The sequence below is a fragment of the Lepisma saccharinum genome, chromosome 5, assembly GCF_977018435.1.
Source record: "Lepisma saccharinum chromosome 5, izLepSacc3.1, whole genome shotgun sequence".
NCBI lineage: Eukaryota > Metazoa > Arthropoda > Insecta > Zygentoma > Lepismatidae > Lepisma > Lepisma saccharinum.
In genome coordinates this window covers 5619572-5724646 of record NC_139233.1, presented here as the reverse complement: position 1 = coordinate 5724646, position 105075 = coordinate 5619572, and the positions used below count along the sequence as shown (strand labels likewise).

At 37.7% G+C, this 105075-nt stretch overlaps 1 protein-coding gene across 7 annotated transcripts; it reads right to left on the bottom strand.

The window, feature by feature from the left end:
- Positions 1 to 34825: 34825 nt before the first annotated feature.
- On the bottom strand, positions 34826 to 99190 carry MEP-1 (zinc finger protein MEP-1). 7 transcript variants are annotated; one of them, XM_083122047.1, is made up of 9 exons: positions 98870 to 99189; positions 78491 to 78602; positions 59158 to 62238; positions 57223 to 57329; positions 48502 to 48576; positions 45336 to 45512; positions 40828 to 41025; positions 39606 to 39833; positions 34826 to 37322 (listed from the first exon to the last, which is right to left on the bottom strand). In XM_083122047.1, the coding sequence occupies exons 1-9, from the start codon at positions 98891 to 98893 to the stop codon at positions 36165 to 36167; spliced, it is 5160 nt and encodes a 1719-aa protein (XP_082978173.1). In that variant the 5' UTR covers positions 98894 to 99189; the 3' UTR covers positions 34826 to 36164. The 7 variants fall into 7 exon arrangements, with proteins under 7 accessions (XP_082978173.1, XP_082978174.1, XP_082978175.1 ...); XM_083122048.1 differs by having other exon boundaries at positions 57223 to 57317; XM_083122049.1 differs by lacking the exon at positions 98870 to 99189 and adding an exon at positions 81273 to 81394.
- Between the last annotated feature and the right edge of the window lie 5885 nt (positions 99191 to 105075).

The following is a 105075-nucleotide window of genomic DNA, read 5'->3' as shown; positions in this document are numbered from 1 at the left end:
TCCTGTAAGACTGGACAAAAAAAAAAAACAGACTCTCAGACGTTTGGCAACACCGCTTTCGCCCCCCCCCCCTTTCACACTAGCACAAGTGGAGACGAAAAGTCTGGGGTTCCTCAAGTCCAAACTCTAGCCGGAGTGACTTTAGTAGCTGTTTATGTTTTCTTCCATTCTTGCGCGAAGGCGGATTCCTCCCCTCTAATTCTTTCCAGTCCCTCCCCCGCCCAACGAAATCAACTTGGAGCTGTGTTGGTATGGTAGCTCCTGTGAACGACTCTTTCAATGAGCAAGCTCCAATGAACTGCCTTTCTAAAAGGAACTGCCTCGTCCGAGAGCATGCTCCGTGGCCTCGTCGTTCCTTTGAACGACTCCTGGTGAACGACTCCTTTCGGTGAGCGAGCTCCGGTGAACTGCCTCCCGAAAAGGAACTGCCATGACCCATCACTAATTGAATGTGATGAAGCTAATGTTACTACCAAAGAGCGTATATAAGCTCTTTGGTTATTACAATATGACCCTCGTTTAACGTTTGCCTCAAAAGTACAGGTAACTATTGCTGGTGCCACATTATCATTGTGACCAATAAAATAAATGAAATAATATGTTAAACTTATTTTCCTTGTTTTTCTGTAGTGTGCTTTCAATAACGAAGAGCTACCCGCCACAGTACTGCCAACACATGAAATTCCATACTTTCCCGAACCATCACGATAGCACTAGTAGTCAGACTTTTCCTTGTGTCCTTACTTCGTTCGTTACTTGCCCTAAGCTTCACATTGGGAAGTAATGCATTTTGCTGTTCAAATGCTATTTCACCGATATAAAAAGTTTCCCGCGATTGTAAAACAAATCAATGAATCAATCAGTTACGGCGATCGAAAAGCAAAATGTGTTTCTCAGGTCAGTTCCCAGAGGGCAGCCAAAAGGTCATGGACCATAAAGTTTTGTAAACAATGTAAACCTATAAAAATCCACGATTATGTAGTTCTAATAACCTTGGTTGGTGTTTTCCTTTATTTCGAATAATAGTCGTCGTCGCCGGCCTCCGTCTGTGAGTGATTAGCATAGATGATACGACCATAGATGCTACGACGCATGGGCGGGCGTTCTTTTCTTTGTAAGTGTTCCTTCATCAATTTCATCATATATTTCCTCATCTTTGCGATTTGCCAAAACTGGCACAAATGCGAAATGAAATAAACCAAATCAATCAATATAGCATGAATAAAAATCTTAAAATTCTACATTTGCAAGTCTACCTGCAAGACTCCCTTAGTGTCGCTGTCTATGGTATATTTATTTATTTATTTATTTATTTATTTATTTATTTAATACCCAAACCGCATTTCCAGTGACGTGATCGATGGTGGTTTGTGGGGACACCCCACACCCCACACTTTCGGCACAGAATTATTTCTACTTCTTCCTTTCCCCTTTTGGCTCATACTGTCGGGGTTGCCTCTATCCACTCCTTCCATCCTCTTCATTTATCTTATTCCTTTTCCTTTATCTTGTTATTTCTTCTATTCCTTTTTCCAATGTCTTCCGTGGTCTACCTCTTATCTCCTTCCCTCTGTTCTAGCTTCCATTAATTGTTTTGCTTTTCTATCTTCGTCCATTCTTGCCACATGTCCAAACCATTTTAATTGTCTTTATGTCAATTTCTCTTCTTTTGGCTTCCTCTGATTCATAGGCGGAGTTTGAGCTCTTGCTTTGGGAGGGGCAGACTCTGGGAGAATCATATGATGTACCTGAGGGTTATTGAATATCACCTAGTTTATAAGGGGCCCGGAGGCCTTCCCCCGGAAATTAAAAAAAAACAACTTAAAAACACTGAGTTTAAGGCCATTTAGATTGGAAAATGTTAAATTTCTTCGCTTAAGTAAACAAATATTACTAATTAGTACATTGATTGTCAGTTTTAAAAGAAGCAAAAGAGTACGATTACTGCATTTTTCATTTCATTAATTTTTTATTGATACAATACTCGTATTACTTTAAAAAATGTTACGTTACAATAGTAAGCTTCAGAAATTTTAGAAAAATTAAATTGAAAAGTTCTTTTGATGCCTCAACAATAACTGTTCATTCAACACAAACTCATTCTACGTTTTTCTTTCTTCAAACTGTACACATCAATCAAATCGTCTAAGTTAATTTGTTTAACAACATCCGATTCAGAGTATAAGATCATTAAATTGTTCAATCTCTCTTGACCCATTGTGCAACGGAACCAGTTGTGGATTCGCCTCATAGCAGAAAATGTCCTCTCACAAGTGGCACTATTTGATGGAAGGTAAGAGCAATTTTCAGAAGAATGCTAAAATTTGTGTGTAAAATTTGTTTCTGTATGTTTGCTCAAAACTGTGTCCACTATCTTTAGAACAACATTCTTCAAAGGTGCACTTATCAAACTCGAAACTGAACTTTCCATTACATTTCTTAAAATGGTCATTTCTGCCATCAACATTGTGTGTCAATACTACCAGGAATTTAGTAAATCTCAATGAAACGTGCAACTCCTTCTTCATCCAGACGAATAAATCTTTCACTGGCTTCAGCAACTTACAAAGTTTCACCTTCTTTTCAGTTCGCCAATCAAAATATCCAGCAATGGATAAAAAAATCACACTTGTATTTTTCTTCCAGTTTTCTTCACTTGAAAATGTAGAAAGTGTTTTAGCAGACGTCTCCTCTCTGGCTAACTGAAGAACAAACCAGATAACCATCAAATTTGTTTGATATCAGTGTAGGCCATTCTGGATTTGTGCCTTGTTTCATCTCACCTCCACCTTCAAAAATGCTTAATAGACCTAATTCTTTGTCAACACTATTTATTCCATTCCATTTTCTGTCCCAAGTGGTGTCGCTTCTCTGGGACTCAAGCTCCTTAATCACTCCGTTGGCTACACTGGAACTTTGAGCTATTGAGGTATCAGCTTTCTGAAGAGACTGGGATAAAACATTTATGAGGGCGAGATATTCAGAAAATACTGAAAAACATACAATGAAATCCAACGATTTTATAGCTGAAAGCAGGCCTTTGGCTTCAGGCTTTTTAGAACGTCAAGATTTGCGGTATGGCTTCATAACAAAAATGTAGTAACTGAACTTAATCATGTGTTATTTTTTTAGTCTTTTTTAAGTTGAAGGATTCAGCCCCCCCCTGACCCATCCAGAACTCCGCCTATGCTCTGATTCTTTCATTTTGTACTATATCTCTTCTTGTTTTGCCAACTATTCAATGGCTCTTTGTTTTACTTATTTTCCTCTTACTGGCCAGCTTTCACTTCCGGCATAAGCGTGCGCAGCCCCTGTGAATGGGGGGCAAAGGAATTGATGCAAATTCAGTTGGGAAAGAATAACCTAACTTTATTTCACTGTTTTAGTTTTATTGCATTGATGGGTGTGTGTATATATACACCCCCATCCGTACCCGACCGTTCAGCAGTAGTAGTATAAAATACGGTATTATTAACACAAAATTTTTCTTGTATTAAAATTAGGCTAAGACGCCTATAAAAGTTTATTATTCAAGTGTCCCCCTCTATGAAATTTAAGATTTTTTGCAATATTACTGGGATGAAGAGGGAAGAGAAAAGATGACCCCCCCCAAATTGATGTGGCAAAACCTAAATTTGCTAAAAATGCTGTTTATAAATTTGTTAAAAATATGGCATTTCTCGATATTGTTTCGGCCACACTTAAATCTAAGGCAAAATGTCTATAAAATCTTATTGCTACTGTGTAAAACCTACGATTTTTGAGCTTCTGAGAAAAGATGACCTCTTTTTTTAGATTAATTTGGATACAGCTGTATCTGTCAGATTGTTTTTCATAAGATTGTTAAAAATATGTCTCTCTCGACAATATTTTAGCTTTACTTAAAACTAATCCAATAAGCTCATAAGAGTTTTTTGATTACACTGTAGTATACTATAATATAATCTTAAATACTTGTTTATTTAAAATATTTTTGTACTATTATGTTAATATGTTGTCTTGTAATATAACTAACTCTCTAGCCTTCTTAAACCCGAAGGTTCATGGCTGCAGCAACACAGGCCTTCCATCTTTCCCTATCTTGAGCAAGATGTATGTACTCTTTTCCATCCCTACCGATTTCCCTTAGGTCCATCTCAACGTTGTCCCTCCATCTTCGTCTTGGCCTTCCTACAGGTCTCTTACCATCAGGTTTCCCAACAAGAATCCTGTAAACTCCTCTTTCCTCTCCCATTCGTGCCACATGGCCTGCCCACCTAAGTCTTCTTGATTTAATTATTCTAATAATATCTGGACATGAATACAAATTATGTAGTTCTAAATTATTCTGAATTAATATAATATTATATAATAATATTATAATATATATAATATAATATAATATTAAGAAAATGTAATATGCAAAACTCTTCTAGAATTGCTCTGCTTGGCTTCGCGTGGCTAAGTCTCGCTGCATAGCTTCGCGTGGCTATTCTTAATTTGTTGAGTCTCGCAACTTGGTTTCTCGTTTGATAGATAGATACAGCAATATACAAGATCGAAACATAACACACGCTACTGGGTCACTGCCACCGACGTGCCTGTACTAACACGCAATTGAGGAAGGTCATTGAATCTGCATCCCAATGTTACTGTCGTTCAATACTTATTCTACTTTTGTGCACGTAAGCCATTGGCATTACAACCAGTCATTTATTAAGTATAAAATTTTGATTTGAACCCCAAGAAATTGTATATAATAAACCTAGGATAAAAAAATACATACACACTAAATATATACACTAAGTATACGAAACATATTGCTAAAGCCAATTGATATTTTTATATTAAATATAAAGTTTTAATTTAAACCCCAAGAAATCTTATATAATAAACTATTAATAATAAAAAATATTAACATATTAAGTATACAAAGCATATTATTAAACACAATTAATATTTTATATCAAGTATAAAGTTTTAATTTAAACCCCAAAAAATCTTATATAATAAATTATTAATAAAAATGCCAAATCAAAAATATTGTAATCAATGCAATAATATATCTAGCTCTAATTGGGCTAGGCACAAAAGACATTGTAATAAACATAAAAATACTTATTATATACAACCATCTACATCTTCATCTGGTCTAAAAAGGAAACTTAAAACATCTAATAATACTAGATCAGCAAAGAAGCCACGCTATGCACCTATTCGTAGCAGTTTTAATGGTCAACTAAGTGATTACCGTTTTATATCAGCTCCAAAATGTGATATTGAGAATTTTTTAAACAATATAAATCCTGATATGCAAGCTATTCTAAATGTACAAAATAACTCTTATAAACTGTCTTTCAAATTATTTGTACAATATAAGAAGCCAAATGGAACGAAATTTACACACCCACACATAACTGAAACTGTAGTTATATATTCAAATACAAATTTAGACGAAATAATAAACAGTTTGATAGAGCAATTGATTATTAAACATTCTGAATTTGCGGCAAAAGAATCCGGATGGAGTTTATGTGGAAGTCCACACAAGTTATATATTAATATTTCTAAATTTAACCCACTACAAGGTTCGACATATGTGCCATTACCGCTAATATTAAAAACAAAAAAGCCGTGGTTAACATAGAAAATAATGATGACAAATGTTTTCTGTGGTGTATTTTAGCTGCTTTGTATCCAGTTTCAGATAATCCAAAAAGAATAAGTAATTATAAAAAATATGAACACGATTTTGATGACGCAATGGAGGGCTTAGAATATCCAATGTATGTTCAAAATATTGATAAATTTGAAAAAAAGGCCAGAGATATCAATGGTAAACCATTATCTATTAATGTATTTATTTGTTCCACTGGTGCTGGGAATTGCTTGATAGAACCTCTGAGAATTAGTGCACTTGATGACGATTTTGCTGTTCCGATTGATTTGCTTTTAATTGAAGGAGATGGTACATACCATTACACTTTAATACGCAATCTTGAAGCTTTAGTAAGAAAACAAATAAATAAATCTAATACAATATTTAAGTTGTGCCGAAGATGTTTAACTGTATTTGATGGTCAAAAAATAGTAAATGGTGTTCGTAAAGAGAATGCAGAAATTGCTAAAAACAAATTAATTGAACATTTAAAATATTGTGGCAACCATAACCCTGTTCATATGATTATGCCTATGCCAAGTGAAAATGCCAGATTCAAAAAATTTGAAGCTTTGTTGGAACACCCAGCATATATAGTTTGTGATTTTGAGTCAAACCTGAAACCTCTTGCATTCTGTAGCCCAGATCATGAGGAATCTTCAAGTACATCATATCAGTTACATGAACCTTCTAGTTTTTGTTATATAATTATACGGGATGGTGTAGCTAGTGAACCACACTTATACATGGGACCAAATGCCATCAAAGAATTTGCACATAGAATTGAAAATGAGTGCCATAATATAGCATCTAATATTTTATTAAAATAAAGGCCTATGATGTCTTTAACAGAAGAACAAATTGAAAATTTTAAAAATGCAAAAAAATGTCTGGTATGTGATTTTAAATTTTCAGATACAAATATCAAGGTAAAACACCATTCCCATACAAATGGTAAATTTTTAATGGCACTGTGTAATAACTGTAATATTAAGATCCAGAGACCAAAATTTGTCCCGATATTTTGCCATGGTGCATCTAATTATGATTTTCATCATCTGATCAGGTACGAGGGGTTTGACAAGCAGAATTTAAATATTTTAGCAGAAAATGATGAGAAATATATAGCTATTAGCAAGATAATTAAAGTTAATGGTGTTCCTATTCACTTAAGATTTCTTGATTCATATAGAATTCTGTCGGCTAGCTTGGCTACTCTGGCCAGTCAATTATCTGATGATCAATTTAAAATTACTTGTAACATGTTTCCAAATCAGGACTTGAAATTAATTAGGCGAAAAGGTGTATACCCATATGATTATTTTACTGATTTTTCTAAATTTGATGAGTGTTCTCTGCCACCACAAAAAGCATTCTATAGTAAACTCAGGGCATCTGAAATCACTGATGAAGATTATCACCATGCTCAGTTGATGTGGACCAACTTAAAATGCCAGACATTTGGTGATTATCATAAGGCATATTTAAAACTAGATGTAACTCTTTTAGCCGATATACTTCAGGCATTTAGAAAATCTTCAATAGAAAATTATAAGCTAGATCCAATTTATTTCTATAGTGCTTCAGGTCTAGCATGGTCGGCAATGTTTTTTAAAACTAAAATGGAATTGAATTTAATCCAAGATCAAGATATGTATCTATTTATGGAACAGTGTATAAGAGGAGGGATGGTGCAATGTTCTCAGAGATATGCCAGAGCTAATAATAAATATATTTCTAATTATGATCCAGAATTGCCATCAAATTATATATTTTATGTGGATGCCAATAATTTGTATGGTTACGCTATGATGGGTAAATTGCCATATGCAGGGCTTGAGTGGGTTGAAAATTTTAGTATTGGAGATCTTCAGGATTTTGATGACAGTCACTATGGTCTATTCTTAGAGGTTGATCTGATAATTCCTGAAGATTTACACAATAAGTTTTCTGATCTGCCCCCAATTTCTGAGGTTGAGTGTTCACCTAATTCTATACAAAAGAAATTGATGATGACTTTGGAATCAAAACAGGATTATGTAATATATTACAAAAACTTGCAGTTTTTGATGCGTCATGGTGTTAAAGTAACTAAGGTTGGCAAAGTGTTGAGGTTTAGGCACTCAAGATGGTTAAAACCATATATTGATACGAACACCGAGCTTCGAACAGCTGCAGTAAGCCAATTTGATAAAACTTTGTTTAAATTAATGGTTAATTCAGTGTATGGGAAAACTATAGAAAATGTTAGAAAGCATAGTGATGTTAAATTAGTTACCGACCCCAGCCGGAGCAAAAAATTAGTGGCAAAGCCGAATTTTAATTATAGAAGAATTTATGATGAGAATATGGCACTCTTCAACATGAAAAAAACAAAAATTAAGTTTGATAAACCTATTTATATGGGGGCAGTGATATTAGAATTGGCGAAATTACATATGTTAAAACTATATTATGATGTGTTGAAACCTTTTTATGGTAATAGTATAAAATTAATGTATATGGATACAGATAGTTTTATTCTTAATATTCAAACAGAAGATGTTTATAAAGATATGTCACATCCTGAATTATTTAAATATTTTGATACTAGTGAATTGCCAGGCCATCTGAATATTCAACCCCACAACAAAAAGGTGCCTGGCAAGTTAAAAGATGAGACACTTGGCGATGTTATTGTAGGATTTGCTGGGTTAAGAGCTAAAATGTATAGTTTTAAAACATGTAGTGGTGGTGTTGCTAAAAAAGCTAAGGGTATTGGTAGAGATACTGTAGATAAAGCGCTTGAATTTGAAGATTATAAAAATTGTCTCATGTCACAGAGATTAATTAAAACATCAGAAAATAGAATTCAGAGTGTGGATCACTTGTTAACTAACAATATTGTAAGAAAAGTAGCTCTAGACCCACATGACGATAAGAGATGTATTTTATCATGTGGCATACATACTCTACCGTGGGGTCATTGTAACTTGATAAGTGGTAATCAATGCCCAATTACAGAGCATAATATGAAATAAATAAAACATGCCAATGAATTTATTTGGATTTAAAAAAAAGCTACTATGGACCTGCCGACACCAGCACCCTCTTCTGATATAATATCTAAACTAACTGGTTTGCTAATTATTCATCTCAATAGCATACTTACAGATGTTGATGATAAAACAGGTAAAACATTATACATATTTAACAATAATTTAAACCACTACCAATTACCTATAGGTGGTCAATTACAATTTATTACAACTCCCGAGGGTGATGTCAAAATTTCAGTAGGGAGAAATATTTATAGAATTAAGCACTCAAACATGGTTTCTGGTACTGTATATACCGTCTCTGCAGGTGACTGCTTATATATTGAGGTCCCGGGATATTACGACAAACTTATACCTTTTTTTATAGAATTAAGAATTAGATATTCAATAATAAATAACCCCTAAAACAAAATAAAAATAAAAGTGCCTAATGATATATTTGGCCATACAAGACATGAAGATCACAGTGATGAGATTCTGATGCTTGATGTCAGAGTGAAAAAAATTAAGAAGTGATTTACAAGTTTTACAAACCACACTCAATGCTAGTCTTCAACTAGAAATTACAAATTTACAATCACAATGCATGGACCCTCTTCTTAAAATTGATTCAGAACTTAAATTATTGCTTCAAAAATATACTGATTTGGCAACATTGGATAATTTTCAAAATTTAGAGGAGGCTGTAGCGGCTCTTCAAGCCAAATTTAAGACCCAGGCCAACAACTCTGAACAATTGAAACAACAACTAGAAGAGCAGATTAGTAGTGTCCAGGCACAGCTCCAAACAATTGTCAAAAGCATAAAGTCACAAGAAGATTTTGATCTAGTAATTTCCACTCTAAAAGAACAAATTCAATCACTACAAATACCTAATCTGGACCCCTTAAACAATGCCATAGCCGAGGTTAAAGAAAAAATTGAGACACTTGAAAATTTTATGAACAACTTACCATCTTCTGATGCTCTAAGTGCTATAACTCGCAGTGTAGCTAACATCAAGCTGCAACTTGAGACATATGAAGATTTTGGAAAAATTCAGAGTACCATAACCCACCTTGAAGGTACCATAGCAGCAGTACAAAGTGATCTGACAAATGTACAAGAAACTCTAGAATCTCGTTTGCCTGGTATTGTAGACACTCTTGTCAGTGTCCAGCAACAGATCACAAAACTTGAAAACCTCAACACCGAATCTGAGCTATCTCATTTTCACCACTTGATCGATGATATCCAAACAAAACTTGAAATTTTACAACAATCAACACCTACTCAGGCAGACATAACCCTGCTTCAAGATGCTATGCGTAGTGTGGCTAACGCTAGTGAATTAAATGATGTGAAATTGGCACTTGAATCTTTGCAGAATACTGTATCCAATCTGCCTACATCTCAGGAACTTAAAAATATTAAGAGAGCTGTGAATCGCATATTGAAATCAGAAGATATCAAGAATATCCAGACAGAGATCAAACAACTTACTCAGACAGTGGCCACTCTGTCAACTAATCAACATATTAATGAACTTTATGCTTTATTTGAGGATATCAGAAGACAAGTCCATGATCTTACTGCCCAAAATTCAAAATTGGCAGTTGTTGAAAATTTACAGCAAATTGTAGCAAACATCAAGCAACAGCTAGGGACCATGGAATCCAAACAAGCAAATACTCTGTCTGTTTTTGCCACCCAGCTTCAAGAAATTGTGCAACAATACAAAAAACTTGCTGTAGACATAAGAATAAAACCAGGCCACGATGAAATTGTTAGGACTATCAACGAGCATCTTGAATCTGTAATAAATAGATTGCTTACAGCAGAAAAAGAAATAACTGGCCTAATCGAGAATCCTAAGAATACAGTAATTCTTGAATTGTACAGTATCCCTAACAATGAATATAATTCACCATTTACACCAGGTGGGAAACTGTATAAGCTGTCCCCTGCACAATTTTATTACCAGTTTTTTGTTGGAGGTACACTTAGACCAATCAAAATCAAATATTGGCTACAACCACAGGCACATCACTACCCTACCTTATCAATAACAAATGCTGACAACAAACCAAAAGTCACCAATATAGAGTTAGAAGATTTTACAGATCCCAATACATTAGAAACATCTTATGCTGAAGATGATGGATCTTTGGAATTTAAAATACAAATAGGAGACAAATTATATTTAGAAAATCCTGTAGTATCAGCTGCTGAACACCCTATAGTTGCAATATTCTTATTTACATACCATGTCTAGACAAACTATTGTTAATGAACTACACAAACCAGCTAGACGTAACTATAAGCGACTGCCAGTGGTTACAAAAGGCATAGATGATTTATGGCAGTGTGACTTGGTCGAGATGGCACCTCGCCTAAAGGCGGGACAGTTGAAAAATTTAGACAAGGTCAACAAAGGATACAAGTATATACTTACTGTCATAGATACATTTTCAAAATTTGCCTGGGCATTGCCGCTCAAATCTAAGACTGGAAAATGTGTTACAGAAGCTTTCAGGACAATTATTAATCAGAGTGGAAGATCACCTCGCTATCTACAAACAGATAATGGCAAAGAATTCTATAATTTGGTGTTCCAACAATTTATTAAAAGCCGGTCAATAAAACATTACTCGAGTTACAGTGATCTCAAGGCCTCTATTGTAGAAAGATTCAACAGAACTTTAAAAAATCATATGTATAAACAATTTACCCTTCAAGGTAATTATAAATGGCTTACTATCTTACCAAAACTTTTAGATAGATATAATAATTCAGTTCACACTACAATCAACATGAAACCCTCTGAGGTAACTTCATCTGATGAGCAAAAATTGATCAGCACTGTTTACTATCCTAGATACCAACCAACAACAAAAAAAAGCCAAATACAAAATTGGTGATCAAGTAAGAATTAGCAAATATAAGCACTTATTTAAAAGAGGTTTTACAAGAAATTGGAGTACTGAAATATTTACAGTGGTTCAAGTTAAACCTGGGGCTCGTAATACATATATAATAAAAGATCACCGAGGTGAAATTCTCAAAGGCAGGTTTTATGAAGAAGAACTTAACAAAACTAAACAGCCAGACACATATCTTATAGAAAATGTTATTCGCAAAAAAGGCAACAAAATACTGGTCAAATGGCTAGGTCTCCCAGAACACAGTTGGATCGAGGCAGACAAAGTGATACTATGAACACCTGGGATGTTATAAAAAGACTACCAGATCCTGAACAGCAGAATAAGAGAAATGGCAAACTGCTGCCTGATAATATTAGATGTCTTATTGTTGGGTCATCGGCCTGTGGTAAAACTACACTAATGATTGATCATTTTTTATTGGCACCCAACTGGTTAGACTGGAAAAACAGGCACTTGTATGTCTTCTCTAAGAGTTTAGAACAATTAAAATATCAGCAACTGATGAATCTATATGATGGACTGGATATAGCCACTTTTGAATCAGATGTTAAACCACTTCATGACTGTCTCGATAACTCTGTTGTTGTATTTGATGATATTATATTAGAAAACCAAAACAAGGTTAGAAATTTTTTTACACAGGGGCGACATAAAAACATAGATTGCTTCTACCTGGCACAAACTTTTTCTAAAATACCAAAACAGTTGATAAGAGACAACAGCAATTTTATATGTGTGTTTCATCAAGATCATACCAACCTCAAACACATACATGATGAATATGTAGGTGGTGACTTGAGTTACAATAATTTTTCTAAGTTTTGCAGTAGGTGTTGGAACCAGGACAGTTATGGGTTTGTCACAATTGATATGACAAGAAAACCTAATAGTGGTAAACATAGAAATAAAATTAACGATTTTCTAGATATTGAAACATATATAAATAACCATGAAGAGACCAATTATTGATGATCTTAAATTAAGAGACTATCTTGTAAAAAGATTTAAGGGATGGAAAGTAGAGAACCGAGGTATCTATGAACAACACAAGCGCACAGAACAGCCTATTATTGAGGCTATTAGTGAACTAGGTAAAAATATTAAAACTGTTACAGAGCAAAATCAAAATTTAATCACAGAACTTGTACCTGTAGCTGCTAGGAACATATTAGATTATCCAATCACCCCACTTTCTAGTATTCATACACCTAGTCCCATGGACGTCCGCAGGATTTTTTCCAGGGAGGGGCAAGAATGGTATTTTTTTCCAGGGGGGGGCAACCAAGGTAAATTTCCCCCAATAATAGTGTTGTTCCCTCAAAAAAATGGCTTAAATTTGAATTTATCATATTCATGCAATAATTAAGACATATAATTGAGGCTAAAATGAAATTATATGTGACAAATATATAATTTTTGGTTGACTTTCATTTTCCAGGGGGGGCCACGGCCCCCCTTGCCCCCCCTTCCGGACGCCCATGCCTAGTCCTGTTGCTCCTCGAAGAATTGAAGCTACTCAGGATCCTATTGAATTGGGTCTTCTTGCTCAAAAATATTTAAGCACACCTAAAGACAACAAAGATGAAGTTTTTGGCTTATATGCTGACACAGAGCGTGATGGTAGCATCATACATAGAATTGGCAATTTTAGAGTAACATTTATGGGAGATGATCTGATTGTATATTCAGAATCTCGTCTTGGAGAAAGAGGTGGTTTTGTTAAGTATTCTGGAACACCTGGATTGTGGGAACTGATGACTAGGAAGAGACCTGGCAGCTATACAGATCAAGACTATGAACACTACAAAGAAATATTAATAAAATCAGATGCTCTATACCAGAACAATGATCCCACACAAAAAAGAGTCAAGTCTAGCAGTGGAGCAAAATACAACAACTTAATCAAGCCTATATGGTCACAGATCAAGGCAGGTAGTGGGATCAAACAGTACAACACATTGCCTAAAGAATTTGTCTGGGTTGACGATGTCAGGAAACTTGTAGATAGGTTGCTCGTCATAGCTGGAGAAGAAAATGCCGGTAACCACAATTTTTACAATGAAAAGGTTGGAATTATGGACATGATAAGCACTAAATTGTCTAATTTTATAGTTAATGACACTAAGGGCATTGGATATCTTATAAAAATTATTAATACACTACCACCTAAATTTTGGAATATCTCCGAGGGTCGAGGGCTAGTTAATGACATCATAAACAAGCTGCCATTTGAGCTACATATACCAGGCTATCAGTATTGTGGTCCCGGTACCAAACTAGACCATAGATTAAACAGAGGTGACCCTGGTGTTAATCCTCTAGATGCTGCTTGCAGAGACCATGACATAGCATACAACACACATACCGACCTTGACAAGCGACATGTGGCAGACAAAAAATTAGAAGAGGCTGCTTTTGGTAGATTTGTAAGCAAAGATGCTTCTTTAAGTGAAAAAAATAGCAGCATTGGAAACCACCATAGCTATGAACACCAAACAAAAACTGGGGTGGGGGCTGTGATAGATTAAGTAAATTAGATACAATTTAATTGAACTAGTTAATCCCAGAATATGTATATAATAAACCAAAAAAAATGAAGGCCAAAGGTGTTATGTATCAGATACCTTATGCAGGTCTTAAATCTCTTAAAACTATTGATAGTCTTCTAACCAAAAAACAGCGCAAGAAGAAAAGTTCTTGTCTTGCCAAGGGACATGGTATGAAATTATTACTTAGTACCCCACAATTAAAAAAATTACAGCAATCTAGAAAAAACTCACATATAGGTGGATTCATATTTAGTATCCCAGCTATTTTAGCAGCTCTCGGCGCAGTTGGCAGCTTGGCTGGGGGATCGGCTGCCATAGCAAAAACAGTAATAGATGCCAAGAAGAATAAGGCTGAATTAGATGAACAAAAGCGCCATAATCTGGCCATAGAAAAACAAGGCAAAGGTCTTAAGAGAGTTATAAATAAGTTTAAGAAAAAACAAGAGCCGCTTACCAACCAAGATATTGAAGCTTTAATAAAACCACTAGGCATCAAAAATTTTAGAGGAGTGTACATGTCTGATTCTTTACCAGAACAACCACTCAAAAAAGAGTGTGGCATAGTTAATTTGGATAAGTACAAAAATCAGGGTACTCACTGGTTTGTTATCTTAAATATTTAAACAATGAGGCATTTGTGTTTGATTCATTTGGAGGTGTTCCACCTGAGAATTTAGTAAAATATCTAAAATCAACTAATCTTTATTATAATAATACCCGTGTTCAAAATTTCAAAGATATTAATTGTGGACATCTATGTTTATCTGTTCTTAGATATCTATCTCAAATAAATAAACCATCAATTGAAAATTTTCAAAAAGCTTTGTGGTATCTAAAACATCATGGGAGTATTCCATCTCACCAGCCAAAATTCAATATTGAAACTTAAACTACATGATGATATAGTATATCCCAAAACAATAGCTCTTAGAGCATTTTATGGCATGTATTTGATCCCTAATATTACACACCACAACAACACAATCACAGTTGGTGACCAAAAAATTGTCATTACTCCAGGCCAGTATAATTTGTCTACTTTAAATGCTCAGTTACCTAGAGGTATATTGTTAACTCAAAATTCTGTTACTCACAGAGTAGAAATTGTGTCTGCTACAGAAACAGTAGATCTGAGTACTATAGGAGAGCTATTAGGATTCGAGAACAACACAAAACTTGAACCAGCCATTAAACACACTGCTATTAATATACCTAAATTCTTAGCCATAGAAACTTTGAATATTCACTGTAATGTGGCCGAGGGTATGATCACCAAATCAAATGGCATAGGCACTCACAAACAAACTGGCATTATTGCAACATTCAAACCTAACTCTGAATTTATGGAACCGATCATCTACACTCCATCACCAACATTATATTTTCCTGTGTGCCATAATAGAATAGATTATATTGAGTTGATGGTCACTAATGAAAAAGAAGAATTAGTTGATTTTGCTGGAGCCACAACAACTGCTATCATAGAAATTAATATTTAAATAAAAATACATACAAATATAAAAAAATAAAATAAATAAATAAATAAATAAAATGGAAAATATTGAGAGTTATGAGCTACAATCATTCCCCCCAAACCGGAGGACCTTTGCAAATTTAAATCAAGCCAACACAGAGATTGAGGTTGACCTTGATGTAGGAGATGGATTTATACACCCTCACAGAGCAGACCTATACATTAAATTTGATGTTGTAAAACTCGATGGTACTGATTATCCGGCTAACTCAAATATAAGATTGGTAGACAATTTTGTGCCACATCTGTTCTCTGAAATTGAGATCAGAAAACATGGTGTTGTTATAAACAGAGTAGACTATCCTGGTATTACCTATACAGCTTTGGCCACACTAAAGTTATCTAAAACTGAGGCCTCATACTACAAAATAGGTGGATTTGAGGCTGGTGATAAGATATTATCTAAGAACCACACAGTACTGTTTCCTATGCGCTTGTTGCCAGGATTCTTCTCAGATTACAAAGAAATTATGTGGAAGGGTGGTTTAAGAATTACATTTAGAAGAGCTGCTAATAATAATAATGCTTTGATGAGGTACAGTTCATTAAATTCTACTGGGGCAGCTCTGCCTAATACCCTACCTGATGAAGGCAAATGCCTTATTCAGACTATGGAGCTAAGAATTCCAGTAGTTGAATATGAAGCCAGTTATGCTCTTAAATACAAAGCAGATATACTAAAAAATCCACAAGTACCTTTACAATTTTATACATATCAATGTGTGCAAAAACCCGCCACTGGTAGCTATTATGAATTTGATGCTACAAACCCATTCTCCAGTATACAATATGACATGCCAGATTTTGTGGTAGTACTGTTTCAGACCGGAAGACACAATAACCAAGAAAAAAATTCAAGTAAATTTGATAACTGCAACATCAAGAACATATATCTTAAAAATGGCAGAAATGAGGTGTTTCCTAGAGAAAGTTATAATTTAAATATGTCCAAGGATGATTTTCTTAAATTATATGAGGCATTTACAGCATTCAAAAGAGTCACAATTGGGAATACTGACATGTATTACTCACCAGATGAATTCAAAGCACAGAGACCCATGTTTGTCATCAACACCTCAAAAAGAAAACAAGTTGTGGTTAATGACAGGACAAATATTAAAATTATCTGTGAATTCCATGAAACACTTCCTGATGACACCATATGTAGTGTTATTCTTATAGGTGAAAAATCATATGTTTATGATGTAAGAAATGAAAGAGTCACAGAGCAATTCTAGAAGAGTTTTGCATATTACATTGTCTTAGTATTAGATAAACAAGTTGAGCCTAGTTCTAATTCAGAATATTACAAGACAACATATTAACATAATAGTACAAAAATATTTTAAATAAACAAGTATTTAAGATTATATTATAGTATACTACAGTGTAATCAAAAAACTCTTATGAGCTTATTGGATTAGTTTTAAGTAAAGCTAAAATAGTGTCGAGAGAGACATATTTTTAACAATCTTATGAAAAACAATCTGACAGATACAGCTGTATCCAAATTAATCTATAAAAAGAGGTCATCTTTTCTCAGAAGCTCAAAAATCGTAGGTTTTACACAGTAGCAATAAGATTTTATAGACATTTTGCCTTAGATTTAAGTGTGGCCGAAACAATATCGAGAAATGCCATATTTTTAACAAATTTATAAACAGCATTTTTAGCAAATTTAGGTTTTGCCACATCAATTTGGGGGGGGGTCATCTTTTCTCTTCCCTTTTCATCCCAGTAATATTGCAAAAATCTTAAATTTCATAGAGGGGGACACTTGAATAATAAACTTTTATAGGCATCTTAGCCTAATTTTAATACAAGTAAATTTTTGTGTTAATAATACCGTATTTTATACTACTAGCAGTAGTACTTGTTGTCACATGTCTCCCTGGTAATTTACAATGCAGTACAGAAAAGAAATTGCGAGTAAAGCGAGCAAGAAAATTTTCAGATCCAAAGTTTTGGCAAAATGAAAACTGTAGGCTGTTGATTTAATATGGCGCAAAAAATTTCATGGAGCGCCATGGCATTCTCTTTTACAACTTTTTTCATTTAGACCGTTCGGCGACCAAGGCCAACTCCGGTCGACCCCTAGCTACGTCTCTCAACTTGACAACACTGCAAGAAAAGAAGAAATTGCGAGCGAAGCAAGCAAGAAAATTTTACGAATTGTATTTTCATTTGTATAAAATTTGAAATCGAGGGGGCAATTGCAGCTCTGTTCCCTCCTTCAGGTGCTCTTAGCCGTAATATGCCTCCGTAGAAAAAATCTACAGACGTCAATGATTAGGGGGGCGTTTGCCCCCCCCCCCTCCCGTGCGCACGCCTATGACTTCCGTATAGTAAAATTGGTTCCACTACTGACTTATACACTTGTAGTTTAGTTTTGGAATGTATTTCCCTCTTTCCGAAAATGGTCTGACTTAGTTGGTAGTATGCATTGTTAGATTAGATTTCCTTACTCTATTCATCACTATCTCTTCTATTCTTCCTGTCTGGTTTATGTTCCCAGATATCTTTCTGTCTACTCCAGTTCTATTCCATCGCATATTATGTGTATTATTTCTATTACCTCTTCCCGTTCTTCCTATTTGCATCGCTTTACTCTTATTTGCGTTTACCGTTATTCTTTTAGGCGTTAGCACTTCTGCCCATTTTGTAACCACTTCATATAGCTTGTTCTCTGTATCTGAAATTAGTATTATGTTATCTGCATATACTAATGCTTGGCAATGTATCGGTCTCGTATTCCAATTACCCACTTTTGTTCTTGCAGTTTGACACGCACCTACACTGGTCCTCTAGGGCCTGTAAATGGTCACAGCTAGGTTACCCAAATCGGGCTTATCATAATCATAATCTTTATTTATCCGTTGATTCATTTTTCCATGGGTATGGATATCGTCCGATATATATGTAAATATAGATAAGATATAGTATAAGAGATATTACAGTATAAAAACATCAAAGAATGTGATACACAGATTTACGTAAATTGAACATTCGTAAAAACAATGATAAGCAGGTATGCCCATAATGAAAATATATTATAGTGTATGCATAATTAGATACATTATTCCTTAAATTGATGTGTTAGTATCTATAAACACAAAGGCCTATGAGATTAGTATTTTTTTTTTTTTTTACATAATTGACAGTTGTGCCAATCTATTTTACACGCAGGCTAATAGCACATGTAACTTAACTTCTTTCCAATATACGTCTTATTTATTTTCCTTGATCTTGGGTTTGTCTCCCAGAACGAAAAGCAGACTCTTCTTCTTCCATATCATTTTCTATCTCTTTTCTTAGCCCTGCTTCCAATATTCTTGTGTACACTTTAAGCGCCACGCCACGGTGGATAGACATATTGGACGATAGTTTTCAAAGGGTCCGTTCCGAAAGTCGCACGAGTTTAACGCGTTAAACGAGTTATGGTAACTGGCTGTCCCATAAGTGCTTCCGTGCGTTTCGTGAGGTTCGTTATGCTGCCTCAAAAGTCGCTTTCCGTGCGTTTCGTGCAAGAACGAGATTCACCAAACGCACGGCCAGGAGGCTGGTTTGTTCGATGAGAATCGTCTGCTGCTTGCAGACAACGTGCGTGCATGATGATTTCAAACTGCACTAGTTCGGAAAATGTATTATAATTTTAACAGAAAGCGATATGAAGCAACATGCACAAGATGTATACCTTAACTGTTAATATGATTAAAATGAGTAACAGTGTCCGCAGTAGAGTTTATTTCTGCCAAAAGGACATGCTTTCCGTCCGCTGGACGCCATGAGGAAACTTTCTCTTAACAAAACGCTGCGCTTTCGTCTAGAGCGTCTCATAAGTCTGTAAGATAACTGGTTTCACCAGGTTCACGGGCTAAGTTATCTTCGTTGAATTCGTTCGTTTCGTTAAGACTTTCGGAACGCACCCACAGTTGGTTGATTTGGTGTTTTAAGTCTACTTTATGCACAGTGTAAGGCTAATCGGGACTGGACCTACAGTTTAAAGTGGCATTCTGAACCTTCGGGGAAACATCTGCGCGCACCTTTCCCTTCTACCGTTCAGTTCGGGCCATAAGGAAGCATGCTCCACTCTGCCCCTCCCCTCCATGCGGGAGTACGGTGCACAGGAGTCGCGGGTCTGCGAAGGTTTTTTTGCTTGTCGTTCCACTATAGCTGTCTCCTCCTCATCCTGCTTTTGTATTCTTCTTCTACTTCTTCCTGTTTTTTGTCAAATATATTTTCCAATCCTCCCTTCTGCTATTCCTATTTTTCCATTTCAAAATTTACTTTCAAAGTATTCTTTCCATGTTTTCAGCACATTTTCCACTCGCGTTTCCAGAATATTTACTTTGTTTCTTACATTTCTTCCACCCTTTCCTCTTATTCCTTTCATTATGCACCAAAATCCTTTCTTATTCTCTTTGTATTGTTCTTCCACTTCTCCGAATTCTTCCTCCTTGCTTCTCTCATTATTCTTTTAGCTGCGTTTCTTTTTTATAGATAATCTAATTGGTCTTCATCTCTTCTTGTGTTGATATATTTCTTCCATGCTTATTTCTTCTCCTGTACTGCCCTTTTAACATCCTCATTCCACCATCTGGTTTTTTCCTTCCTGTATTTTCTCTTTTCTTCCCACATACCTCTTCTGCGGACTTATGTATTATGTCTGATTTCTTGCAGCATTTCCTCTATATCTTCAAATGTTTCTTGGTTTAGTTGTTCACCTACTTTATTTTGATATTCTTGTTTTTTTCTCTTTTCTCTTCAAGTCTTGTTTATTTTGTTAGAGGTATTTTTATTTTCTTTCTTCATCCCTGTGTAAAATCTAGTTTCTACTACCAGCAGTCTGAGGTTTGTTCCAAGTTCTGCTCCTCTTATTACTTTTATGTCTCGGATATGTTGTCTTATTTGTTGTGGGTAGATTATACAATCTATGATGCTATTGGCATTTCTTCCCTCGCCTTCAAACGTTATTTGATGTATTGTTTTGTTTGTAGGAGGACTTTCCTCAGAGGCGAGGCGTCCGGTCATCGGGAGATGCGGCGATCACCAAGCAAAATAATAAAAATATTGAATTTTATATATTTTAGAGAAGCAGTTAAAATAATGTCAGAATACTCACATATTTGTGCGAAATAAGCCAAGCGACAGCATGAAACAGCTCGAAATACGCAAGAGATTCGCTAATCTTAGCGCATCGAAATGAGGCACCAGTACTACCCCTCGCGCCGAACCCTCCAGCCAAGTTTCCTATTGAAGGCAATGGTGTTCATCGGCCCAGCTCATCGCAGAATGGTGCGAATCTCTCTGGTCTCTGCCGATGCCGAGAACAGCCGAAAAGGCAGACAGGTCCAACGACCTGTATTTTCATCCACTCTTGAAGGTCTGGGTCATAACAGGCCCTTTTTTCAGCCCCCATCCCCATGTTTACAGCCACGGCAGGGTTTGTCTGGAGTCATCAAGATTCTTCCGAGTATCCAGTGGCGTTCTCAAGGAGGGGTGGTGAGGATCATAATTCTGCTTAGGCTCAATATTCTTTGAAAAAAAAGAAGAAAGAAAGGGCAGGAAAAGGTGACAAAATGAGGACTCCAGGAATGACTACTAAAAAGTACACGTAACCCCCCCCCCCCGCCCTCTCTTCGAAAATCTTGAGCACACCACTTGTATGTCTGCTATTTGCACTGTACACATTGAACGATATGAATGTGGTTTTCTTTATCAAAACAACAATTGGCGGCGAACCATAAAGGTTCTTCTTGCCTTTAAACGCGACAATTGAGGTGTTTGCATTTCAGTTTCCATAATATTTAATAATTCTCGTCGTATGGGACAGAATTTGTGTCTTTTGTAGTCGTAAGGTCTGTGGTATGAGCTTTTACATTGAATTGGCAGTGACCTTGACGTTTATCCCAGAGAAATATTGTGCCCCCTCCCTCTCCGTTGAAAGATCGACCCTGACGTTTGGCAAATCTTGCGATGACTACGTAAAAGTGTCACACTTCGCCACTGAGTTTCCTACCAGCCTTTCGTTCTCTATGCAAACATATGATTCTGTCCATTTTCATTTGTAATTCTTTCTCCTCCATACTTTAATAGTGTTCGGACACCAACCACCCAAGTGGTCATTTCCAACTCATAATTGTAACTTTTCTTCTTCCTCTTTCTGCTTTTTCTACTTTTCTTCCTTGTCTCTCACATAAGCATCTTCGGTTGGTGCATATAGTTGAATCAAGGTAAACTTTTCTTCTAAGTCTATGTCTAAAGTTATTATTCTTGAATTTACTGGATCCCAGCTAATTCTCGTCACTATAATTCCTACTCCCTCTTTTGTTCTGTTTCCAACTGGTACTCTTGAATATCTCAATACATTTCTTTAGGGGTGTGTGGGACAGATTTTTTTTGATCGGGACGACAAATTTTTTTAATCCCGACTTTCGGGACCTGAAAAATTCACCATTTCCCGACAAAGCCGGGAAATTTTCGGGACGGAAAATGTTCAAAATTTCCTGAAGCTCTAACAATCTCGAATTCTACACGTCATTTTCAACTTGTGTTTTTGCATTTCTGGAATAAAAACAAACCATTCCCGATAAGTTCCAGACACTTGCAATGCAGAAAACGTCGAGAATTAACAACTTTTTAAAATGACCATTCGGTATTTCCAGACTGCTCGGGATCCCGAAAAGTCGGGAAGTCATTTCCCGAAGTCGGGATCGGGACGGGAAATTTCTTTCCCGATTCCGGTCCCGACTTTTCGGGATCCCGCACAACCCTACATTTTTTTCCTCATTTCCTTTCTTCTTTACTTCACTTATTCCAAGTATTTTCATTTTATGTCTTTCCATTTCCTTGATTATTTCTAATTCTTTAGCATTTATTGCTTTTATATTCCAGCTGCCTATTCTTGTTTCCTTATTCTTGCGTTACCGTCTTTGTGAAATCTGTCCAGGGTTTCCGAGGCATTCATTTCTTCTCTGAATCATCATCTACCCCTATGCGGGTGATTTGCCCACCGATAGGGGGCCTTTTTTGTTGTTTAAACCTTTCGGCCTCGGCCTCCATCTGAGGATCCCTCCTCGCCACTAGACCGTGGTTTTCCCAATTTTACTGCTTGGGCACGTAGTGCTTGCTCCTTCCGCCATCAGCACCGTACCGAATGACTCTTTCTCCGCTGCACCTGCCGTTCATGTCTTCGCCATTACCATGGGCTTCCGGAAGCATGGGCAAGGGGGGCCGTGGCTCCCCCTGGAAAATGAAAGTAAACCAAAAATTATATATTTCACACATATAATTTCATTTCAGCCACAATCATATGTGTTAATTATTGCATTAATATGATAAATTCAAATTTAAGCTATGTTTTTTTGAGGGAACAACACTATTATTGGGGAACATGTGCCTTGTTTGCCCCCTTGGAAAAATATACCATCCTTGCCCCTCCCTGGAAAAAATCCTGCGGACGTCCATGGCCATTACCCTGGGTAGGGGCCCTTACGAGGCGCTACCATCTGGAGCTAGATGATCTTCTTCCACCTCTGGAGCCGTTAACCAGCTTGGGGTCCCGTGGGCGCCACTCCACGTTGTACTTACTAATTCACAGTATGTTCAACCTTCAATTTTATGATTTGCATAACAACAGCAACAATAATAAAGGTAACATCTTACTCTGACCCCGCCCCCTCCCCAGAGAAAAAATCTGTGGGCGTCCTTGCATGAATATTTAATGTTTTCCATATTTTCAACATCGCACCCCTAGACGATTAAGGTTTCCGAAAATGGCATTCGTATAAAAGTAAGAATTAGTAATAATAATAGTCTCGCAGTGGTCTACTCGGTAGGGCATCTGATTGCCACACGGGAGACCTGGGTTCAATTTCCCAAGTGGGTGATCTAAGGTTGGAACTTTTCAGGCATTGTCCCCTCAAAGCAGCTGTGTTTCTCACCCACCCTCAAATAAAAGGGTATTTGGAGGCAAAAGCGACCAGAGCATGTTGCTGATCACATCACCTCCAAGGTGGCCGAGATCAAGAATCTGTAGGGCCCTACACCCACATTCCCCAAATGTGCCTCAATGGCATGGTGAACTTTACATCACCTTTTACCTAGGAACTTGCTTTATTTGGCGAGCAACGTTCAGCCTGGCTTTGTTCTGCCACCCATCCTATAAAATAATACCATACTTGTATACATAAGGGTGGATCGAATTTCCGTTGAGGGTAGGGTTACCAGATCGCGGTAAGGGAAATGTAGGACATGCTGTCCCAAAATGTAGGACATTAAGTCAAAATGTAGGACATAACATATTCTAAATAAGTAATACATAATTCTATAGAACACGTTAGAAAGTAGTTGAAAAATGACACTTTTCAGTTTTTAAAAAATGAATTCTCAATGAATTTTTAAATGCAAGGTTTCAAAACTTTTAATCATACTAATCAATGCACCTCATACTACATGATTTAAGTGGTACTTCTCAGAGGAGACAATTTTTATCAAAATTTCAGGTTTAGTCAAACTATATATTTATGTTAGAGTGGTCAGTCAAACCTTTAAAATTATAGGGACCAATACCAAACAGTTTACAGACTTTATGAAAAATTAATTTCTCTCGTGAGTCTGTTGTGCTGATGGTAATGAAAGTACTCTCTCAACATTTGAATTATGACCTGTAATGGCAAACAAGTATTCAGCAATTACCGAAATTCAAAATGGTTCCAGATGTTTCATCTTGGATAGTTTTTAGTTCAATAACAGGGTATCTACCAAAATAATACATCCAGAAATCTTAACTTTTTCTGGACTATTCTAGACCCCTACTTAGGTAAAATTTGAAATTAGTAATTAAGAAAATAAATATTTATTTAATGAAAATCCGTACAAAAGGGCCAGTTAAGATGAAAACTGAAGCTGAATTTAAGAAGAGAATTACATCTGCTATCTCGTATAAATGCATCCTGAAATGTGTTTGGCAGGCAAGCGAGGATTTGGCATCTGGACTCACAGCCATGTATAATCTTATGTGGGGCCTGTGTCAGTTTTCCCTATATGTTTGTGACTATCCATCTTATCTTACCACCATTCATCCACATCTTCACGATTAGCCAAAGGTACAGAAAAAAGTGAAGTAAAATAAACTAAATAAACCAATCAATAGCAAAAATTCTTGACAAGAATAATGCATTGCCTTTTTATTGACTTCTTGATCTACTTGTTGATTTTTACTTTTTCTTGACTTCCACGACTTTCTTGACTGGTACACACCCTGAATAACTTTGTTCTCTATACCCCTGCTTTACAATCAAATTATATTGAATAAGAATGGGCAACACCTTGTTCCATCAGTATAAACCCAAAGGCAAGAAATTCTGTTCATGCATTGAACAGTGACGTTATCAGAAAGTGGTCCCAAAACTTTGTTCATTAATTGCTTCAGTTTTCCAGTATGTTTAATAGCAGGACAAACTTTTTCTTTTTGTGCAATGACTGAATCAAAATAAATTTAACTATTGAGTTTGTAAGCGCAGTCCATAGACTTGTAACTTGCATGATTTTTTTCTGTTACGTATTTTCCTATATTCTAAAAATTCCTCTCAGACGCCGGACATAAGGCTAAAATGTAGGACATGTCCAGGAAAAACCGGACGTCTGCTAACCCTAGTTGAGGGTATGTCCAAAGATAGTGGGGAAAAAAGCGTGAGAAACCCATTTTGTTGAAAAATGTTTCCTTTGTGGTTTTTAGGAAATTGAACTTCGCAATTAGCTAATGGGCAGAGAAGTAAAATATAAGTACTAAATCAGTCATTGTGATAGCAAGTACAATTTCTTGACTTTTCAATATACTTGTTGATTTCTTTACTTTTTCTTGACTGGTAGACAACCTGTTACACAGTGGCGAAGCGTAGAGTTCCTAGCAGGGTAGGCACAGAAGTGCGATAATTTCCATGTTGCTTAAATCTGTAAAAAGAAAGGGATGGGGGGGGGGGAGAGTGTCATGGAGAGTGGTTCAATGTCTCTCCAGATCGCTTCTTTACTTGCCAGTGGCGTGACGTTTTCAAAACTGTTGTTACCAGCCATCAGTACGATAACTATGTCTTAGACATTCTCCTCCCACCCACCAGATGTCATCGATCTAGATTTTTGTTCACTTCTGTTTTTTTATTTGTTTGTATTTTTTCAACCCCTGATTTATGCACACACCTCCAGAAAGAACTACCAATCATGAGACATCGAGAAAATCCAACGAATAGTGATTGAGCCCTGTTGTCAATTCTTCATCACTTTTTTTCTAAATTTATTTATTTATTTTGCAATTGAGGTGAAAAGGGCTAGAAAAATCCCCTTAATTTTCGGGTCAGTCTGACGTTTGTGCCGTGAGCAGACGACAGAATTCCGCACTTTCAGTGACTGTCAGTTTGGTATGTTCTATTGCTGCCAACTTAGTTTTTTTTAGCAAGACTTCCTCGCACCGAGGAAAACACCATTGTTATCTGTTGTCTAACTAAAGGAATGGTTGTAGTTAATTCCAGTCTTGGCTTTCTAGATAAATGAATTTCTGACACCTGTATGTGCAAGTAAACATAATTTAAATTTTGAATATTTTCGTCTCATTTGTTCTGCTCTATGCTAATTGTGATGATGAGAATGTATGGAGAATGAATTAAAGATTATCAGGAAACATTGACATGACCACAATTAGGTCACCTGACTTCGTAACGTGTTAGGATGACGACTACGGGGCTTTCAAGAAAAAACATAAGTAAAGGTGACCTCTCTCTCATTCAGTGTGTATACTTCGCATCCTAGTTTGTTCTACCCCTTGTGTTAGTAGACACCTTTACGTGATAAATGATAATAGAACATAGGATCCTTGTTTGGGACCCGGCAACGCGACAGGTTACTATGTAACATATAAACAGGTTATAATAAATGTAGTTGCTTGAGAGAATAGAATCTCAATTTTTAGGCGCAATGTAGCTCTTTTCTGCCAATCCAATGTGACAACACTGGCCTGTTCCGCCAGACCTGAAAAAGACATGGCCCACGCAATAACCCCATAACACAACACTTGTCCTAAACCCCCCAAAAAAAGTCTTCCCTTGCATTGTACTCTAATTCCCCGCCCTCTTCTCTTGTTATCCCTTCAGGGTAAACAAAACTGCCTACCTCTTTGCTTGTGTCGGCTGCATAAAAAAAAATCTGCTTGTAATATCTATTCGACGACAGTGTTAACGCATTAAATAACGTTTCAACAACTTTTAATATATTTTTTAAATATTTTGCTGTCACTTGCCACTGCTACTTGCAAAGGAAAATATAGTTGAAAACATTTTTGAAATGATTGTTATAAGAAGGAAACGCGAAAGACCAAAGTGGGTCCTACCTTACCGATGATTACATCTTCACTCAATTAAGAACTCGATTGTTCTTGCATTTCAGTCCGGCACTTCTTGCATAAATCTGATCGCTGCACAAGACACGAATCACAAACAAAGCTCTACCGCCACGAACCTCGCGCTCCGAGCCACGCTCCCTTGTAGCGTCCTGAGCAGGAGGCAAGTTTTCACAAAGAGGGAACGAGCGAGGGAATCCCCGTTCACGATAAAAATAAATTATTCTATTCCCAGTGAAAGTAAAACTACTTTGTAAATATAAGGCGTGACTATCATTTTAATTTACGTAATTTGGTTTGAAGATTTACTTTACAAATGTAAGTTCTTTAGACTTTCTGTTTACGCTAAGGTGTTGGGTGAATCGACAAGATCAGCTCTCTGACCAGAAAACGAAGTCAGAACTACAGTACTCAGTTATTTTCAATTTCAATTACACTTGTCGATGAAGGGAAGGAAAACCTAAGTTTAGTACAAAATATGGAGAATGTACAATGAAATAGAAGTCTCTCTGCATGAACACAGGCTAATGTTTATAAAAAATGCTAGTACACCACAAATTTCCAACCCTGGCGGAAATGCAGTGTTGCTGATATTCTGTTCGTCCTAGTGGGTAACACCGCGAGGCCGGCATCAGGAGCGCGTTATAAGCATACGTACATTACTCGTAATATTAAGACTTCCTGCATATACGACCGTAGGACGGAATGTGAAGAGAAGAGGCCCCAGCAAATGTGCCTCACTCCCTGGAAAGTTCATATACTGGATAGGGTTAGAATTTTTTTGTAATTATCATAAATGAAAATTCCAAACTTTTCCATTGCATTACATATGTTTTGACGAAATAAGTAAATAACCTTTAAAAGAGTAATGGCGTGGGTAGGCCCGGCCTCCTGGCCTCATAGGACGCTTCGCAACTGCTGTTACAATGTGTTCAAGTATCTGGTTTTCCATCTACACATATATGTTTAATTGTCATGTCTGTTTGCCCAATGATCTAGCATCTACAAACAAATATCAGAGCCCAAGTTAGTGTAAAATTTAAAATAAACTACAGATATAAAACAAAACACAAACTTATATGATAGGTATTTGATATAGCATGTCCGACCCTTATCCACTTGGCAGGAAAAGTCTTGCAGGCAGGGTCCATTGTTTCACTTAAGCAGTCACATTCACTTCTGGATTGTTGCAATGCCATTGAAAGTGAATGGGATTGATCCAATCCAGAAGTGTCCATGACTGTACCTATAACTGCAGTAGGAGGAATTTAGTCTTCATTACTATTAGCTCCCGTAACACTGGTATCACTTGAGAATTGTGTTTCTGACACACTACTAGAATCTGATATTTTCATCACTAAGAACTTCCTCGACTCCTGAAGCCAGTTAATTTACATGCAAGTTAACACAAGTGGACAGATGTGACAAGAGTTGATTGTTTAATAAAAACACCACACAATAACTTCATAAATACACTCACATTTGTTCAACAGAACACAGACAATAATACTCTGCACACCAGTGGTGGCGATTGGGTTCCAAAACTGGGGGCAAGGACAGTATATTTCCCTTTGTAGATAAGGTTTAGCAAAGTGCGGGAGAGGCAACCACCCCCCTAATCACTACCACTGCTGCACATGCAAGCACAATCTAGTAGGACTTCCATGGTTCAATCAAATACATAACTCGCATACAACCAATTGCCTGTCAAAGCTGTAACCGCAAACCAGCACCATTGTTGTCAGTTCTTAATCAGTACTGTCAGACTCGTCCATTCAGTCATGACATGACAGAGGGAGGAAAAAATATTTCCCTGGAAATTCTCAATTAAGAGCTTGCGAAATAGAGGGGAGACAACCCCTTTCCCCCTCTGGGCAGTGAATACATTTTTGAAAAATTAAAGGAACATGAGAAGCACTCACATTTAACCAAACAATTTAAATGTTGCATAGTATGCAATGTGACCAATTGTCCACCTGACATTTGTTGCTCAACGTAATATGTAGTACTCTGCTCATAGTTCTTTAACATGATGGCTTGAAAACACAGATGCACAACCAACTTCAAAGTAATCTCCTTGGGCAATGATACACTTTTGCCAGCACTGGTAAGCTGCTGAAGCCATTTTCCAACTTCCCATAATGGCTCCTGCAATTCTGCTTTCACCTCATTTTCTGGGGCTAAACAATTGTCCCTTTAGAATGGTTTTCATGTGGGGGGAAAAGGTACATTTGCAGTGAATAGGCAGGATGTTCCATGTTTGGCCACGAAAGAAAACCATGTGTATGACTCTCCCTTTGCTTAGATCCCGTTTCTCTTTCTTTCTTCGTTCTCATGTTTTATTATTATTCTCAAGGAATTGTCAATTCAGAATTCATTCCAGAGGGCAGAACAGTAAACAAGGAACTGTGTGTGGAGTAGTGATGGGTCGTTCGTGAACGAGTCGTTCAAAAGTAACGACTCTCTCTTGTGAGCGGTGAACGACTCGTTCACCAGAATTGAACGACACGTTCAAAGAGTCGTATGTGTGCCACGACTCCTCCGCCCGCCAAGCAACTATTATTCCATTATTCCCTCTCCTTTCCACGAATTTTGCGAGGAAGGCGCATGCGCAAGTGTATACTCGCCTGGCGGGCGGAATTTTTGAAAGAAAGCAAGTCGATTCTGCGGGCAGCAAATGGGGACTGGAGAGGAGAGGGAGGGGGGGGGTCCTCTCTGTTCCTTTTCCCGTAAAGCTGGCTGAAACGTGCCGTGTACGATGAGAGGGGAAGGAGCATGCTCGCGAGTCGACTCTTTCCTTCGTTCAAAGAGTCGTGGCACACCTTAGCGACTCTTTGAACGAAGGAAAGAGTCGACTCGCGAGCTCGCGACTCGCGAGTTATGTTTGCAGAGAGAGAGCGCGCAACCTCAGACCATGACGGGCAGCGAAGAACAGCCAACAAATTTGTCCTGTAGTTTCAAGTTCGGCCAAACCATTAGCGCTAAAATTACAAGAAATTAAATGTTAGTAAAAAATATTAGGGGAGTCTTGTAAAAATTTTGAGAAGGTGTTAGGCACAGACCTCTTGATTACAATATTCCGATTAGCCTTTATGTGCAGATAGGATAGTCGGGACTGGACCTACAGTTTAAAGGAGGATCCGAACCTCCACTTTGTATTGAACACGGTACCCCTTGATTACCGGCGACGTTATCACTACGCCATCGGGGAGACCCGATTAGCCTATTGGAGCATAAAAGTGGACTTTAAACATTGTCTGACAAAATCGTTTTCATATGACGTGAAATATTTCATTAACATTAACGTGTAAATATTTTACTAATGAAAACAGCATTAAAGAATAAATATAGAAGTTTAATCATAAATCTCATCGTACATGATACTGCAAAAAAGCTTTTATTGAATGACTGCAGAATTAGGAACAACTACGTAAGATGGACATGGGTCATGTTCACGAGTGATATAAACAGCTGTTGGCCATCTGCGGTGAGCCTACGTGTTAAGGTGTTTTACTAGTAGAAAGCAACATTAAAAAAAAATACATACGTATAATTTGGCCCGCTTTATAGAAATTCGATCATACATTATGATATTGGCAGAAACTTATATTGAATGACTGTAGAACAACAAAAAGCTATGGATATGGGATAGACATGGATAATGTTCAAGAGCGATATACGAGTATATTTCTTAAACACAGCTGTTAGCCATCCGCGGAGAGCGAGCGGGTGGATCCTACTTTAAACTGTAGATCCAGTCTGCTGGCGAGACAGCCGCCGCCGTGCCTTGTGTAAGAGAGCTCGCGACTCGCGAGCGAACGATGAGTGAGCAGAAGAGTCGCTAAGGCGAGCGAGTCGTTAAGGTGCTCCACGACTCTTCGTGCCGTCTCGAGAGTCGTGAACGATGAGTGAGCAGAAGAGTCGCTAAGGCGAGCGAGTCGTTAAGGTGCTTAATGACTCTTCGTGCCATCTCGAGAGTCATGAACGAATGATGGGGAAAGAGTCGTGGGACTGTGCTGTGACTCTTCGTGCTGTTTCAAGAGTCGTGAACGAGCGATGATGTGTCGCAGCGCAGATCTGGAGTGCATTTTGTTGACTCGCTTTCTCACATTTGTTGCGATATTAAAACCAGTGATCGAATGAAAAAAGGAAGAATATGTAAATGCACGTTATTACTAATAAAAGGTTGATATAATTATATAGCATTTCTGTGTATGCTATCGTACTGCATAATTTGCATTATCCGCAGCATGAAATGTAAACTAAAACAAGATACAAATATAGAAAATCTCACTCATGAGGCAGAGTAATGAAAACAAGTATGTGCAATAAATTTTGTTTGTGTGTGTGTGTGTTTACTGTTTACACATATATGTATATCCATATACATACAGAATCGTATTTGCATTTTTCTTATTTTATGCCGCTTTTCTTCAAATTTTAAGTAATCGCGACGATGAGGATGATGCGTGATGATACAGATGAAGGGACACTCGTAAAGAATATCCTTGACCAGACCGGGACTAGAACCCGGGAACTTCTGTGGCAAGATCAAATGTCGATTACTTCAGAATCTTGGCCATCTAGTCGGCTACACGCACACACATATACACAAAAATGCAATACAATTTATTAATCTTGAAGGACGTACGTTGTGTTCGTTTACTTAAATACAATCATCTGCTTCAACACCTCCTACCCCCTTCCCCCTCTTCAGGCATGTGTTTCGAGAAAAAGAAGCTTGGCGACTCTTTTGAACGACTCATTTGAACGACTCTTCTCAGTGAGCGAGCGCTCATGAGTCGACTCGCACAAATGAACGGCTTCAACCCATCACTAGTGTGGAGTTTTACGCCATTTGCAGAAGCAGCCTGAGATGTAGCAAAGTTGACAATAGTATCTTCTCCATGATAATGGGACTGCCCACGGGCCCATACTGTGTTGCCAACTTATGGCCACACATGGAACATCACCTATCTCTGGACATGTCTCCCGGTGACTTCTGCCTCCCACTAAATGAAAACCAATCTAAAGGGATGTCGTTTCACATCAGAAAATGAGCAGTATTGCAGAAGGCATTATGGGAGGTTGGGGAAAAAAACAAAAAAAAAAACCAACTGGACCCCATCTTGTTGCACTAAGAATTGAACCAGTGGTATCAAATTTGTCACAAATGCGGTAAATGGTTTCTCTCTTTGGGGCTCGAGTATCAAATGTTTCAACCCATTCATTCTTCCAACAGTTTCAGCATTTTCAGACTTCCAATACTCTTTTAATTGCGGATACGAATAGTAATCAAGATATTAGTTATGCAATTATGGCTTGACATCAAGATTAAATCACCAGACACCAAAAAATTTAACACCCATTTTCTTGCATCAGTATTTAAGTTATTCTCTGAAAGATTCGATGGTGTGTCCATGTGATACGAGGGAAGGTGGGGGGCATTCTACCTTACAGGATATGTCATACCTCCTCTAATTAAATAACACAAACACCATAGTTATAAACCATTGTTATAGTATAACCCTAACAGAAAGTATATTCCACCTATTGTCCACCTACTTTTGGTTCACTCTGTATAATAGATTTTCATCCTTTCTACTAACTCGGAATCTTGTTCAGAACTTACTCTAAAACCCAAGGGAAACCAATTCAACATTTGTAATTGGGGGAAGTTTTGAAACACACTCATCAAATGTATGTTTATGCTGACATTTCCAACAATTTATATTTTAGTAGGGATATGCTAATATTAAGTAACGATTTACAAAACCAGAATGTATGAATTATGCTTCTAATTCATAAAAATATTGACAAAATGTCATGATTTTGCACTCTAAGTTACAGGTTCTTCACAATATAACAGAAGAACTCTATCAACAGATACAGGGTAGCTATGATTTTTTGATTATGAAATTCCCTGACATTTCCAGTCGAAAAATTATTTTTTTCCAGACATGCTTATCATGAATTTTGCTTTTGAACCTTGTGTTTTTCAATTAAATATATAATCCGTTAATTATTATGAATATTCACTTTCACAACTTTTTTTTAGCAAATTTCATTCTACACACACAATAATACGTGAAAATTCGAAGAGTAAAATGTAAAATTACAATTTGCATAAATATATTGGGTGCTAAAATCACGTCCATCTAGCCTTCAGGCTAAGGTAACAGAGGTACATTATTTCACCATAACACAAAAAGTTCATAAATCATACACAATTTTTCATTTTCTGGTGGATTTAGTGTTACTTGCTTACATTTATAAGTCCACAGCATCTGGAAAAAATTTTCATGCATATAGGAAATCTATAGGAAATGCCAACAAGACTAAGGTCTATAAAATAATAGACAAGATAACCTCATTTCCACCAACCTTTAAGATAATTATGATCATATTGTCAATGTACTTTAGTTATCAATCAGATATCTGGACTGCAAGTTTTACTTTGATATTCTTTCTAATATCTAGTATTATAAAAGTAAAAATTTATTACAGAAATTCGAAGGAACCATAATTTTGCACAAGACTGAGCATCATAAGAATGAACGAAACAAGTTTCTAAAGTGAATCTTTTTTAGGAGTGGAATAAAAAAACCAAATCCAGAAGTGGAAGTGAACTAACTGCTTATTCATTTTGCAACTTTTTCTCTTGCAGACTCCAAAATGCACGTAAATTCCAGACTATCTGCAAAATTCCCCTCCCCAACTTTTCCAGACACGTAGAAACCCTGAGATACCTATCAAGTACCAATTAATCTGCCAAATTCCCAATATTTAGAAGAGCCGCAGTGGTGTACTCGGTATCGTGTCTGACTGCCACATGGGGTACTCGGGTTTCATTCCCAGGGTGGGCGATTTAAGGTTGGAATTTTTCCGGCCTTGTCGCTGCATAAAGTGGCTCTGGAGCTCACCCAGCCTGGGGGTAGTCAGCTGGAGTATGGTGCTCATCACATCACCTCAGGAGCTCACCCAGCCTGGGGGTAGTCAGCTGGAGTATGGTGCTGATCACATCACCTCCAAAATGGCAGATATCAAGAATGTGTGGAGCCCTACTCCCCCTCCCCTAAATGTGCCTTCATGGCATGGTGTTATATGCACTTATACTAATCTTACCCCAATTTATACTATGGGAATGAGAGACGCGGTAATAGATAATTAAGGTACTCGCGTTTTCCGCAAAGCTGTTTTACATTAATTTTGGTAGCCACTGCCATCATCCTTGTTGGAATTTGTTGTGTTGTTGTTTGGCACGTTTCTGTTGTTCTTTCCTAAATCAGTAACTGCAGCAATTAACACCAGTGAACAGCAGACGACATATACGTAGACAGACAGGCGACAGCAGCACAGCTAGCGGCAAAAAACAAAAGAAACACACCAAGCAACAACACAACGAATTCCAACGAGGACGATGGCAGTGGATACCAAAATGAATACACAATAATCTAAAACAGCTTCACGGAAAACTGAGTACCTTAATGACTTACTCCAACGTTAGGTGGCTGACGCCAAACTTAATTCTGTACTGTTATCAAGCATGCACAGGGAGTATAAATACCAGCTACTCATTCTCTCAAAATTAAAATAGTAAATTATTAAGACTTTAGTGATCTAAATCAAATTTACTTAAATTGCTATACATACAAATAAATATCTACATCCTACTATCATGCAAAAATTATAAAGCACCCGCCCACTCATTCCAATACAAAATAAAAGGGTAAAATAAAACAAAAACACGGCATCCCTACAAATTCATTTAATATTAGCCGTGCACTACATGTTCTGCAGCAGAACCATAGATAAGGAAGCTCATCACAATTACAATCAGAAATAATAATAATAAATAATAATCAAGTTGGACTTGAACATTTTATTTAGCGCAGCATTTTTATTTTATATAATTATGTCAATGGACATACAAATATGAGATTAAATATTACCTGTATACTTTACAGATGCTATTTACTCTACCACAGAAGTTGTCTACACCTTGCCTGCATCTGATTTTACCCCTTTCTAATTTCAATATATATATAGCTATAATTTTTTTTTGGATCATTTTTGCTTGTTAGGTAAAGCTTGACTGTACATATACCCTGGGTGAAACTACTTTCTTATAAAGGCTCAAAAGCACAAAAACAATTACATTACATAGTAAAGAAACTGCTTTTTCTTGGTTTTAAATTCGAAAGTCCACATATTCATCTTCCATTCCTTCAACAGGAGGTCACACACAAATACTAGTTGTACAAAAATACACACGATCCCACGCTACAGGTCCAGTCCCAATGTACACGAATGCTTTAGTTTCTTCCTATTAAGAAATTATATCATACTTCAGTCACTTGTTTCACGCACTGTGGTGAAGGTGTCATCTGCTAATATATATCAATGTAATGTATATATACTTATTTCTTTTAATGCATGTACACACAAACCATCTAACCTATGTGTAAATCTTCATAATTGTAAATGCATGGAGGTTACCACAACTCCAGTTGTATTTCAAACTTAAGTTGCAAGTAATCTAAAGTTAATGTATTATTTTATACTTGCTTATGGGGCATGTATAATGTTGAAACAGAATCACGATGAAGTGACTTTCTTTCAAAAGTAAAGCAAAGTTATTTTATTCGACATTTATCCACATGATCTACCATTGTGGCTTTTTCAATGCAGAGGTTTCGACAAGACTTCAATAAGTTTCTCTGCCGGAAATGTTCTACGTGAGAACACTCAGGGAAAAAACATGGCTTCATAGTCAACATTGATTTTTACACTATTTCAATTTTGAGAGTTCATCAGATTCCCCTACGTAGCACCAATATTACGTTTCTTTTACAGGGAAATTTCGTAAAACTTTAACGTCAGACTTAAACAGACTTGATTGTTCAGTAAGTTGTCGTGATAAAACAGAACACCCAAACACCTCCAACATTTCTTACAATAATAATTTACGTCTGTGAACACATAAATCATTATTTGCTGGTTCCTACTACAGATAATCAGGTGTCGACAGTAGCTATACAACATTAAGAACTCAAGTGAAAGCTTTCTTTATGTAAAATTACTCAACCTGTTTATTTGGAATCATCTTCAGACTGTGCATCGTCCGTTTCGTCGTCATCTGACGTCTTTGGTTTTTCACTTTCTTTAGACTTTGCATCAGTTTCATCCTCATCGCTCTTGTCTTCTTCGTCTGTCTTTTTCTCTTCGTCTTCCTGCAATTTTTCTGAGTCTTCATCTTTGTTGGTTCTGTCAGCTTCTTTGCTGGTTTCATCGGCTTCTTCATCCAGTTTCAATTTTTTGGGAGGTAATTCTTCACTGGTATCTTTCTTCGATTCCGACGAATCGCCATCAGAGTCTTCCACCTGGCTTATTTCTAAGCTCCTCCTCCTTTTCAGCTTTTCTTTAACGGCAGTCAATGCATCACCTTCAGATTTGTTACTTACGCTTTCACCTACCTTGTTACCACCATCTTTTTTCTCAGATTCTTCCTTTGGAGGATTTTTCACAGGAGAATCTTCTATTTCAATTATCTGAATCTTTTTTTGCCGTGCTAATTCTCTTGCCCTTGCTTGTTCCTGAAGCCTTCTCTTAAAACATTTCGGGCCGGGCGGTGCAATTTTTGTTATTGTAATTTCATTTTTACCTTGACCAGCTACAACTACTTCATCGTCTGATAGTTCTATAACATCCACACAATCCTTCTTGTATTCAATGTAATCTAGCAATTCCTCTGTCATATGCTTCTCCTTACAGGTAGGACACTGATCAATTTTGCACAACTTAACACCACACTCCCTCAAATGTCTGCATTTATAATGGTTGATGAAGTCTTCAAATTCCGTAGATTCGTAAACTGTATCACAAATTTCACATATATGTTCCTCGCTTGGTTCTGGTTCGGGGACAGACTCTGGTTTGGGACTGGCCTTTGCCGGTTGCGGAATAATGGTTATCTCATCATTTATCTTCAGAGGTTTAAGAAGAGTGTCTGTTGCCTGAGGAGTGGATGAACTACGTGCAGGCTGGCTTGAGGTAGTCTGGTTACTGTTCGACTTCTTATCCATTGATCGCTTTGCAACGACACTGTGTGCTGAATACACGTGGTTTTCAAACTGTTTGTACATTCCGAAGGTGGCAGTACACACCGTGCACTTGTACGAGAGGTGAGCTGGCTTCAGAGTCATGTTGTGGTCCCGAGCAACATGGTTCAATAGTTTCCATTGATAAACCTGAAAAGAAATATGCATTAAAATCTTGATATCAGTAAGTAAGAACATTTAAGAGGAACAGTGTCCTAGTACTATTATTTTATATGCATGTGAAATAAGTTTGAACAAACACAATTACACGTTATCTACTATTTATTGGCACCAGACTTCATGATTTTCATTTAATGTTACCATGCAGATGAGTCGTCATCTATCAAGTCAAAACCATTCTCTATCCCAGGAATTTCTGGCACAAGGGCACACGTAAGGACAGAGATGTGGAGAACGTGAATGGGCAGAGCCGTATGTATTCATTACAAGCCAGCAGTGTCCATGACTGTACATGAAGTGAAGCGAAGCAGTACATGCTGCTGCAAAGACTGGTAATTGCAGTCACTTCCCCTCAACTCCGCAATCCTGTTCCCTCCCGCGTGTTCACTGGTCGAGCTGTCTCACACCATACTTCCAAAGACTTGCTTTCGTTCGCTCACACCAGAGATTCCTGTGAGACTGTAACTTGGTGGAAGGGAGAGCAAGTGTATAAAATATAAATGACATTCATAATGTTCCTTTGGTTGTTTATGAGGGAACATAAAAATAATTATAAAAGGTATTTGAAATTTCAAATTTGCATTTTCCACATTTGGAGCATTCTGATCATCATAGGAGATCGCAGTGTCCAAGTTGTTACCTTAATGTGTAAAAAATATTAGTTGTCGAACAATGAAAATTTTCATGGTTGTAGAGACAGGGCTAGTCTTAAGTTGTGCACTGGGAATAATTTCAAATCATACCATTCTGAAGTTACAACCACCATGAAGTTCAAGTTCATTGAAAAAGAGGGTTCACACACGTTTCTGTAAATTCTCTTAATTTCTGGAAACATACTAGAAACGAAAAGAATGTATGTACAAAGAATCAAAAAGAGGAGATTCTCACAATTACGTTATAACACATTGGTATTACCTGTGTGGTCACATGTATAGTGACCCATGAAGTTCAGGGGTCAATCATTATGAAATGCATAGTAAAAACATATTTTAGAAGAAGCCCCTGTATGTCTCTAACGTAATTATAATACTTATTTTATTAAGAACAGTAGGTATTATTATTAATTGAAAGGTGTGAAAAAAAACTGCAGTAAAATTAGAGATATAAGAGCGTACTTCATAATCTACGATACTCTTAGTTAAGACCTGTGCAATTTGTATTAAAAAATCTGTTCCAGTGTAAAAACAAATTGAAAAAGGCAATATTTTAAGATGAAACATAGTCATTGATTGTGCACATTGTGGAGTTTCTTTGCATAGTATTATTATTATACATTAAAATGGAGACTAACCCAGAGATCAATCCTGGCTCTTTTGACATTCCATGCCAATGCTCTACCACTGAGCCACCACACGAGATGTATGAATAAAACTGATCACCTATTCATTTCTAAACTTCCTGGAACATATTCTCTGTGAGTGACTGCACAATACTCACATTCTGATATTAAAAGAGAGCATTTTGCCAGAAATGGAGGAAGTACTTGTAACATGTAAGTTGAATTCATTCTACTTCTGAGTTCATTTCAAACTTGCACAATCTGCAAAGAATAACTGAAGGCATGCAGCAGACATTGTCATTTTAATTCTTAGAATGAAAGTGATAAAATATAGAGAAGGTTTGAATTTCATATTTCTTGCTGGATACTGCAACAAAACTACACCATTCGTTACATCTATTATTCTGACATCGACACACATTACAGGGCTGGCATTTGGAAATCTTAATATGGGTTCCCACTCATTTCGTCAAAGCAGAATGCCTGATATTTCCAGGTAATTTTAAACTAAATTTCCAGACCATTCTGTGTTGCATTAACATGCTAATAACAAAGTTTTAAGTAAAACAAATGATAGTCCCATGTGTCATCTAAATCATAGAAACCACAACAATGTCACAACACATACCTTTTGATATTGGCTTATTATCAAGTAGTGTGTGCTCAATTACACTTGCTATTCAGAAGATTGAAGTATATTCAACATTGTTCAAAATAAATGACAAGGCAATTTCTGGCAAGTGGGAAAAAAGGACACCAATTTTTTTTTGTAATTTCAAACATTTTGGATGTATTTTCAGAGGTGCTGACTTCTTAAGGATAGTGGAAATCCTGTTAGAAGATGATTTGAAATAAGATTTTGAACAAAAATCGCTGGAGTTAGCTGTATAGCAGATAAAATTTAATACATTCAGTCTGATTAGTCAACTTGCAAATATTTTGTTTAAAGTAATTTTTGCCCACAGTATACTAACCCTTCCACACACAGGACATCGACCACCATCCTTGCCCTTGTTGGCAGCCTCTTGCATGCTGGAAGTTACCAGTCCATGGGCACCCAGAAGGTGCCTCTCAAGTCCTTGATCGGTGAAGAATCGGAACTGGCACTTCTGGCAGTTCAAAGGGGGACGATTGTAGATCATCTTCGGATGTATCTTCACTTTATGAATCCACTGCATGTGATTTCTCAGTTGCTCAAGATCCTAGAAGGAAAACAAATTGTGAAAGATTGTTGACAGGGAGATATTTTTCAGTTATTTTTTAATGTCGCAAATGCAATGAAGAAACTGTAATGAATAGAGCAATGCATTTGCTGATTTTGCAACCTTCTTCTGAAAAGATTGAGAGATTACTCAAATGTGTAAGAACCATGGATGGCCAATTCCTTATAAAATCATATCCCAATATCCAAATGTGTGCATTGTTTGGACAGATTTATTGTTTATCCATTTTACAGGGTATCCACATAATCTTTTATAGGTCATTTTCATATTTCACTGTACGGATTTTCTACATGTTCTTTATCATAACTATGTTCTATCCAGATATCTGCATTATCGGGATATTCAGATTACCCAGATTATCCGTTGCATCCAAAACAGATATTGGATAATTTGAAATCCAGATATCAGTTATTTTGTGCTCATCCCTATAAGAATGTGTATCATGAAATAATTGGTTAAATAAACTGTTCCGGCATTTTTTGCCATTTTGGAGTAATGAATAATTTTTTGGGGCAATTTTTAGGTCGCTTTCAGCATTTTTAATAGTTTTTGGAAGCCTATGGCAATTTTTGATATATTGTCATATTTATTTGTAAATAACAAAAAGCAATGTGGAAATATGGAACTTACCACACCATAAATCCATGATTTAGTCATGCCTCTGAAAACATGTGTCAAAGGAAACCTTGACCTATCCATTCCCATCAACCCTAACAGTGCTATTAATGTTGCTTATCTTACAATTTATTTTCTATCTGTGCCAGTAAAAATACTTCAATTTGCACAATTAGCCACCCAATAAGTGACAATTTGAGGTCAGACTGAAACATGTATTTTAAATCCTAATAATTACAAGGGACAGAAGAAACATAATAAACTGACATTGTTCAAATAAGCACTATAAATATGAAGTTGTCAATCTGTCTAAGTAGTACCGAAATAAATCCACTCGCACATGCTCTTGTGGAATTACCTTGATGTAACCATCGCATATCTCGCAGATGACGAACGTTGATTTGTTCCCTGGTTGGCCAGGCTTGTTCGTAGACTGCTGGGGAGTTTGTGTGCTGTTCGGTGGAGGAGCAACGCCTGACGGCTGGCGAGGCAGTGGCGTGATGGAAATGCTTGGCTGCTGAAGAACCTTTGAAGATGAGGTTTTGTTGCTTGCACTCTGAAAAGAAAGGGAAACATTTCAATAAGAAACATTTGCATTCGGTTCGCCTAATGGCGACAGTTAACTGAACACTGTACAACAGTTATGTGCACCAGGAGTTATAGGGAGTTACAAAAAATATTAAAAAAGTATAATTCTGCATGCATGTAGCCACAAGGCTAAAAGGACCATATTAGTGTCGATGTCACAGCAGACGACGGTGCACGTATTGAGTCTAAATAAAGTGAAAACGTGTTTTTCACCTATTCAAATCCATTGTATTTTCCAGTTCCGAGCACAGCTGAAGCAGGCCCGAAGCTCACCTGGTCTCAAGTCGGTCACGCTGAGACTATGGATGATGGGAAACCAGCAGCTTCAGCGGCAGCGCCCACTGGCTGCGATTCCGGATCGGACGTAGTTAGTAGTATTCGCTTTACTCAATTTCCTACTTCATTTATTCTTTACTTGCTCATCTGTAACGTATGCATTATATATAGATGTATTCTCTGAAATCTCATCTTTACATTGATGTAGGATACACATCACAATATTGCTTCATAACTGGTCACAATTCTTAAAGCTAACCCTTCTGATGGAAAATTCAATGGCTTGGGATAGGAAAAAAAACACGTGGTACATCCATTTAATTAGGCACACACAGATGTACTACGTAGATTTTCAGCGAGAAATGCAGGCTCGACCAGGAAAATCTGCGACATCTCTATGCTGGGAGGAACCAGGCAACGCCGACACCTACAGTGTTTCAAAGGCAACGGATCCCGTTGCAGCACTACTTGCAGAGACGATTTCACACAGGTAAAACAGCGCCAACGAAAAATCAGGCGAAGCCAGGCTGGCTCGGTAGCTCAGGGGTAGAGCAATGGCATGATTTGCCACAGACCCAGGTTTCAGTCCTGGTCGAGCCTGCAATTTACTACATGGTACATTTGTTTGGACTCACGATGTTACACTAATATGGTTCACTGGCATTACAAAAAAGTAGAAGTCATAGCAACTACAATACGTGTTGTGGACGTTCTGAAGGACTATTTTGAGGGTTCATAGGGTACTTAGTGCGAGACACTGCATTTTGTGCCAGTCCTGCATTCTTGATGGAAAAAAAAAAGTTGCAATGCCAACCTTTGCATATATACAGGGGATGGACAAAAATATGGAAACAACTGCGAAGAAAAGCCGGAATGCTGTAGCTAATAAGGTGCAGGACCCCCTTTAGCTTCCAAAACGGCCTGCAGTCTCCGAGGAATGGACAAATACAAGTCCTGGATGGTAGATAATGGGATCTTGCACCGTTCTTCATGCAAGACATAGTCACAATCCTCCTCAGTGTCCTTCTGTCTCTGTCGCTCAGTGTACATTTTCATCCACACAGGTGTATATCTGATGATGTCTTTCCGGACACATTATTATGTCATCATGATCTTGGATAGAGGGAGTCCCTCTCCATACGCCAAATAACATGGCTACTTTGGTAACAGAGGCATCTGTAAGGTAGGCACAAACAATTTGCCCTTTTTGAATTGAAACACTGTCAGCTCGGACATGATTCAGTATCAACTGCACTCCACACTATCTACAGCGCAACTGTCGACTCCTACCAGTCTAACAGGGTCCTATCTCACTGCACAAAACAAAATAATGTCGCACCTCGACCGATTTCAAGTAGAAAAATTGTGACAATATCACCCGTTCCGATGTCGTGGTGTTTCCATATTTTTGTCCATCCCCTGTACCTTTGCAAATGTAATTTTTTTTTTAATTGATTAAAGCTAAACTGCATAGTACAAGAGCCCTTAGGGAGCTGAATGGATGCATCTCCACGAGCAGGAATGTATCTGCTGTTATCTAGCTTTCTAGATTGGAGTCTTGGGTATTCCAGTAGTTCTCCAATTTTCATCTTGATGCTGGGTCAACACTGACATTTCTGGGTTCTTTCCTAAACTTGAACCTAGGGTTGTTTGCACCAAAGGCAAAAATAGTGACCAGTAAGCTAAGTTCTTCTACTAGATTCTATAAAAATAACAGATCGAGACAGGAGGTTTTGCATGTGCTGCTTATAGTAAAATTGGAAGAAAACTTAAATAAAAACTAACACAATCAGAGGAATGACTATGTTAAGGATGGAAGATGATGTCATTATTTGCTTGACAGAAGAGATATTTTTATCAACAGCGTAAACTTGCTTTGATAATTGTTATTTTTTTTCTTATGTCAGGTTTCTGGTGACATACATTAATATTCTCTGCTATATATTCATACCTGTATGTTATTGTATTGGCCAATAATTTGTATTAATGCACTCCTAGTTTACAGTTACAGGCACTTCTGGGTTGTAGTGGTATCACTGAAAGCCAATAAGGTCATTACAACCCAGAAGTGTCAGTGACTGTACATGCAGTGTGCATCAAATATGCAACAAAAACAACTGGCCTTAATGTTCCCGGAAAGAATTTGCGACAACTTGAGCCCACTAAAAGAAAGGAATTTCTTATTCAACACAATCTGATGCTTGCCACTGATATTTACAACTTCTGTCAGACAACACATGAACAGAAGAGTCGACAACAACTGATGACAGATACCATAAAAAAGCAAGAAAGTAAAGCATTAATAGGATATTTTGAACACAAAACAAAGAAAGCACAATGTACAGAGTAACAAGCAATGTACCCATGCAATAACTGCACAATGAGTCAGATATTTTTTTTATCTCTGTATGTTCCACCATTTGATTTCAGGATAGCACCATTCATTTCCAGCCAAAAGTATGCTCAGGAATTTCATAAGGCTTATTAAAGCTCGACCTGCCAAAGAAGGAACTTCAGGAAATCCAGCCTTTAAACCTCCGGTTGTGGAAGTTTCAAGTGGGGGAAAGAGCTGTTGCCACACGCCTGATTTAAGTCTGGTCGTACATAACATCTTTTGCAACAAGCACCCTTCGCTTGCATTTCAGGAAGAAGCGGTGGTAACCATTAGGCTTCACCATGCTTGGCCTTCTTGAGGGTGCCACCAGTTACGAAAATGATTCAATTGGCAATGCAGAATACCACGAAAATTTCCACTCACCATGACAGCTGGACAAAGTTCAGTGCTTCATGCGACCCTCCCTGGTTTTCGACGGAAAAGACAAAAATATAATTTTGACGTTTGTTCTTTCGCCGAACAGGCTTTAGTGCATAGTGTCATTAAGAGATGAGTATGGTTACAAATATGTACTGTAGAAAGCCTGTTGCAAGCGCTTGAGAGCTAGGGCCAACAAACTGTAGCTACCAAAGAATAAGCCTCCGTTGTTATGTGCCTGAACACAAAGATTGCTTGTTAGAACTTGTCAGTTCTCATGGTAATTGCTATAAACAGTGAAGATTTATTTCCAGTGCTTATTGACAGACAAATAAAGAAGTAGTTGTTTCTCAACAGAGGATCGTCTCCGGGTACCGGTTTCCCCAACATCTTGTCAAGAGTTCCTTTGCTTCTCTGGTTGAGAAGCCCATTAAAAATTCTAATCCTTCTCGCACAGCTAAACTATTGTGTGTCCATATTTAACTATGGAAGAAAAGTTAATGGTGTTCTCCTAATCTTTGTCACCACAATTAATTTCATGCCTTCCTACTCACTAGATTCTTTTTTCTGCATTTTCAACTTAACACGTTGCCATATTTGACTGCCAATGAACTTGAGTGTGAGGCGCAGTGATACTTTTTAGACAGACCTTGTAGTTAAAGTAAGAATGAGTCGGAAATGTTGTTGCCACCTGTAACAAGAAGTAACATGCTCTTTTCAAGGTAAATTTGTGAATAAAATGCATTTTCCAGCACAAGACAAGCATCTTGACTATACTCTATCCCGAGAATCTCTGGAGCGAGAAAACTAAAGCCAATTCTCTGCACAAGCAGTGACTCGAGAGGGCTTGGCCAATGAACACGTGTGAAGGAACAGGATTGTGTGGAGGGGGGAAAAGACTGCTGCTACCTTTCCAGCAGCATGTAATGATTTGCTCCACACACTCACTTTCTTCCCTTCTCAACTGTTATGCGTAGCCTTGCTACAGATATTCCCAGGATAGAGTATACTTGTCTAGTCATATAATTCATTCCAAGTATCCTATACACACGCTGGTTCTACCCTACATATTTCGTATACCATGTCTAGTTAATATTTTTTAACTTCTCTCCAAAAAAAAAAGGTGGGGGAGGGGATAATATTTCTGCCTGAACAGGGGAACCATGACATGCCTATACTATTAGCAGGCCACAAAACATATGCACTCTGTATCCCAAGCACACACACAGATATCGTAAAAGTTGCTCTACCTGTATTGTGATGGAATTGGAACCAGAAGCAATGTTCGGTACTAAAGCCACGGGGGTTGGAGTCTGTGCACTTCCAATGGTGCTATTCGATGAGCTTGGTGGAACAAAAGTGTATCGTGGGACAGTTGAAAGGCCACCTGCCATCATAGGAACAACCTGACTCTGATTTCCAACAACCTGGAAAAAATCAAACCAAGGACCACATTTAATTGCTTCAAGTCATACAAATTACATGCACTACATGTAAACACTTGTCTTAGTATCCATTGTTATGTAAATATTCCTGAGAATGTATGTGTTGTGGTGGTGTTTTACGATGTAATCTGTCTGCGAAGGGATGGAATGAAGTATGGAATGTGGTCTTGCCTGGTCAGCAGGGTTGTGACTACAGCCTGGATTTCTAAGCACTAAAAACTACCCAAATAGGCAGGCAATAAGTTATTCTCAAACTTCCTGTCCTTAACTTATTTAAAACAATATTACAGAGGTTCATTCCACTGCACACTTAATTCGACCATGAGAAACAAAACAGCATGAAAATACTCTTTTCCAACCAGAAATATTCTTTGTCACCCACTTTTATCATTTAGGCACTAACGGTCAAAATGGGCAATTTGAGCACCAATAGAAATTTAATATTGTATTGTCCTGAAACATATTTCCATCCTCAAAACATACAAATTAGTCCACAGGAACAAAACAGGCATTTCAGACAAATTCCAGGATCTAGGTATGACTCAGCAAAGCCTTGGTTTCATCTCAAATGCACTACTCTAAAATTCAAGTGACTGGCTGCATAGGTAGGAATCTCAACATTCTTCATAAAGTTTGGTATTACCATTGTTAAGTACAGTGCACTTTTTTCAATTAGAACTCCAAGGAAACATGAAAAGTCTGAATTATCGAAAACATGCATTATTAAAGAATATAAAAAGATGAAATCTACTCTACTACATTATAAACAAAAAAAACAATGAACATGCAGTGGACTTCATCATAAAAATTGCCATATTTTGTGTGTAGTCCCACAGTGCAAGAAAAAACAAATTCCTCTCACTATAGTAATGTTAGTTCCATGTTTGCGCCAACTAAAACAGTTACTCTTTCTTGCTATTATTTCCGCAGCTGCATTTTACACCTTTAAATGTGAACGTTTTATTCGGCATGCACTTGAAAAACATTCCTCTTCCATCCACATTAAATAAGTCTTTCTGTTCATAATCCTTATAAAGCTCAGATAAGCCTTGAAAGCTCTCTTCACTTTTCCTACATCAACTGAGGCACTTTCACCACACTGGGAAGAAACGCCTACCTCCATTTAGACCTGGTAAACCAACCCACACTTGCTTTAAAGTTCTAATCCAACTAATCACAACTGACGGTAGATACGAAGTCTTTGAAAAATCATTGACTAGTGGGTGGAGGATGCGGTTCAAGGATGAACACCTGCACACAAAAGGGGTGGGAAATGCAACGTTGCTGAGGAGATAGTGGAGGCTGCATCCCAGCAAACAGAAACTTTCTCTTCCCTAGGCCTGGGTCTGGCTGGACAACCCCCTTCAAATTATCCAAATAACATGTTCACAAATTCAAATTACATATGAATTTTTAACATTAGTTTTAATAGGAATTTCAAGGGGAATAAACTTCTGTTCATATTTAAAAAGAGTTCACTGCATCATGATATGGTTAAAAAAGTACCTATGTGTGGTATTTTCTTCTCTCAATGTCCAATGATTTGGTAACAACAGGATGATCTTTCTCAGGAAAGTGACAGTTTTACATCATGGTTAAAGGGCGAGGGAAGGTAAAACCAAGTTCAACTAGAAAATCATGACTCATGTCAGTTGTTCACTTACTACTTGTCTGTTTATTCTGATTTTCAGTTCCACGTCATTCAACCTTCCATGTTTTAAACGTCCCGAGGAAGATCATATTGACCATAACTCAGAAGTGGAGATGAAAATATCAACAAAATTAAAGCAACAGACTTAACATTCATTTTTGAAATCTTTATTTCTCCTAGCATCCTGCCATAAAAAAAATCACTAAACAATATAGAATCAAATTCTGAAAAAGTAATTTCTGGCAACATTGCCATGATGTAGCTGTTCTTAATACAGTGGAACCCCGATTTTACATTTTCCTGCATTATACATTCAATCTGCATGGGTCCAATAGAACAAAATGCTGTTAATTTTTCCTGGATTTTAAATTTTCCCGCATTTTAAGTTCTTTCATCTTGGTCCCCTGAAAAATGTAAAATCGAGGATCCACAGTTAATTTTATCAATTCTCATATCTGCCCATATTCAGCAGTGCTCCACTGCATGTGTTTTAACTTATCTTGATGATGGGGACTGCAATATGTCAACAAAGTGTAGTCTGTTGCGTTCTTTTTCTATTTTCATGCTTCATGGTGTGTTACGCTTCTATCCAGATTTTATCAGAAGGAATTTGTGGGTTACTCTTTCAAATGCTGTATGATTTATTACTGAGAGTCTCATATCATACACGCAATATGTAAATGAAATCTAGGAGTTTTTGGTAGCAACAATGAACTTGTTTAGTCCGAAGAGTACGTACAGTTGGCCTTGCCTGCCAGCGTAGTTTCCAGGTACCCCATTAATGAGATGCAGGGTGGGTCCTACAGCTGCATATGCAGTGACATTAACAGAATACTTCCTACCTGAGTCTCCTGCGTAGCAGTCAGGCAGTCTATTGATTGGATTACTGCTTAGATTTTGCCTAACATCTAACTCGTTGAACATTATTTACCACCTAAGTTCTTTTTTAAAAATTAGTCTCCATAAACCTATAGATCTCTTTCTCCACACTGGCAAAATATCAAAAAGGGGCTTTAACAACGACAAAAACATGCACAATTTCCAAACACCTCCACAAATTCATGGAAATAACATTCAACATGCAATGCCTGACTACACAACTAACAAAAACCATTCGCCCTGGTATACTAACACTCGTCGGAAACTACCATCACCCAACACTAAGGAACGGATATCGGACAGAAGCTACAAAGATAAACCAGAGACTACGACAAGGGGCAAATGAATAAGACTGGAAGGATGCAAGGGATTGGATGAAGGAAGTCAAAAGAAGTCCCTCCTTTCCACAAAAAAAAGAAAAGATAATTAGTGAAGGCATACCCGTGGTGATCCATGTAGCTGAACGTCTCTTTTCCCTGGCTGGGAGAAGACTTGAAGTGAAGGTGGCCACTTCCCCTACGAGAGTTACAACAAACTTTACAACCTTCGACAACAACGAATACACATCATAATATGAAATCTCTTCTGGCAATGGACACAATTCTGAATTTTAAAAACCTGAGGGTATTGCATTTAGCATGCCATTTTGATGCCTAAAGCTGCAAATATACATATGAGGTAAGGTTCTGTAATTTTCCTTGTACATCATGAGGTAACGCTTGATAATTTTCCGTGTACATTATAATGATCATGTGTGTTGATCTGAAATAAGCAATAAGATATAACCAGCCAACTTCTCTTCTGAAACTACCACCCACTGTAGTGATGATTAAAAAAAGACACACACAGTACATTAAAAATTATCATCATCATCCTTCGCAGTTTCCTGCCTCTGGCTGGGTCGGCATAGTAAAGTAAAACATTAAACATTCAAAATTTATAAATGGGGGTGAGGGGTTGCTGTACAACACTGACGAACTTTCGCAGTGCGCAGAGGTCTTAAGTATAAACACCTTTACTTAAGAACATTTACTCACCTATGTAAACCTCAAATAAAATGGCAAGTTCATCTTGTGGGTACACAACTACATATCACATACTTAATACTGGCACTTTTTTTACATAAAATATGGAGCAAAAAGACTGTGTAACAAACCCAGGCTGAACGCAAAAGCATAAAATACAATAAAAAAACAACATGCTTATGCTTTGGTCCAACAACGGACTCCAATGTGCTCACCACACATCATGTACTGAAAAGTGGTGGCAATCTTAGCCCTCAAAAAGCTTTTCTGCCATAGGAAAAAAAAAACTTGTGTCTTTTAGGTTCTACATATTTGATTTCAGGAACTTCAACCTTCAGACACAAAACACAGGGTACAACTTCATTTAGTATCTTACTCGACAAGGAAAATAAACATCAATGGCAACCATGGATCCTTATTAACTCCTAAGTAGTTTGGTGATCGCATGACTTTCAATCACTTTATTGTTTTTAATACTATGCTAATCACAAAAACCTAGGAGTGGTCAGTGCCAATACATTTTAACTGACCACTTACTGGAATTGATACATGAATGCATAAAGACTACAATCTAACATCAAAGACTGAGACAGATCTGGTTTGAAATGCCATCATGGAAAATGTATAGTGGTTAAAAGTTGGGCAGAATTAATACAAACCACGACTGTATTGCAAACGTAAATGACAAAAATTGCCATTTCTGAGAGCCTAAAGAATTGAAATGAGAACTCCAGTGAGTGTACTCCACAAGATGTGAAAGTGTTGCTGTTATAGTTCTAGCATACAATACACATTAAAGTAAATAAAGGTGTTTAGTGTGATGTTCAGGTCGTCACAAGTTAACCTGATATTTATTTTCTTTCTCTTATTTTTATTATTGTATCTGAAGGACAAGAGAGAGAGTCTCCTTTACAGAGCTGAATAGAGGGAAATCTATGTGGCCTGGAGTTGGATGAAAGCTAGAATTGTATACATGAACACTGGCACAAGTATCTACTCTAGGAACATGTTACAAAAGAGGACTGCATAAAGTATATGAACAGAAGGAGAAGGGCCGAAGAAAAAATGTTCGAGCAAAAATACCAAAATGTGGATTTCCACAGTGCAAACATTAGGTTAAAGCGAGAGTTTTCATTTTCAATGGGAAATGCATGATGCTAAGCAAATTCGTTAATAGCCTAATTAATCTCCTACATGAGAAAAAAATACATACTCTAGAATACATCGGAGGTCTTTTCCAATTGTAACAAATTAATTAAGGACTGACAGAAGGTATTTAAGGGATAACAGAGAATAATAGAAAAGATAACTTGTGAACATACATTAAAGGCTTGAAATTTACACCATAACGAGGAACACTTCTGAAACATATGGTTGCAGAGGGCCACTTGGAGCCATTGATGTGTTTTTATGGCTGAAGAGAAGTGTTTCATTGGTTGGGTTATGTAAATTCCCAAAACAGCAGGTATCGAACAACCAAAAATCCTCATGTAGATTTTCAGCGAAAATGCAGGTTTGACCAGGACTTGAACCCGGGTCTCTGGCAATCCATGCCATTGCTCTACCACTGAGCTACCGAGCCAGTCTGGCTTCCCCTGATTTTTCGCTGGCGCTGTTTTACCTGTGTGAAATCCTCATGTATTGCACAAGCAACCACTATATGACCAAAATAACAGTGTGTCTGCCCCACCCTTGTATATTAGCCAGAATGCACTCTCATTCTGTTTCAGTTGATGATTGATTGATAAAAGAAACATCTTGTGCTACAGCTATGAAGAAAACAAACAGAATTTATTATTAAAGATTATATTGGCACAAGGTGTAACTAACTCTCTAACTAAATTCAAAATTTCTTCAATTTCAAACAAATTTAATCAGGAGCATTTTTTCAAACACTTCTTAACCCATAAGGATGCATTTTTATCCTGAAGATTCCTATGAGAAATATGCACAAGGTAACTTTTTGAGGGTGTGCATAATTAATCTTGTCTTTCACTACAGGTAAGAATGTGTTCTCTAACGAGTTCTCTAAACAAAAACTGTTCTGTGATATATATAAATTCTGTCAGTGTTTTCTTCATAGCTGTAGCATAAGATATTTCTTTTATCAATCAATCATCAACTGAAAATAGAACGAGAGTGCATTGTGGCTAATATACAAGGGTGGGCCACACACACACACTGTTCTTTTGGTCATATAGTGGTTGCTTGTGCAATACATGAGGATTTCACACAGGTCAAACCTGTAAAGGTTAACTTGTAGGTCCAGTTCTGATTAGACCCATCTGTGCATAGTGGACTTAAAACAAGAATTCAAACAAACAAAACTTAAAGTGGGATCAGAACAACTATATGCCTCCACCGGATATTTAACCCCAAATGCCATGTCTCATATAATGAGGTTAGAATTATGAAAAACAGTAAATATTTTTTATTAAATTTAAATTAAATATTATGGGAAAGAGAAAGAGAGAGATAAGGTGTTTTACGCCAAATCCTCACATCTAAATTTCGTTATTGCAGCATACAGTTATGCTGGATAACTCAGCTCAGTCATGCTAAAGCTGTGGACACATTGCACTTAAATATTTATGTATTTATGGATACAAGCTTTACAGAGATCAATAAAATTAAGCCAAGAATTGAGCATCTTACAGATACTTACAATATAATTTATCTCAACAGATTTTTAATTATAACAAACATTTAAAATAGTGGTGAGGTTACGTGTCACTTTCCACAAACATGTTACATTCTTAGGGCCACCTTTCTACTGGCATATGCACTAATATTATTTCATAGTCTACCCTCTAATCTGATTAGAAATTTATCAAAGCTCACTGGAATGGCCATTTCAATTAGAAAAGAAATGTTGTAAAGGGGTTGAAGTCTCGGCATTCAATACTAATTTGAGTAGATGACCAAACATGAATAATGTAGTAATAAAGTCCAATATATCGAAATGGTTGGGATACTGTTATGAAGTAGCAGACGATTCACTGTTTTAACTGGTATTTTCACTAATAATCCTTTGAGAGAAATTACATTGTAAGATTTGTGAAATTCATCCACACAAAAACAACCATATACTCTATGTGATCAGAAGTATCCGGACACCCACCTCAAAATAAAGTACAAGTTTGGCGAACCCAATGGTCATCGATGGTAGGCAGCATGAAAGCTGTTAAAATGTCAACGTAAGCTTGTGCCGTGACATTGCCATGTAAAGCAACAAGGGGGCCAAGCCCCCTCCAAGAGAAACATGACCACATTGTAACCCCACCACCTCTGAATTTCACTGTCGGCATTATACAGGCTGGTAGATGTCGTTCACCAGGCATTCGCCACATCCACACCCTACCATCGGATCGCCACATTGTGTACTGGGATTCATCACTCCACACAACGGTTTTCCACTGTTCTTTGGTCCAGTTTCGACGCTCCTTGCACCACAAGAGGTGGCGTTTGGCATTTGTCTGTGTGATGTTTGACTTATGGGCAGCTGCTCGGCCATGGAAACCAAGTTGCAGCACCTTGCGCCAAACAGTAATGGTGCTTAGAGTAGATCATGATGCAGTTCGGAATTCCTGTGTGATCGTGGCGATGGATGATTGATGATAATGCTGTACAACCCTCTTCAACACTCGATGGTCTCTGGAGGTCAACATGGGAGGTTGGCCTGCACGCTTTTGTGTTGTACACATCCCTTCACTATAACATTGGACAGAGGGATACTTAGGATGGTGGAAATCTCACACACAGACTTCCTACACAAGTGACACCCAACCAACTGACCACATTGAAAGTCTGTGAGTTCCTCAGACCATCCCATACTACTGTCTACAGACTACTGAGTTTGCTGACTATGTGTTTCACATGGTAGATGGCAGTACTGTGTTGCCCTCTATGATAAACACACGTTTCGCGGTGTGTCCGGATACTTTTGATTACATAGAGTATTTCAAGAACATTTTGCATATGTAAAAATAGATGAAGATTGCTTTAGGTGATCGTTTGTTAACCTATTTTTAATATTCAACTTCCTCATTATTGTCAGATTTGTTCGGCAATTGAATGCATACATTGCAAATTAACACACATTATTAAGATTTATGAAACAGCAATGGTACAAAATAATATAACACAGTCATTTTTAATGGTTTTTTATCTGCCAAGTTTTGTTCTGGTTTCCCAGAAATTTTTCAAGCTACTCCAAAATATACCTTACAACACAACCTCACATGGCTAGTCATAGAATTTCAGACTCAATAGTAACTAAACTCTCACTCTGTGCGAAAGATTCAAGCAGCTCACACCAATAATGTGAGAATTGGAGGATAATCCTGAGCCTGTTATTGCTTGCGATGCTACGATAAAAACCACTAAAAATAACTTAGATTATTTTGAATCTACAAAAAGTGGTTATGCGAACCTTTAAGAAGAACAGAAAAGAGCAAGGGTACACAAATACAATGATAACTTTACAAAGGGTAACATTATTCAACTTTCAAAGCACATGTCGGCCACAAAGGTGACTACTATAAACCTCCTTCGATATTTTACATTATAGAAACATTTCCATGAAATCTGAAATCACTACAAGAAACCTCAAAGCTCCATAATCACATTTGTTCTTTTGCCTTGCGAGAGAGCAGCGTTCAAGACTGTGTTCTTAAACTTTCGAAAAGTACATCAATCAGAGACATGGCGTGCATGTAGCCGCTGTTACCGCAGATAACACCAAAATATAAAGAATTGAAGAACCCATCTTAAAATATTATTATGTACATAAACTGGTAATATTGTCGTAAAGTAAATAATGCAGACTGATATTTTTTTCTGACACCGGCAAAAGCGAAGAGGAGGACTGATCCGGTACCCTCCTCAGGCAACATGAGGAAAGGGCCCTGAGCCCACGCAAGGAAGACTTCGCGTTGCGGCAAAGACTGACCGCGCGGGAGGAGGTGGGTTTTTGGCATGCCTGTTTAGTCCGCGCAGTTGCCGGTGATACTTACCTGATACAGACCAGTGTTGCCATATTCAATTGACAGAAAAGAGCTAAGTCGCCTAATCGGGTCTATCTTACTCTGAAGATGTCTAGTCACACTGGGGAACGATGTAGCAGTGGTAGCGTCGCCACCTTGTAATCAAGGGATCCCAGGTTCGATACCCGGTGGAGGCACAAGTGGTTCGGCTCCAACTTGAAACTGTCCTGATTAGCATTACTGTGCATGAAGTGGACTTAAATCGCCAAATCAAAATTTAAAAAAAATCAAATCACACTGTGGGAAAAGCAAACTACCAAGTGATATTTTGTATTTACTCTAAATATCAACGATTACGAAAGTCCTCTTTGTCCTTCTTCGACATCACGGGCGAGAAGGAGAGGAGAGGGATGGGTATGATCAAGGGGTCCACTGTCCTCCTAAAAATGTCAACCTAAAATTCTATATTTCACACATATAATATTATTTCGGTTACAGGAATTTGTGATAATTGTTGATAATACTGATTGAGATTGACATACGTTGTCGCAGGAATGCAATAATTTCAGATTGAAGCAATGTTTTTGAGGTGGTAGAACTGTTTTTGGGTGAAAACATTACTTACAAGCCTTAGCACACTCTGAAATGTCAGGTGTCACAGGTTCGAATCCTCAGCAAGAAATGGTTATTTCAATGTTCGTTGTTGTTATTTTAATTACATCATTATAAAAATTAATAATTACATACACAAAGAAATAATAATTTTATTTCAATAATTCACCATGCATCCTCATCGTCACGATTATTCTATAAAGCGAAAGCCTTAAAGGTAACAAAGGACGTAAAATATACGAAATAGTAGTGGTGTCAGAAATGAGATTTCAGTGGATTTAGCGAAACATGGGAGTGGGAGTAGTTAGGAAACAGACGAAGACTACATTTACTCTACATACCTCTTATTTGAAAAGAAAAGTTTTGAGATTTGGGCAAATCTGGTTTCAAAAGAACTAAGATGGCAACAGTAGTAGAACTGGATTTCTTGCAGGTTCCGAAGGAAATATTGGGGAAGCGCAGATGCTGAGAGGGGAGGGGGCAAGGAGGGTGCTTCACGTGTTACAAAAGTAAACAATGGTTTGTGGGAGGGACTGTGCAGTGCAAGTTTTGTGAGTGGTGTCTTTCGTCTTTATGTTGTTTTCAAGCATTGTCAATTAATTAATGGAACTTGCTCCCAGTTCCGAGGTGGCAGGTTCATCCTATCTGAACAGTGTGTGTAATTGTGCGACAGAAGATATTTTGAAGCAATCTTTCGGTTCGTTCTTTTGCAGAAAAAAGCAAAATTGTGGCGAAAGGGAGGCCAAAGCCTATTTTTTTGAACGATTTAAAAACCAAGTCGTCTGCTGGATATGACCGACATTTCAATGTTTCGTGGTATAACGACTATCCGTGGTTATGTGGATGTGCGCAGTTGTCGAAAGTCTTTTGTTGGCCATGTAATCTATTTTCGGGTGAAAAAAAAAACGAGTGGAATTCAGATGTGGATAACATGGACCATGACCATGATGCACACAAAAATTCAAATTCAAATGAAAAACTTCACTTTATGACAGCATCATAGAACTTTTTGATTTGATTGATTTTTCTTCGCTTGTGCCACTTTTGGCTAATTTGCGAAGATGGGGATGAGTGATGATATGATGAAATTGATGAATAGACATCACAAACGTCCATGCCCAAGCCAGGATTCGAACCCGGGACCCCAGCATCATATAACTATTTTCAAAGAAGAGTCGTCGGATTGATCTGCTTTATAAGTAGCCTTCGATGTTTCTGTAAGTATCAAATTACGTATTATTGTGTCAACAACCAATGTTTGTGATTTCACTTCAGTCCTTCTGTCAACATTTTTTTCCCCAATTAATAACTTTACCAAAATCTAGTATTGAATTGCAGACATACCAAATTAATATTATATGAACTACTTGGAAGACATTGGGGGGGGGGGGGATGAGGTGGGGAGGAACCCTAGTCTCCCTTAAATGTTATACTGATAACCGGTAACACTTTTAAAAATCCCACGCCACGCCACTGACATCAATACCTCCTCAAGCTATAACTAGGCTGTGGATTTGTCCAAAAATGCATTTTTTTGTTCCCTAGCTATAAAACTAACACTTTGAAATGTGAGATCAGTTGCAGGCCATTTTGAAAGAAATATATGAATTCTATAGTGCCTGTTTTTGACTATCAAAGATAGCTGCCCTTTAAGTGCCTAAAAAGGAAATAGTATATATGAAATCGGTTCAGTAAGTAAATATTCTGATTGGATTCTTTCTCTTGCCTATGTGCATCAATTTTGTGACTGTGCTACTACATGGTGCATCACATGTGTATCTGTTGGTAACAGCTAATCAGAGTGCAGTACAGTGGAGGAAAATGGATCTGGACAGCCAATCCATTCCAACTAAGATTTCCTTCTCTTACAATTGAACATGTCCAATTTTAGTTCCTCTTTTGTAATTTTGTGTCTTCTGAGCTGCCTATTTTGGGGAAGTCTTTAATGCCTATCAATCGTAAGCTTAGTTGTAACTCGTTGAAAAGTAGCTGAAAATTGTGGATGAACTAGGAACCAAACCTGTCATTGGCACCCCTTGCCAATGCTCTAGTGTTAAGTTTTTGGACACCTTTCAGTAAGTGAACACTAATGCCATCTCCCTGCAATTGTGGGAACTACTTCACCTGTATGAGACAGCACACACAGAAAATATTATACTTACAAGCAGATCTAAGTTGTGGAAATTGTGGGGAGGCAGTCAACTCCTCTCCAAGTAAATTTCAAAAGGAAAATACTTGAATATCAGATACTTTTCTATTACAAATATCTAGAACACAGTGAATGTAATACACCCTAAATTTCCCTACACATCTAATTTTCCAGCATTTTGAATATCTGTGCGGTTCTTCAAAATGCACAAAACATATCAGACAAATACCATTGACTGAACATCTTCAAACAACATTTAAAAAGTACAGACTTGATCTTCAAACAACATTTAAAAAGTACAGACTTAATCTTCAAACAACATTTAAAAAGTACAGACTTAATCTTCAAATAATATTTCAAAAGTACAGACTACGATAAAAATCATTCTTACCTGATAAATCTGATTGCCTGTAATCTGATATGAGGTTGGAAGTAAAACTTGCTGATTTGTAGAACCAACAGTTGGGCGGTAGATCATACCTGATACTGGAGCAAAACCTATGAAAAATATTAGGTATCCACAAACACTATTCTTAATACAATTAACAACATTATACTACAATTATAATTACGCAATTTCTAAGTATGATATAATTCATCACTGCTTACCAGATTATGTGAAAATCTATACAGTAGCATGTTCAGGAAATATTGGCTAGCCAGCATTATATTTCATGGTCTGGTATTATTAATAATAGCAGCAGTTGTGTGGTGATGTTTAAAAGTCGTATAGGAGGATGGTAAATGTGTTTAGCATGTGGAAGTAGATCTGAAGTTTAGGGAAGCCAATCTGCATATTTTTGTCATAGAAATTATTATTTGGAGAGAAATTTTGCTCTGAAAAGTGGAAAGTAGCTTGTGCTAGTGACTGTGCTTGTAAGTCACTGCTTTCTGAAGCATTCTCTCTGCATGGAAAACATGCTGAGGAGAAAGGAGATTGTGGAACAGCTAAGGCAGTCGAACCTAACAATTCTAACTTACTCAAAATATATAAATAGTAATCCTGTAGAAGCATAATTATAATACCAAGTGCACCGACGTAGTAACTTACTAACATTATTGTAGTGGATTGTAAAAACATGTCCTGCACAAAGAGAAGAGAGTATTCAAGAAACTACCTTGGTATGGACAGAACTTGGTTCATGCATAAAATGCATGGTGTAATGATATCAGAATACAAACTCGAAACCTGGGTCATGTACTGAACTTGTAGTGGCTAGAAATGTAGTTCTTGCAAGTTTCCAACACATGCTTTTGCAATTTGGAAAAAAATAACAATGTGTGTTGCATCAAGGTAATAAATTGTGAGTCACGGAAGTCCACATACTAAAGGATTTTCCAAAGAAACACTGTCTATTCGTGAGCATGCTACTGCACACGTGAATCTCTTTGTAGCTTGACAAAGTTTTCAATTTTTATAAGTACATAACAGAGCATCTGAACACATTAAGCGTTGAAGGAGCAATTATTTATTTTTACTCACATTACACTTGAGTGTGTGCGTGGGCACTTGAACCAACAGAAAATAAGATTTAAAATACATGTGATCCTACAAAAAACTAAAAGTTCACTTATGAATCTAAGTTGTCTGGTTACATCTACCTATAACTGTTTCCCAATGCATGTGCCACTTACACCTACAACATTTCATTTTAGTAAATAGAAACAAATACAAAAACACACCCTCCATGTTTGTGTATATTTTGTGACCAAAATTTACCCACTGACACATTATGAATATCTTGTATGTTTCTTAATATTCACTTGTTTTATTTTTGGAATGAAGAAATTATCACAAAGAAATAAATTGTGATGCAAAATAATTTGCTGTATTTGTTCATTATCAATGTTTCTTAATGCATTTTTTGCACTAGAAATGTTTTGGTGTGCTAAGTAGAAGAGATTAAAGCAAAAAGGTAGATATGAGAAAATGATGAATTTGATCTTCAAGTGGCTGACCACAGTATCTCGATGGTGTATCTATCTAGCTTTCATTTTATCTAGTATATGCTTCAAAATAAGCAGTGTATCAATAATTTTAATGTACAAAATATCTTGCTTTAAACTTTAATCAGAAAATATGCCCTAAAGGAACCACCTGTGCAGTTCAATGTATAACTTTTATAAGGCAGGTTGACCATCACTATTTTGTCTTTCCCTGATATTCTAATGTTTTAGGAAATCTCGCTGTACTGACGTGATCTATTTCAATGACATTTTATTTCAAATGCTGAACCTTGGATTGACAGACAACTAGCCTAGAAATATTTATGCATCTCACTCTACCCTAGGCAAAAAATGATATGAAGTAAACAAAAATACTAACCCTGGCGAATCTGTGTGGGTGCGATGGAGCGTGGAACTGGTTTCATTTCCGGCATGTATCTCCCTTGCAAACCACCTCGTATCCGTCCACGGATTGCCGTGGGTCCAGTAGCAGATAACTGTGATGCAACCGACGGTGCCGGCACCAACTTGGGCAGCAATGGATGTGGCCCTCCAGGCCTCATCTGGCCCACAAAGGAAGCAGTGTTTATCGTGGTTGGCGGACGACCTCTGTTGGTTCTCGGGATCTTTGCCGGAGGCTCCCAATCTGGTGGCGGTTCCTGGTTTCTCTCTGCCCTGAACTTCTTCTGACACGAGACCACGTGGCGGGAGAGTTTTCCCTTCTGGTTATCCTCGAAGGGACAGCTTGGACACTGGTGGAACGCCGGAGCTCGTTCTAGTCGTCCTCTGACATTGTGCTCAGCCTCCATGTGAAACAAGATATCATGTGGGCTTCTAACTTCGAGACTACAGAAATTGCATTTGTAAATATAATTTCTCATGTGCGGGGTTTCTAGATGGTGCGCCATGACTAATGACGACTCCGTCTTAAAGCTACAATATTCACATTTTTTAGCTTCAAAGTGGAAAGATTCATTTGTTTCCTTGCTGAATTCTAGATTTTTCAACAAAGAGTTAATAGCAAATTGTGTACTTGTTGATCCTCTTCCACCTTCTTTGTCCAATTTACGCTTCTGGCTTCGTAAGAGATCGGTCTGGACATGTTCCTGAACGAGATTTAAGCCTATGTCAATGAAGAATTTACCCAAGGGACTGTCGAAATAGATGTGTTTCTTTCCGGACTTCTCATCAACTTTACCCGACTTGGCAGCATCATCTGTGCCCTTCTCTTTCTCAGTATCTGTGTTTGCCTTCGCATCTCCTGCTTTATTTTCCTTCTCTTCATCCTGCTTATCTTCACTCTCTTTCTCATCTTTTGTAGATTTATCCTTGTCATCTTTTGTAGATTTCTCCTTGTCATCTTTTGTAGACTTCTCCTTGTCTTCTTTCGTATCTTTATCTGTATCCTTTTTAGCTTCATCATCCTTTTTATCCTCCTCATCTTTACTTGCTTCGTCTTCAGCCTTTTCACTATCTTTTTTATTTTGTTCTTCTTTCAATTTCTTCTCTTCCTCTTCTTTCTTCTTCCTTTCTTCTTCCTCCAGCTCTTTTATTTGCTTCTCCAGTTTTTCAATGCATGCTTTAAGCGAAGTTTCTGCTGGTTTTTCGTACACATATGGAACTATAAATGACGGTGCTTCAACGACATACATATCATCAGTCAGAGTGGGACTGTAAACGCCACCATAATTCGGTGATGGTGCCGGTTTGGTGACTGGTGGTGCAGGTGGGGTTGACTGTATTGGTGCCGACACGGCAGTCACCGTTGCATTTGGAGGGAGTGTGGAATACATGCCCTGTGCCGGAACGGCTACCGGGAGAGTGGAATACGATGCAACGGTAGCCTGATGCGAAGGTCGCACGGTTGACGAAACAGGAGAAATGGTGGCAGAAATGGAGGTGGAAATTGGGACAGCAGCCGAAATCGTAACTTGGCTTTTGATTTTCGTTAAAGATGCGGCTAAGGAAGATTTTGGTCCTGGTTTCAGTGTGGTTGTCAAACTTGGTTTCAGTGTGGTTGTCAAACTCTTTGTAGACAAGGTTGATGATTTGGATGATGGATCTGACACAGGGACCGGTCCCCGTCCGGAAAGGATTGAATTGGTATCAATTATCACTAACGTTGGCTCCTTTCTTCCGTTCTTCTTACTAGCTGCCATTTCCACTAACGACTTGGCATCACTGACCACTATGGTTTTCTTAACCGGCAATGTTTTAGGCAATTTTTCATTATATGCATTCTTGGTCGGCAGATTGGCAAAGGGATCTGCACCACCGAGTGGATCTGTAGGCACAACTTCTTCTATGTCAGAGTCATCATCAGCAGCAGGTTTGTTTTTCGTGTCTGGTTTCTTGTCCTTGTTTGCAACAATATCCTCATCTTCGCTAGAATCCTTGTCGATATCTTTGTAACTCTTTTGCTTATTGATATTCCTACTGCTTCTTCTTGGTGTCACCAAATATGGTGAATTCTTCCTACTGTCCGACTTTTTTCTTTCAACTTTCAGCTTCTCGGTGCTTTTAGCTTCGGAATAAGTATGGTCCGTCAAGCCTTTTTCATCTTTCCCAGTCTGCTCCGTTTTCTTGTCCCCTTCCGAAGTCTTTTTCGGGGTTTCTGCAAGCGGGTCGACTTCAGCCAACGGATCCGTAGGCACAACTTCCTCAATTTCCAAATCATCAGAGTCCTTTGATGTATTTTTGTCCTCTTTCTTCTTGTCACTTGAGCTAGAACATGGTTTATCATCTTCTAAATCTTCCTTCTTTTCTCCGGTACACTCCACACTACCCTCTTTCTCACTTGAACTATCACTTTTGTCACAATCGGAACTGTTAAGTAGCTTATCTTCAGAAACAACACTGTCAAGGTTAGAATCCTCATCAACAGATACTGCCTTTTCATCATCCTTAGTACTATTCTTTGTCTCAGATTCTGTCCCATCCTCTGCCTCCAAACTGTCATCCACACATTTCTTACTGGACTTTACTTTCAAAGTTTTACGTTTACAATTTTCTGATGGCATCCCACTATCACTATGTTTGCTATTTTCACTATCTTCATCATGTTTATTTTCTTTAGCAGTTTTTTCACTGGATAAATCTGACTTACTACTACTGTTACTGTCACTATCAAAACTATGATTCGTCACACTACTAACACCCTGTTTCTTTTTGTTCACAGGCACTTCACTTGAACATTCACTGTCATCATCAGCTTCACTGTTAGGCACTACACAGCTGTTTTTCATGTCCTGGTTTTCATCTTGCAAGGAATCCTCCTCAGTCTCCGGAGAAGAGCTTTTCCCACTGTTGTCTTTGGCAGCTTCATCTTTCTCTGCACGAGATAATTCACTGCTTACTTTCTTGGGTGAAACCCTTGGCAATTCTGATGAGGTTAACTTCTTGTGAATGCTGGACTTTTCATCACACGATCCATTTACTTCACCATTCACTTTTACTTCATCTAGAAAGAAAAACAAAAAGAATGTTACAAAATACTCCCACTATACTATACACAATCACAAACTAAAAACATTAATTTAATTTGCATACTTATTATGGAATTTTATCTGTAAAGAAAACAGGGTGCACACAATTTCAAAACAACAAAATTCGCAGACTTTTCTAGAGAAAGAAAAGAAATTTTCCAGACTAAGTCATGAGGACAAATCATGTATTTAGACGCGTGTGTAAAAAGGTCACTATATTTTAGATGAACACCACACTTAGAATCCAACATCTCAGAATATTCACTTCATTTGTAAGTCCTGCTACATTAGCGATTAGCAAAGATTCATTTTCTTGTTAGTGTGAAAGTACAAGCAGTGGTTTCGTTGGTTTAGTGACATCTTGTGGACTAATTGTGTTGTGTACTTGCGCTTATCGTGCACATGGCTCAAAGACATCATCTAATTGATTTTGATCGTGGTCGGATATTCGGAAAATTGGAAGAAGGGCAAACTATGATAAGTGTCGCTAATGAATTAGGAATTGATCACAGCATTGTGTCACGATTGTGGAGAAGGTACAGGACAACTGGAAATGCCTCGAGACGTACTGGGGGAGATTGCCCATGAAAGACAACAGGTGAAGACCATTTGTGATGTTATGTGCAAAATGTAACCTTCAAAGTCATGCTGGTCAGTTGTCGAATAACCTGTTCGCCATTACAGGAACACGCGTATCGCGTCAAACTGTAGCAAGATGGTTGCATGAGGTAGGGCTGTATGCAAGTGTTGACAAGAATAACGTCTCACGCATTTATCTATGTACAGTTTATTTACACATCTACCCTTCGCTGTATATACATCTTTTCATTACAGATCCAATTGCAAATGCTCCAAGTTGCCTCTTGCCCCATCACAGAGAAAAATGCACTTCTCAGGACTTCACTCTACGAGCGCGCTATTTAGCGTACGGCTTACACCCCTCTCGCCGTTTATCACACAAGAGTCCATATGCCGTCCTGTCATCAGTGCAGTACATCTTATTTGCGCTACGAGTGCACTATTTAGCATAGCACTAACCCACCCCTGCTGTTTACCACGCAGAGGTCCCTAAACATATGGCGCTCACTCTCTGAGTGTGTCTACCAATCCATAAAAACTGCCTCAATCCATCGGGTCTTATCAGAGAGCGAGCAACTTCCTACGTATCTGAGAGCCTGGGATTCTGAGATATGAGAGAGCTCGTGACAAGTCGGAACCTGGTATTTATACCTCCAACAAACGACCCACCCCCAACCACCAGGGCAAGGCCCTATTGTTACCTCTCAAACAGGGAAGCCGTTGAGGGAACGCAACCGGTGGCTTCCCCGGCTACTGGACAAAAAGCAACCTAGGCCAGAGCATTTACAAATATCCAAACTTTTACACATATACTTTCCATTTTGCAGCTGTGTGCATAAAAACCACACAGCACAAGTAAACTTGTTAAATGTGTACCTTTGAAACTAGCCCACAAACAGTCTTGTTTGCGATGGTGTCGAGAGCACTGTACTTGGGCTGCTGAAGAATGGGTAGTTCTAATCACAGATGAAAGCTGGTTCAGTCTCACGTCTGATTCTGGACGTCAGTACATCAAGCGTGAACCTGGGACACAGTACAAGCAAGAAAATATTGTGGAAAGGAACAAAAATTGTATCGGGAATCATGGTCTGGGCTGGCATTGTGGTAAATGGATGTAGTGAGTTGCAGCTACTGGAATGAGGATTGTTGACAGGTGAAAGGTGTTTAATGATGTCATCCTCCATTGTTAGCCTGTTTCATGGAGCTGTAGGTCCGAATTTCATTTTATGCATGATAATGCTCATCCCCATGGCAGAGCAGTAGAGCAGCTGTGGCCGACCTCCTTGAGAATATCCATCTAATGGAGTGGCCTACCTACTTCTCAGACCTCAACTCAATACAACATGTGTGGGATGCTTTAGGCAGACATGTTGCGGAGAGGAGACCTCACCAGTAATGCTGGCAGAACTCCAAAGGGCCCTCCACGAGGAGTGGAATGCTTTGCTGCAGGAACTCCTTAATAATCTTGTTCTGAGTATGCAGCGCCGATGTGAACTGTGTATATCAGTCACAGGAGGGCATACCCCATGCTGATTCACCTGTGGTTCATCACAGAGAGCGATTGTGTATGTTGTTCTGGACATATGCCCATAGGCTTCTGTTGGATGCTGATGAAGCAGTTTCAAAATACACTGTGTGCTGCATTCAGTTTCATACCAGATGATTCGTGATTATGTAGAATAGTGTGTTCTGTAATATAGTTCTTCTTTGTACCAAAATATCTTTGCTTCAAACTCCTATGTATGAATATAATCGGTATGCATGTTCCGTGCTTAAGTTTTGGACACCAGCGTACAAAATAACCAGCAACCCAAATATTGCAAAACGAATGTGATGAATTCCAACAGCCACTTGCTGTAAGAGATTTCTACATGATAATAGTTCAAAACATGATCCTTTTCCCTAGAGTATTCAATATACCTACAATTCTCATGTAACTCTACCAGTAATATCCAGTACATCAAACTGGAGTACAGTTTGCCCACAATAAATTTGAATTTCTTGCTAGTCTTTCATTTCTTTGTTCAAAAACCTACCTTAAGTGCACTACTACAAAAATGTGGATTTTTTTCCACAAAAACAGTAACTTTACTAAACATTTACATAAGTTTTCCAGAAAAACAAAATTTCCCGACTTTTCCAAACTGGTTGACAACCTGGCAAAACAAGATTATGAACTCAAAGCAAATCTGCCAGAGGTTGGTTTAATTGCCCTACGGGTGCTGTCTACATGGTACCAGTTGGTTATAGTCTCAACAGTATAACATGACCAAGTCAAATTGGCAATAATATTTCCATTGCTTTAAGCTGTACCACTATGATAGGTGACCTGAAGGTTTGAACAGCAGCAGTTAGATCACTGCACAAAGAGGTGAGGAATACAACACAACAATAGCTGTCTTTCAAGAAATAAGCCATCAAGGTCAAGAAATCCCAAAATCTGAAAAATGCATATGCTTAAAATTACTTCTAGAGCATTCACACAAATCTCTGTTTGGTTTGCTTTCTCTGCTGTCTTCATTTTCCTTCTCCATAATTAATTATCCAGCTCATATCTATACTTTCATGTACTTTCCTTATCATACCATTTCGCAGATAAACTTTACACATTTTCAAAATCATCTTTGTCAATGCACTGCCTCATTTTCATCTTGTATTCTTCTGTCTTCAGAATATGATAAAGAACTATGATTATATTGTGCAACTTAACTTAGGCTACATAAAGATACAAAAAAAAAAAGTTAAGCAAAACTGGAGTTTTAACACTACAGTTATCATTCACAGTGTCACAGTCTGAAGTATACTGTTACACAAGATAAATTGAAATCTGGGCAGAAGTAAGGTGATTGATTTAAGGAGGATACAAATTAGTGCACAAAATTTATGATTGCAAGCCAGTACCTGCTTTGGTGATCCTAATTTTTAGATATATAAACATGACTGTGAAATGTATTTTGAATGCCTTTAATGAAAGAACGTGTAATATTTAATTCCGTACTTCAGATATCTGAAGAATGGGTTTGTAATTAGGTTTTGTGCAATCAGTTTGACTTTCATTGTATTTAGCATCAACACCTTAATCCAACTAGAAGCATAAGTGCAGATTTGATTAAATTCACCAAAAGAATGCACATTCTGACTTGGAAGCTTGACATGATTGATATATTGAGTTGGTGTTTTAAGTCCACTTTATGCACAGTAAAGCTAATCGGGACTGGACCTACAGTTCATAGTGGGATCCGAACCACAGTGTGTCTCCACCGGGTATCAAACCCAAGACCCCTTGATTACACGGCAATGACGCTACCACTGCACCATCAGGGAGGCCCAGAACTTGACACAATACATATATATTTGTTACGTGTTAGGTTCATGAAAAAGTTAAAATCTTTCATGAGACAAGGCAACATAAGAGTAGATGGATATACTATCATACCTTGTAATTTTGTACTTTCAATTTCTGGTAAGTCAAGTATTAAAATCCCATGTTACTATATATCCTGATGTTTTTAACCCAACTTAAAAAAAGAAAAAAGTTTCATTATTCTAGGTAAGCATATAGCTTAACCATACTCTGCAATGTCACAAATTAGGTCATATTTGCTGTCTCATATTGACCAAACGAGTTGAGTCTAAAAGTTGAGATTTTTACTGCAAGTTAGATTTATGCCAAATTTCAGATTTTTTCATTAGGACTCATCCGAGATATTTAATCATGAAAACTGTCCAAATTCCATAAACGGCCATGTTTGAAGCCATGCTGAAAAAAGGGGTACATTTCTAATAACTAAAATGTTATTTGCAGGCACCCTGCAGGTAGGTTTACACAGGAAAAAAAATCCAATCCTTAGATCAGTGGTTCCCAAACTGTGCGCCACGGTGCCCTGGGGCTGGTTTACAGGGTATTAAGGTTTCTGTAAACTGCAACATGAGCAAAAAAAGGCTTGCGCCATGTTGGAAAAATGGCCGTCCCACGAGAACTAAGGACAGGATTTTATTTTAACATTGGTTTTGATATCTAGAAACATGTACAAACCTATGTACTAAAATGAAAATTTTCTAAAAGGACCATGCAACCAATTATTTTAAAACTGGTTGATTTGACATGGAATGACCCAGTGGTTATTATTTCTATGTCTGTGGATATACAGACAATCTGTATCAGTATGCTCACTGTAGAACAGTGGTTCTCAAACTTTTTCTTTTCAATTCTTATTCCCCCCCCCAAAAAAAAAAAACATTTAAGACTGCACTTATATTCTGTGATGATTAGTTTTGCAATAAATATAAGTAGGGGATTGCATGTAAAAATAAAACTGTGTCATGATAAAGGCATGGTCACAATGGATCCAGTCTGAGCTGAACTTTTAGACATGCATGTAAATCAGTGTGGGCAGTCACTCGCACTGAGCTACCCTCACATGTACACACAAGTTCATTGAGTGGTATTGAATCTCTCTTTTGCCATGGACAAATTTCAACAGGAATGTAGTGCTGTGGACACTTTATACTTGACTTCTTGCATTGTTTGGTTGACAATAGTTAGCGATAAAGTTTATTGGTTTGATTTACAAACATAACATACTCCGAGACATATCAATCAAGAACCATCAGAATTGAGAGGTAAGAAGCTATGGCTTGAAATTAATGTTTTGTTATTAAAAATATGCATAAATGGTAAAATTTTATCACAATTCTCATTAACAAACTCCTTTCACCCTCTATTAAGTTTCAAGAAAGGGTTTAACAACAGTAACATTTTATCAGTCATTTTAATACATTCTGCACATCAAACTCTACCACCACACTGACAATTTTCCTGATGAAATGCGACCATCACCAAAACATCAAGTCAGATGAACTCAGCAGAACGCAGCAATGCAAATGTTCCACCTCATCATCGGTACTAGTTTGATCCCAGTCCATTGCACTAGTTCTCCAGGAACAGGATACAAAAGAGCGAGTGTAGGAAGAATGATGGAAAGCAAAGCAGTAGGTATGGTGTACATGGACGTCCACAAGGATTTTTTCCTGGGAGGGGCAAGGTATTTTTTCTGGGGGGAGGGCAAACAAGGCACATTTTCCCCATAATAGTGTTGTCTCCCCAAAAAACATTGCTCCAATATTCATGTTCGTGCAATAATTAACATATATTATTGTGGCTGGAATTAAATTATATGCGTGAAATATATAATTTTTGGTTGACTAATTTTCCAAGGAAGGAGACCTTCTGGACGTCCATGGGTGTACTGTTGTACACAGCAAAAGTCAAATTCTGGGAAATAAAAATATTGTTCCATTCGAAATCTTTACCAGGCTTAGAGCACAGTTCAGGGACCAAGAACTCCTGTGCAATGACCACCACAAACCTCCTTCAAAACTACTCTGCACAGAACAGCAGCGAAAGTGTATTGCAGTCATGGTGTCTACATGGAAAGAATGTAACATGCTTTCATTGAAATACAAACAAAGGTGTTCTAGACAAATTTGTATCTAAAAGCTCCTTGCACTTGTTATGTTCGAGAGATATGTGTTGACATATACCAGTGTTCACACATAGATAATAAATTTACGGGCCAAATAAGTTGATTGATAAGTTTGTAAGAATCACAGGATTCTTTGGACAAAAGTCAAAGTTTGTTATGTGTCCACATTATGTTCATAAAGGCTAATAGGGAGGATAGTTTAAAGTGAGATCCGAACAACTGTGCAATGTCTGTCCAATGGGGATCAGATCCAAGACCTGTTGATTAAAAGTTGAGTGTTCACACCACACCATTGTGAAAATTCAAATGATTCTTTTGAATAGTTTGAATTGTTGTTTAAAGTCCACTTTATGCACAGATAGGCTAATCGGGACTGGACCTAGAGTTTAAAGTAGGATCCAAACCATGTGCAATGCACATCCACAGAGTATGGAACCCGAGACCCCTTCATTACAAGGCAACAACATTACCACTGTGCCATTGGGAAAAACCCAAACGATTCTTTTGGGCACAGCACAACTTTTGTCATTTTTGTTTTGTATTGGTGTATTTTAGTTAGTTTATATTGTTTAATATCTCTGCATTGCTCATGAGGATGTGTAATGCTTTTGATTGTGTACAGATTTTTAAAAATTGTACCCAAGAAGAAATGGAAAATAACTGAAATAAAGTGTGAAGTTTAGAGAAACTCATCTGATAATTTTAAGTCGCAAAAAGTGTTCATTTGTGAGGAAAAATTGTCATGAAAAGTAGGTTGCGTGTCATTATCATTAAACTGTAAATTAACGTGGTACATGCTGGTCAAGTGCCGATTGTACACATGCATTTACTACATGAATCAGTTCTTACTGATAGCTGCAAGCATACAATGAATTTCTTCCTGTGTGTCTGCAATAGAAGTAATTTTGCATTTATATATCTGCGATGGTTGCAATTGCCATGTGAAAATTTAGCTACAATCATATTCTTCCATGCTTACAGGGTTAGATGAGGAGGTCACTTTAGAAAGCTCTCAGCAACCTGATCCATACCTTAGCTTGAGCATTCCCTGCCACTCTCCCTCTATGAACCATTCGTCAGTAGGTGGCAACAACAGTAAGTCTCGCAAATCCAGGAACATGTGACGAACTATTGCTTATGGTGATCTGGATTCTTCTAACTGAACATGAAGAAAATCACGATGTGGTTGTTGTATGTACCACTGAGGCAATCATTTCTATTCCGTCACAAACTGTGATTCCTGACAAAGCAGTCTAACTCCAGAGTGAATTGTTGCAAAAGGAGAGAAATCACACTAAAGCAATGCCTGTCACTTGGGAACAAGGTGGATCAATTTAAATCAGGTGATATTTTTTAAAAAAAAAAAATCACTTTAAAGAAATAATTTATGGAATAATGTACATAAGGATTTTGTGGATTAACAGAATCACTATTGGTGAAAGTACATTAATCTCGTAATAATTGAATGATGTTTGTTATGCTCTAAGAGAGAAAAAGAAAGGAAACAAAATATGTGTATTGATGGGGTGAAGCTTATATGAAAGGAAATGTGATATGTACACATACTTAAATTTATCTTGATTTAAAATTCAGTAAATTTTATAGGTAAAAATAGCAAAAAAATTGTGTAGAAAAATATACAATATACTAATCGTGTTAAACCATAAATAGTGTCATTATCATTAAACTGTAAATTAATGTGGTAGCTGATATTTTGCAAACTTATCATTCAAAAAATTGCCAAAATTAAACTACAAAGTATGTAAAAAATAAAAGTTACAATTATAAAGTACATCCAGAATGTTTTATTTTCACTGGAAAAAAAGTTACTGCAATTATTATAGTTTCATTAACCCACTCAACAAACATTTCCAGAGTAGGTTCATATATTCAGTATCGGAAAAAAGAAACTTATATTTACAGATAATTTGTTATTTGCTTTGATCAAACAGTTCAAATATTTTACAGGGCTGTTTACTAGAAAAAGCCTTTCTATAAAAAAAAACCATTTTCTAATAAAAATCAAGAAGAGAGATTTAAATTTAAAAAAATTAAAAAATATTTTTTAAATAAAAACCATGATTTTTATCCACCCTGCTTGGAAACGAACCAATCAACAACCAGGGTGGCTACAAACAAGCAGAAATGAAATTCCCATACTTTTCCAGGTTTTCCAACATAAAATTTACATTTTTCCCTGACAATTACAAACTAAACTATTAGGCGCATCCAGAAAGTAAGTTTCCCACTCGCCCACAGGTGGCAGGCCATGCGTATTGAAACCGGTTTTGCGCATGCGTGAGAGGCACATGCCCTGGCTAGTGAATGTCCTAGAAGATGCCTCCCGAAAGTCCCCAGTAGCATCGTGGCAGCGATGAAACATGACGGCTCTTATTCCATCTCCCGCCGCATGCAAGGTTCATTCGGTGATCCAAGTTCTTGAACGCACAAAACATACAGCCGATCAAAATTCACCAGCAAGCAGCAGTCCATGCATTGGCATCACAGTGGATCTCCATGCAGAACGAACTTCAAACAGACTGTGTCGGCAAGTGATGTGCATGGTGTTCTGGGATAGACAAGGCATTCTGCTTATAGAGTTTCTGCCCCGAGGTGAGACTGAACACTAACCGTTACTGTGAAACACTGGAGACATTGTGACGAGCCATTCAGAATAAGCAACGTGGTAAGCTTAGTGCCGGGTTGATCTTGCTGCACGACAATGCGAAGCCGCATATGACTAGGTGCACTGGAGCCCTTCTGGCAGGTTCGGTTGAGAGGTTTTCGATCATCCATCATACAGCCCGGATCTCGCTCCCAGTGATTACCACCTCTTCTTGCACCTGAAAAAGTTCCTGTCCGGTCAACATTTTCACAGCGACGAAGAGGTTCAGACGGATGTCACACAGTGGTTCGGCGTCCAGGAGGCAGACTTCTATGACGCAGGTATACAGAAGTTGGTTCCACGCTGTGACAAGTGCCTGAATTCCATCGGGAATTATGTTGACAAGTAACTGGACAAGTGGTGTATCTGTGGCAATAAATCATTGAATGAAATAATGTTTCCTTTTTGTGTACAACCCCAGGGGAACTTACTTCCTGGATGCGATAATAAATCGATGTTTTTGCAAATGAAAATAATAAACTCATACAGATCCAGGTATGGATTTGTTAAGTACCATATTATCTTCTATGAAATTGACTTAATTTCTTTATTCTCTATGATTTGAATTCAAACAGCAAAAATGTGAATTTGGAAAATTAATACAATTCACAAGATAGGGAAGGATTACAGAATTTTATCATATGCAGTAACTTTAAAAAAATACTTGATTATTTTTAAAGGTACGACTAAATGAGATATGAGTGAAGAGTGATTTAGAAATACAATTTGTAATTTATCAGTCTCCTTGTGCATTCTCGGTATTATATGTTGATATTTCCACTTTGGAACCCTCTGCTTGCAAGAACCATGAGTGAAACAATTGAATTGTACAAAAGTGTCATATTTCCTTACATTATCAATGGGATTTCTGCTTCAGTACAGTATATCCAAGTGAAGTACTGTGAAACTGACAACATGCAGTTATACCATTATTGCTGACCAAAAGGGTATGTAGGTATTAGAAATTTAATGCAAGCAAATTATAGAATTGCATTGTATAGATACCTGATCTAGCTAACCACACATTAAAACAGGAACACACTGTTAATAACAGCTTCTGAAAGTTCATATACGAGGGGCATCCTGAGAAAGCTCCAATGGTGCCTATACGCAGCACTAGTGGTCGGAGAGCAACACACACACATGCAGACAGGAAGAAGTGGCATGTAGCTGTAATCTGGTACAGTTGCAATGCAGCCGTTTTAGGACAGTTCTAGGTTAAAGATTGCAACTCCCATACAGTCTCCCACCGACTGCGATGTAGCCTACGCACACTCAGAATTTGACACAGAGCCACCAGCAATCGTGTGAGGTGTGCAGACCGGACGTCGTGAGTGATAGTATGGTCAGACGATGGTGCAGACAATTCACGGAAGGCCAATATAATATAATAATTTGATTTCAGTCATAATAATTTACATTAATTATTATAATGGAGATGCAGGAATGCGATAATATGAAAATCTAGAGGTATTTTTTGATAGGGGAACACTATTATCGAGGTAATATACTCCATGGTAAAATACCATGCTTGTCCCGTGGATAAAATCTGCAAACTTCCATGATTAGGGGGTCATTTGCCCACCCCCCTGCCCCCTGTGTGCACGCCTATGGTCTTAAGTATTTTCGTGACAGTTTAATATGTTGGAACAGATTTTTGAGGAAGTAAAAGTAAAGTGCTTCCCTGCACTTTGCCATGAAAGTGTATAGGGGTGTGGAGTTAGGGCCCCACACTTTCTTGATCATGGCTGAAAGTGGTGGTGATGTGATCAGCACCATGCTCCTGGCTACCTGTATCCCTCAAAGTTTCCTCCAGGTAACTGAGGATGATGCTGGGTGGGCGCCGGAGCAGTTTGAATAGGTGGAAAACATCCCGGTTCTCCTGCAGGGGATTGACCCCGGGTCTCTCACATGGTAGTCAGACGCTCTAACGACTGAGCTCCATTATTTCTCGCTCGACAAATGCCGATGGTGCGCACTTAGCACATTTTGTTTCTTTAAACCTAGAAAAGACAAGAATTTTGGATTTCACGGAATTTTTCGTTGTTTTAGGACATATTTTTAAAAAAATCACTAAAATGCCAACAATCTTCTGAAAGTGAAATATTTTGCACTGGCACAAACAGTAAATCATATTTCATCCATTAGATGAAGAATTTGGAAGGAGAGAAGATTAAGTATGGTGTTCAGCAGAAAAAATTACTTTTAGTAATAGGATAGTAGAAGATATGGAGGGAGGGAGGAGGGTGCATGTCCTTGGCCTTGACTTGAGAGGGATGGGTACATAGGTGCATGTTTATGTCATGTGGTGTCATCTATTTATTTAATATACACATCTTTTACACAGGAACATCTCTTGCAGAAAAATGATGTTTATAATTAAACACATTCCAGGACTTATTCATGTTTTCTCGGATCTTCAGATCAATGGGAACAATTGTGTATTTTTCTTAATGAACATAGCTTTCTTGCTACTCTTGGCTATCATGACTGAGAATGACTGAGTGAAACTGATGAAAGTATATTCAGAAAGGAACACCGATGCCTTTGTGGTAATTTTTACAATTTTAGGCATATCAGTAAGCTACATGCACCTCCATGCAATAAAGGGCAATGTCCCTTACTAATAACTAGGGCTAGGATTTTTATGACCTAAAAATCTCCAAAATATGCAAAATAAAATATGCCCTTATGTCCTAAAATTTTACAAAGTATGCACTATAATTTAAAAACTATGCCCTTATAACTAGACTGTTTCAAACATCAATATCTAACTTATGCTGAAATATTTTCATGTACATACTATTTTAAGTTCACTTTATGGGCTCTGATGAGTTGAAATGAACAATGAATACTTTCTGTAAATTTTCAATTAAAAATGAAAAAGATTTTGCTGCAGTAAAAAAAAAAACCTCGAGTGGACATGGGAGTAAGAATGAATCCACTTGGAAAATGACTGTATATTTCTTGAAAAAACAAAAATATACTGAATATGACCGAAAATCCATCAAAATATGGTTTATCACATAGAAATGGCCAAATATGCCCTTAAAAAGCACCTAATTCAATGAATTTCTACACTTGAGAAAAAGTGGGAATATAATCAGTGTCCATCAGCTATTCATTGATTTCAAAAAAGCATATGATTCGGTTAAAAAAGATAACTTATATAATATATTAGTAGAGTTTGGAATACCTAAGAAGCTTGTTAGTATGATAAAAGTATGCACCAGTGAAACAGAAAGTAAAATTCGTGTGGGTATTAATGTGTCTGACAAATTTACAATTCATGATGGGTTAAAACAAGGAGATGCATTATCTCCATTACTCTTTAATTTTGCCCTGGTATATGCTGTTAGGAAGGTAAAAGAAACTAAAGAACGACTAAAATTAAATGGCGTGACTCAGTTGTTAGCATATGCTGATGATGTAGACTTATTAGGGGATGATATAAATACAATTAAGAATAATGGTAAACATTTCTCAAAACTGCTAAAGAGATAGGTTTGGAAGTTAATAAAGAAAAAAACTAAATATATGCCTACAGGCCGAAACCAAGTGTTAGGTAATAATCAAAATCTAATTATTGATAACAACTCGTTTGAACCAGTTTCCAAATTCAAGTACTTAGGAGTAATACTAACAAATGAAAATGATATTAAAGAAGAAATAAAAAGTTTCTATATTACCAAAAAAAATATGCTAAGTCATAAAAATCCTAGCCCTACTAATAAGAAAATACAGGACAAGGTGCAAATTGAAACAAAGAGAACCTTCATTAAATTAGGAACACACAGGAGATGTACTATGTAGATTTTCAGCGAAAAATGGCAGGTTCGACCAGGGTCTCTGACATACAATGATATTGATCTACCACCGAGTACCTGGTTCCTGGTACTACGTAATACATCTCCTGTGTGTGCCTAATTTAATTGATTGACATCTCTACACTGGGAGGAACCAGGCAACGTCAACGTCTATAGTGTTTCAAAGGCAACAGATCCCGTTGCAGTAGCACTTGCAGAGAAGATTCCACACAGGTAAAACAGCACCAGCGAAAAATCAGGCAAAGCCAGGCCAGCTCGGTAGTTCAGTGGTAGAGCAATGGCACGTTATGCCAGACCCGGGTTCAAGTCTTGGTTGAGCCTGCATTTTTCGCTGAAAATCTACAAAGAGAACCTTGTTCTAAACCAATCATGCTGAGTTGAACTCATCAAGGGTTAAAAAAAGTTATTTCTCTTGTAGTTTACGGTAAATTACAAGACATAATTCTACTATACAAGCAACATGTAGATATACAAGAAAAAATTGATTGAGAGGTTCTCAATAAACACAAAAGATTATCTTAACTTATCAGCCTTGTTTGAAGGAGTTTGAACCAGTACATAGAACTTATGAATTTACAATGCAAAAAGTGTATATTTTGAGAAATATTTGGTACCCTTGACCATCTGTACCCTCTTGAGAAAGTGAAATATTTTGCACAGCTTATGAATATTATGCTGTTTATGAAGATCTTCAGTTGTTTTTTTAGCTTGCAGAAATATGTTATTGTGAAGTAAAGTACGTCTGTTACCTTACCATGAAAGACAGAACAGCCAAAAGGCTTTGCGCAGTGAATATTGCACCCAAAACGACATTCCACAACAGCAGTTACAATTTTACATCATTAGGTCAGGATTGTTAGGTTTGTGGCTGATAGTTATTTTCAACGCGTTCTTTCGCTATTTGAACGGTTCTTACTAATAAAAGGCAGTGAAAGTACTACAAAATGGCAGGTTTTTACTTACATGGACCATACTTCGGGATCAAATATCTCCATTATTTTAGTTTTCTGCATGCTGAAACCAATTTTATATTACGTGAAACATCGAAATCTGTCAATTTAAAAAAAAAAATCAACATATTTCTCAAGGGGTACAATGGGTCAACATATTTAACCTTTTGGACTGCCAGAAAATCTACAAAAAGAAAGGATCCCTATGGTAAAATTTAAAGAAATGTAAAATCAAAGTTTCCAGTGAATTTGCTTGAAAAACAGAAACAAATACAAAATAAAAAATTTACTGCAAAGGTAAAAGGTAAAGTGTTCCCCTGTGCATAGCACCACGCCATGAAGGCGTATAGGGGGTGTGGGGGTAACGCCCCACACTTTCTTGATCCGGTCGTGAGTGGGGGTGACGTGATCAGCATCACGCCCCTGACCGCCTTTACCCCCCAGGGTTTCCCCCAGGTACCCATGTTATTCGACGCTGGGTGGGCACCGGGGCCGCTTCCACCGTTAGAAAAGTTCCCGGATTTGAACAGGCCGGGGATCGAACCCGGGACCTTTAGCATCGTAGTCAGACGCGTTACCGACTGAGCCACCTTCCTTGCTAAATGTAAAGCATCTCAACACTCACGTAAGCTGTGGAATTACACCTGGAACAAGTAATTCAGATGGAGAATAGGAAAGCACTTTACTGCAAATGCAGTTATGAAAAGCACAGATTTCACTTATCAAATATGATTGTTCTTATGCTTCAAAATAACGTAGAAATTTCATAGCAATATTCAGCATATTTAAAATGCAAGAACATGTAAAGTTCAGGAAAGTAAAACCAAGGCAGCACAATACTGCTTTGTGCTTGATTAACTGATCAAAATCAAAATTGTAGCTGCGTCAGCACATAGGCCATTTTGCACATGCCCCATTTTACAGGGTCCAGCCCTTACCATAACTAAATCAAAACATGTTTCTGAGGAATTAAACCTCCTTACCAAATTAAAAGCTGAGTCTGTGGTAAAATGTTGATCTCCATAAACCTTATTTCTTCATTTTTACAGGAGAAAGTACTTACCGAACTGAGTTTCTATACACTTTTGAAAGGTCGTGGAAGTGTTTTTTCCCATCGCTTAATTTATTTCACCGGTAAATCATGTATTTTTGAAGATAAATGTCTCTCCGATGAACGGAAGATGTTGCCTCTATGACCTTCCACTACGTGAACCAAATGTTGCGTGCGTTCGATGATGTAACCCCCCGGTCAGTGCTTCCAACCACGCCGTTGTTTTGCAAGAACATCACAATTTTAACTATGTTTTCCTAACCTAACCTTGCCGTGCATGGTTTGTGAGGCTATTTATGAATGGTTCGTGGGGGCTCAACAGGTCACCTCCTTACACCCCATACTAGTGCATCACACCAAGTTTATGAAGTACACGACTTAAGGATTACAGTAGAAATTGTTACCTTTTCGCAATACAGCAGGAGCTAATGACCTCACTGCTGTACATTATGTGGTTTTTGCACACAATTGTGGAGGGGGCAAAAAAATCATAAGATCAATGGAAAATTGTTTTTAAAAAATGCTTACATTTGTATTTGTCATTTAGCATCACTTTTCTTCCACTTTTGGTTACCGCACAACAAGGATGAGTGACGATTAGATGAAACTAATGAAGGAAAACTCATAAAGAATACCAAAGCCCTGGCAGGACTCAAACCCAGAAACTTCTGTTGTGAGTTCAAAAGTACTATATAACGTGCTCGGCCACAGAGCTAGTTTCATTTATGTATGTATGTACAAAATTGTGTAAACATTATGGCAACAAAAACCTTAGCTGGAATAGTTGCAGCTTTCCACTAATGGTACTCCGCTTGCATGTCTTAACCTGTTCAGACAAACTTATATCTATCACCCTTATGCAATTTTTCAATCATAATGATTAGTAATTAACATATGCCACTTGCATGATGCAATTAATAAATAAAAATATCCTTGGACCATTAAAATCATTTTTTTACATGTACCCATCACCGAGTATTCTTTATGCTACAAACATAAAATTCTTATGATGTCCCCACCATATATTGGTGTCTCAAATTTTGAAAAAAAAAAAAAGTAAAAACTAACATTTTCAAAGAGCTATAACTAAAAAACGAAAACAAGTAACATAGCTCTAATATTTTCTGCTAAAACACTAAAATCTGTCATCTAAATTCTAAAAAAATTATAGCTCTGATATTACATTACTTCCTTGCTAAAAAAAATATCGTGAACTTTCAATTTTGTTCAAAGGTAAGCATCGGTTTTGGTCCCAAAATTTACGCTATTTTCATTAGAAAAAAAAAAGAAGAAAAAAGGCACAGGACATTAACTGTAGCTTGAAATGTACTGAAAATAGTGTTTACCATACTGTGTCACTTTTCTTGGCCAAGTTATCAAATTCATTGCAACTGTCTGCAAAAGCCAAAAATACAAGAAGTCATGAAATAAAAAATGGTCGCCACTGTTAAACGAAATCAAATAAGGAAAAAAATTACTTCTGTTCTGAAGCACCCTAGAATAGGGGTTACAACAACAAGAAAAATAAATAGAAAAAAGAAAGATTATTAATAAATGGTGAAGCAATCACTGCAATCCTCGTCCACTTAAAATAATTTGAACTACAAACTACAGAAATATGTTCAGGGACTATATTATCTAAATGAAAAACGTTTGACAATGCACCAACCTTGTTGTCCATTGGAGATATCACCAGCTGCTTTAGATCCTTTGGTCCTATCAACTTCCCCATCCACTGATTCTTCCATCGCAGCTTCCATTTGAGCTGTTTTGGATTTGCACTGTACAAAGAAAACACATTTAAACATCACTTTTGAATAAAGAAGGAAATAAAAACAGAAGTAGTCGCTTAAAATCAGTAAGGGTACTTGTTTACTATCCTTCGGACACATTTATTTATTTTTACAGAAGAAACTACTCACCATAATAAGTTCCTGTATCATTGTCGAACATCGGGAAGGTGTTTTGTGTGATGTGGGAATGTTTCATAGCTGAAATTCATGTTGTTCGTTGAAAATGAATTCTCCGACGGAGAATAGCTAGCCCCACGAACCATTGGCGCGTGGTTAGGTTAGTTCTGTTAGGTTAGGAAACATAGTTCAAATTTCATCAAAACAACGTTGATACACCTTCAGGAATGTTCCGCGAAGCAGATACGTAAGTACGAATGTCGAAAATTGACGAAACGAAAAAATTAGAGGTGTCCGAAGGATAGTAAATTTTTACCTCAGTAAGTTCATACAACCATGAACCAACTGCTGCAATCCAAAAAAATCACATATAAATAATGTATAACTATTTTTTATTCCAAAAATCTAGCTGTTTAACAAACAAATAAAAAATCCCACACAGGATTAGTACTATGTAGCATTTTGAACTTCACATAGATTTGGAAAATGTACAAAATCTGCACTTCTTTTACTTAAAAACATTTAAACAAAATAAGAATTGCAAAGAAAAATACAACATACTACATTCTCTCAAATGATGTTTGATGTACGGTTAGATATCAGAGTGCACATTGAAATTGTCAGAAACTGTGTCTTTTGATTTCAAGAAATATATTAATAGTCAATTAACAATCAGAATGGTTTAAAAAGTTCTAACAATATTTAGGAAATTACTGTGTGAATAATACTTCACATTATTTGGACATTTGAAATAGCTTTCAAATTAAGCTTGTACTGTATTCAAAAGATGGAATCTAGCTATATTTCTTTTTTAACAAACTTGTAATTTTTAACAGAGTGTATATCTTCGCAAGGCCTCATGATTTGCCACTGTGTGGAATTTCTTTTGTAAAACATGTAGTGTGGGTTTGATGTTGAGTTAACTCTACAATAATAATACTCATCTTTATGTTATGCTTTATAGATAGTGTGAGTGTTTTAACATTGACAATGTGTAAAATAGTCAAAGCACTTAATTTAAAAAGTACTGATGAAAAAAAAGCGCAATCTGTTAATCTCACCACTTAGTCCCGATAGTTGCTTCCAGTTACTAAATGGGCACATTTTTAAAATCAAAAATTTTTGAAGAAAAAAAAAGCACGGATCTCTCTACTCCATCTCATGAAAACATTAATTCTTACCAATGTTATTTTACCATATCATTATTTAACATTTAAAATCACGTACAAGGACTTAATCTGCAAATCTACTGTAAATGACTTAGTGGCATCTAAATGTTTATACACTGATAATGTTGTCGGAAGACATGACAGACGATAGTGATCAGAAGTTCAGCGAAAAGTAATTATTACAGCCTATAACTTGCAAAAAAAATCACTTGACCATAACTTTTTCACTTAAAAAGATAATGCATGATAATTCCCACCTCCTGAAATGACATGTTCAACTACCCTCACAAACAGTACTATCAACATGGCAGTACATATAATTAATTATTGGCATTAAAAAAGTAAACTGTTCCTATAAATAAATTATTTGTACTCTGAAGAATATATTACCAAAGATATGTCAAAATACCATTGTGAAACGTGAAAATACTGTCAATATTAATATTCTGGTGGTGCTAAAATATGCATATTGCATAAATTTATTTCATGAACAACTTGAAAGCCATAATGAATATTAGTTGGGTCGAGAGTAAGTTAAAACATCTCGAAGTCAAGGGAGGCTTTTCCACCCTTCGCCCCATTTGTTAATCCACTTCCGTTATGGCTACCTCTTGGAATACTTACTTTTACTGCCAAGGTACGAGCAGTACGAGAAGAATAAGATGGATACACTTACATCAACAATTTACGTGAAAAAAGTATTAAACGGTTATAGTTACATTACAACTCGTACTGTACTCCCAAAAATCACTACAACTCATTATTCGGTACATAAATCATAAAAATGCTAAAAATTACAACCCGACTTGCACTCCCATGATTCACTTGTAGTGTTGTTAATAACACAGCAACGAAAATTACATTTAATACTATTCTTTCCATTCTCATTTTGTTGTGTGGATTTTCAATTGGTTAATGGACGTGTATGATAAGACAAATCGATCATCTTTTCTTTATTTCCGAAATTTACATAAAAACATTCTGCAATGACAGGACTTCGTAGTTCGAAGTTATTCCACGAAGTGGCAGCACTGTTTTCCGGTTCAACACGTTGTGTAGTATTTTCCAAATGCACGCTGTGGCTCACTTTTTCAGCTGTTGTATACCACCATAAAGTGTTTCTACATTTCCTGAACTACAATAACACTTCTTCTAATATTAATAAATACTAAAATAGACAATTAAACATCTTTCCACTCCTCTGACCTCCCGCCATTTCCTGTTCCCTTACAATGAACTCTACAGACCAGCTGCCGCCACTGCTTACTTTGCCATTAGAAAGTACTAAATACTAAAAAGCCTATTATAACATTCAAACAATATTATCATTAATATATAAATAATAAGCAGTTACTAATAACTAATCACCCACCGGTGTTGTAACCAAATTGTATTTCCGCGGCACAACAACTAAACACAACTAAGAATTCCTGCTCCTAGGCGAAACCGACGTCACTAACCCTCGAACACTGCTAAGATGGCGACCAGTTGTCACGTGACCATAAACTAGTGACGTATGCAGTGAACATCAGGGAGGAGATTTCAACCAATGAAACGTAAGTTTGTATCCACGTGACATGTTAGGTAATGTTAACCAATCCCCTTTAATATCACTACATGTTCAAACATCCCCCACTAGCTTCACAATAAGTCTCCTAGCACCCCCTGGTGTCATATCTGGTTGTCATAGCAACATCACATGGCATAGTTCACTACCTGGCATACTGTGAAACATTGCACAAACATTAATTTATTTGATGTCATTGACCCCAATAATGGTCAGGTCATAAGAATGGTATTACCCAATGACCTCCTGCACCATCAACTGCATGACCCATCTTTCCTCTGACCTAGTCCTAGACCACTTTCATCGGCAACTTCTATCAATTTTACTAGATGAAACTAGAGATTTCGTTTCTTGACGGGAAAATATGATTTATAAGAACATTTCTGTCGTAGCTTCTGGAGCTACAGTCTCAATAACAACATTCAGCATAATATCTAAATCTTTGGTCAACGACCTCCTCAACATCTTCAAATGTGACTGTAATCCAGAACATTTACCTTTCGATTTGTTCTCCTCTAACGGTGTTGATCCAATGATCCATCTCGAAAGACGAGGATACGTCTCCTTTGCTCTTGTCCGATTCCGACGGCCGTGTCTACAAGGAATCAGGGGGACATTGTCCACCCTTAAGTTTCCTTTAATTTTGAACACCCACAATAACCGCTAGCCGATAGCGGAGAGAAGAAATATCTCGTATCGGAAGGAAACATTGCGAAGTTGATAAACGAATAATGGATACATACAGATATTTGTAATCCTTCAAATCCAAGATAATATTCACAAAATGTTTTATTTTCTGCGTTGACAAGAAGTACCTTTCTATTGCATGAGAAGATAAAAGGTTTGAAACTGACCTTTCAGTAATGTTGTAGGAGCTTGGAAGTAAGAGCATGGATGCAACAGGGGTTTCTAATAGGAATAACATCTTTACCGCAAGCAGGTGCTTGGACAAAACAAGACTCCTAGCCGTCTCTATAGCCAGGTATGTTGCGTGATCAACTCGCAATCTCGTCACCGAAAGTTATGGGTTCGAATCCCAACCTGGGCATGGGTGTTCTTTTGTGAGTGTCCATTATCTAATCATCAATCACAGAGCAGCATCCCAAAATGAATGGAGAAAAGAGACAAACTAATGAATGTACAAGATTTCAATACGAAAATGTCCTATCATATACTTGTTTAGGAAGAATAACGCTGAAGAGGGAAGGGGTGTACTAATGCAAGGTTTTTTACTTTTACCGACTCCTTGATCTTAACGGTTAGAGTTGCGCTCTCGCAAATCGAAGCCCGGTTTGAATTCCTGATAAAATGTTAGCTTCTTTTCGCACTATCATCCACTTAATGGTCATCAACCACGAATATTCATAGTGACGGTTATCAACGAGTTAAAGTCAGTTGGTAAAGTGACGCACGCGCATTCGGAGTGTCACCGAAAAACTATATTGATCTCAGAAACTAAACTATTGTGGAAGAAAATATGATAAGGAGACGCCTTTCCCCGACGGTGTAGTGGTAACGGTGTTGCATTCTAATCAAAGGGTTTCGGGTTTGATTCCCGGTGGACACATTGCACAGTGGTTCAGATCCTACTTTGAACATATTCAGTCCTGATTAGTATATTTGAGCATGAAACGTGATTCAAACAATCTTAGGCAAACTTTGACTTTTGTACCAAGACGAGTCTCGATCTAGCCGAGGTCACAGTCCGAGACGAGAACGAATGAGATTATTATGAATTAGAACTAGTTCTGAATGTACAGTGCCTTGGGCTGTAGAATTTACGCAACACAATTTACGCAACACAGCTCGTTACATTTTTGCTTTAAGTACCTTTGTAAACATCATGATTCTAAGACAGTCAAAGCATTTTCTCTTCCTACTTGGAATCGAACCCGGGGCAGCTTGTATAAAAGGCAAGAGAAATAGGAATGCGGTTACGCTACCTTTTACCTTTACCTGCTAGTCCGTTAAATCGCAACACTTATTGAAAATTAATTAGTTAAAGGCGTCTGGAAGTTGAAGTGAAAAACCTGCCTATTATTTGATTGATTGACTTGGTGTTTTAAGTCTACTTTATGGACAGTAAGGCTAATCGGGACTGCACCTACAGTTTAAAGTGGGATCCGAACCACTTGTGCCTCAACCAGGCATTGAACCCGGGACCACCTATTATAAGACAAAGAACGACGAATGAACGACGAATGAACGAATGTTTTATTAGAGATCAAATTAATTTAAAATGCTTTACATTCATCGACGTGAACAGACTTAGAAAATTGCCGACCTCCGTGGCGGAGTGGTTAGCACACATACAACGTCGGGGGTCCCTGATTCAAATCCCGGTCTGACATGGGTGTTTTTTGCGAGTGTGTCTTCATCAATTTCACATCACTCATCTCGGCGACTGGCCAAACGTGGCAGAGAAGAAAAGTAAAATATGTGAACCATATCCATCAATGAAAATTTGGAGAATTTTCAATATACTACATACAGAAGGAACTAAAGCAGATGAACTTTTTTATGTGACTTCATCAGATATAACGAGTGGATAGTCGTATGTCTTGCTTACAAAAATTACAAACTGATATTGGTGGCAATTGTGGGCCTGTGCTGAGGCCAGGAGTTCCGGGGTTCGAATCCCGGCCTGGGCATGGGTGTTTTTTGTGAGTCCCCCTTCATCAATTTCATCATGTCATCCATATCTTCGCGATTCGTCAAAAGTTGCAGAAAAGGGTAGTAAAATGGAACAAAATCAAATCAAGTATGGTTATTAGATGACATACATACACACTCCCAAAGGAATACCTCTACCCAGGCCAAAAACCTTTGCTGACGAGATCACGAGTCAACCAGTCAGCGACGAAGGTGAGACCGAGAGAGGCAGAAATGTGACGTGTAGACCTACAAATAACTGCATATCCAGTCCCGATTGCTGGTCTGTGCTGTTTTGAAATGTTTCTGAACATATGTTTAAAAACAACATTAATAAATCAATAAGTTTAAAAAAGATTTTTGCCGCCACAAAAAGTTCCGGAATAGAATTTAGATCTGAACATCTGTCAGTGTCCCTTCATCAATTTTATTGGATGTTGTATTTTACTTCGCTTGTCTCCCGCTTTCTGCTAATCGCGAAGATGAGGATGGGTGATGAAAATGATGAAGGGACACTTGCGAAGAACACACATGCCTAGGCCTGGATGCGAACCCGTTACCATGGCGTTGTAGCGCGCTGTACTAACCACTCCGGAGGACGGCTAGACCATCGGTTAGTGTCCCTTCATCAATTTTATATCTCCTCATAGTCATCGTTGCGATTAACCCAAAGAGAGAGAGAAAAGCGACTAAAGAACTAAACATGTTTGCAATACTTGATACACATATACGCGCATATTTTAATCGTAAATTTCTCATACATCAGTGTGGATTACCAAAGTAAGAATTCAATGACCCAATTCTTATTGCAAAAATCTTTTCATACAAGCCTGAGCCTGTTGTTTCGCAACCAGTAAAGAGGAAATACATAATCGTTTAACTCGATACATGACGATTTAGCACCGAGAAAACGAGTTCAGGACGCTACACCCAAATTTGAGAGAATTCCCCAGAACACGAGAACACAGGCAAGACATCTGGTGTACATACCGGTAAATAACGCTTTTCGTCTTATGCCAAACTGGGACAGCGCATGCGCAGCGAGTCACTTTTATAGAGGGCGAGGCCATTAAAGGTTACATTTACGCTACGTGCTTCGTTGACTTGTTCGTATAACGTAGAATGTAATTTCGTATCAATATTCGGAACAAGAGCAAATATTTATTGCATTGCTTCCCACCTTCCTTCGACCTTGCTTGGTTTTGGAATCCAAACGCTGCAATTCTTTTCACTTTCATTTTCTCCCCCAAAATAAAAGCATAACGATATTGATTTTTCAGTAAACAGCAGAGCCCTTTCTTTTCCACTTGGTTATCATTGTAAATGCATCGCAGGTAACGCAACGGCACAAGTTGTCAAATGTCGAATTTACATGACGTGAAAGTCCCATTCCTTTCAAACGTGCAAAGAAAATGTTGCTTTCTTTTCAGAATATCTTCAGAACTTGGACATTATTGGAAATGTTATTGTACTGAAAGCGCTTTACTCCTTTCTGTAAATAAAACGAACTCCTATTTTTTTCTGCAATCTTTGGAAACTTCTAAAAGTAAATGAGTCTTATTTACTTTGTTCAAAATACGCCCACTTAAACTACATTCACTGTTAATGAAATGTAACTCGCATACTACAAAAAGTAACTGAAGAAACTATTAAAGTTACTTTGATCTAGGATAAGCTATATATAACTCATTGAAGGTGAACTGCTAACGAGGTTTGAGTTTTTGTTTGAAGTCCACATTATGCACAGATGGGCTAATCGGGACTGGACCTACAGTTTAATCTGGGATCCGAAGCACTAATCAATGTGCCTACACCGGGTATCGAATCCGGGATCCCTTGATTACAAGTCGACGACGATACCACTATGACATCAGGAAGGCCCGTGAACTATTAATGGATTGCTCTCTTTATACTGAAGACCCTCTAAAATTTAGGCTAATTTTCATTAAAACAATATAATCAATCTTGTGTTAAAATATGAAAATACGAAGCAAAAAGTTTAAAGAAACCCCTTACACTCGTGAACATTGAAATTGTATTTCTATTTTTATAAAGGGTACAACAATAATTATGTTCATTACTTTTGAAACGAACAACATAAGTGAAAAGTAATAGTTAATTTTATTACTTGTTGCCAGAATTTTAAAAAAAAATGAATGAAGAAGTCATATGGTAAAGTAAATTTGATTTGATTTTTGTTACTTAGCGTGGCGTTTCTGGCACTTTTGGCTAATCGCGACGATGGAGATGAATGGTGATGATATGAAATTGATGTAATGAGAATCACAAACACACATGGGCAGGACACAACACTAGCCCTACAGAGTCCAAAAGCAAGAGCCTCGTTCGTCTGCAACAATGCAGTCCAGGGTGTACTACGTCAAGTGAGCTAGCTACTTCAGTAACTTCTGATAAGGCCACTCCTTTCACCCCTTTAATATCTGACCAAAGTCTCGAATAAGACCGAGAGTCTTCATGTCACAGAAGTCTGCCTAGGCCCGTAGCCTGTACCCCCTTGACATTAGGTAAAACTATTTTGTATAATTTGTTTGCAGTGAAGAGTGAAAATTTAGACAGCTCACAACTTTAAGGATAAATCCACAGAACATGAACAGCAGCTCTTACATTCACTCATCTTGTTCATGAGCTGAAGTCTAAGTAACTGCAAGTACTTAGAAGATTATCTAGACTTTGTAAGTTCTTTCATGCTGGAGCTTCTTTATCTGTACCTTCACTGCCCCTGTTGCGGCCTCCATTTAGACAGAAATCTGTGACTTTGATGTCATCATGCAAATTTCCTTCGCATCTGCACCAAAGGTCAACAGCTTCCAAGTTTTGGGAACAAAGGGGAGTTTCATAGCTTCGGCCGGGGGTGGAATGTACTGTTGTAGGCACTGTGATTGAATATTGTGCACTTTTTTGTGTGATATAAATATCTGTACCATCTAAAGCAGTATGGAGTGTGTAAGGGATGATTTCAGTACCAGTCAATTAATATTTCAAGAGATATTTTAAAAGATGTAGAAAAATGTAGTATTTGTGTGATATTTATAAATTTTATGTAACGTAATGACCCCTCCCTAACACACACGATTTACCTTAATTTAATAGTTATTTTTTAAAAAATGGAATTCGTTTACAAAGCCCCTCTGATAACCTGTGAGCCCCCCCCCCCCCCCGGAGAACAATTCTATTTTACCTACGGGCCTGAGTCTGCCTCGTCTCGAAACCATCCCTAAGTAGAACGAGAAGACGACTTACATGCAGTGATTTTTCCACACGCCCCCGACACTTCAAGACCCCTTCCCAAATATTTCAGACCAACCCCTACAATATCCTTCACAAACGTCCAAAATACTGTCGTTTTGGCGATAAATATGCTTTTTTACACCCCCGAAATCGACCTTACACTACCTAGATGGAACAATCTTGCTAAACCCTTCTCCTAACACCCTTGTGCAAAGTGCCGTCCGCCGTGGCGGAGTCCCGGGTTCGAAACCCGGCATGGGAATGGGTGTGCTCTGTGACTGTCCCTTCATCAATTTCATCATATCATCACTCATCGTCATCTTCGCCATTAGCGAAATTGGCAGAAAGAGGAAGTAAAATAAATCAAATCAATCAATTCGCGAAAATTCACGGCAACCAGTGAATACTCGGGAAAAATTTGCGTTAGGAAATGAAAGTGCGATTTTCTAACTAACTAACTAACTCTCTAGCCTTCTTAAACCCGAAGGTTTATGGCTGCAGCAACACAAGCCTTCCATCTGTCCCTATCCTGAGCAAGATCAATCCAATCTTTTCCATCCTTACCAATTTTCCTTTAGGTTCGTCTCAACGTTATGCCTCCATCTTCGTCTTGGCCTTCCTACACGTCTCTTAGCATTAGATTTGCCAACAAGAATCCTGTAAACTCTTATTTCCTCCTCCATTAGTGCGTTATTCTAGTTATTAATAATAAAAATTTCCTGTGAGCGAACACCTAGATCTGGATACGTATGACATTCCCCGGCATCATCGAATCGAGCGAAAATCGACACTCGCTGAAGCACCCTGTACACGCCTTCCATTCCACGCCAGATTCCTTGCACTAAGGAACAAGGAACTGTAGTTCTCGAAGCGCTGCGTCATATCGATCAGAAAGCCGCTGTAGCGCCTGTAGCCCTCATCTTGGTGAATAACAAATCTGTTCTGAACAGGTGCATTATGCCAGTTTCTATTCGTAATGCTCTTCACGGCACGAAAGACGATCCTGGTTTACGAAACCATTTTCCTTCACTTGGTCGCATTGGTCACCGATGGCGTAGTGGTAATGTCGTCGCTTTGCAATGGAGGGGGAAGGTGTCCCGGGTTCGATAACCGGAGGAGGAACACAGTGGTCGGATATATGTCACGCTAATCCGTCCGATATTAGACTATTGGAATCCTCGATGTAGAACCTTGGAGGATGCAGTGGAAAAACTGTGTTTGAATTAGTTTTGATACTTTATGCACAGATAGGCTTATCGGAACCTACAGTTTAAAGTGGAATCCGAACCACTATGTGCCTCCCCGGGTATCGATTCCAAGACCCCTTGATGTTGTGAAATGCATGGAATATCGTAATAAAGATTATATCATTTCAGGTAACCACTTTGGTCTCAATTCCTTGAAAGATAGGAGAGTCTTTAATGACATTTATTTCTAAGCAAACTGGCATGAAAAAAAGGCTGCCCGAAGGATTTTTTCCTCGGGGGGTGGTAGAAAGTGCTCAAAGTAGAGGGGGGACATAAGATGATTGATGCTTTTCCATAGTTAACACAATTCTCATAAAGAATCATGAATCAAAGACCACTTAATCTACTGCCTTTCATGGCACCTCTCGTCCATGTTTTCACGCTGCAATTCACCATTCGAATTTTATGAAATCTATCCAAATATATTAGTGGGGCACTTTTATATCAAAAACTGATCGTGTAATAAACTGACACTAACATAGAAAATAAATGTTCATGTAACACCATTTTACACACTATTCTCCAGGTTGAATGTACACAGAATGCTAAGAATGCAAGCAGTGGCGATTCCTCCATGTAGGAAGTTCCATTTATACTTATTTCCAGTTTTCTACTTTATTTTTTTCTACTCGACTCTCAAGAGTCAATGTGCTAGCTATCACCCGCTCGTTCCAGATCTGTTGCCCAAAGACGGTCGCTGAAGGAACCTTTCTGGTCATCCTACAGACAGATGGGTGAGTGGCAGTGCAAGGGAGGGCGGGGGTATGCGGAGGGTTGCCCAGTTATACGGTCCGCGAGGAAGGTCCTATGGGTTCCTCAACTCTACCATAATGGTTCTAAACCTAACAAAACTTGAACTTCGTTAACATCTAGCACACTCTGTTTGGCATAATGGGAAAATCCAGCATCATCTCAAAAACGGGCGTCCCTGGGAAAAAGAGAAATTGAATTCTAATAAAGATATTTTGAGGAAATATTTATTTTTAAGAAACTTGTTTGTACTTTTCTAGCGGACTTGTTTCAAACAAAAGGAAGTATATCGACCAAGAGACAAGCTTTTACATACTGATTTATCCTCTTGTTTTCATCTTTTCTTTATCCTCCCCGATTTAACAAGGGAGGGACATTTCATAAAAGGAAATCGGTAGAGTTGGAGGTCACAAATAAAACAAATGGACGCCGTTGCCAGTCATGGAATTTTCTTCAACTTTTTCAAGCACTATGCTAAACCCATTTTATTGAATGGTCGGAATTCCTAATGTTGCTTAACTAAATACAATAAATAATCAATAACGCAGTTCACAACTCCAAAATAGCAAAATAAAATTGAACTTAAAACTACTACAGTCATCAGAAAATGATAATAAATTAATAATAATTGTATAATAATAATAATAATAACCCTAGCATAATTTTACCACATTTAGCGTAATTTAAGAGTTGAAACAACACCTTTTCTTATCAGGAGGTTGGTATTGGAAAAGCTGTTCTTAATACGCACATTACAGGCAGGGAGGGCCTGCAGCTAACATTACAAATCCAATGGCTAATCCAAGGTACAGGCGATACATGTCACTGTGTAATTGAACGCATTTTCGAAAACTTTCCTCGGTCTGTTTACCATAACTTCCTACACCCCAAAAATTCCACGAGTCGCCACTGAATGCAAGAATAGTTAATTACATGATTTGGACATATATTTTGGTGCATACAAACAATGTACAAGGCAGAAAATTTTCTACAATTTTCTCCTATATTGAATCAGACTGCAGCTTCAATATTTGTAATTCGTTTCATATTTGAATATTCTTGTACAGGTTATATTCTATATGTTCAACAAAAGTGGGTTTTATGTCCTGTGATGAAAAATTAATTAATATGAATATCCCACTTTAAACCGTAGGTCCAGTCCCAATTAGCCTATCTGTGCTTAAAGTGAACTTCAAACAAGCGTTTGTTGCGGTTGCTTATGCAAAACGAAAACCATCGAGATGATGATAACACTTGGCACACTTCAACGTCGCTTTCTACCTCTTGGGTTAACCGGGACGATGAAGATGAATGATTGAATGGTGATGGAACAAACACAATGATACGACACAGCATAGACAAATAACAGGTCGAGCATTTCAACACAACCAGGAAAACGCGCCATTAATATCACTTTGTATTTTTCTCATTTTGTGCTCCCACATATACCCGTACTCTCTCTTCTTCCGTGGTGGGCTTGAATGCACTGACAAAACGTCACCAAAAAAAGTAGCGTGGAAGATCTTTTCCTCAAAGAGATAATGGACAACGGAATGTCATTGTTTCTATTTTACGTCGCTTTTCCGCCCCTTCAAGCAAATCTTAACGATGAGGATGAACGATTAGATGAAACTGGTGAAGGGAGATTCACACAGGAATTCCCCGAGAGGATTCGAACCCGGAACTCATCGCGCTCACGCTCAGCAACCGAAGCGTTGCCACCAATAGCAAGCCATTCCAGACAAGCCCATAGAATACAAACGAAACTGAATGAAAATATTAACGGACGAATTGAGTCGTTTCTTCGTACTCGGGATGTGAGGTGTGTCATCAAAAGGCCAACCTCTCTTCCACGTAGTACAGTCAACAGCAAAGATTATGGTAGGTAAATTGTTCACCGCTATTTTCACTACTTTTTCATTCTACATCCCGTGCTGTTTTAAGGAATGAACCTATGTTGGTTCGAAGCAGGCATTCTTCTCTGCTTATTGACGTCTTATTTCAATTCATTGTCATCACATTGTGTAATTCAGACCGAATGAAAATGGTGGTGGACAATTTCTTTACGGTTTCTTTCGCCGTTGGGTGTACATCCTGGACTGCATTCTTGCAGGCTTTCGAGGCTCTGGCGCCTAGACTCACGGCCAGTATAATCTATTGTGGAGCTTACGTTGTGTTTTGTCCTTGTGTGTTTCGTTCATCTTACCACCTTTAATCTTCATTTTCGGGATTAGATAAAACTGGCAGGAAAGCGAAGTACAATAATTAGTACATATATTTCTACTAGAATGTACACAGCATTAGTATTTGATGAAGGAAAGCGTAACGTGTAGACTTGCCAACCATCCCGGAGTCTCCCGGAATCTAGCTCAGCCTCCCTGACAAACTTCGTTATCTTCCGGAATGACGAGAATTAGTAGTATTATTACACCTTTTTACTATTTTTTTTAATTTTCTTTTTATGTGCATTTGGCGAGCGAAAAGAAGTGTTATTGCAAACTAAACAATTACACTTCACAATATTATTATAAAGATCGTGAAAAATGAGCCATTGTTTGTTTGAATTATGATTTTTATTAAGGAAAAAAAACAGCAAAAGGATAAAAGTGATTTGTTCATATAATCGTATATGATACTGGTGAACTAGAGTGACTACTAACTTCAGAAGAAAAACATTAAAACAAATTCAATAGCAGAAACGATGTCCAAAGTCAACACGATTTTGTTGACAGGGTCATGATAAAGAAGATGATGTTCGCTTACGAAAATGGGTGGGAGAAGTGTAAACACATTGTTACGCCAAAACCTCTACACAAGAGCCGCATAAAACGAAAACAAAGGCATTGTCCAGAGATCCCGGGTTCGAATCCCGGCCTGGTCATGGGTGTTCTTTGTGAGTGAGTGAATGGGGTATTAACAATCTCAATTTCATCATATAATCACTCATTATCTTCGCGATTAGGTAAAAGTAAAATAAATCAAATTAATTAATTAACGAAGACATTGTTGGGTCAAAGTCTCGATATTTAATTATTTCCCTCCACCCAATTTTGATTCATTATATAGATTTAGTTCGTATTTTACATTAGGATTCAATGCGTTTCAGTGTTCATTGAGTTTCAAGTGCTAATTTGTACATTTACTGTTTGGTGTAAATAAATTTCTAGTATTTCAATTTGAATAGTAACACTCTCTCCGCAATTGTTCCCCACCCAACCTGAAATTACTGAATTGTTGTAACATAAGGATATGACCAACAGAAGCACATAATAAAATAAATAAGACAAACTCAAAACAGTTTAATTTGGCAACGCTGTACTCGCCGCCTTGATGTATGGGGCAGAAGGAATGGCGATTTCAATGTGTGTACAGTGTCTCTCAAAAGTTTTAGGACAACGACATTTTAAACTAGGCAACCCAATTTACACAAGGTGTTGGTGGGTTGCGTGTAGAGTTAGGCTCAATTTCAGGGTTGCCACATGCACAATAAATATTTATAAAATACGCGAAAGAAATAAAAACAAGTATTAGTGTATAAAAAGTATTAAAAATATCAATATTATATCGCAAGTGACAAAATTCTTTCTGAAAGAAAAAGAATAGGTTTTCTATCATTTCATCGCTGATGAGTCTACAGAAAGGAGAAGAGGTGAGAGAAAACGAGAGGTGACAAATGACAGGAGAAAGAGAAAGCGAGAGGAGAAGAGGAAAAGTAGAGGAGAGAAGAAAGAGAGGATAGACGAGGAGAGGAGATGTAGTGAGGAGAATGGAAAAAGATTCTAGGTGAGATGAGGAAAATGGAGCAAAGAAGAGAAAAGAGAAGGAAAACGAGATGAGAGAAGAGTGGAGAGTAGAGTAAAGGAGAGAAAAAGAGAAGAACGAAAAGAAGAGGAGAAAAGTGCGTGGAGTCGGAAATCTAAGACAGGAAAGGAGATACGAGGAGTGGAGATGAGTGGGATGGAGATAATATGCGAGAAAAGTAGGGAAGGCGATATGAGATAAAAGCAGAGCAGAAGGAGGGGAAAGAAGAAGGAGAAGGAGAAGAGAAGAACAGAAGGCACTGAAGAGAAGAGGTAGTTGCAGAAAATATCGTCTCAACGTCAAGAATTGATGCATTGGTCAAATTATCGACATGAAACATTCAATAACATTTTGAAATGTATTGGAGAATGTATTAAATCGGTGCGAAATGCCTTTTGGCTTAGTTCAGAGCAAGGTAAAATCTTCCATGTAAGATCTTTGATTTTACCTGCGATTATACCACTAAAAACATGAATGTAATTTTAATATTTATAAGAATTATCCAATTTTTGTCCAATTCTCGGTTCGCTGAAATGGAGATTTTGTAATTTAATATTTCCCCTCCCCCCATCGTTAATTCCAAACTGAATCATTCCGTCTCACAAGGGGTGAACAATGAACACAATGGGATAGGTCTAAAACTTACGAAAATGTTCTGCCACCGGAAGGGTTTGAACCTACGACCATCAGATTGACAGTCCTGAACGTTAAACACTACACTACAAGCTTTCGCTCCTGAAAGTAAGTAGAAGGAGCTGACCAATGTGAAATGTAGATGCAACTCTCCTCCTACATGTAATGTGCAAACAATACTTGTTTGTAACAAAGAAAACGAAGGTAGTACGACTCGGAGAAAACATTTAATGGAGAATTGCACATGATGAGAACTTTTCATTCGATATTTGCGGAGGTGTCCTTGCATTGAACTCGAGTGGGAAAAGGGGTAAAATTATTATGTCCTAAATTGCCACAAATATAAATAGTTATTTCATTAATATTTGTCAATGTCTTTAAAGCAGTACACAATTATCGTTAAAGTATTATAATTCACGATCTTATACTTGAAAATATCCCTTTGAACGTGTGTCAATTCATTTATTTGTAGCTACTATACACTGCTATTACAATTAATGTTACCATGCTCTTGTTTGTAATAAAAGGAGAATTAAAAAAAGAACACCTCCTAAGGAGGATCGAACCTGGGACCACAATCAATGCTTTCAAGAACTCTAACCACTACACCACGCCCTTACTTTCGATTGAAACAACAATTTTTAAGTATTCTGTCTCTCCAATATTGTAAATGAAGTTAGGTATACATGTGGTTGAACTTTTACTTTAATTTTGGATTGCTTTCTTGTAGTATAGCAGATATATTCGAGAAATAATTTTCGAAGTGATGAAGAAAACCGAGAATATTGGTAGTTGTGAAAATGCGAGTTATTTCTTCTAACTTATTATTGTGATTAGACATTATTAATGAAAAATATCTAGAGGCTTGAACATTGCAGGACGATGTTCTTTTCCTGTGATACTGCAACAGACGAAATGCTTGTTTACTGAGGCAAGTCTGGTGTTCAGAACTGTCTTATGAAATGTATTTGATGTTGCGTAAGGTAACACGAAATAATTACACCGTTTGCGAACTACCAAATCTGCGCAACGTTAGACGTAAACAGGCGGAAAATTTTATTCTTCACACTTGACAGTATTAGTCAAGAGAGACTCGTGGGACACTGTGTTAAGGTGCTGGAGTAAATCCTTCTTATTTTTCTTCCTCGAAGGACAACAATTTCTATAGTAGAGCAACAGTAGTTCCGCTCTTTCTTATTTCTTTTAAATTCTTCCACATTCCTTTCATTGGGTTAAATATAAATAAAAGTATTGCTTGCATTTCTGTCATTGACGTAGACTAGGCCAGTACGCAGGATTTCTTTGAGGGAGTGGCCAGACCATAATATGTGTGTGTGTGTGTGTGTGTGTGTGTGTGTGTGTATTTGTGTGTATATATATATATATATATATATATATATAGATAGATAGATAGATAGATAGATAGATAAGAGAGAGAGAGACAGATATTACAAAATAGTTCAAATAGTGCGAGCGCGATTCAAAAGTCATGATAATTCTATGTTTAGAAAATAATATATTTATAAATTAAATGTTGCGTAAAAGGAATTATTATTACAATAAAGAACATGTCTAATTGTGAGTTAAGAAAACAACAATAACAAAGAGACATTCTCGCATCACGATTGCAGTTCGAAAAAGTCGGGTCAGGGATTGAAAGTAGCGCACTGTCCTGACTAAATCGGTGAATCGGACGTCTGCTAGCCTTATATTATAAAACTAAAACCATCCAATATGCAGCCTGAAGACTTTTCCGCAAGAAACAGATTCATTTATGTAAGAACAAAATTGAAATGTTTACACATTTCTAAAATCGACGATGTTATTTTCGTAGTTATTGATAGGTTCTAGTGTTGCCCACGGGACGAGACGGGACAGGCTTTTAAAAATTCGAGACGAGACGAGATTGACCATGTGTCATAAGACAAACGAATATTTTCGAGACGAGACAGCATTTCCACGAGGCTCCACGAGACGAGACAGGCCAAAGTCTCGTCTCGTGGGCAACACTGATAGGTTCACATTTAAATATTTCTTGGTTCGAGGGGGGCATGGCCCCATGCCACCCCTGGATACTGGCCTGACGTTAGTGACGTAGACAGTGGGAGAGAAATTTTGGAGAATCTTTGTATTAAATTTATTATTTACATCCACCTTATGCTCAGATAGGTTTATTGACAATCGTGAACTTTTCGTTTAATAGATAATATTTGGTTTTAAACGACGGGAGAACATTGGTCTAATTTTCTTTCTTGCTCTTTTGTGAGAATATATACTTCTACAATAGCAAACGCTTTCGGAAACGGTGAAAAAAAAATGACTGGGTTTTCAAAGGCAGACAACCTTGGTAGCGTAGCTTGCTCGCGTTCAAGTGACTCACTCACGCTATTCAAGGCCGCTTCTTATCGCAAAATATTGTCTGTCGATGCACCCAGCAAGTTACGAGTGAGCAGAGTCGAATTTTAAAGAGAATCTGAAGAATGATAGATTTCATCAGAGGCGGCTAGGTGGGCACTAGCTCAACATGCAATAGTTTAAGTGATAATTTCTGACAACCAAGAAACCTTATTGAATAAGTATTGGGATAGTAATACGCGTACCCGCTCCTTTTTAACAATGTAAGCTCGAAGACAATCTGTATTCCATTTGTTTGTATTGGCAACTTGGTCCACCTGAGGTTATTATAAGGAACTATTTCCTAGATGTTCATGTAACCGTTATAAAATTACAAATAAAATATATTCACAAGCTTAGATATACTAACAACGAAGAAATAAATTCAGAGTTAATTTTCAAATGCATGTGTATAGAGTAATTCTAGAAGTACAGAGCTATATCAGAGTATTGAACTTCTTTTTGCAGGATAACGTTTACAATATTGACGCGACAGAATAATTAAGAACTGTTTCTCCAAGGGAAGCAAAGGGCGTAGTGTATTGGTTAGAGTTCTTGAAAGCATTGATTGTGGTCCCAGGTTCGATCCTCCTTAGGAGGCGTTCTTTTTTTAATTCTCCTTTTATTACAAACAAGAGCATGGTAACATTAATTGTAATAGCAGTGTATAGTAGCTACAAATAAATGAATTGACACACGTTCAAAGGGATATTTTCAAGTATAAGATCGTGAATTATAATACTTTAACGATAATTGTGTACTGCTTTAAAGACATTGACAAATATTAATGAAATAAATATTTATATTTGTGGCAATTTAGGACATAATAATTTTACCCCTTTTCCCACTCGAGTTCAATGCAAGGACACCTCCGCAAATATCGAATGAAAAGTTCTCATCATGTGCAATTCTCCATTAAATGTTTTCTCCGAGTCGTACTACCTTCGTTTTCTTTGTTACAAACAAGTATTGTTTGCACATTACATGTAGGAGGAGAGTTGCATCTACATTTCACATTGGTCAGCTCCTTCTACTTACTTTCAGGAGCGAAAGCTTGTAGTGTAGTGTTTAACGTTCAGGACTGTCAATCTGATGGTCGTAGGTTCAAACCCTTCCGGTGGCAGAACATTTTCGTAAGTTTTAGACCTATCCCATTGTGTTCATTGTTCACCCCTTGTGAGACGGAATGATTCAGTTTGGAATTAACGATGGGGGGAGGGGAAATATTAAATTACAAAATCTCCATTTCAGCGAACCGAGAATTGGACAAAAATTGGATAATTCTTATAAATATTAAAATTACATTCATGTTTTTAGTGGTATAATCGCAGGTAAAATCAAAGATCTTACATGGAAGATTTTACCTTGCTCTGAACTAAGCCAAAAGGCATTTCGCACCGATTTAATACATTCTCCAATACATTTCAAAATGTTATTGAATGTTTCATGTCGATAATTTGACCAATGCATCAATTCTTGACGTTGAGACGATATTTTCTGCAACTACCTCTTCTCTTCAGTGCCTTCTGTTCTTCTCTTCTCCTTCTCCTTCTTCTTTCCCCTCCTTCTGCTCTGCTTTTATCTCATATCGCCTTCCCTACTTTTCTCGCATATTATCTCCATCCCACTCATCTCCACTCCTCGTATCTCCTTTCCTGTCTTAGATTTCCGACTCCACGCACTTTTCTCCTCTTCTTTTCGTTCTTCTCTTTTTCTCTCCTTTACTCTACTCTCCACTCTTCTCTCATCTCGTTTTCCTTCTCTTTTCTCTTCTTTGCTCCATTTTCCTCATCTCACCTAGAATCTTTTTCCATTCTCCTCACTACATCTCCTCTCCTCGTCTATCCTCTCTTTCTTCTCTCCTCTACTTTTCCTCTTCTCCTCTCGCTTTCTCTTTCTCCTGTCATTTGTCACCTCTCGTTTTCTCTCACCTCTTCTCCTTTCTGTAGACTCATCAGCGATGAAATGATAGAAAACCTATTCTTTTTCTTTCAGAAAGAATTTTGTCACTTGCGATATAATATTGATATTTTTAATACTTTTTATACACTAATACTTGTTTTTATTTCTTTCGCGTATTTTATAAATATTTATTGTGCATGTGGCAACCCTGAAATTGAGCCTAACTCTACACGCAACCCACCAACACCTTGTGTAAATTGGGTTGCCTAGTTTAAAATGTCGTTGTCCTAAAACTTTTGAGAGACACTGTACATCATTCTTTCGAAACGAAAATCCGTTATCGTAACAACGCCATTACAGAACTCCGTGAGTAAAAGATCCTACTTTCAGATAAAATCCTACTCCCCCCCCCCCCCCGACGCTATTTAAAGCCACTTCATCGAATTTGGAAGTGGAAGATGCATGTGGTGAAGTCATTTGGAAGTGATTTTGCACGTAACAAAGTGTTCTATGTCACCCCTTATCATATTCTGTAAACAACCCCACTCCACTCGAAAAACTATAAGCCAAGGAAAGACCAACAATTTCCAATTACCTTGAATAACGTTGTAGGCCTACATGTTTAAATTTACCAGCTTTTTCTAAGATATGTCACACAGGTATGTTATCGTTGTTATAAATGTATGAAAGCGTGTTTCGACAATCATTCACTACACTCGAGCTCTCTTAACAATTAGTTCTACAATGTAGCAAACAAAATGAAACTGCACTCACCACTTTCGAGTTGTACAATCCCATGTTGATACTGGCAACTAAACATTTGATAAAGAACAATCAATGGCCGACATCCGTGTTGACTTGGGTTCACAGACAATCTACGACAAAACTAATTTTGCTACAGTTCCTTGCACTATTTCACTCTTACGGATGATTCTGCAAAAGTCAAGGCATATGACAAGACATTCAGTACGGCTGTATAACTTGTTGCCAACTAACACACATTTCATACTTTACGTCAAAACGGAACACAACGAGATCCACTGCCTTGTGGATGGCTTATTTTGTAGCCACAGACACGGCTTCTTGCTTTTTAACCTCGACCTCCGAAGCTCACAATGTGAAATCACAAGAGTTCTGGTAAGAAAATAGCACCATTTGGCACCTGGCGAGAAGAGCTTATGCATAGCATGCGAAGTGATGTGGTGGTTGGTTGTTATTGGCTCGCACCGCCTATCGTTTGTGGATTCTTCTAGCCATTGTTACTACTATCTTTTATTTTGATAATAGTTCTTAGTGGTTTCTTACGGCACTTGTGTGGCAGATGTCTTGCTTGTAACCAATTACAAAAGAAGCATTTTTCAAATGCTAACCGAATGCATTGGCGGATTAAGCGGAAGGGATACAGGATCCACGAGTATTATCGTGCAAATTGTCCATGACTATTTTCATTAATTTTTCTCTTACATCCTGTGCGTTTTTTAAGCAATGGATTTTTATGTATGCTGGTGCAGAAGTTGTCAATAACTTCTTTTGAGTTTTCTTTTAATTCTTGAAGCTCTTATTGGCTCACATAAAGTGCACGAACATGGTGATGGATAAATTTCCACGGTAATACTCATGGATCCCACTGTACATGCCCCTCTCAAAAGGTATGATTGAGTATCATAGAAAGTATGTGTAGCATTATATTACAACGAACAAAAAAAATGTCCAGAGTATAATTTTTAACAGTAAAAAAATAAAACAAAGTCTAGCACAAATACTACATCAAGTCGAAACCTGAAATGGAATCCGGGGCTTGCTGATTACAAGGTTAATAAAGTTAATTAACGACACAAAGCGAGAGTATTCCATGTCAAATATTTCCAATGTTTCTGTCAGTCTTTACTATTCTCTTTTTTAAAAAATCTACTAATTCTTACCTTATAATCAAAGGGTCATAGATTCATTTCCTGGTGGAGGTACATTATATAGTGGTTCGAATTCCACTTTGAAGGTCCAGTCGCGTTTAGTTTACCTGACCACAAATTGGACCTAATACGAACCTTTGTATCTTCTTGTGAATATATGTATATACGTATATATTTTAGGCTGTGTTTAATAATCTTAAAAATATTATTGGTACATCTTATGTGCTTGCTTACCGCAAAAGGTGCTGTAAAAATCCTAAATACACCTGTGACCGAATGTGCATTTCATAAGTTCCATGGCCGAGGTGTCGCGAAATATTTTCTCTTTATAATTAAATATGCTTCTCTGTTCATCTACGTCTTTACTTCTCTCTTTGTTCCTTTGTTTGTTTATTTATTTGTTCTTCTTCGTACTATTTTGTTCTGCTTCTTTTCATCTTCGCTTCTTCCTCTATTTCTCTTTCCTTTTATCTTCCTTTCACTTTCTGCCTCATTATTTCTACACTCTTCTTTCTCTATCTTTATCTCTTTGTGTGTGAATCTTGCTCCACTATCCATGATTCTGAAAATTTCTCTTGCAGGCTATCGCTGAGGGGTTAATATTTCCATAAATGCATCGTCTATTTAAAGGGAAAAAAAGTGCTTTACTTATGTATACTCATCTAAGTGTATACGGCGAATTTAAATACACACATTTAAGGTTTTATTTCGCGAGCAGTTGAATAATTTGGTCCCAGGCTTGGATACTCAATGAGAACGTCAAAATTTCGGTCTTGGCTGTGGGCACACTGAACTTTTGCACTAGCGTGCACGGCCGAAAACAGGAGAACAGACAACACAATGCAGATAAACGTGGGCGACCCCATTGGTGCACGGCCATGTTGCACCGACCACCAGGCCTGTGATCAATACCCAGTGAAGGCACTGTAGGTCCAGTTCCGATTAGCCTACTGTACATAAAATGGACTTTTTCAGCGACCACCGAATGGAATCGTGCGCTTGGTATAATTCGCTTCCTGTGTTTGGGTGAAAATAGTGGGCAATAAAAAGTCTATTCGTTTGGTTTACGAACGTAAACCATTAGAGACACATCAATCAAAAACTTATCACAATCGGAAGCCAGGAACTTGTGCCTTAAAATTACAGGAGAACTCCAGTTTTTCGTTACTTGTGCACAAGTAATAAAATTCTTCCGAAACCTTATTAGTTCATTCCGTTCACCTTCTGCAATATTATTTATTCCCAGAAAGGTTTTTCCAACAATAACATTATATCGGTCATTTCGATACATTGTTAGCATCAAACTCTATCAGCGCACTGACTTTCCTGATGCAATGTGACCACCACATCGCCAAAATGTCTGTCTCCACTTCAATCGAGTCGTCCCGATTAGAGAATAACGAACTTTAACCGAAAAAAAGTAATAATAATAATTAGAAAGGGCTTACCAAAATACATGGTTTTGTGCAACTTTTGAAACATTTTAGGTTGTTGTTGAGTGGACATTGAAGGCCACATTTAATAGCTTTTAGGGCATAAATCCATACATAGATATTACTAAGGTATTTATTTTTAGGTTACAGAGATCTGAAGCAGACACGTATCTAGAAATATATTTCTGGGGGGTTCGACAAAGTATCTCAATAATAATAATAGAACAATTATATTTAATCAAATTAAAATATTAATTAAATATGTAAATTAATTAATATTGTATTATTATTACATAAATAGGTAAAAAAGATGGTAAAAGAATAGAGATATAACACCACGTATTCATTATCTAGCATACGTGTAGTTAAGATCGTCCAACTGCTCTGGTAAGGGAATTAATGTTAAATAGAGAAAGAATTGCTATTTATTGAATAACAAAAAAGGAGTTCGATCCAGTTGAGTAAAAGTAAAGTTCCTGATTAATATTTTATGCATATTATGCAACATTATGCAACATAAGTGTGCATAAATCTTAGGAACTGTCCTTCAAAGCCGTATGATCCCAATTCCTTGTCTTCCAATAAGTTCGGTGGAAATAAATAAGAAATGATTATGTAACAAATTATTTGTTTGTTTGTTTGATTTGGTGTTTTAAGTCCACTTTATGCACAGTAAGGCTAATCGGGACTGGACCTACAGTTTAAAGTGGGATCCGAACCACTTGTGCCTCCACCGGGTATCGAACCCGGGACCCCTTGATTACAAGGCAACGACGCTACCACTGATGTAACAAATGACAAAACAATTATATTTTCATTATTTAATGTTAGTACTTGGCAAGTATTTCGTGGGGGTCGGACCCCCCTAGGCTAAATACGTCCTTGATCTGAACCCTAGTAATAAGTATAAAAATAAAGCCGCGGAAGGAACTTAGCGAGATCTGAAAACCGATATCTGCTCCCTGAAACACTCCACTGGTTAGCGCTACGAATCCAACACTCCTCAGTGGCAATCGGAAAACAACGCAGAGCAAAACGTGTGCTGTTCATTCGGTCGGTAGCCAATTGCAACACGGCGCATGCGCACACGCTATCAACGAAAGAGTTTGATTAGAAGGGAAGAAAGTGGAAGCAAAGACTGATTCAAAGCATCGATTATGTTACCTCGATCGCTAATCATGTGTTTATGGATTAATGTCGAGGGGATATATCGGTAGCTGCTACCAAGATCTGCAAGGGAGAAAAAGTTTGTAGATTTAACGTTAATTAAAGGGGAAAACATTAAAAAAAAGTGGGAGGTAAATGCATTTTCGAACATCCTGGCTCGTTCTAGTGTCTCAGTGCTTACTCCAATCTCGTGGTCTCGAAGAAAGTTTTCGACCTCGCCACCGACGGCCTAGGTTCGAATCCTGCTTGGGCTTGGATTGTTAATACCACTTAAATAACACCAGTAAACAGATCTTAAGAACACACGACCTAAATAAGGGTTGGGTTTCAGAAACACAAAAATACATATTTTAGGATGTATAATTGCAGCTTTCCTGGCGACGTGATTAGTGTCCCCACGTTACCGGTCAGCATCCCTAATTTGAGTGAGCAATGTATGTGCTCGAGACGTTGGACGCTAACGTCAATTTAACCGGGCTGGTAACCCAAGAACACTTGTTCGAATATTTCAGGACAGCAAGTCCTAATACACAAGAAACACACGCATACAAAGGGGATGCCATCCTGAAATAATTTTCTAGAAAATTCTGGATAAACGCTTGTCTCTTCATGATGTGAATATTTCTCGATGTTGTACGGTGATACCCTGTGTGTGTTACATTCTCCGGAGCTAGGCTCTACCACGAGGATCTTCGCAAAGGAAAATACACTGATAGGGGAGCTTTAAGTTCACTTTATGCTCAGATCTAGACTAATCGGGACCGGGCCTATAGTTTAAAGTGGATTCGAACCACTGTGCAATGTGCCTCCACCGGGTATGGAACCCGGGACCCCTTGATTACAAGACAATGACGTTACAACTATGCCATCCGGGAAGACCACACACTGATAAGAGGATTAAGTTAGAGTTAGCTTGACTACTGTGTCGAAGCGAAATGTATTAAGAATTTCAGATACCCCCCCCCCTTTTTCTGTATCTCTCTCGTTACCTTTCAGTTCCAAAATCCGTTTCCCTCGCTGTAGCTGTGTCGTTTTCCCCGTTTCTTTCATTACGCCTCCCTTTCTCTCTCTTTTCTATGTCTGTACCTCTTTCTCCCTCCCTCTCTCTCGCAGTTCTTTCTCTCTGTTTCTCCGTAGTTTCGAGTGACTCTATCTTCCCCTCCCCCAGTTTTTCTCGACCTTTGTTTGTCTCTCTTTCTCTCTCCACGTCTATAAATACTTCCATTTTTCCTGGGACCATGGCTGAACCGTACTCAGGATTTCATTTGGTGGGCTGAAAACCTGTGTCGTACAGAAAAGGTTCGGAAGAATTTTGAAATAAATAAAAAATTGATACTGACAAGTATCCACTCTCTATCGACATGAAATCTCACCTTTTTACACCTACGACGGGTTGATAATTGTATTCCGTTCCTGAAAATGTTATTTATGCAAATATTTTCTTACCATTAATAATAATAATAATAATAATCTCGTAAGGGCCTGTTCCTTCCTACCGACTGCCAGCCTCGCTCCCACTGAGGTGGAAGATCGTCCAACCAGTTACGGTGTGACGTGTGGTCAGCACGACTAACCCCCAGTCGTTGTTGTAAGTTTTCCTTGACTGGGTTACGTTACTCATTCGTAGATCCCCAAGTTTCTCAAGATGAGGGGTGGGCACCGGTCCCATACACAGGCGGAAATCTCAGGATAAAAGTTGTTACACTTTCCCATATGAGACTCGAACCAGTGCGCGACCCGTAGCCAGAGCCCAAAGCCTTATGCCTTTGGGAGATTTCAGACCGAAGCGACAAGCGATACGCGACACATAGAGGTTGTGAACGAGCTAATCAACAGCAACGTTTTAAACATTATTAAGTGTACATATTTTGCACGTTTCATTTTGAATATACATTTTCTTCTCAAGTTTATATATTGTGTAACTAATATGTGAAGCAAACGTGATATAAATCATTTTCTCAATTATGATGTCAAAAACAAAACAAAACAAAAGTTGAAGAACTCAATGTAGGAGTAGGGCGATAGGTCGACCATTATACGAATTTTAATATTTCGTGTCCTATCCGAAGTGTAAAATGCAGTGCAAATTTGTAGGCTAAGTAAATAAATGTTCTTATACCTAAATGTACACAGGTTTCTTATTTTTGAGTGAAACTGGTTCTGTTATGAACCGAAGCATAGTTCTGATCACATCACATCCAAAGGCCGAGATTATGAATGTGCTACCTCCTTCCATCCATATGCTTCCAATGTGTGCAGAAGGTAGCTTTGCCTTTTTACTGTTTCGATACGAGATCGAGAGATGTTATTCCTTCGAGATCGAGACGAGAATGGGACCGATAACATGACAGTCATATACAACTGAAGATGGGACTGACAACGAGACCTGTATTTTGAACCAAGAGTCACAAGTCGAGACGAGATGAGACAGTGATCGTGTTCGAAAGGTGCAAGACCGTCCTTGAAGCGA

Bases quoted from the DNA above. Each gene is read 5' to 3' on its own strand.
- MEP-1 (XM_083122047.1), bottom strand. From the start codon at position 98,893: ATGGGATTGTACAACTCGAAAGTG. The intron at 57,330-59,157 runs GTTAGTATTTTT...TATTTTTCATAG, and splicing joins ACCCACACAGATTCGCCAGG to GTTTTGCTCCAGTATCAGGT. The intron at 48,577-57,222 runs GTAAGAATGATT...TAACTCTCGTAG, and splicing joins CAGGCAATCAGATTTATCAG to GGGAAGTGGCCACCTTCACT.